Source organism: Amblyomma americanum, chromosome 7 (genome assembly GCF_052857255.1).
Source record: "Amblyomma americanum isolate KBUSLIRL-KWMA chromosome 7, ASM5285725v1, whole genome shotgun sequence".
Taxonomy (NCBI): Eukaryota; Metazoa; Arthropoda; class Arachnida; order Ixodida; family Ixodidae; genus Amblyomma; species Amblyomma americanum.
Genome location: NC_135503.1, coordinates 49,298,889 through 49,439,310, shown reverse-complemented (window position 1 = coordinate 49,439,310; position 140,422 = coordinate 49,298,889). Strand labels below are relative to the sequence as shown.

The 140,422-nt window shown below is 46.9% G+C and overlaps 9 protein-coding genes and 2 non-coding genes across 14 annotated transcripts; 5 read left to right on the top strand and 6 right to left on the bottom strand.

Moving 5' to 3' along the window:
• Nucleotides 1-40,317: 40,317 nt before the first annotated feature.
• On the bottom strand, nt 40,318-41,289 carry LOC144097690 (testicular acid phosphatase-like). Its single transcript, XM_077630339.1, has one exon. It carries the CDS (start codon nt 41,287-41,289, stop codon nt 40,318-40,320), a length of 972 nt encoding a protein of 323 aa, XP_077486465.1.
• A 2,605-nt stretch (nt 41,290-43,894) lies between these two features.
• On the bottom strand, nt 43,895-71,836 carry LOC144097689 (uncharacterized). Its single transcript, XM_077630338.1, has 13 exons — nt 71,784-71,836; nt 70,089-70,274; nt 68,626-68,783; nt 67,391-67,480; nt 64,155-64,163; nt 61,411-61,551; nt 59,103-59,234; nt 57,560-57,795; nt 55,989-56,107; nt 54,241-54,385; nt 51,656-51,823; nt 45,703-45,822; nt 43,895-44,341 (listed from the first exon to the last, which is right to left on the bottom strand). The coding sequence occupies exons 1-13, from the start codon at nt 71,834-71,836 to the stop codon at nt 44,180-44,182; spliced, it is 1,719 nt and encodes a 572-aa protein (XP_077486464.1). The 3' UTR covers nt 43,895-44,179.
• A 3,945-nt stretch (nt 71,837-75,781) lies between these two features.
• TRNAR-ACG (transfer RNA arginine (anticodon ACG)) lies at nt 75,782-75,854 on the bottom strand. Its single transcript has one exon. It is a non-coding gene; the product is annotated as a tRNA-Arg (tRNA).
• Nucleotides 75,855-77,018: 1,164 nt separating this feature from the next.
• On the top strand, nt 77,019-77,091 carry TRNAR-ACG (transfer RNA arginine (anticodon ACG)). Its single transcript has one exon. It is a non-coding gene; the product is annotated as a tRNA-Arg (tRNA).
• Nucleotides 77,092-81,515: 4,424 nt separating this feature from the next.
• Nucleotides 81,516-86,184, bottom strand: IscU (Iron-sulfur cluster assembly enzyme). Its single transcript, XM_077632158.1, has 5 exons — nt 85,974-86,184; nt 85,311-85,424; nt 84,016-84,126; nt 83,615-83,693; nt 81,516-81,750 (listed from the first exon to the last, which is right to left on the bottom strand). Exons 1-5 carry the CDS (start codon nt 86,058-86,060, stop codon nt 81,641-81,643), a joined length of 501 nt encoding a protein of 166 aa, XP_077488284.1. The 5' UTR covers nt 86,061-86,184; the 3' UTR covers nt 81,516-81,640.
• Nucleotides 86,185-86,387: 203 nt separating this feature from the next.
• Nucleotides 86,388-88,644, top strand: LOC144099075 (uncharacterized). The gene is made up of 3 exons (XM_077632157.1): nt 86,388-86,683; nt 86,773-86,930; nt 87,194-88,644. The coding sequence occupies exons 1-3, from the start codon at nt 86,388-86,390 to the stop codon at nt 87,295-87,297; spliced, it is 558 nt and encodes a 185-aa protein (XP_077488283.1). The 3' UTR covers nt 87,298-88,644.
• An 826-nt stretch (nt 88,645-89,470) lies between these two features.
• On the bottom strand, nt 89,471-103,842 carry LOC144099074 (ADP-ribosylation factor-like protein 13B). Its single transcript, XM_077632156.1, has 6 exons — nt 103,723-103,842; nt 100,103-100,355; nt 95,713-95,818; nt 95,422-95,630; nt 94,264-94,366; nt 89,471-89,909 (listed from the first exon to the last, which is right to left on the bottom strand). Exons 1-6 carry the CDS (start codon nt 103,775-103,777, stop codon nt 89,616-89,618), a joined length of 1,020 nt encoding a protein of 339 aa, XP_077488282.1. The 5' UTR covers nt 103,778-103,842; the 3' UTR covers nt 89,471-89,615.
• A 596-nt stretch (nt 103,843-104,438) lies between these two features.
• LOC144099073 (CWF19-like protein 1) lies at nt 104,439-106,464 on the top strand. The gene has a single exon (XM_077632155.1). It carries the CDS (start codon nt 104,594-104,596, stop codon nt 106,133-106,135), a length of 1,542 nt encoding a protein of 513 aa, XP_077488281.1. The 5' UTR covers nt 104,439-104,593; the 3' UTR covers nt 106,136-106,464.
• A 1,814-nt stretch (nt 106,465-108,278) lies between these two features.
• Nucleotides 108,279-111,607, top strand: LOC144099072 (peroxiredoxin-4-like). 2 transcript variants are annotated; one of them, XM_077632153.1, is made up of 6 exons: nt 108,279-108,520; nt 108,860-108,977; nt 109,094-109,210; nt 109,741-109,863; nt 109,953-110,118; nt 111,301-111,607. In XM_077632153.1, exons 1-6 carry the CDS (start codon nt 108,349-108,351, stop codon nt 111,355-111,357), a joined length of 753 nt encoding a protein of 250 aa, XP_077488279.1. In that variant the 5' UTR covers nt 108,279-108,348; the 3' UTR covers nt 111,358-111,607. The 2 variants fall into 2 exon arrangements, with proteins under 2 accessions (XP_077488279.1, XP_077488280.1); XM_077632154.1 differs by lacking the exon at nt 108,279-108,520 and adding an exon at nt 108,583-108,702 and having other exon boundaries at nt 111,301-111,490.
• Nucleotides 111,608-112,780: 1,173 nt separating this feature from the next.
• On the bottom strand, nt 112,781-120,732 carry LOC144099070 (proteasomal ATPase-associated factor 1-like). The gene is made up of 11 exons (XM_077632151.1): nt 120,525-120,732; nt 120,318-120,358; nt 120,136-120,239; nt 119,536-119,625; nt 119,319-119,414; nt 117,442-117,592; nt 116,305-116,496; nt 115,233-115,324; nt 113,846-113,961; nt 113,479-113,561; nt 112,781-113,019 (listed from the first exon to the last, which is right to left on the bottom strand). The coding sequence occupies exons 1-11, from the start codon at nt 120,587-120,589 to the stop codon at nt 112,859-112,861; spliced, it is 1,191 nt and encodes a 396-aa protein (XP_077488277.1). The 5' UTR covers nt 120,590-120,732; the 3' UTR covers nt 112,781-112,858.
• A 120-nt stretch (nt 120,733-120,852) lies between these two features.
• adp (WD and tetratricopeptide repeats 1) lies at nt 120,853-140,146 on the top strand. 3 transcript variants are annotated; one of them, XM_077632149.1, is made up of 15 exons: nt 120,853-120,977; nt 121,834-121,927; nt 122,636-122,719; nt 123,836-123,882; nt 123,963-124,074; nt 125,231-125,418; nt 126,011-126,206; nt 128,196-128,277; nt 129,200-129,403; nt 129,856-130,006; nt 131,175-131,354; nt 133,581-133,816; nt 136,494-136,686; nt 138,170-138,362; nt 139,738-140,146. In XM_077632149.1, the coding sequence occupies exons 2-15, from the start codon at nt 121,865-121,867 to the stop codon at nt 139,933-139,935; spliced, it is 2,127 nt and encodes a 708-aa protein (XP_077488275.1). In that variant the 5' UTR covers nt 120,853-120,977; nt 121,834-121,864; the 3' UTR covers nt 139,936-140,146. The 3 variants fall into 3 exon arrangements, with proteins under 3 accessions (XP_077488275.1, XP_077488273.1, XP_077488274.1); XM_077632147.1 differs by having other exon boundaries at nt 120,859-120,977; nt 121,830-121,927; XM_077632148.1 differs by lacking the exon at nt 120,853-120,977 and having other exon boundaries at nt 121,088-121,927.
• Nucleotides 140,147-140,422: the final 276 nt, after the last annotated feature.

Genomic DNA, 140,422 nt, shown 5'->3' with positions numbered 1-140,422 from the left:
CGGATGCTGTGCAGAAAGCCTTGTATTGCTGCTACTCCACATGCAAAAATGTATCTTTATCACAGTGGCGATTACGACTTGTCAATGCGAGATCTTGAGGACTACTTTGAAGAGTTTTCGACCGCCAGTACATTTACAAATATTGGCGCCTTATGTAAACTCTTTAAGAACGCGCTACAGGCACTCATAGAGTAACATACTCCATTTAAGATCTTTACTGGCATAGAAAGGCGGAACAAGCCGTGGTTCACCAAGAACGTTAAACGTCTACAAAAGTGCAGATCTCTGCTATTTCGGAGGTATAAGAAGCAAGAACCGTAAATTACTTTAAAAGGGGGAACTAAGTATAGAAATAAAATTTAAACTAAAGCAAGCCGAGGATACATTTATACACCTACCCTGAGCGTTAAACGTAAGCGCAATTCAAAGGAGGTGTGGAAATGGTTTAAAGAAATTAGATAAAATGAATTGTGTTTTTAAATGGCATGAAGATTGCCTGACAAACCGAAACCAAAAAGTAGTGATTAACGAATCAGATTCAGTCTGTCTTAGTGTAATCAGGCGTCCCAAAGAGGTCGATGCTGGAACCAATTTTATATTTACTATGTGTTAAGGATATAGGCCTATACGTAACATTCAAGATTAGATTATGTGCCAATGAATGTGTGATTTATAGAGAAATTAACAATCACGCACACACCTCTACCTTGCAAGTAGATCTCGACCACATAGCTTCGTGGTGCCGTGAATGGCATATGAGAAAAATTATTTCCAACTGTTGCCACGTACGCTTCTGTAGGCAACGCGTGAGCCTAGGTAACTACTATTTAAAATCTGAGGAAGCAAAATACGTGGGAGTTAAATTTTCTTCGAACCTAACCTGGAATAGCCATGTAAGCTAGTAACGGTAAAAGCTAGCCGCGTACTTAACTTTCTTCTCACGAAAGCTTTACAAGAAGTCAACGAGGTTTTATACTTTTCTGATGTTTGCCCTATCTTATAATATGCGGTTGCCGTCTGGGACTCCGAGTCAGTAACCATAGCTAATAAGTTAGAAGCTATCACAAACAATGCAGCCCGATTTGTAGAGATTTACACTAGCGTCACCACTCTAAAGAACATGCTCAAATGGGACCCGCTTGGTATCTGCCGTACTGTAACCGTACATAGGTGTTGACTGTTCAATCAAATTGATCACTATCATATCGCCCTCAGCCGCTACGTTTTCCTAAAACCCCTACCTTCGTATCACAAAGACATGACCATAGCAGAAAAAATTGGGGGAAACAATTAAGCTCCACTGTAAGGTTATGACACGATAGCATAGTGGATTAATTTCTGTATATGGAGAATGTCATTCTCTACTTTATGTTCATAGATCCCCGGGAGTCCCCATACCTCTCCAGTTGCCGTGGTGCACCCCTTAAGAGATGTGCCACTGCCCTGCGATTTTCAGGTGCTCCTAGTGGTAGGCCTTGGGCGGCCCAGGTTGCTCTACCCAAGCGAAATATCATTAACTTAACTGCCACCTGCCATGGTGGGCAGGTTGTCGCCCTCCTTACGTTATCGCCCTACTTTTACTTTTTTTTTTCGAAAAGTGTGCCATGAGGCATGCACCTTTCACCGTGCTCTTCGCTTTGCTATAGACCTGCTGGTTACGCCGACAACAACAACAACAACAACAACAACAACAACAACGATGCGCAAGATAGGAACGGGCGCCTCTAAGAGCTGCGCTCTAAACGGGAACGAAAGAAGGACACGGCAAGAACACAGGAAACTAAACACTTCGCGTTCATATCAGAGGTCTATGCAGTCCTTCTGCATCAAAGCGGGTCAACCAACAAGTCAATGGCTGTCGGTACCCTACAAAAAGAGGCGAATCACTTAAAGGGAAACATACTCTCTCGTCCTCGCCTCACCCAAAGTTTGGGCTTCCGTGGATGCATCAAGAGCCCCATTGCAAAGCTGAGAAGCAAGTCTCTTGGACTCTAAACGTTTCACAAAGGCAGTATGTTAGGTTCAAGCAGTGACTATGACGAATTAATGAATTCCCAGTGAGAACTTGAGCGTCCTACATGAAGACTATATGGCTGCGGGTGCATACTGTATGTTCAGTGTCTTCACGCCCGCTACACGCTGAGATCAAGAGTCCGGACTGCTCGATTGTCACGCCCAGCTTTCCTTGATATCATCAAGTGGCGCGACTTGTCAGTCGCCAATAGAGAACACTACGTAACTTAACGGGAATAAACTCATTTGTCATTGAAATAGAACTAAAGCCTTCTATGAAACGATGCGCGTAGCCATTGGTACTGATGGCTTACGCTTCATATACGCTGCCTACCCTGACTTATAAAATACTTCCTGCACTCAGGCCGAAGAGTTTTGAACGCCACGGAAAAAAAGTTCGTTGGAGGCACTTCAAAATCTCTTAATTGAGGGAAGTCGAAAGCCGTTTGCGACCCATTGCACTGATTTGCAATTGTTACCCAAATTATAGTCACATGATATCACAAGGTCACGTGGCATCACAAGGTCACGTGACATCACAAGGTCACGTAATCTAGGTGGCGATGTAACGGACGGACGGTCACCGCGAGTATGAGCCATTAAAGGCTATCGCCTTAATGTAAGGGGCGTACGAAACATTCAAAATTCCCGTAGTCGAGGGTTTGTCGGCATATCATCTGGTCAGAAATCATGGTGATGAGGATTGCTGGTCACTGGCCAAAGTCAAAAGATGAAAAGACGTTTCGGGAGCACTACGGCTTCCTTGTTCCCTTTGGCCAGTGACCGCCAATCCTCATCATTCAAAATTCCCGCGGCAAATTTTGATGCTAAGTGCCATGCGGCAAGCGGTGGCAGCCACACAAACTAGAAGCGCTTGTCCAGATTTGCTGGGCGTGGTACAAGACGTAGTTATTGTATACGCCACATGCAACTAAATGCTACGGAGACCTCAACCACAGTCACGCCTGTTCATACCACGCATCTGCATAGCCGTACACGTACTTTTTGGCACACTTACCCGACTAAAGTCTCTCTCTTTACTCACCAAAATGCGCTCGCGGACAAAAGACTGCGCGTTGAGCACGGGTCCAATGAAAACCGGAGTTTCTCCATGGCAGATCCATTGTACGCTCAACACTTTTCCAGGCGTAAATCGAGGGCGGGGGTTGGGGGGGGGGGGGGGGGGAGGTATACAGAGCGCGCGCGGACAGTTTTCCAAGAAAGTCAGTTGAAAGCGGTACTCTAGGCCAGCAAGAGAGAACATCGCCGCTCAAGAGAGGAGGGGTGATTCTTTCTTCGCCAATAGAGGGAGCCAAAAGCTTCCTCGTTCTCCGATGCGATGATCGCTCTCCGGGGACTTGCAAAACGGCGTCGGCAGTGGCGCCGCCTGTTGAAGGAAAAAAGAGAGAAAACCACTATTCTCAGCATTCGTTCTTACTTTCTTTCCCAACCTACTTTGTTTATCTCGATTGCGGTGCTCTTATATACGTCCTTCCAAAGCTCCCGAAGTGAGCCGATCTGGTCGTGTGCAAGCAGTGAAGAATGCGATCGAGCCATAAAGGGTTATCTGGCTCTCTGCACAGTGGACCCAAAAGGCAGTGCCGCCGGTGCTTTAGTAGAGACGCGGGGGGGGGGGGGGAAGCAGCGACTAGTTTTAAAGCTAGAAAACGAAATTCAGAATGGTACAAAACGGTAGAAAGAGTAGGGACGGGGGGGGGGGGGGAGAGTGGGGACCTTGGGGGGGGGGGGGGGGGTTCGATAATACTGCTTTCCCGCGAAGCTTCCCGATGTGCGCCTGAACCCCGGCGACCTTAATGCTTTTTTCCGGTGCGTAAAGCTGCCGCTTGGGCGCTAGTGGGCGGCTAAAGAGGAAAAAGACAGCGCCAAAAGTACTTCGCGGTATGAAGAAAGAAGAGCTCGAGCGGTAAGTTAAAAGCGAAGCGAGATTCGAGACAAATCATCTGAAAAAATAAAAGAAAGACGAATTTTTTCTCGTATTCTTCTTTCTTCTCTTTATTCCAGTCCCACCGACCAGGAATTCGCATTTTATGACCCCTCGGAGCGAGGCGAAGAATTCTCATCAATACCTCACCGGGGAGCTTAGTTTGATGGCTGCTTCTTCGCAGCCCGGTGTCTCTTACTGGGGCTCGTGCGCTTACCTCCTCACTTCCCTCGCTCTCTGGTCTTTCTCCTCTCCCTTAGGGCGTCGCTCGCACGAATGCACACCGAGGCGTGGTGGATCGTTAAGGCACTCTGGGCTTCCTGCGCCTATTTCGAGATTTCTCTCTCTCTCTCCTGTTCTGTGCTTGCGCGGTCCAGCTCCTTTTCTCTGCCTCTTTCACTCTCTGACTCACTCATTCAGTTCCTCGCATTATGGCTTTTTTGTTGTTGTTGAAACGTTTCATTCCGGGTCATAAAACAATTTACCTCGAGGAGCAGCAATACAGCTGATTAATATAATTCTGCAGAACTATTTGCTCTCTTTTGGGTGACAAAGAAAAACGAGACAGAGATGACTGAGAACAGAAACAGCTCCAGTAACAATGCGATGATCGCGTTAGACCACGCGGCGTTCCTACGTTACGACTCTTACGAGCAAGCGCCGTCTGTTAAGCCCGAAGTCTGTGATCGACGCGTACGTCACTGGTCAGCGCACTGCTCGAGGTCTCTACACAGGAGTGCGACCCCATTTGCAAACAAGTGGGTGAATAAACAAGACTTGTTTCGGATTACGCAGTTAATAAATCGAAAGGATTCCAAGCAAAGGCGAAGAAGTGCTCGGAACAATAATCGCTTCCTCTGTGTTGCTTAGAAAGCATTTGCACCGAATTGAACTTAAATGCCTCATTTTAACTGGTCTCGAGGGGCTTCGTTGTTGCTTCAACTGCCGCGGATCCAAAGCGCAACAAGACTAAGCGCCGGGACTGCTGCACAAACCAACTGCCATGTCACAGTCGCGAAGGAGACCCAGGCGAGAAATGACCCCTTTCCGTCGAGACGGTGAGAAAAATTCCCCATGTCGTTTCCGCGCTTACCTTGCGCGAATGCGAATTTCAGCAACGGCTGGGTTTCCATGAAGTGCTAATGCCAGTCGTAGTGTCTATAGTCGGATACAACTCAACGAACAGAGCTTTGAAGAGAGACTCAATACCCTTGCAGAGGAATTCGTCTGGTTTTCTTCTGCCGACGGAAGGCATTATTCATTTTTAAAGCAAGGATGGAGGCGACAAATGGCCATTAGGTAATAATATATAAGTTGGCTAGCTATGCTGTGAGGTGTAATGTACACCGCGTAGATTGGTCCTCTATTCTTACGTCCGCTGTCTTAACGCCAGTTAGTGTATGTGTACTAAGTGCGTGTTTATCGTAGGAACGTCTTCGCTCCACCGGAGCGGGATATACAATACTCGTATATACAATACTCGTATGTACAATACTTCGTATATACAATGTACGGCGGCTTCTGCAGCACGCACAGCTATCCGCCACCGCTGAGATTGTAGCTGATCCTGTCCTCGGGGAATCCTCTCTGGAATCATTTGCAAATGACATCACATGATTGGTCACGTGACAACGACGCAAAAAAACATGCCACCTAAGGGTAGGTGTCAGTCGTCGGAAATTGCATTAATTCCGCCCCCTGACAGCTGGCTATTGCAGTCCTGTAGTGTGTTCTGTAGCGCAATTCAGTGCCTTATTCGCCGCCTCCCCTCCTCTCCTTCAGATTCTTTCAATTTCGAGAAATTGATCATCCATTGCGCGCGCAGCTGCTCACGTAACACGTCGTGTTACACAATATTTGATTTTTTTTTGCTACACCATTAACGCAAAAACGTCACACATCACTCTTCCAGTAAAAATTGTGAAGAACGGGCGAATGGCAATTCCGGACATGCTAATTAAACCAGCACTGCAAAATGCCACGGGCAAAGACCAGCACACCTTCCCTTCAATGTGATAATTTTGATAAGAAGCCCATTCAGACAGATTGGGAGAATAAATCCAGGAAAGATGATCGCTGCGCGACGAATGCGGTAGCACATTAATCAATGCCGTCGACGCGTGAGTACGATCCGTATAGAACTGTCGAAAAACCGAGCAGTGATCTCGTGCAAATTTTTCTTAATGACTTTTGAATTTAGTGGCTGCAGACGTGGAAGATATATTAACAAAATTAACACTGTTCCTTGCCATTTAAGATGCCTCACACGTGGTATCATAATAAGTGCATGCTTTGAGTTGCGTTGCAGTAGAACCATTGTCATGAAAGGAGTTGCGTCGCTGACGTCGACACAAATACAATCCGTTCTACTGTCGCAATGATTGATATATCATGACTTGCCGTTGGCGCGACTTTAAAGCATTGCAGAAGTGCCTATGGTTCTCGTCTCTCTTATTTGGGTGTATCAAGTTATAGACCTGCCAGGCCTGTGGTTCGCATTAGCTTTTATCGCAATTCGTGAAGAACTGCGTGGCCTGCCCAGCTGCATTCCGTTTGTTAACAGGTTATTTCTTAGCTAAAAAAATGTTTTTATACTTTCATTCAGAGTTATTTTCTTTCAAACAGAAACGGTCTCTGGAAGGGTTCAGGGAATTAATAGCATCTGGCGCTTGAGTGCCATATGCACAGATTTTATGCTTCATGTGTTAACGCTAGCATACGTAATACCACACGTCGTTGATGAGCAGTATGTTGGCTTTTTAGAGAGATCATTGAACAGCGTAAAGGAATGTGAAATGTTTTGCTGTTTTCGTGTAAAATGCAGGCTCGCATTATGTGTGTCATTCTTCAGGGGCCGTCTCTCATAGCCTGAGTCGCTTTGGGACGTTAAACCCCCATAAACCAACCAGGGAGGATGATTACTCAGCAGTCTCACAGCAGCAGTTCACTCCAACACTGCCATATTTGCAGGATTATGGATATTGAGTATAAGCCACCCTAAGTTTGAGTGCAGGTTGCTATGCATCTTTGAACCCTTATTCCTGAAAGATAGCGTCACAGTGCAAGCTTTCCTCGAACTGGTTTATAATGCTGCACGAGCGAGAATCTTTTATTCTCTTTGCTCTGAAAAATTCGGAGGTAGGTGTAAGTGCAATGAAGTCTTATTCTTACAGCACCATAACACCAATAAAAGCAGGTATGGTGCGATTGTTCTTCAAGATTATTGCATTATACTCTTTCTTGGATGACAGTAAGGAATTATTTGGTGAAGCTTCTTGTTCGTTTGGTGTGGATGCGTTCTGTGTCGATAATAAAAACGTTTTCCCCATTTCCGCGCATTGGTGTGGTATGCACTTCCATAAACGTTTTTTGTAGCTGCGCACAGCCTGTCCACTGCTATGAAGAGCTCCGGCAGTACAGGTGCATTATGTTGCGTAGTCACCACAATCGGCAAATTTAAACAATGCTGAAGAGAAATACTAAGCGTGCTACGAAATTTCGAACCCATTGCATACATTTTTCCCGCAAGGTGTAGGGTAAGAAACGCTAAAATGCCCACAGGCTCAGCGGTCGTAATATCTGTTGCACCCTAACACCTCTTTAGAGTTCATTTTCGAGTTTTCTTTTTCGCGAATGCCCTGCGGGAAAGATGTACGAAAGCACAAAAAACCTTCTTGGGTGCAATGGTGCGAGTTATAGTCCCTCGAAAACTCTCGTAAAAGAAATTTCTTTTCTTCAGAGTAGGGAATAAACAAAAGCTGAAAGAGGCCACCAATAGTTAGACGGCAGGCGCATAGATGGCACCATCGCTTGTAAACCTCCGCGAAGAGTCCACGGAGAACAGCCGGATTTGGAACAGGCAACAACCGAACAACAAAACCATAAGGCACGTGCACTATGTTAGGTCAAGACAGGCAACCTCACTGTCACCCAGGAACATGGATGGTTTGCTGACGCACAGTTTTTTGCGTCTCATTTGGTAGGTTTCTACGATTTCTCAGGTCAATTGGTCGGGGTGTTTATAAAAAAAAAAAACATCCCGCACACACCCCGCATCACTCCTCACACCGCACCTCACAAATCGTAGAAGCCTACCAAATGAGGAAAAAACCAAGGAAAAACCAAGAAATGGGCTTGGGCAGGGCATGTAATGCGAAGGCAAGATAACCGCTGGTCTTTAAGGGTAACGGAGTGGGTTCCAAGAGAAAGTAAGCGTAGCAGGGGGCGGCAGAAGGTTAGATGGGCGGATGAGATTAAGAAGTTTGCAGGCAAAGGGTGGATGCAGCTGGCAAAGGATAGGGTTAATTGGAGAGACATGGGAGAGGCCTTTGCCCTGCAGTGGGTATAGTAGGGCTGATGATGTTGATGATGATGATGATGATGATGATGGTGTGTCAGCAAACCATCCCTGCTCCTGCGTGACAGTGAGGTTGCCTATCTTGACCCGACATAGTAGCACGTGCCTTGTGGTTTTGTTGTTCGGTTGCTGCCTCTCATCCCTTATATTTTCCGGTTTCCTGTGATTAAACACTAGTTGAGAGTCAGCGCTTGTCCTGTGTTTTCTACCCTAAAGTCCCCATTTTCCGCGCTGTTATTTTTAAAAATGCATCACTAACTGGCCCGCCTAGTTATCGTGTCAGATTTGGAAGCTTATTTCGCAACTGATACAATCAAAGAGCTTCAGGTGGCATCGTACGTTGCTTCCTGTCATTATGACCCTCGGTTCTAAAGAAACGCTCTCTCGCAAAAACGAGGCTGCGACACAGCCATACTAGACTCTTCGCTCTCCGTTGGGCTGAGGAAGTGGCAGAGATAGCAGTACTGCGCCCTACCCCCGCCCGCCCTCCATCAGTGCGCTGACTACGAGACTCACTTGAGCCTCATGACGACAGGTAACGCATCCTCTGGAGCAGCTACTTCTATGCCGGAATGTCCATAATCTCTCAGACTAAGCACGCTATGTTTGGGCAGAATCAAAGTACGACAACGTAATTCTCAATTACGACGTACTATGTCGACGGCTGATCCCATTTCCCCGAGTGAATGGTCCTTATGCCACTGTCACTGTGAGTCTTCGTTCTTTACCATAGCAAGTGTTCAGCGGGGCCGATATATATAGAAGCTGGAGTGCTGCACAAATAAGGAGAAGCTGTAGGCATTGAAGTAGAAAGATCTTCAAGAATCTGTGCAGCACATCGTTCAGCCCTCCACCCATCAATTTCAGCAGTGGCATCAGCAGCAAGAACTTACAGGAACGGTAAATAAACGTGCTGAGTCGCTTCACTCGCATGATTAAATACCAAGCTCTGTTAGGGGCCGACCTGTTTAGAGAATTTAAATTCGGCCAACCATCGAAGATTGCTTGTACCTCTCGCCGGGGTAGACACAGCTTCGACCACTGCCATTGAGTCGTCTTTCCGGTAATCTCCACTGGCCGCTTTCCTACAAGTTGCTCAGTTAAGCCTATGCCTCGTGGGCTCCGGATTCAGCTCTGCTCGTCCCGAAAATTGAAACACACCCGGAAAGGGGCTTACCGAGCTCTAAGCCTCTTGCGATGCAACGCTTAGGGTGGGAGAATAAAGCTCTCTCACCCCTCTCGCTATTTTTTTGCTTTTGTTGTGCCTGTGGTATAATCGGATTGAACACTCCTCATTCGGCCAATTCGGCTCCGAAGTTCGCAAGGAGTATACCCAAGAGGCCACGGAAGTGAAGACAGTGAGAAAAAAAACAGCAGGAAGAACACACACCAGAGACAAGCACTTTGTGGCGCCTGTTATTTCTTCGTTCTTCGTCTCAGCGCTGTTTTTTTTTTCTTTTGACGCAGTATCAACTAGCTGAATTGTGTGGGTGAGGACAGTCAGTTCACCGGCACGGTTTCTCTGAGGGAGTCTTTTAAGGAAACGTGAGGCGGATATTTTTGTAGCGAGACCGCATGCAAAGGCGCACGCGCGCACGTACACACAAAGGGCAGATCTTCCATGTTCTGAACTGAACGCTAAGGATGGCTTCTCGCAAGGAGTGAAGACAACGTGCCACGACAAACGTCTGTTATCAGCGACTAGTAAGAAATTCACGGGAGTTCCACACACCACAATCATACTTGTGTCGTTTCTAGGCTCAGCGTTTTGCTGTTGCCAAGTAGCGCCCGTGTTGGCGAAATCATTTATGATGCTTTGAAACTGGCAGTGTTTCTTTTTTCTGTGTTTGTTTGTTTCTTTCTTTCTTTCTTTCTTCCTTTCTCTCTTTTTTCTTTCAAAAACCCCTATTAGAAGGGCATTAAGTGAGGGCTGCTTACTAAGCAAATTATTCGTTCATTCGATTGCCGGAATGCTGATGGATCGGAGTGAAGCCCGACGTCGTTGAGCGGGCCATGCCAGTCTCTTTGCATTTAGACAAATAATGATGAGAGGTGCACAGACGTCCTCGTAGAAGGAAGGGGGCTTTTCGTGGCTCGCGCGGCTTCGTATGTGGTAGGCAGGAGGGATGACACGTACAGGCATCAAGTGAGTGATACTCGGATTTATGAACAAAATGCAGTACACAGGCGCATACCGCTTTGAACAAACAACTTTTTTAGAACAGACAGCGCATGTATGAGTAGATAGGTCTCAAAAAATGTTTCCTGTGATCTGAAAATATTTTTCGACAGTCACAGTTATTGCATTTAGAATAAAAAAATTACGGCGGCGCCTATTTATCATTATGCGATGAGAGTGTGTTAGCATTAGGTCTTCTCCTTGCTTTGCATTGCTTCTTTTCGACTTTTTATCTTCTCTTCACATTTCTGTAGTATATTTTGCCATCTATTCCTTGGCACACTCTACCTCGCTGAGCACACTGCTGAGCAACTCTTCTGTGCTGTTATCACCTGTCGACCTCTCCCCTATATTTTCCTCTCCCCACTTTGCCACCTGTCAACCGTGGCAGGTGTGTGGCAGGTGTAAAATGTACACAGTATTACACCGCCGGACACCGGACTCTTTTTCTTCACAGTGGCGCTTTAATTCCCAAGCATTAAAACGCATTCTCTAAGTGAGTTTTTGCAACGAGCAGATTTCCACAGGCAGAGGATTTTATGTGGCTTTGGTAGTAACCGTCTATAAGTGGCGATGTGCAATGACCCGAGCCGGTCATTGTCGGCTCCCAGTAACTTACCACGCCTCTCACACACGGGCTATTCAGGCACTGCGACGCTGCTCCCATGCACATAAAGGACACCGGCGAAACAAAAAGCGTCCGCCCAGGGCCCATAGAGCGTCCCCAGCGGGCGATTACCCTCCACGCACCGACTACATCAGAGGGCACCGCGCCCGCTTGCGTAAGACTGTTAAGCGCGCCAGAACAAAACCGAGCGGACGAGGACCCTCCTTTACCCGCATAGACCGGCTAAGAAGAGTTGCAAAAGAAGGCAGAGAAGGAGCGATATAGTGGAGAAATCTGGCATGCAAATAAGCCTGGTGACGACAACGCGCTCGAGCTAACGCGTGCGTTGAAGTGCATCCCGCACTTTACGACTTACAAGCTCGGCCGGACGGCCACTTTCCGGTCATTTTTCTTTGCCCGCTCCACTAGACACAACAATGCGGATGAACCGGAGAGCGAGGCTGCGCAGACTCGCCTCGCTCGCGGAGGCAGGCCCGCAAGAGGGACGCAAAACGCAGCCGCACTGACCGTTTTGCAAGCGAGTGGAGACGGGAACTGGGGCGGGGGATGAGGGAAGGGATAAAGGGACACATCGCGGCTGCAAATGTAAGTGCATATAAAGGAAGGAAAGAACCGACGGCGTCTCGCTCTTTCTCGCTAGAGTTGTCGTTCGTTTCTTTGCGCTAACGACGCCGGCGGCTCGCGTAGCCCGCGACGCGCTGTGACCTCCATTGTTTCGCGCCATTGCGCGGAGGTTGTGCCCTGGAAGATTTATAGACGGCGCCTGGCCGGCCGGCCTGCCTGCAACGAGTTCGCGCGCGTGGCTCGCCGCCGTAACACAGAGCGCGCATTTTGGCCCGTTCTTTCTCTGTGTGTGTGTGTGTGCGTGCGCGCGTGGGTTTGTTGCTCTCTCGCTCGTCTGTCTCTCTCTATTCAGCCGCCAGTGGTGACAGCGGTGAGCGACCGGCGTCGACTCTGGCCAGTCGTAAATCATGGCGCACACGGTGTGGTGCGGGCATATCCGAAGCTCCGTCCTGCACCCGCTACCCCTAGCTACCCTCCTGTCAGAATCCTTCCCTCACTATCTTCCCTTCCATGCGGTAAATCCTTCCGCTCCCACACATGCGTGCACGCTTGTGCCGGACTGCTTGAAGGTCCTCAGCTTCGCAGTCCAGATTGCGTCCACAAGCAAAGTGATGCATAAAGTGTCAATGGACAGGTTTATCATAGCGTACATCGTCTACCGTCACCGCTTACTGCGGCCGCCTTTGCGCGTGCGCAGTGCCGGCTAGCGTTCGCGGTAAGTGCATAGTGCAGTCGCAGGGTTCATGCTGTGATAAAACTCTCCACTGACACTGTGGGGGTATGCGTATCGCCAGCGGCGATCACACTTTGTGACGAAAGAACCTGTGTGTGTGTGTAGTAGGGGACAAAAGTCTCCGGACCACGCGTTCTGCAAAAAATCAAGAAAGCTCTACTATTAGCCAGCCGCTGGAGACCACACCAGCGCAGGAAATTTACAATTTTGTTCTTTCACCTTCATAAATGCTGTCTTCAAGCCGGCGGATAATAATGAGCTATAAGCTTCGTTTGTGGAGAAAGCGGTCTAGAGACTTTTGTCTCCAACTGAGCGTACGGCTTCTGTTGAATAACTTCGGACCAAAAGGTCTGGTTTTGGAGGCGTAACACTATTGGCAATTTTCACGGCCCATAGGAGACGCCTCAATTGGTGCACTATAGGGGCATTACAAGGACTGCTTCCGCGGTCAGCCTAGATGGAATCGCACTTGTTTTACATTTAAAATAAACCCACGAAACCTCGTGCGAGCCAAACAGTCGCTTTTCTCGAAGATGAAAATGAATAAACGAGAGTAAATGAATGAATCGCTGTCTGACGTTTGGAAACGGCCAGCGTGAAAGACAGCGGTAGATGGTCGACGCTAGCTGTGTGATGACCCCACATTCTGCGCGGGTCCACGCGGTACGGAGAGGCAAAGAGACACCGCTGGACTCAGTTGGGACTAAACAGATATATTCAAGAATTACATATTGTCCCAGGTCACTCAGACGAAGCGGGTCGTAGGGACACTGGAGGACCAGGACCACAGAAGCAGGCGCCAGAGACAGGGCAGGCGGTCGCGGCCGGGCTCACGAGCGACCTCCTCCAAGCCTCTTCCTCTTTCTGTCGATCGGCACCCCGCTGGTTGAGGATGACGTTGAGTAAGTGGATAACACACGTGAAAATATTATCGACCACACGGTGCAGAGGCTGCAGTATCCAAGCTGACAAGCAGCTGCGTTGGAGCCAGAGTCTTCGTCAGGAGGAATGGAGGGACTGCGGAGTTGACCGCATTTGTTCACTCAGGCTCGTCTTCTCCCCGATGGTTTGGGCGCTTGGGGCGCCGGAGGACCGAATGCCCAGCGGTGTCTTCTCCATGGCCTTGCTCGTCACCCCACTGACTAGCTTTCCTCGTTTTTTTTTTTTCCCCGTCCATTTGGGAGATACTTTTTTCCAGGCTGGAGCATCTCCCTCGCCATCCAGTCAGCGCCGGCGCTTGCAGCATTCCCAGTCTTCCCCGGGCCTCCCGCTGGCTTGGGTCTTTTCCGCTCCTGCTGGCGCCCCTGCCACTCTTGAGGGGTGTGTTTGACCAGTCGAATGCTTGTCGCCGTGCGAATAATGATGATGGCCAGGCTGTCGGCATTCGGACCTCTAATGAGCATTGGCCCCCGACAGCCGACCATTCCTGGTGCAATACAGTCTCTTGGTCAAGCGCCTCCGGGGTCCCACAAAGGGAAGCCGCTGTCGGAGGAATCGGCCATTCGGAGACGCACAGAGCACTGTCATAGCTGTTACAAACAGGCCAGAACCGACCGAGACAAGTGGCTGGGACAAAAACGAGGTTGAGTGGCTTGGCAGTTTAAACCCAAAAGGAGGACAAAGAAAGGAAGGCTGCAGCCGAGGAGGGCATGGCGCTCGGCAATAGCGATGAATAGAGTAGGAGAGGGCACACGCGCCCATGAAGGAGCAGTTCAGCAGCAGCATGAAAATGAATAAACGAGAAAGAAGGAAGGAATCGCTGTCTGGCGTTGGAAAACGGCCAGCGTGAAACCACAGCGGTAGACGGTTGATAATAGCTTTGGATGGAATACGTCAGTGACGATGAAGGTAATGTAACAACGAGTGAATGACTTTCCTAGACGCGAAATTTTTCGCACTAAACAAGCAAGACCTAGCGATTGTCAACTTGGCTTGCTGCTAAAACCGGCTAGAATAAATTTCCAGCCACCGTGGCCCTAGTTTCAGTAGATAAAGTAGTACCGATTTCCGTTCTTTCGTGCTGCTAACCACGTTCTACGTTAAATAAGAATATAGAATCGTGACCACGTGACTCCCAACTTGTTCCTAAGAAGTGGATGGTACAATTTTTTTTCAAATTCTATTCAGTTCTTTGTTATTCGATATTTTACCGCGATAGCGTTAAGGAGCTCGTGTCGCGGAAAATCCCGCGTCGGCGTCGGAGTCAGCGTCGTTGACCGCGAGCGAAAAATCCACGAAATATCCCCAGAGAAGCAACCTAGGAGGCAGGTGAGCCACCTAGGTCACGTGACCTTGTGGCGTCATCACAACCTGTCCACCCGATTGTGAGCAAACTACGCAACGTGGCAGGTGGCAGTTAGTAATTGGCCGCGAGAGGTTGCTCGGGAAGAGAAACTTGTTTCGCACAATCCCTACCCGTGGCAGCACCTGCCACCGCAGGACAGTGGCGCATCCCTTAACCGCTGCATCACTGCGCCAGGAGTGGTATAACGACCCACAGGGATCTATGAATGTCCGTAATGCCGAGAATGACCAATTCAGCATGTATAGGCATTAAGCCACTAAAACTGTCGCGTCATACCTTTCAGCGGAGCTTGTGTTTTCTGCAATATTTTTTTACGTGTGAAATCGCACCATTTATAACTGCATATTAGGTCTTGTAAGTTAAATAGCTTTCCATTAAAGTCAGCGACACGCCACAGATTCCGCAATACGGACCTTTACTTCACAGTAAGTACACGATACTGAACACTGTCGAATGTCTTTCTAAAGTCGAGGAAGATTCCCAGTGTGTAGGCTTTTCTATACTGTTCAGAATTTTCTTTTTATCTCTATGAGTGCAGCTTCTGCTGATCTATCTTTGTTAAAGACAAATTGCTCGTTGACTACAAATTTATATTATTCTGTGTTGTCAAAAAATTTACGAGTTTTTTATAATAATCTGTTCGGCTGTACCATTGCAAATGCCGGGAAGTACTGAGACGGGCCTGTAATTAATTACAACCCTTGTGTGCAACAGTTACTCGGGCCAGCTTTATTTTTTCAGGAAAAACACCTGTGCATAAAATGATACTGCAAACGTGGAGAGTGGTAAACTAATTATTTCACCCACAGCCGGCTATTATTTAATTTCGTCTGCTCCTGGTGCACAGCCGTTGTCCACGCCACATGTTCCTCAAATAACACGTCGCACATTTATATAGGCCATTTCATCCCCGGCAATTCATTTTTTAGAAACACAGGCTAGGTGCCTGATAACAGCGCTGTCATGGTTCAGCAAGCGTCCTACTACAGCGTGGAATCTTACTGTTTCTATGCTCTGTCTGTATTTCTGGCCCAGAGAAAACTCGCGCAGTGGCCCTTACCGGCTCTTTTATCTCATTAGTGTGCAAACATTCATGTAACAACTCTTCTAAGAAATATTCTACAAAAAAATTCTGACAACTTCTAAATGTGCGGCGAAGTACAAAGGCAACGGAGCGGACGGCGTGGTTAAACACGTTCCAATCCTTATTGGACTTATTGAACGCCTTATTGGACGCCACCGCAGCGTAGCGTCGACCTCGTGATAATTGGCAATATGCCGACAACCCTAAAAGCAAAAAGGCTTTAAAAGGTGAGGAGGGCCATCGTTCTCGCCTTATAAAGATTCATAGCTTCAGGAGCGTCTTAAGTGTCCCGCTATACACCTGAAAAGAAAACTATACGGCCTGAAGACTTTTTGCCTAAACTGTACCTTCTTCTTCTTTCCTTGCTTTCCTTTTTTTGCGTCACAACTCAGACGCCGTTGGCTGTTGGAAAATTATTTTCTAGCTAGCTGTACCAGAACACTCTAGAGTGTTCTTTTAAACTTTCAGGTGCGGGAAGGAGGAGTCAGGCTGGGCTTTGAGCCGATGGCATGACGCCTGTACGGCATACAGCGGCAGAAAAGATTTGGCAGGGGTCAATGCCTGAGCGGTGTCTGCCTGGCCGTAAGACCGAAGGTCGGTCTGTTTTCCCAATTGCGAAGGCTAAGGCGAATGCTAGAAGGTTACATAGTAAACAACAGGCCTGTTTTGTTGACCTGTGCTCGACGGTCTGGTCAGGTTACCACACACACGTGACGTGCGGCCGCTATTGCTGAAAGATTACGGGGATGACTGCAACATGCGCCTATTCACTTCTGCAGCGATAAGTTGCTGCAGTAACTAGAATCCATTTCTTTTGTCTTCTGTTATGCCCGGAAAGCTTCATCACCAAAATGCTTCAAAATGCTGTGACCCTGGCACAGTAAGCATACAACATTTTTCTGCTTTCTCAGCCAATAGCACCGGATTGGTTGAGTTCCTTTCTTCACTCTTTTCAATTCAACTTTCAGCAGAAGGTAACTTCTTTTTAAATGTTTCGAGGTTGGCTAGTTGGCTTTTTCATAACTGAGTGCAGAACGGCGCGAATACAGGACTATAAATCTTTGGAGGAAGTAAACAGAGATGGCAGGTGCGAAGCTCAGGTATGGGTTATTCTGCACGTAGAAAATGTAGAGAAAATATTAAATGATAAGAAAAGTTACAAAAGGCATGATCATGTTATCCGATAAGCTGATGGGGAGCACGCTTTCGCAATCTTCCTCGTTATCGATTCAAAGCGGCTGAAAGGTGTCCCTCGTCATGCCAAATTACTGCCTGCCTCACACTGAAGACCCTTCACATGCAGCAACGTGGTCATGGTGTGAAGCGCACTGCTGCGCATCTGCCCTAGCTCGTGTCAGCATCACAAGAAGTCATAAAAACCAGTGCATGAAAAAGATAACTGAGGCGCTTAACAAACAAGAAACTCGAGTTCGTGCTCAACTAAATCACATCACCATCCGTTTATGACGTCTGTATTCATCTCCATTTTTGTAAACGATGTTTTCTAGCTCTTGATCCTTTCTACACGTTCTCCGTTACGTTCTCTTACGCTCGGCGCCTACCTACATTTACGTATTGCAAATACCCCTAGTTATGGTTTTGCGCCGTTCTTTGCCCTGTGATGCATCATTAGCCTTTACACAGATTAAGCCCTCCTCCTTTTTTTCTAGGCCTAGAACTGTACGATTACGGGTGCCCTATAGGCACGTCATAACGCAGTACCTGAAGATTGGCTTAAGCGCCGACAACGTGAGGCGCTCAGCTCTGAGTATATCCATCGTTCTTACAAGCTTAAGCAAACTCAGTTAGATGAAGGTTCGTCATCCAACGTAACTTTGAGTGCCGCAGTGTTTTCAGTGCAAAAAAAATGCACAGCTACACAGAGAGCGGCCAGTATATTTCAGGCAGAAAGTTTGTCCTAAGAGGTTCGGAAATTAAAAGACAGAAGGGTATACCTGTAAGAAGGCCTATAAAGGTAGTCTCAGTGGCAAACTTGCCATATGCTGTCCTAATCTGAGTAATAGCATTAGCGCGTAATTGGAATTCACTAATGAGAACTAGCCAGGATTAGTCGGGACGAGCGCACACGGAGTCTGATTGTTATTACCGCTGGAGCAGGTATGATGCAGCTGCCTTGCCAATTAGAGCTAAGAAACTAGCTTTAGTGTTTCTTATCATGGACCGCTCGTAGAATCACTTACCCTGGGATCGAATTATCTTCTTTCGTTTCTGATGAAAACAGAACATAATTAATTATCAAGAAAAGCCAAAAATCTTAAGCTTTAACAATTTTTTACTTCATTTATCAGCCACTTCCTCCTTGGTGAGTTTCTGCGTGGATGCTACAGCAGAAGAATGATGCTGACTATCTGCAAGGACGACACAGACGACAGCTACCAGTGATTAACAGGAAAAGCAATGGACCGGGAAAACATCGATTAGACTGCATATTGCATTATTTTTTCGTTTACATTCCATTGCATCCTAATCGCTAGCGTAGCCTTTGAACAAGAGCTGGCGACGTGCGCTTGGGTAGCTACAAGTCGGGACTTCAAAGGCGGCATCAACCAATAGTATTCAGACAAAGAATTTTAATGTACGCAGGGGAAGAGGGGGGGGGGGGGCATCGTTATAAAACGCCCCACCCGGTCAGAATAATATCAAAGTGGACAGTGAGCGGCAGTGTCTATCTTCACCTTGCTGCTCGCGTTCACTTCAGAGAGCTCAGCACGCTGGATGTATTAGGCTGCCATATTCATAGGAAATTCTACTTTCAGTAAAGATATGCAGAGCACGGGATTGATTAAACTTCGATGAAATAGCCAAGTTTGCCTCACTCGCACAAAGCAAGCAAAGTAGCATCGGTACGGTTTAATTTATGTTAGCCTTTATAAAAGACGTTCTGTCAGCAACCATATTTCATACCAGAGCTGTACGCTCAGAATACCACAAAAAAAAAAACGTCAGCTGAAATCTTCCTGGCAAGTAAGCGAACAAAGCATTAAGATGAAGCATCAGCGGTGGCTAATTATATTATAGAAACGTTAATAATGAGACCATTTCCTGATTGCGGAGTTGATTTTGACTTTCACTTCGCAATGACAGAAATGCTGCAGCTAATAAATGCAATCCCTAAATTCTGAACTCGCTGCAGACGTTTTTACTTTCAGATTTTTTTTTTAACCGAGCTACTTTGGTTCCTCAGTGGTGGGCTTCCGCTATGACGTGTCAAGATAGCTAAGCCGCGTCTGGTGTCCTTTATCCAGTCACATTGCTGCCCATTTTTATAGCTCTTCCCTAAGACATAATCGGCACATTTTTGCACCTCATCTAGGTCAACGTTCCTAAAACAATTGTAGCATATCTAGTTTAGTTTAGTTTAGTTTAGTTTAGTTTAGTTTAGTTTATGTGGGTTTAACGTCCCAAAGCGACTCAGGCTGTGAGGGACGCCGTAGTGAAGGGCGCCGGAAATTTCGACCACCTGGGGCTCTTTAACGTGCACTGACATCGCACAACACACGGGCGCCTTTTGCGTTTCGCCTCCATCGAAACCAGGTCCTCCGGATTTTGTCTTCTGTGTCTTCCGACTCAGTAGCCGAGCGCCCAAACCACTGAGCCACCGTGGCGGGTAAGTTCAAGCATGCAATGCATTGCAGAAAAGGCGTAGAGCATTTAGACGGCTCATAGGTGATGGTACATAGTGTGTCGCCATCTCTCGGCAGCGCCCACGTGACGCTCGAAGTGGAGCACGTGCGTTGCTCTCCTGCTTTTGCATGCGTCCAGGACTCCCAGGTCGTCTAGGTTTCACTTTTATGGCTTCGTGGTCCTGCTTATATTCCATTCGGCGCATTAAATCGACTTCTTCGGCAGCAAAACACTTCACCGAATGAGCGAGCTGTCCCAGTATAACCCGGTGAGTTTTACCCGCCGCTACTAGAATGAAGCGACCAACATTCCTTAGCCGTCATTCAGCGCATGTGTTGCCGCCGCTGTGGTAAACATCTAAGCTGCTACGCCGCCAATAAGAGGATAGCGGACATTCAGTCGCGGTGAAACGATTACTACGTTGCAGATGCGGAGGCGTGCAGATAGATATGCGTACAAATAAAACGTGCGCCAGTCGGTTTCGGTCAGCGCCGGCGGATTCGGGGAGTGCGGAGCGATCATTAAAAGCTTAAACTGTAAATGTCTGCTTGAGCCGGCTGTTTAGGCGTCAGCTCTATTTACCAAGCACTTCAGCTTCACCTCCACAAACTAAATCTTCCTCCCTAAGATACTTGCTGCTCACGCAGCAGCGTGCATTCACTTTTGTGCCCACTCTCGGCGTAAATGGGAATGCTTCTGGCCCCTTCCTATCTGTCAGATCAAAATTGGAACTTGCATCGCGATTCTATCATGTAGTACCTTTGGCGTTGAGGCACTAATTGACCTCCGCGGCAGACTGATAGCCTGCCGTTGTCGCCGCTGTCAACAAAAGATAAAAATCTGCACTCCAAAAACAGGCTAAAAACAAACACATAAAGCAAGTAATGCAATCTATGTCTTTTAAAGCGCAGAAAACCTGTCGAGCACCCATTGCTGCCGTAGTAAGAAGAGTCACGTGTTCCTATCTGCGGCACAATGTCGAAGCTAGCGCCGCTTGCTCCAGTGTTGGAGCTGGCACCCTATAGGCCAGCACCTTTGGCTGCTGAACGTGCCCCTGTCTTCATCCGTTCCTGTTCTTCGCAATAGGCAGCGCGCATGATCTCCCCGGCATGCTTTCGTGGCTTTAGGTGCCTTAGCCATCAACCGCTTTCCTTGGCTGGGCTGTGTGCTTGGCTTCCTTCGCCGCTTTTAGTGATTTGCGTGCCCTCTCGATCGGCTGCTTCTGCTTTACGTGACGGCCAGCACGCTCAGCGTCTCTTTTGACTCCACCGACTAAACTGACCGGCCACAACGGTGGCACCATCGCCATCTCTATGAGAAGAGCTTATAGCATAGAGTTTCTTACTATTAACTAGAGGGAAAGCTGGCGCCCCGCCTATGGGAGTTCGCATGGAGCTACCTCGAGACCATGGGCGCTCTAAGCATCATGGGACCGAGAGCGACCGACTGCAGGACCACAACTTTTGGCCAAAAAATAATAAAAAAATAAATGTTGTTTGATATTCAAGAATGCGCTAACATTCAATATCCCGTCTATAAATTGCAACAAACGAGCAGAAAAGTATGTGAATGTAAAGTTTGTCCAAAATAAGCGAAGGCTTGCTCTCCTATTGGCCAAATATTGCAGACAACAAAGCCAATATTTCGTGCTTAACAAGCGCACTTTTAAAAAGAAATATGTTTGCAGAAAAAAATCTTGTTTGAACACTTTAAGAGGTTTTTTAAGAGCATTTCGGTAACCAGAAGCATTTTATTGGCGTCATGTGCTGTTGCGTTTTCGCTCCTATGGATTTTGCACACTACCTTTGCGCCAAAGTCGTCTGCGCCGTGGACGGAACGGGACATCTCAGTAACGCCACTCTCCGTTTCTGAAAAAAAAAAAAAACCGACTGTCCCGCACCAAGTAGCTCATCGCCCCATGATGCTTTGAGCGCCCATGGTGGCTGAGGTGCAGCGCCGCCAGCTTTCCCTCTAATTAATAGTAAGAAACTCTATGACTGAGAGTGAGCACCGGTCACGCCTCCTGCTGTGGACGCCTCCGCAAGACTTCAAGAGTGATCACCTGATTGGACGCTTGTCAAATAGCTACACTCCCCAGCTAGGGACCTTGCAGGACCCCTTCTTTTCCGCCAAAAAAGAAGAGACGCTACCGCTGCCAGGCGTCGCCACGATGACGGCATTGTTGTGATCTCATGGGTCCCGCGTTGTTCGTAGGACGATCACTAGAGCACACAGCTGCCATACCCAGATGTTCCGGACGAAAGCATTTTTCAACGGGAGGAAGCTTATGAACACAATTTATTCGGATAGTGTAAGATTTCACTGTAAAAACCAATATATCCGCAGATCTCCGCTCTACTGGCTTGCATTTGTTTTTCTATTAACGTTTTCGCTACCATAAAATGTTCCCCGCTGGTTTTCTAAGGCAGTCTTAACTGCTCGATGCAATCGATGGAAACGCTTTAAAAAAAAGGTTTTGTCATGCATGGGAAGAATGGACCATTGCCTTCGATACTAGTACCTTACTTAGTATATTCCGATATTCAAAATTTTTGTCCAAGAATGCTGGACATGAGTGCGGTTACGTTCCTATGCTCTGGACGAAATTCGCTGAGAACGTGCACGACGACCTGAGCAAGGCTGAGCAAGGAAGCTTCACACCAGCACGACTACCAAGAGCTAGCGTGTATTGCTCACGTGATCTGACTGCCATACATTCTGTGATAGCCTAAGTAGTCACCGGCCCATGCTTCAGGGGTATACTCATAACAGCAACTTGTTAAAGGTTACTCGGACGTCTTAGCGCAAGCTCTACTCACTTTTGTAATTCCGATCGTATGCCCCTCTCGCCGATATTATGCAAAGCAATAGGGCCTTCAAAGCACAAATAAATAAAATGAAAGGGCCTTGCTATTGCGAACGCTTTTTCATTCAACTCATTTATTTTATTCGCAGGCGATGCCGCGAAACAATATCTTTGCCGCACCTAGACTGCGACACAATGAAAAAAAGCCCATAGGCTGAGAAACAACATTTGCGCTGGCAGCGATTTCACAATGCTGCTTGCTTGACTCTCTGCCTCTACGTGACAGTATACAGAACGACTTTGGAACGTCGAAGCTAAGCGAAGAAAGAAAACACCAATAAAAAGTAAGAACGCATGCAGGCTAGGTCCTTTTTTTGTTGTTCTTACGCGCCTTTATAAAACTGCACAAGACCACTGGTCCTTCGCTGATCTGTACTGCCACAGAAGGGGCTGGAGTCACGTTCGTCTTTCCACATATTCCATGGCGACCGACTCAAATAAGTGCACGCGTCAAACACTTTTCGGAAGTTCAGGCGCGGCGAAAGAAGTTCGGGTCCTCTCCAAAAAATGTGTGCGCGTGTGCGCGCGTGTGCGTGTGCGCGTGTGTGGCGTATTTGGGGTTTTTGGTAGCCGGGTGCTCGTGAAGAATATGGAGATGTTTATTTCGCTATTAACGAACTGAGTATTCTTTAATGACCCGCGCACAGGCGCCGCCAAATAACTCGTTTCTCCTGACAGCTGTTTATTACGATGTCGATAACTGTCACAGCTGCCTAGTTGGTGATAGAAAAATTAGTTTTGTTTTTGAAGAATTTAATTGAGTTTTTTTTTTAAAAAAGAACAGCAAACCCCGTTCGACGCATTTGCAAAGACTAGATTACATAAGCGAGAAAAACACCCTGGGGCCCCGAGAGCTTTCATCAAAGCGCGCAGACCTAGTTATGATTGTCGAGTCGAACTAACAAATTGGGAGCTGCGGTGAGATAAAAGAGAAGTCTGACAGCACAGCAGGCCCGCAGTTTTTTTGGTCTTTTTGGGGATGCTGACCGCAACTATCATCAAGCTTGCTGTCATCTACATGAAGGAGAGAGAAGAAAACTCAGAAAACGTAAGGAGTTGCGCCGGAAAGGGAAAGGGACAAGCCTGCGCATCAAGAAACGACAGCAGTTTAGCTGTAATGTCCCCGCTGACCACACGTCAGGAGGAGTAGTGATGCTAAAATCAGTTTAGTTTGATTTGCTTCTTTACAAATAGTAAAAAAGCAGCTGTGACAGGAGGCGTTACAACAAAAGTTAAGCTTTACAAAAACACTATGGTTGTTTCAAGAAAAGGGCGCAGAATAATTAATAAACAGGAACACGAGAAGAGCTGTAACGTAGCAGGAGTCTTGTTCTTGAATTGCAAGCAGCTTGCTCAAAAACCCACAATTTAAGAACAAGACTGCATAATTACGGGATGAACTACAAGAAGCCCTCACCAAACTATACGTCCCCACACGGTCACACTGAGGTGGATTCCTGGTCACGCTGGTTTTTAGGCATTGAGGTGGTGCATCACCTCGCACGCTAACTTCAACACCGGGCGCCTGGGACGTGGGTGTCCTTATCCATCCACGTGGATGGATAGAAAAAAAGAAAAGACTAGAAAAAAGAAATAAATATTTACTGTGATAAGAATAGAAAAACTTTTCGTACACTTCTTGTTACGCTCAAATCTCTCACAGCCACGAAATTTGTGCATTCTCCGGCGCATACACCTAAACACACTACCTCTGCCCGTTCTTGTCTCTACCGTATCCGACACACCCCCACTTGCCCGAATTGTCCCGAACCCTATGCTAATTTGGAAGATTGCCTTTTCTCCTGCCCCGTAGCCCTCTCAGTCTCCTCAATTTCCATGCCCTTCTCTCCCAACGTGGCGGGCTTGGCTAGCCTCGGATTAGCTGTCAGACCAGTTCACTTGAGTGACCCCGGCTCAAGACATCCTCGACGTTAATACTGCGTTGAAATAAAGTTCTCTCTCTCTCTCTCTAGTAAGAAGGTAATGCGTCCAGCTCCCTAGCTTGTTCTTGAAAAACTCCATAGTATTTACTCTAGTATAGTTTAAGTATATTTGGGGAACGATTTAATACATTCAGGGATTTGTAAAATAATTTTTGGCAGCCGTGGTTGGTACGAAGTTAGCATATTTCATATGCGTCTGGAGAAGGTTGTGAGCTGCAGAAGTTATTTTATTTAATTATATTCGTTACCCATATAGTCGATGCATGAAAGCTGCTAATATTTTACGTCTATTTGTACGACGGTTATTAAGTTATGTTCCTTTAGAAGTCGCGTGCGCTATAAATGAGGGAAATGCTACTTGTGGCTTCAGTAATCCCACGATGTGTAAAGTTTACTCTTGGTAGTTGTAGTGACACTGATAATAGACACTGATGCAGATATGAATACACTTCGTAAAAATAAAGCTGTAGTTAAAAATTCCCTCAGGGTCATTCAAATTAAAACCGGAAATTTGTAATAAAAATTTGAAACATTGGCGACATTGTCATGAAAATTGCCAATAATGTCGCTAGTAGTGCAACGACCATCTGTAAATGAGAAAATAATGTAGATAAAAAAGCGTCGTCATAGAAGCGGTGCAAAGATAGCCGTTCCACTTGAGACATGTCCCAAAGAGCAGCAATATTGCTGTTAATAGATTGCTTACAAGTTAAAGAATAAAACCTACTCAAATTCATCGTACAAAAAATATCTAAGTACGGTGACGCATGTACACGAGTGCAATACCAAGTTTACAAACAGTGTGACGTCTATGAAAGGCGCTCCTCGCCCGGTTCGAACACACTAAGTTGTGACACCGGAAAGTATTGCAGCTGTCAATGAATAAAGGGAAATCACCGATTGACTGTGAATAGAATACCCGCAACAACGAACTTAGGTCATGGTTCAGCATCTCACATTACGCGTGATGTTCTAGAGTTTGAGAAAGTGTCGGCAAGGTGGGTACCGCGCCAGCTTACAGCAGAGCTGAAGCAGCGACTTGTATATGTCTGTGAAGAAGTTCGCGAAAAGGTGAGGATTTCCTTACTCGAGGTCCCATTACTGGGGAGGAAGCATCCATCCATAACCACATTCCGGAAAGGAAGAGCGAGCATGGAATTGTCTGCAGTACCTGCAGTATACAGGTATCGCTCTGCAGCATGACAATGCTCAGCCTCATACTGCCCGAGCCACAGGCGCGACAATTGACGACCTGCATTTCGAGACTATTATGGGCCCCGTGATCACCAGCGGCATTGGGCGGTGCTGCGGCCTAGCCTCACAAATTCTGCATTTTAAATTAAAAAGTATGGACCTCATCTTAGTTTGCTTTTTTAAAACGGCTCGTGACAGCGATATCTGGATTTCAATTTTGGCACTTTTGAAGCTCGCACAAGCTCCGTCTTCAGTTCCTCTTTGTGATTGTAACGCGGTAATCTACCGATACAGTCTAAGTTCAGTCTGTCCGTAGGCTCCCATTAGCTTCTATAACACTAAACGCAAGGTGGAAGTGTTATGAAAGAGTGGCCGTCCTGTAGTGCTGTGTAGTTCGAATAAATCTTCAATGAGCGCATGTTCCACGTCGGTCATGATTTTCCTGCACAGTTTCACGTCCGCGCTTCATGTTTTCGCGGCTGCGCAACACTTTTTTCCAGAGTCAAGGGCAGACAGCACGACTACGTGCCCCAGTCACCGAGGCGCGCATCCTATAGAGTCTCTCGTTGCCCCTATTACACGGGTATTCTGGTGCCAAATCTTGTGGTCTTCGGCATGATCCGGCGCCCACTCTTATACTAAACACCAGACCTGAGCCTAATCGCCCGCTGTTTCTAACCCGGCCTGAGCCCGGCGTTCAAGAAACGTGCTTGGCATCTACGTCTAAACTTAAGGCTCCCTCGATACAAGTCAGTAGCGGCCTAAAGCTTCCGACGGCAAAGACGTCTTAGGCCTGGCGTGTTCGTTATCTGAGCCTTTGCGACGTCCCGAAGACACGTCCCAACTCGTGAACGTTACTTTGCCGAGCGCTGCTGACCGTACGACGCGGCTGCTCCGAGCTTGGATCCGCGACTCACTTTCAAGAAGCCGTGCGCAGGAGACCACTTCCCTCGAAAGCGGAGGCGATGGCGGTCGCGTAGTGTAACGCTGGCCTCCCCTAATCAGGTCATACGGAGCGGGCGAGCGAGCGGGGATTACAGGGGCCGATAGGATTACATGTATATTCCTGGGCACGCCCGCACGCTCATATTCGGCTAACGGGCCTCTGCGTGTGTACTCAGCGCGTGATTCCATGTGTGCTTGCGTGGAGTGGGGTGGATGCATAATGAGGAGGAGCGTCGCGGTTGCCTCCAACTTTACCAAAACTTTTCGGTTCAGTTGCCTCGGGCCGTTGTTCAGGAGCGACAGAGGCGCGGATAGAGAGAGGGCGAGGAAAGTAGAGTGAAAAGGAGGATGGGGAAAATGAAGAAGGTTATAAATACCGAAACGGTGTACCCACTGCTCGCAACGACGAGCAGTCTCATTCTTTTCGGGGTTTAGACTGACGCCGGCCACTGGTTACATAACGCAGCTTTTACCTAAGACGGCGAAGCGCGGGCCTTCGGTTTCTTTTGGTCGCAGATTCAGCAGATATCGCCGCGGCAACGTGATCCTATTGCTTATCAAATAGCAGGCCGCTCGCAACGCTCTCTTCCTTCCTTTGTTTTGTTTTTTATATCCTGAAGAGACATATTCGTTTCAGTAAATTGAGACACGTAGCCTGTTGCAATAAAGAGACTCGGTATAGGAATTATTAATTAATTGGTTTTTGGGGGGAAAGGAAATGGCGCAGTATCTGTCTCATATATCGTTGGACACCTGAACCGCACCGTAAGGGGAGGGTAAAGGATGGAGTGAAAGAAGAAAGGAAGAGAGAGGTGCCGTAGTGGAGGGCTCCGGAATAATTTCGACCACCTGGGGATCTTTAACGAAATTATTCCGGAGCCCTCCACTACGGCACCTGCGCGCCAGATTTCTGGCTCCGCCGTTTCCCAACTCTTCCTTTCGCGACGTCCGAAACTTAAGGGGCGGTACGGCCCAGAGGCTTGCCAAAAATAAATAAAGGAACGACCGTACAAGCTTTTACGGCAGCATCAACAAACCCTGGAAAGATGATAATGCTATACAGTACTATGACGAAAGAGGTAGGAATGAACATGGCAGGATACATGATAGTGCGAAAGAAATATAAGGGAGGAGGGGAGAGGAGAGGGCTCTGCCCTGCGTCTCTTGTTACCTAAACGAATAAAATATGCCTCCACAATCGAAACCGCAGTAACCTGCATATTGGTGGGATGTTCCAGCAGTGATAATTTGTAAACTTGCAGACAACAATTTGCTTGTTCTATACCCTCGCACTCAGTTCATCATGAGCGAAGGAAGTCGCCAAAACATTAAAAAAAATGGAGGCCGCTTAAGCTTTGCTTTTAAGAATTGAACGCGACAGCGTATCGCAGCGCCGCTAGGGAGTCCACGGAACGTTATCGTCCGTTCGACACGACGCCTTGCCCATTGGACAAATCGCATGCTCATAATTACTTATGTATGCATCAGTACACAAAGACACTTCACGAAGTCAAAGACCATGACGCATTCATTAGGTTCACTTTTTATTCAGCCCCAACAAACGAGTCTTCGTAGCGTTTTCTGCGCGTGGTCGCCTCGCAATCTGAAAGGCCTGAGTTAGATGCCTCGTGTCTCCACAAAATTTTTTGTGCGGGCATTTTCGTGTTGCAACGCTAACAACGCCAACAACGCCGGCACCGGCTTTTCTGCGACACGAACTCCCTAACGCTGTGACGTTAAAAGACAGTTGGTTCAGAAAGAGACAGAAACAAAGGAAGATAGAAAGACAGGTCTCTAACACGAATTGACCTCAGCGCCGACCTAAAATTATAAGCCCATCCCGCAGCCTTCAGCGGTATTACAAGAAAAGTAAAAGAGATACAGCGTTGCTCGAGTGGAGAGAATTCACGTCGAAGATATTCTTTCTCATCGGGCGCCGATGGGTTCGCGGATACCGTAATTAGTCGGGAATACAATTCAAGGGTCTCCTGCTAATGACAAATCCAATTAGTCGGCCCAGCTCCTCCCCACTCCGTACAGCGGCGAAGCCCCGTAGGTGGGAGCAGCTTGCGGGAGAAACCGAATTCGAGGAGTCGCCCCCGAAAACCTCAGGCGGGCACTTAAGGGTCTGAGGTCGCGGACGCAGGACCTCCGCGCTGAATGGAGAACGTCCCGCCGTTCACTGTCCATTTTCTGTTTGCACAAGTTCTTCGGTTCTCCGGATCCTTCCGTCATTCGGAAATTCGTGGGATGCTGACGAGAGCTGTGGCGTGAAGTGGGACCTGTAGATGAGCACGAGCTTCCCCGTCTTGCATGTCCCCCATGCAGTGGAGTCGAGCACTCGAACGGTCCCTGGTGCTCTTAATGGGGCCAAAATGAAGTACCTCGTTAGATATGTATAAAATGAAGGCAGCGAATCGGACAGCGGGATCTAGTTAACATCATTTGAGTGGGCGAAACTAAGAAAAATGAGGCTTGTAATTGGTGCAGCTTTCCCTCGCACACAGTTCTAATCTTCGGGTTCGTAAGATGCGCGGTCTCTCGAGGGTTAATTACGTCAAGTTTACGAGGATTTTTTTCAAATTGAGGACATTTGTGGTATTTTGCATGCAGCCGATCTAATAGGCACCGTTATTACCATAATCTTGGTTTACTTTGCGTTCCTTGCGATGCATTGCTTGTATTTTTCTTCGTGCCTCCACCCCCCCCCCCCCCCCCCCGTTCCTCCTGCCTTCATTCCCTGGCTCCCACTGTAATGCCAGCGATAACGTTGTGCGTATAATGAAAAACAAGTAAGGAACAAGATAGTTGTAATGGCGCATGTATTCTTCAGTGAGCTTAACAAAGGGCAAGTTTTATAGGACAGTTATGCGGGGTTCGTAGCGCACAGGAACAGTGAGTTAGGAAGACTGTAGAATGGAGCAAGATTACGGTGATAAATCTTCCGTAGGTAGTTTTGTTTTTCGGGAGAAGAAGCCTCTAGGTGCGTGTGCAGAAAGTGAAACGTACCGAGCAGGGCAAGTGGTGTACAGGACAAGAATCTACTGAGTGGGGGACACTGGAATGGAGGCGAATTCTATAAGAGGACTCATATGAGCTGGTTGGTTCAGGTTGATGGAAAAGGATGTAATAGCACTATAAATACGGGACATGAAAAGAAGCGCAAATGTCTGTAACGTACTCTTATGTCCCGTCTTCATAACGCTGTTAGATGTTTTCCCATCAAAACTGAGACGAAAACGAAGCTCATTAAGAGCACCATAAATTCAATTCCTGGTCAGTTCCCTCCTTTGTTTCAATCGCGTAATTATAAATCTCGCAAATATATCCCGATCTGCTAGGCTGCACGGTGCACAAAACTGTTCCTTGTTTATGCTTTGATCTTTACTAGAAGAGCTTGCAATTGAGTGAACGAGTTTATGGATTTGTGACGGTAGTGGCCAGATTGACAGCCTGAGGTCACGATTTTACGAGCGATAAATGAGACAGCGCTGTGTGACGAGACGAATGTAGGACTTCGTTTTATCGTAATTTTCATAATTCTACGACCCGCCCGCTCCCCAATTCTCTCGCATCTTCCTTCATCCCTTTCACCACGGCGCAATTTATGTACCCGCTGTGAGACGTTAAAGAACTTTTTCCTTCTTCATAACCCCTAGGCACCCTCGCCTCTCCGCCCTAGGCTTCAAAAAATATAAATACACCACTTCCGTGAAGTTATTTTCGATGCGCCTCGTTATTCCTCTTCGTATGATACGCAATACCTCATACCGTAAGCTTAGGGCTTGTTCCAAGTCGCATTCGATGACAATGTCGAGCATAAGTTCTGAACTTGGAGCAGTTCGTCGTCACTGGCCCCAACATTACAGGAGGGTCAAAAGCTGTACATTGTTGAAAAATCTATTGTAAGTGTATATTTGATATTAGCAAAATAAGTTAATTTCTGAAACTCTAGAAACTATAAAACTGCGCCCATGTACTGAAATGCAAACAGTAGGTAAATAATATAACTCATACTCAATCGACCACCGGCTGATGTAGAAGCACGCCCGTTGCAATTTTATATTGTTTATCCGGTACGGCCTGCTTTGGCAGGGAGTGACACTACAGCAGACCTTCTGAATCTGTAATTTGTGACCCATTAACTTTTCTTTGAAAATAAAAATACTTTAATAAAAGCAGTTAGTATATTACTTTGATGATTTCATTATTTTTAAACTACTAACATCTGTAGTTGTTCCCCTATGTGATACGCCAGGCGTTACAAACCTATATTAACTACAACGGTCTCTCTCCAACGGAACGGCCCTTCAGGCAGGGGCCCGGGAGGAGTTTTGGTTCAAGTGCGATGAAAAAGCTTCGTATACTATAGCTTACCTGCTATCTCTATGGCAACGCACTGGTAGATATTATTAAGTTGTAGCTACAACGCTGCCGTTACAACGTAATTGTTCCATTGATATGCTTGGTTATTTCTTTCTTTTTTTGTGGGGGGGGGGGGGGAGAAGGAGGTGATTAAGCACAACAACTCAAACCCCGTCCACTGTAGGACTTGACATGTGCAGCAGCTCTGGACAAGTGTTCCTACTTCGTCTATCAAGTTCCGCGAGAAACTTAGATTAGTGCGGCCAAAACTAGAATATGCATGCGCAGTATGGGATCCCATTCAAATCACACTAATAAATACACTTAAATCCATTCAAAATCGCGCAGCACGTTTCATCTTACCTAACTATTCCCGTCACGCCAGCATTACTTCCATGAAAAGCACTCTTGCCCTGCCGGACCTTTCTTCGCGCCGTAAATGTTTTCAACTTTGTCTTTTCCATAGAATGTATCATCACAACCCTGCATTAAAGGATCATCTTTTTGCTCGCCCATCATACATATCCTCCCGTTCTGACCACATGTTTAAAGTTGCTGTTCCATTTTTCAGAACAAAAGTGTGGCATAATTCATTTATTCCCAAAACCAGCGCAAACTGGAACGACCTTCCTCCCTCCATCGCTGCCATTTCTGACATTAACAACTTCAAGACCACTGTATTTTCTGTCGCTTTGTAAAATAATATTGTATAATATGCACTGTTTATGTTATGTACCATTACCACTCTTTTCTGTAATGCCTTTGGGCCTGGAAAGTATTCGAAATAAATAAATAAATATAAGGCTTTTCTTTACAAATAAAAACTGCAAAAACAACTGTTTTCTTCCATATGAAGCTAGGATATGATACCCCAGTAAGTTAGCTGATAGTATAACCTAGGAAAGAGATGCAGTGTAACGGCGTAAACATTTCTCAAACTTACATGAGCCGACAAATATGTTCCATCTGCTGAAACACAGACCAAGCTCGGACCACTACGATGACACGGGATTTCCTTAACACAAACAGCATGAGACGGCGGTAGTGACTGACGGTACAAGGTAGTCTATTCATAGAGTGAACATGTAGGCGCCATATCTTGGATACTTAAGAACTAACAAGCAGGGACAGGCAGCCCGCACAGGGTGCTGCCATGATCCCCAGGCTTATAGCACGTGGGCAGTAATGCCGACACCGCTCTGATGCGGCTCTCTGCAGAGCAGTGATTTACCTTCATCACTCCACCCTGTGTTCTCCTCAGAAGCAGGCGACCCAGCGCAGTCGGCCCTGAAGTTTGTGGCCCCTAAAGTTTGCCTCTGAAGTCTGCGCCACATCGTCACCCAGTAGCCTGGAGTTGAAACACCTTATATGGCATGGAAGTCCCTTCATACCAGCAGGAATTTCGAGCGATTGCTTAACTGCATGACAGCACCGAAATAAACTTGTTTCCTCAAGCCGCATCCCGCAACTTTTGCTGCCTACCGTGTACACAATGGCGGGGCAAGTGAAGCCACTTGAGGCGCGTCCATATAATATGTGCGGTTGACTGTAGGCTAGAAAGAGAAAAACCAAATAGATTCTCTCCTTCTCATTCCCCTTCTTCTCGTACCGTCCCCTTTCTGTTTTCTTGCGACGTCGGGAACGCGGCGGTGGCCTTTCTTTTCCCAATTTCTTGAACGCCGAAACGCATTTGCCTCATGGGTAGCGCGGCTGCGTCGAGCGCTATTCGGCAGTGTCGCGATTTTCCCGGTTTTGCCGCAAAGACAGGCTTAACAAATCTGTTCAGCGACCCGTCAGGGCGACGGGAGGCAAGAGTCCTTCCATTGTACGCCTAGCATGCATCCGGCTCTTGATAAATGCCGATAACGCAAGCTTCCCTCCAAAACCTAAAAAAGTAACAATAAGATGTGTGCAGCGAACGCGAGCCGTGAAAAATGCAAATGAACCAAAATGGATCCGTCCGCGGAGAAGAAATATGGAGAACTGAGGAAAGGGGCATTTTATTTTTTTTCATCCCTCTTGGACACGGCCCGCCTGAATGACAAACGCCCGCCACTGTTGACTTACAGTGGCCTTCACTGATAACAAAAGAAGCAGAGAGGAGGTCATACTTTTTCATTTCCCTTTCTTCTTTTTCAGTCTAACTTGGTAGCAAAAGAGGGCCAGGGCTACGTGGAAGCTGGAAGAATGGACTTGCTGATGTGACTTGTTTTTGAACAATTTGAAAACAGCATTTAGACCAAATCTAATTCTCTGGGACATCACATTTTATTGCGAGGCAACTGTGGAAAAATTCAAGGGGGCACTTTGTTGGCCTAAAGTGCGGTGAGGCGAGAGCCTTTAGCGCGGTGTTGATGCTTGTGTCACTGGTGTGTGGTTAAGATGTTAATTAAGTACACAATTGTTTGTGAATCTTAAGTGCTGGAGACACTGCAGGGCGTTTGGGAGGCATCCATCTGATTCGACGCCCTTCTGCAAACACTCTCCAGCGTCCTAGACAAGGAGAGCTACTTATGCGCTGTCAGGAAGTCGTTAGCACGCTCGGCTGCGGAACGGAAGGAACGTTGTTCAAATCCAATCGTGCACAAAGTTTTTTTTTTTTCTTATCGAGTTAAAGAGAGTAACAGACGGACGGACGGTGTGACGTCACTTCCGTATTCGTGACTTCCGGTTGGCGATGTAACGGACGGACAACATCTCGCCCGGATGTATGAGCCATTAAAGGCTTTCGCCTTAGTATTGTAAAATGCTGTTATGAACACATCGATCGGTATGGTCTCATCTTCCGACGCGTAGCAAAATCTTGTTTCTTAAGTTTGTCCTGCGCTCGTACCGAGTAGTTAAGACTTCCATAAAAATACCAATGGATCGCGTTTGTGACAACAGCAGAAAACTACAAGCATCCCTAGCAGGGATCTACGAATATATTAATTGTTATGGTGCACTCTTATGATATGCGAAAAAAATCCGATATAAACAGGTTCCAGTTCAAAAAAATTCCTTTGTCCATAATTTGTTTGCGTGAGCGGGACTTCCCGCATTTTCTACGCGAGAGCGCTAGAAGGTACACATAAATGTGGACAGGAAAAAGCATTGGGCGATATAAGAAATGAAACTGCGCTTCAGAGCCTGGTAGCTAACTGTGACAAAATGCGTTCACGAAAGGCAGTAAAAAACCTCATTGTTTGCTTTGGCGTGAAAAAAAAAGAATGTGTAGAGCGGTTTATTGGCACGATGGAAGCGCCGGCTACGAAGACCTTGGCACAGGCAATCTACGAGGCAGAGAGCCGAGAGACCAGACACAAGCGGCAGTGTTCCATCCAGCACGAGCATTCAACCGGCGGCGCGAGCGCTTCGTCGTCGTTGGCTTCGGGGCTGGTTCATCTTCTTCATTCCAAGTGCCCCGGCGGAAAGAGGGAGCCATCCTGGCGACTCAAGGAGAGGAGACTACGAGGGGGCTATAATACGGCTTCAAGCGGCTGACGTGAACCACGTCGCGGCCACGGCGGCGATGGTCCGAAGAAGGTGTCACCGGTTCGATAATGTAGTTGACCGGTGACGTACGCTCCAAGATGCGGTAAGGGCCGATGTGCTTGGCCGAAAATATGGACGCATTCGGAACAGAGACCCAGACCAGTGAGCCAGTGGAGAAGTGAACCGCGGGCGTGTCTTGATCGGAAGCATGGGTACGGAGACCTTGACGTTCGGCGGTGAAGGAGCGAGCCAACTGGCGGCACATCTCAGCATGGCGGGCGATGTCAGAGAGGGAAGCACATTCCGAGCTGTCGGGGTTGTAGGGAAGGATTGTATCCAACATACAAGAAGGTTCGCGTCCGAATAAAAGAAAGAATGGGGAAAAGCCGGTGGTTGCTTGAGAGGCGGTGTTATATGCATAGGTGACGAACGGAAGAACCTGATCCCAATTGGAGCTGTCGGAGTGAATGTACGTGGCAATCATGTCCCCAAGAGTACGGTTGAAGCGTTCGGTGAGGCCGTTGGTTTGAGGGTGGTAAGCAGTAGTGGTGCGGTGGACTGTGTGGCACGCAGCGAGAAGCTCGTGAAGAACTTCAGACAAGAAAACACGGCCGCGATCACTGAGAAGTTCGCGAGGAGCGCCGTGACGCAGGACAAAGTGATGAAAAAGGAAGAAGGCTACATCACGAGCAGCAGCCGCAGGCAGGGCAGCGGTCTCAGCATACCGAGTGAGGTGGTCCACGGCGACTATGATCCAGCGATTCCCAGCGGTCGTGAAGGGAAGTGGCCCATATAGGTCGATGCCCACACAATCTAAAGGCCGAGCCGGACACGGTATTGGCTGTAACGGGGCAGTCGAAGGGCGAGGTGTCGACTTCCGCTGCTGACAGGCCGTGCAGGAGCGAACGTAGCGACGAACGAAGTTGTACATGCCCCGCCAATAGTACCTCTGGCGTAGTCGCTCGTACGTTTTCAGCGAGCCAGCGTGAGCGCTCTGAGGATCGGCATGGTGGTGTTCACAAATCTCAGTGCGGAGATGTCGGGGAATCACGAGAAGCCACTTGCGGCCATCTGGACGATAGTTGTGCCGGTACAGAAGACTGTCGCGAAGGGCAAAATGGGAAGCCTGGCGACGAAGTGCTCGAGGGAAGGAGGCCGTAGAGGGTGCACGAAGTACGTCAAGCAACGATGAAATCCATGGATCTTGGCGTTGTTTATGGGGCATGTCCATGGTAGTGAGAGCTGCGAGTAGGGATGCAGATATTGGCGAAGAGGGCGCAGGAGAGGGCAGTGGGGAGCGGGACAAGGCGTCGGCGTCGGAGTGCTTGCGGCCCGATCGGTAAACTACGGTGATATCGAATTCCTGAAGACGGAGGGCCCAGCGGCCTAGGCGCTCTGAGGGATCTTTGAGTGAAGCCAACCAGCACAAAGCGTGATGATCGGTGACGACGGTGAACGGGCGGCCATATAAGTATGGGCGGAATTTTGTTAGAGCCCACACTACGGCGAGACACTCCTTTTCCGTCACGGTGTAGTTCGACTCAGCCTTGGTGAGGGCACGGCTGGCGTACGCAACCACGTATTCAGGAAATTCGGGCTTGCGCGGGGCAAGGACAGCCCGAAGGCCGATTCCGCTTGCGTCGGTGTGCACTTCAGTAGGGGCACTGGGGTCGTAGTGTCGAAGGATAGGTGGTGAGGTGAGAAAACGACGGAGCGCAGCAAAAGCGTCGTCGGCCAAGTCCCACGTAGACAGGTCGGCGGGACCATTAAGAAGTTTCGTCAGGGGCGCGACGATGGAGGCGAAATTGGGAACAAATCGCCGAAAATAGGAGCAGAGACCCACAAATCGGCGCACTTGTTTTGTAGAAGTCGGTTTAGGGAAGTCAGCGACAGCACGGAGTTTGTCAGGATCGGGCAGGACGCCGTCTTTGGAGACGAGGTGGCCGAGTATTGTCAGCTGCCGGGCACCAAAGTGACATTTTTTGAGATTAAGTTAAGGCCAGCATTGGTGAGGCAGCTCAGTATCTGGCGCAAGCGCTTGAGATGCGTCGGAAAATCGGGCGAAAACACGACAACATCATCTAAATAGCAGAGACAAACAGTCCACTTCAGGCCGCGCAAGATGTTGTCCATCATTCGTTCAAACGTTGCGGGAGCGTTACAGAGGCCGAATGACATCACGTTGAACTCATAGAGTCCGTCAGGGGTGACGAACGCCGTTTTAGGACGGTCGGACTCAGCCATCGGGACTTGCTAATAGCCGGAACGGAGATCCAGGGAGGAGAAGAACTCGGCGCCTTGCAAACAGTCAAGGGTGTCGTCAATACGTGGTAGCGGGTAGACCTCTTTCCGCGTAATTTTGTTGAGCCGGCGATAGTCCACGCAAAATCGTATCGAGCCATCCTTCTTTTTAACCAGGACGACTGGGGACGACCAAGGACTGGCGGAAGGTTGAATAATGCCGCGTTGTAGCATGTCGTCAACTTGCTCAGTTATGACGCGGCGCTCGGGAGGCGACACACGGTAGGGGCGCTGACGGAGAGGAGCATGGGTTCCGGTGTCAATGTGGTGCTCGACAGTGGTCGCACGGCCCAAAGAAGTCGACTGGTGGTCAAACGATGAGCGAAACTGGTTGAGCAGGGCAAGGAGCTGCGCGCGGTGAGCAGTGTCGAGCGCGCGGTCAATGCAGCGGTCGAAAATGTCCGATGACAAAGCTGGAGTAGCACCACGTGGGGTGAGGACAGCGACTTCGGCACTGGAGGAGGTTACATCAGTGTCGAAGGAAGAGATCAAAGCAGCGGTTTCAAAATGGCCGAGGCACTCGCCACGGAGCAGGGAGAGCGCGGAGAATGAGGTGTTAGAGACGAGGATGGCGGCAGCACCGTGGTGAATGTCGATGACGGCGAAGGGAAGACAGGTGTCGGCGAGAGGCAAGTACAGGAGAAGGCATGAAGAGAATGGTGGCGTCAGAAACTGAGGCGGCGCAAACAGGGACAAGCACGGCACTGTCAGGGGGAATGTCAGTGTCCCCGGCGACAACAAGCTTAGCAGCACAACGAATCGGAGGCTCGTCGAGGAGCGCATCGCAGAGTGGAAAGAAGACGACGCGCGCAGGGGCACAGTCAATGACGGCACTGTGCAGGGAGAGAAAATCCCATCCAAGGATGACGTCATGGGAGCTGGCACGGAGGACTAAAAATTCGACAACATACAAAACATCGGCGATGACGACGCGTGCTGTGCAAGCGGCAGAGGGATGAACGGTATCGGCGCTGGCGGTACGGAGTGAGAGTCCAGAAGATGGGGTTGTAACTTTGCGAAGCGAGCGGCAGAAGTTTTCGTGAATAACAGAAACGGTGGCCCCAGTGTCCACAAGCGCAAGTGTCCTGACTCCGTCGACAAAAACGTCAAGAAGGTTCGGCGGGGAAAGGCGAGGACTTAAGCAGGGCGATGAGTGCGCAGTTCGTGCCCCCGGAACTGCGGCTGCTAGTTTTCCGAATCGGCGCGGACGATGCGACGCCTCATGGGCGACAATGAGCGGCGGCGAGGCGAAGGCGAGCGGTGGGAAACGTAAGGCTGGCGACCGTGCTCGCGGTCAGGAGAGGTCTCCTGAGGTTGTGGTCTGAAACGTGGGCGAAAGGTACGGTCTGCATCAGGGTAGTCTGGCAGAGGGTGGACAGGCGCATGCAGAGTACGTCGACAGATGCGCGCGACGTGGCCCGGAAGACCGCAGGCGTAGCATATCGGTCGATTGTCAGCCGTGCGCCAAGGGTTGTAGGTAGGGGGCGTGAAGCGGGTCCGTGGAGCAGCAGGCGCAGGCACCACTTGAGGAACGTACGTATAAGCCTGCGGTCGCGGTGGTCGCGCGACAGCCTCGGCATACGTGAGAGGCACGGGAGTGGGGGCAGGCGGCACTTCAACTGAAGGACCGTAGCTCAACGGAGCAGCAACAGGCGGTGGCGGGGTCGGGGGAAGGCCGACCTGGGGATCCAAGGGGGCTGGTTGTGGAAGAGGAGGGAGGGCGTCAGCGACCGCCTGCGTGATGGCGTGCCGGATCTCAGCGCTGAGGGGGGTCGGTGTCTGATGTTGGCGAGATAGGAGTGAGAGCTGCCGGGCGACCTCGTCCCGCACAAAGTCTTTAATGGTAGCAAGCAGATCTGGATTGATGGCCAGGCCGGAGATGGAGTCGGCAGGCGGAGGAGGCCGACGAGCGCAAAGACGTTGCTTGCGCAACTCGTTCGAAACTCTGGCAAAGGGTATACACCGAGGTAACGGTGGTGGGACTCTTCGCTAACAACAGCTGAAAAGCATCGTCATAGATACCCTTCATGATGTGTTTGATCTTGTCAGCCTCGGACATAGCCGGATCAACACGCTTGCAGAGGTCTACTACGTCTTCAATGTAGCTGGTGAAAGTCTCATCCGTATGCTGAGCTCGGACGCGCAGGCTTTGCTCAACGCGCAGTTTCCGCACTGCAGGACGGCCGAAAACCTCCGCAAGGGTGCTCTTTAGAACGGCCCAAGTGGGAATGTCGGCCTCGTGGTTGCGGAACCAGAGGTTCGCGACATCGCTGAGGTAGAAGATGACGTTGGTAAGCTTGACGCGGTCGTCCCAGTTGTTGTGGCGGCTCACCCGTTCGTATGATTCCAGCCAATCTTCCACGTCCTGGTCGCTATGGCCGCTGAAGACAGCGGGGTCGCGCTGCGGCACCGGAGCAGATGAATGGCTGCGACGTGGCGGCGGGCTGTTGACTGGCCTTGGTAGTGGACATCGGGATGGTGCGGCTGCGAAGGTCCACGGTGATGGTGAAAAGGGGAACACAGCAACCTCCACCAAATGTAGAGCGGTTTATTGGCACGATGGAAGCGCCGGCTACGAAGACCTTGGCACAAGCAATCTACGAGGCAGAGAGCCGAGAGACCAGACACAAGCGGCAGTGTTCCATCCAGCACGAGCATTCAACCGGCGGCGTGAGCGCTTCGTCGTCGTTGGCTTCGGGGCTGGTTCATCTTCTTCATTCCAAGTGCTTTATTTTCAAGTAGACATTATGAGACGCCCAATCTCCAAAGTCCTTGACTCATTGTTTTTAGTCTTGGTGTAGCTGTAATTCTTGTTTCAAGCGTGTAATCAAAATCAACGCTCTGCCGAAGCTGTTCATACATAGAGCCAGACACAAAGGTGCGAAGGCAGAAATTTCAGCTTCCTGATTTTGCAAGTTAATTTTTGTATTCGGGATAATTCTAAGAAACACCTGAGAAAAAGCTCACTGCAAAATCTAATTTTGTAAGTTGGCAGTTCATGAAATCGTACGGAATAGAAACAGCGAAACCTCTAGCAAGGGCGGATTTAAAATGGAAGGGGGTTGATGTACGGTATGCTAAATGTGTCTAATTTGTCGCCTCTCAATGAAGCGTTATAACCTGCTAAGCTTAGCGGCACTGGCTGGGTGCTGCCCGGAATACTTAGTAACGAATGAACCCGTCGACAAATTGTGTCGTAATTCACCCATACTATCTGTTTTTGTGATAAACGTGTACTGGCTTGAAATACCTGACGCGTTAACGCAGCTCGTTGTGTTACTGTACACCCGGCCATCAGGCCGCGACTCGTGAAGCTCGCAGATTAGATTCCTTCGATATCGTCCGGCGGCAGCAGTAGTTTCCCTTATCGGTCATGCAGGCCTGACGCTCCATACATGCTAAAGAAAAAATCTATCTCCGTGAAAGCAGGACCTGGGCAGTTTCAATAAAGCCAGTTCTGGATATTTAATTTTGTATTTGTCGTTGTTTTTTCTAGCCATAGCGGTTCTTCAAATCTCTGTCATGCTAAATAGTCGCGAACTGCTTAATCAAGTTAAGCTTCGCTTCAGCGCCTGGTCTCAAAGCAGTCCTTCACCATTTTTATGTGGTAAGATAATATATGATTTCTTGATTGACACCCGTGGTTGACGTTAAAGTATCTTTAATAGAGGCACGTGGAGTGATACGTCGCGCATACTTAAATACCTTGCACAAAACATGACACACACGCCAGAGGGTAAAAAGAAGGTTTCTGCTCCAATCCGCGAAGTCGACCGCTCTCAACACGGCACGCCCTTGTCATCTTTCAGGAGGCCGCGCAAGAAATTCAAAAAATCCTTCAGTTCGCACGGGTTCTTCAGACTGTCTAGGGGTGAAAACCGTGGATCATCATCTGCCAAGATGAGAATCTGAACGTACTTCTTAGAGTTGTCCTCGAACACCTCGATAAGCACGCTGCAGCCGAAGGACGGGTGATCGCCGTAGGTCTGGCTGAAGAGCTTTAGCACCGAATACAGGCTCGAGTCGGACATCGAGAAGAGGTGAATCTTGTCAGGGCGCTGGACTCCTTCCTCAAACTTAAGCGAAAGGGTCTCTAGGACTCGCCTAAGCACGTTGCTGGCGTACCAGAGCTCGTGGCCCGAAAGCGCCAACCCGAATATCTTGTGATCGGCCCAGATGAAGTCGTCCCAGTACGGCTGAGCCCAGCCGGGGATCGGGTTTCCGGTGTTCACGTACGTCGTCAGGCTGTCCATGGCGAGGAACTTCTCTCTCTTGTCCCGCGAGGGCGCCTCTGTCTTCTCTATAACAAAGGAGAGCAGATTCCCAATGGTCATGAACTTTCCTGGACCCGGCTCTCGCTGCAAGGCATCGAAGTTTTCGATCAGGCTGGCATGAAAGAGCAGGTCGTACCGTGTCGGATCGACCTCAGGACTTCCAGGGATGCCTAAACCCCGTATGGTCTCAGCCAGACTCTCGCGACACCGGTCCAGGTGGGCGTGGGTGGCCAGCAGTTGCCCCGGCTTGTCGGCCTCTAGGAAGCCCTGGTACCGACTCCGTAGGAACAGGCCCAGCTTGAAAGTCTGCTCGTGGCCTGCCTTGGTGAGCTGACCGTGGTCCTCGGGGACGTTCTTTGGCAGGTTCTTGCAGCACAAGATGGAAGTACGCTGGCCATGTCGACTTATAACGAAAGAGTACAGCAGCTTGTCAGGAGGTTGCACACCTTTCGACACGGCAGATTTTGGAACCGACATCACCTGCTCGCCCGAATGAACCGTCACGAAATTCTTTATCTTCGTTTTCTTCTCGACCTAGTAATTAGTCGTCCTTTCGGTGGTGGTGAAAAATAATAATTAGATAAAAAGGAGGTGCCCTGTGGTTTTTGCTCCTAAGATTTTTTGCTGTCAGCTGGACCCGGCCTATCATTACTAACAAAGAAATTTAATTTGCGACACTTGATCTTCCAACCTCGCTTCTGTTCGTCACATACCTCTCTTCTTTGTCGTTTACTTAAAGGATAACAAAAGAAAAAGAGCTGTCAAGCCTTCTGTTCTCGTATCGTACCATTCTTTTTCTCACAATCATTTCCCCCAGAAACCGCCGCCTCACCGAGTGTGGCAGCGACACAGCAACGCCGGAAAGACGCCTCTCAACGGGCTTTTTGTGATACGGCACAAAAAAAGCTACGCTAGACTGACATATTACGCTTCGGGAGCCCTTATCAGTGACTTTCCAGCGCGAAAAGGTCACTGCACTGCTGAGGAAATCGCTATTACGTTTCGGATTTCCTCAAAGCGCGGGCGGTGTTCAGTAATTTTTATGGCTTACCTCCATCCCGCGAACCAGAGGAAACGATCAGAAACAAAGCCGCTTGTACCGGCGGCAAGACGGCCCTCTCTTGCAATATCTATCAACGAATGGCACAACCACGCTGCTCACCATGGGGTGCAATTTATCATGTTTCGCGTTAACGGCGGCCCCACAGTTCGGAAAGCGCGCGGACGACCCTACAGCACCTTGAGCGTAGCTGGCGACACTGCTGCGCACTAACAGCTTCTCTCTGTAGTACTGGGCGACATATTAAGTAAGCTGCGCTTCGCGTTTTCATATCTCAACAGCACTCGCATCGCTGCTTCCCCAATTCCCTTCGAGTTGTTGTACATGTAAGCTTTGAACGATTCCTGCCTTGTACATAATCCATTTTACCAGGAGCAGTTAGCGGAATTTTCATCAAGCATCGCTATAGGTTTTGGCTTTAACGTAATATTCTGCCTAATCTAAGCTCCGTTCTCGCTAAAAATATCTGCAATTGCGGAAACTCAGTTTAGCTTTCACCGTGGTGTTCGCGTTAGGAGCAGTGTTCAAAGTAAGCATTCTTCTGACTCGAGCGTTTAGCATTGATGCCTCAATACTGATCGCACCGGGCCGGATCCATACCCACAATTTGTGAGCTGGGAAAGGGAATGATTTTTTTTTTCCAGCCCGTTAGCTCTCAAGCTTACATTCACGAAAAAAGCCGCTAGTCCTCCTGGTCCTCCGGTGGGCAGGTGGCAACCTTCTAGTCGGGTTGTAGGCAGCCTGCCCAAGTGAGCGCGTGTATATATATACATGTCACCATGTGCGATTTGCATCGCGTTACACCCGATAGTATGGCTACTACGCAGTTGAAAAGTTGCAGAGATCGATGTAGTCCTTCAGACAGAATCTGAGTTCCAATGTTTCATGTGTGTTTAATGTATTGATCACAAGACAGTCTTTGTAACCTTTAGTGTGACCGTGACGAATATGCATGTATAGAAAGACTGCTGTAAACATTGTATCATGTATACACCGTGCTTCATCCGTGCCATGCAAACACACACAACACATAGAGTACTCTCAGTATACCACTTTAATCACATAGCAATATCATGCATAACATAGCATAACATCGATAAACAATGCAAAACAACTGTCACACTCTGCTGGCGCACCTTATTCGCATTTGGCCTAACTACGCAAATCGCCAATATTTTTTTTTTGTCAGTGCAGTACAGGCGCCGAAGCTCTAAAAATGCCTCTAACTTAATGAATGTTCTTTCTTTTAAGCTGCTTCTCTTAGTCGTTTCTCTGTTAGCATTACACCGCAGACGCCAACCTGCAAAGTAAGATACATGCAGTCTGCTCAAACTTACACCTCTTGCGCATCACATCAACACACTGCTACTTTTCTAGGGACGGTGCCAAATGATCCTCCTTGAACAAAAACACATCACACAGATGTTTAAAGGCGGAGAAGATGCAGCAACCAACCGCGGCCACTCCTTGACTCCGCCTCTGTCCTCATCGGGGTGCCTTGATTCGCGTTGAGATAGACAGACTTGAGGCCATACCTTCTGATGCAGCGCACTAGCGCCACCTCTCCGAGGTTCCCGACAGCTGTCGATTCAGTTCCTGACCTCCGAGATTGTAGACGCGGCGTAATTTTGGAAAAATAAAGATTTAATAAGGAAAATCGAAGGGGCCAGCCTGATTCATGTAGGCCTCGCCTGGTATAACTTCAGAAGATAAGGAAGTAGAAATAAAAGCTCTAGAGAAAAGAAATTTTGAGAACGATGTGAATTAGCGCAAGTACAGCTGTGAATACCAGACTCAGAGCCTCTGCTTTTCAATAAACAGGCAAGCTCGCGCATACAGAACATTCGCCACTTGTCAGCAGAACCTTTCCGCCTTCACTGACTGATTTTTGCAAACCTCAAATGACTCCTGTGATACTTAGCACAAATTGTCCGTCCGAGCGAGCGTGCTTGCACAAGGCTCCAAGTTTGTTCGGTTTTTAGTGGTTGGTTTTATTCATTATAAGAAAAAAAAACGGAAGGAAAAGCCGTTGATAGCCGCGCCATCTGCCATCGAAGAATGAAACACCTGAGCTGCGGCTAGCGGAATTGAAAGGGAGAGGGAGAAGACAGGGAGCGAGATGAAAGGGGGACCTATAGAAAGATAGGACAGGGGTAGGATGACGCTGTACACTATATTCAAAAATACGTGGGTTGTTTTTTTCGGTGCGGAAAACGGTTCTTCGCCAACGTTCAAGCTCATTATATCGGACATCAGCAGGTCCCCTTGGACATCTAATCTGATCACAAACTGCGTTCATAGAAAGGATTATTCCGTAAGGTCCGCGAATCTATAGAGTCTCGCAGGCTTTCGTTTGACGCCACTGCGGCATTCGCCGTCCCAGTCGTCCATTTCGACGTCGTAAATGGCCCAGAAACCGGCTTTGTCTGTCGCATGCGCGTCTTTCAGGTCCTTGAATGCACGCTGAACCTGCAATGATTGGCATAGGTTGCAGTCACACAATTTAGCGCTATTGCGAGCCCCCTTCTCCTCATCCTGCTGTTTAGAGGAGTGTTTATTGGGTGGCAAACATTGAATAAACTTTCATCCTAGCGTGTGTTTGCTGAGTCACTTTGCTGAGTCAATAACGCCCTCTAGTGAATGAATCTGCCTGTTTTTTTTTTTTTTGTTTTTTTAAGAACGCTGAAGAACGATTGCGGCAAAGTGATGCTCTGGTCCACATTCCGTCTGCATCGCAGCACAGAAAAAGGCCACAGTCGCACGTTACACTAAAGGTACGATATTAGATGATTTTAGGATACCGTGTACCGTGTTACCGTTGCCGTTAGCGGAGTACCGGCAGCCCGCCCACTGCCAGTGCTCACGCGCTCATTGGTCCGCGCGCATCTACCGGGTACCTCACGCCATCTGGCACCATCAAAGCGATTTGCGCATGAGCACTGATGAACCACGGGCTCCCGGTACTCTACTAATGGTAACGGTAGCCCGGTACACGGTATACTATAGTGTCTATTGGTTATCATGCCGCAGCACGGTAACGTTAACTTGTAGGCTGAGCACCCTGTAGTAGTGGGTGTCGAGCCGTGTTAGCCAAGCACTCGCCAGCTGGCACAAAGTAAGCATGGAATAAAGTAAAACCATTACCATCTCGCGTTTCAACAAACAAATGGGATGAGCAACGAAGCAGTTCATCATATTGCGCGCAGCGAATGCATAGGCCATCATCCGGCCGCGTTGTGAATTCAAATTTGGCGCGTATGCGTCAATACGCGCTTGTCGCGCCGCCTACGGCATTCAGAGCAAGTGCTCGGCGCTTCTCCAAAACCGAATAAAATCGATAAGTTGCAGGGCGCATATTATAGTTTACGGCGCAGTCCATAGGCAGCGCTAACGTGTTATCCTGCAGTGGAAAGCAGCGGGGCTGATTTATTCAAAGCATTGAAGTTTATGGACAGTGAAGGAAAGGTAGATTTTAAGCGGGTAGAAGTAACCAAGCGAAGGTTATCTGATTGGTGGCTAAAATCAAGACAAGAGTAAAATTTCACAAGTCATGGCTAGGTGGTTTTAACCAACGTAACGTTGGTTTGAACCGCCGCCCGATTTAAAGGGGTCAGCCGTATCCATCCACCCATCCATCCGGCAGCTGGCCACTGGTCACAGCCAGATTTTGACAAGGCGTTTCCTTTGCTCCGGGTTTCCTCTGACAGTGCCCGTGGCGTCATCTATCGTTGATTCAGACCAACTACTGTAAGAGGGGACAAGGCACGGCTGGAACCGAGAAATGCTCGCACATAAAGCCTGCAACAAAACCGCGCATACACTTCACGCACCTTGAAATATATGGATTCTGGCGTCTCATACCAGCGCCACAAGGATTTCCGAGCATCGTAGTCGTAGGCGACGCCTGTTTTTCTGCCTCCATCGCCAGGAGTTAGATTCGTACGACACACCTGCGAGAGGACGAGACAATAAACAGCGAAAACGTCCGTTATAAAGACAAACCGTCGGGAAGCAACATTTCTTTTTCTCTCGCGAAGAGGAGTCGGTACTACTTGGCGTCTGCAGATGAAACCTGCATTTTGCTAGCTCCAAGTTACAGCTGGCTTCACACATGTGCACGAGCTGAGTTGTGGCCGAAGTTAAACCCACACTGCGCTTTAAATTAATTCCTCATCGCCCATCTTTTGAATTCTAACACAAAAAAAAAAGATGCATTTCTCTGCGTATTGAGTTTCTAACACATTTGGGCCTAGCAGTGGAGGAAATCCTTCGGTAAGAGACTAGCAAAATAAATACTAAATGCTGTCTGCACCACTAAATATTCGTTATTTGTTGTTCATGAACGTTTACTGCTTCTAGCAAATGAATTTTCCGGTTTTTATATTCTGCAAATTGGGCGGACTTCGTTCGGTGTTTATTTCAGGACGGAATTGCAGTTTTACGCCGGTATTAGTTGAATTGAGATCAGTTTTTATTTCTTAAAGAACCCCCCCACCCTTTAAAGTGAGTGTTACATAAGGAGTGGGATTGCAGCTGAATGTGGGAAAACAAAACGGCGATGATTACTCCCCATTGACGAATCACATATTTTTCGCTGATATATGTAAAGTTCTGTGCGTTCAAAAGTCACGGGTAGTTTATTTTCGCGTGTTTGCTAGCAACAGCGATTTTTGTATCAGGAATTAACGAACAAATGGTAGTGCTTGCAGCAGTGGCTGCAATATGAAATACTGTCAAAGAAAAAAATTAACAGCTTGGAAATTAAGTGATCGGGCAAAAAGACGCAAACCTAAATAGAAGAAACTATGTAAATAGAAGGTGGAAACAAAATAAACCAAGCGAAGCTACAATGCTTGTTTTTGTTTCTTTCATGGGGGTTTTAACGCCCCGAAGCGATTCAAGCTAGGAGGAACGCCGTAGTGAAGGGCTCTGGAAATTACGACCACCTGGGGTTCTTCAACGTGCACTGACATCGCACAGTACATGGGCCTCCAGCATTTCGCCTCCATCAAAATTCGACCGCCTTGGCCGGGATCGAGCCCGCGTCTTTCGCGTCAGCAGCCGAGCGCCATAACCAATCAGCCACCGGCGATGGCCGAAACTACAATGCACAGATAAGGAACAGATATACGCTTGCCTCGCTTTTTCAAGTGAAACCAGACATTTTTTGTCTCATCGCCTTCGTATTGGAATAACTTTATCGGATAAAAGCAAGCAAGTGATAAAAGCAAGCATATTTGTTGTAGGCGACGCACTTCTCGTTCCTTCAGTCGCGGAACGAACTGTGAAGCAGAAAACGCTTCATAAGAACGAAGTTGTGGATTCGAAAGAATTAAAAAGTGAACGCAGCAGGAAGCCAGGAGGAGCCAGAAGGCCTCCGATCCCGCAGTTCAGACGAGGACGACCGCGATGGAAGTGCCGTTGAATGGTCACGGAAGCCAGAACAAGGCTTTTTTTTTTTTTGCCGCTCTTGTTCACGGTCTTCAGTTGACGATGGCTTGTTACGGTTACAAACTTTGTCAGGGTCCTTCAAGCCGTAAGAAAACTCCTTAACCAAGTAACGGTTCTGACAAGGTGATGGCTGTGTGGGGAGAAAGAAGGCGCTAGCTGAACTAGCAGACGAAGCTTGACGAGGGGGTGGAGCCCTCTCGGTCTGTACCTGGCGTCTCTCTAACACAGCGTAGGAAGGCCTCAAAAGTATACAACTGCACTGCTTGTCTGACCGATCCCGTTGTCGCATTGCGCTGGCTTTAGCACTTCTTTAATCCTTTCTTGTGGCCGCGATTGTAATCCAACATTATTAATCTTTTCTAGCAAATTAGCGGAGAGAAGTCCCAGTCCCTCTTTTGTCTCCAGAGCAACCTCCGGTGCACCCGCTTAAAAAAATGTATCTTGTATACCTATACTCCGTCTCATATATAGCAGGCAACGCTGCGAAAGCTAGCGGACCTGTTCGCGCAGGCCAAGTCCACGCCCGAAAAGTAGTTCTGCATAAAATCAAAGTGAGCACAGACATATTTCGTTTTGACAATTCAAAAGTACCATGACTGGCAGCCTTCTGCACTTCATTTCACATCTTGCCACATTTTCGTCCTGCGGCTCATAGAGACTTATTGGAGATGTAAGAATGACATGTGGTGGTGTCATACGCGGCTGGTATGGCGAATCACTCCGACCCCATCCGTGCCAAAAAGTAGAGCAGAGACAGAGAAAATTATAGCCAGAGGGCCCCAACACAGAGCTTCACAGCTTCGCCCATTATTTCAATGCTACCACTTCGTTTTCACCCACTCACTCACCAAGGCTTCGAGAGCAACGAATGATACGCGGCGCAGTAATATGGTTTGGCGGGCGCACTACTTCCCTATAGCCTTGGCTGCGTTGTCTGCTAGGTATGAAACGGAGTATGGGGAACCTGCGCTGCCAAGGTGGCACTGCAATTGTTCCATTCAATGTCTCAAAACTGCTTTTGTCAGCCGCTTGGACCGCTGCAAACGCGAGAACACATTCTGCGCGATTAGAAATCCGCATTTGGCTGACAGCATTCATTGCCTAGCTTCTCTCGGCGTAGCCCAGACAGTTGACGCACGGCACGTGCGCCTTCGACAGAGCGTGGAGGCTCACGCCAATAAGCGCCTGAAGGTGGCGCGGAAAAGTACTACCCAAAACTGCTTGCTCTTCTCGCTAGGTAGTGTATATTGGCGCTGCAATCGGCACCGCAAACTTCAGCGTAAGTTCCCCATACGAGCCTCCCGTCTGCCGCCCACCGGCTCCAGAAACAGCGCAGGCCACCCACACCCACCCTCCGGAAGAGCGCAGTCACTTGCAGCAGCGGAACGAAAAAGCAACGACAAATCAAATTCAATGGGAAGGCGATCAGCGTAAAAGCGAAATGTGCAACCAGTTCTGCTAACGCACATTTGTCGCCCAAGAACGTGTGATCGCCTCAGCATTTTTCATTTTTATCTTTCCCAGTGCCCTGTATGTTTTCTACTTATCTACAGAGAATACCATCCGCTAAGACTGAAAGATAAAATATGTCATAGATACCATACTTCAGCAGAAATTACCTCCGTTATAACTGCCTCTCTCTCTTTTTTGTCACATGCTTAGACCGGAGACGATATGCATGGTGTAAAACCAGTGCTTGCGAAAGACTTTTGCTATTGCTGAGGGCGATTTTTCAAGGTCTGCAGACAACTGTCCCTGCAGGCTGTTAGCTACCCGCTACCCGGCGAACCTGCTTAAATCTGAGATCGGGAGCGAGGCATCATTTGAGAAAGGTTGGTAGGAACTACAGCTCGTTCTTTGTTTCTTGCAGGGCGTGAGACGTTTGCATAGCGCCCACTACGCCTTGTTGCAGGCCGACGAAAGCAATGCCCGAACTGCATGAAGTTAGATCTCCGAATGCAGAAGCCCCTGTCGAGACAACCACTCAACCTGTGAAAATGCAAGCCGAAGGAGCCGCTTGCCAAGAAGGCCAGCTTGCGAACGACAGCAAACCGAGTGCGAAGAACGCTGACAAGCAACCTCCCGTTGCCAAAGGCGCCGCAAGAGAAGACGAAGGCGACGCCCCCAAGAAGGCGACCGTTAGGCACCGCCAGCAACCTCATAATCATATGCGGAGGCCGGCCGGCTACAGTCCCGGTCAGTCCTCAAGGCTGGCGGTAGCCAGACCGTTGAACAGCGGCGCAACCAGGAGGCGCTCCGGGGACCACGGGTTCTCGGTGTTCTTCGAACACTGCAAACGTTTGCTCGCGGCAGCTTCGTACCGAGGTTCGACCAAGAATCCCCTGGACGCCCTGGGGGTAGTATTCCTTCCTTTCCTGGCTGCCAGGTTCCCACTGGAGCGGTACTTCCTGAGGCGCCAGACGTCGTCCCGCGTCGGAGCCAGCTCTAGGCCTACGAACGCTCGCAAGCCAAAGGCAATCGACAACCAGGCGGCTGCGTCGGACGCTGTCCTACTGGGCGTCGACAAGGACACCCGCAAGGCGCACTGCACCACCGTCAAGACTGGTGCGGGAAATCAAGGAGCGGGCGGTGTCCAAGAGCCTCGCGCCTTCGTCGCTAAGGTCGGCGACGCCGCCCCCAACAAAAGCCCACAGGCCAGGCAGGGAGGCAAGCTGGCGGAACTGGCCGTCCCAGCACCGCCTACGCCTCAAGCCGCTGACATGCTCCAGCGCTTCGTAGGCCTCCTGGGACCTACATTTGTCCCTGAAGGAAGGGCCTGCCCGCCGGAGGCGCAGCACTGCCCACGGTTTGGTCGCGGTTTCCTGGCCATTCGGCACAGCGCGTTCGTGTACCAGAATGAAGAGTGGAAGCCGCGGGGAAACACCCTGTACCTCCCGCTGACCACCGACGTGATGATCAACGTGCTGCGCGTCGAGCAGCTCAGCTTCGAGAGCGGCCAGTTCTTCCTGGCCGACGGCAAGGGCCACTACATCGGCGCTAAGAGCGGTCATGCCATCCACTTCTGGAGGTACGACCAAGTCACCAAGAAGCTCTCCGTAACCCAGTCTGTCGTCTTTCTTGATGAGCAGGACTACATTGGTGTCTTGCAGCAGCTGGAAAGCATCTAAGACGTGAAGTGCGCTTTATCTACTCGGACGTCGTTGGTGCACTGCCACCGAGAGTGTTTCTAGATCGCGTGTGCTTTTCTATGGATAAGTGGACTTTCTTAAGAGCCTGCTGCTATCTCAGCGCACGCCTCAGACAGCACACTTCTTTTAGTCGGTTACCTCACGAGGACATCGGATAATGAATGTGCAGGCATCATAATGCGCATCAGGCAGCGCATATTTCGCACCACTGAAAATGTGATCGGAAAGTGAAAAACGGTATTTCAGTGAATTTTATTTCTTGTACTCTTTTTAGCAAACATTAAACTACGATTTAACATTAAACGGAGTTGTTTCCAGTGTTTTGTATTTCCTTCCCAGGATATGTTAGCAGCAGCAAGCTTCCAATCTTGCCTGAGCTATTATGTAAATTTTAAACTTCACACACAAAAGCTGCAGCTGTATCGTTGTAGTTGTGCTGTAATGGACGGCTACGGATTAACTTTCACCCGCCACCGCGGTGGTTACGGTGGCTCAGTAGTTATGGCGCTCGGCTGTGACCCGAAAGACGCGAGTTCGATCCCTGCCGCGGCGGTCGCGTTTCGATGGAGGACAAATGCTGGAGGCCCGCGTACTGCGCGTGCGTGATGTCAGTGCACGTTAAAGATCCCCAGATGGTCGAAATAATCCAGGGCCCTCCACTACGGCGTCCCTCATAGCCCGAGTGGCTTTGGGACGTATAACCCTATTAAAAAAAATTACCTCCTCGTGTTACCTGGTGAACAGTGAACTGTCACTACAGGGACTAGTCTTCATTTATACTCGCCGCAGTGAGTTCGCTGCGGTCAAAAATCAAACTGTCTACAAGCTTTCGCTCTAGAAATAAAGCCATTGCCGCTGATAATGGTTATTTTGTTAAGCAATCAGCTCTGCCGTATACTGTCAGTTTATTGTACTTGCGTTTCCTGCTCCGGCTTGGAGCCCATGAAAAAAATCGGAAGCTGCAGGGATATCCTTTGATTGCGTGAAAAGCATACCTTTGTCGGGAAATCTGGACGTTGCGCATATGTGACACCCAAGTCGAAGATTACCCTACAGTTACGAAACAGCTTGCGCATCGCGCCCGAGCTTTCGCCTTCAGTCGCGGCCATGCGAAAGCCGAAAAGCTGCTCCTGTGCAGTCTGCAATGCTGATAAAAAACAAAAAGCCGTCCTGATCGTCTGACCTCTGCGTAAGGCACCATCTTTCGGGAGTCGCAGGTAATGTTGTGCAGAGTCGGCGTAAACTGGGCGCTGTGCGCTGACACCGCGTACTTCCAGACTCCGAGCGTCGTCGACATGAACAAGCGAGCCTTGGCGTCCTTGATATTCACGATGACGTCGACAGCCTCTTCCTGGAAGACGTGAAAATGAAACGTACAGCGCCGATATAAACCTCACACATACCTTCAAATTACACATATAAACTTGACGCCTTCACACATACACATACATGACGTCAGTTTTTACGAAACAAAGTTTTTGCGTCTAACGTGAAATGCCAGATTCATTCCGTCATCTATAGATTCAGAAGTCACTCATCGAAATTGTTGGTTGTTTAGCAGCGAGAGTAAAGCATCGCAGTAAATCGTCTTGCAGAATACAATTTGCCTTGCATTTTGTACGTGTGGCAGCTGATACTGAAAGTACATTGTGATATATGCATAGCGCAAAAAGCGATTAGCATGATACGGAGTGAATTTCGCAAGATAGGCAAAATGCGTGACGCCAGCACTCTGATCAGCACGTTGCAAAAAGGAGGGCTTAGAATGGTGAAGCAGAAAGCGTTGTCTGCCAGCGCCACTTTGCTATGTCAGAATATTTGGGCACGGCTGGTAAACGCGATGGCGAACAAGGCGATCTCTCCTTCGATCCGGCCGTGACTTGGGGTATACCTCCATCCTTAGTACCAAGGTTCTTTAACCTAGACTACTCTGAAAAGACCCAGGTAACTGTCGCGGCCCACCTTTAGGAGCTAGCAGATGCATGCGTCGCCTGTGGTCAGTTTATTCAGCAGGTGACGATACCGCGCAAAATATCATCACCCAAGGGAGTGAGACTACTTGCAGAATAAGTCTTTTTAAAAGCATACACTAATCAGATCGACAAAAAAAATAAACTTAAGAACACAAGAGCGAAAAACTGCCGCCAAGAGCTTTGTTGTGTTTCTTTTCTATGTGCTTTCTTTGTCGCCGCTGGCACGCGGCATTATTACTTTGTTTGCTATGCATAACGTGACCAGATTATCCTGGCACGATCATGATCCCAAAAAACAGCATCTACAATGTACATGATTGTTATCGGTGTTGTGGGCGCCTTATTCAGAAAGTTCTGTGTCACTCTTAAAGAGAGCGCGGCCAACAGCTGCGATCATTTCGATCTTCGATGACTTAAATTTTTCAAATCTAAGCATTTGCCCCCCCCCCCCCCGCCCTTTTCGGGCATTGAGATCGTGAAAAAAAGGAGTGCTCGTATAGAAATAAATAAATACGGTAGCATGTACCTAGGTCCAGTGAAATGCGTTAGAAAAGCACCGGTGCTGCTTCGAGATGCCGGTCAATCCGGTCACCAGCCCCGAGTAATAACCCACTGCTAGCTTATTACTACTGACTTACTATTACCTATTACTAGCAATATCTTGTTTAGTCACGGCTGGACTGGATGCTGCGGCGCGCGCTGGCGCCTTACCAAGGCCGTACCAGTCCGGCAGTGGTTTTGTACATGTTTAGACCTGTAGTTTACAGGCGATGTTATTAGTTCGAGGCATGCATTACTATACGAGTTCCTACTCAAGCCACAAAAATCTGCATGGGCTGAATGTTTTCTTTCTACGCTGCGCTGAAGCAAGAACAGGGGGGAAACTTGAGCTCCACCTTAAGGGTATATATGACCCGATTGCGTACATATGCGCAAATGGTAATTATCTACTTAAAATTCATAGATCCCGGGGAGTCCTTATACCACTCCTGGCGCAGTGGAGCAGTTAAGCGATGCGCCACTGCCCGGACAGGTGGCTGTTTCAAACACAGCCACAGGTGGGACTCGTGAGACCCAGATTGCTCTTCCCGAGCTACATCTCGCGACCAATACTTAGTTTAGTTGGCACCTACCACGGTGGGCAGTTTGCTCACAATGCGATGAGCAGGTAGTGATAACGTCACAAGGTCATGTCACCTGGGTGGCCCCACTAGGTTGCTTCTCTGGGGATTCTGTTCCGCCGAACGGGACCGTTAACGCTATCGTGTTTTCAGCATGCGAGAATGCGGTTCACATGCGCTCACGTCATATGGCTGTGCTACAGGCTGCGGCGGTAGCAGCAGCGGTGACCGGGAGTAACCCTTATTCGTTTGTCGTTGTGAAGTGCTCCCCACTGCCTTCGCTTCCCATATCTTCCACAAGTGAAGGAGAAAATACGAAGCTCTGATAAGGCACGTCGAAGCAATACCGGATTCTTAAAGACGCACTTGGTTTCACATTAGAGGTTTCCTTTTTTTTCTCAACTTCACTCATTTTCCCGAGACAACAAAAGAAAAAGACATAAACCTACCGGAGCGTATTACAGCGCGTTCGCTAAGAAGCCGGCAAGAGTGAGTCATCTGTTCTGGCACACCAGGCCACAAAGGTGGGGCCATGAGAACTGGCGGATAAAGACGCCAGAAAGAAGTCGCCAGCATCATCAGCAAGAGCGGCGAAATCTTTTAGTAGTACGTGACAGATCTTTCTTTGTGAAGTGCTAACGCCTGACCACGACGGAATGGACAGATCAGCTCACGATGGATATCAGGTTCTTGTTGCCCAGCTGGTCAGCGTTCCACGCAGACGCAGCTGTGACCAGGCACTGGCGCAGGCCCTCGGTCTCCTGCAGGAAGTCCTGGTCGGCCGGGACGTGGCTGACCACCACCAAAAGATCCACATGCCTGCCCGATTGGAAAGAGAGACACACTGAAGCCAGTTCACATATAGAAAATCGGCACGGTTCCTGGCTGGCGGGAGAGCACAAGCGGAATGTGTTGAATATTCATTCAAAACAACCCACTAAAGTAAAAATAAATGAAGTCTCTATCAACAGTCGGAGGTCGCTGCACGCATTGCCGCGGCAGCCGGAGGACTGCGTCCACTGGAACTCATGTGGAGCCCCTGGAGCTATATTACTCTAAACAGAAAGGATTAAAATTGGAGTAAGCTATTCTATATCGCACTCCCTTTTATAAGAGTGCGCTAGGGGACAGCTTACCCCCTTTTTACTCCCGTATAGGCGTATTCGTGTTAAGTGGTACAGAGCTATAGCTGAGACAACCGGTTCTTTTTCCTGCTCTATAGAACCTCAGAACGGCTGGAGTGCACAAATTACTGCCAAACGGCGTGGTTACTGTACTGGTAAAGTGCGCAGCGGACTTCGTGGTTTTGAAACGGTCAGGGCGTGTGTGCCCGGCAATAAGCGAAAACACACCGACGAGCAACTTTTCGCGCGACCATCAGTACCCCGCAGTCAGATACAACTCAAGAACGAAGTGGCAAATGCCCCTTAAATGAGGCCCTCCAGTCAATGGCGTCGACCGATTCTTATGACGTAAGGCTAATTCCCGTCGACCTGCTAGCGTGACATCGGAGAGGGTGGCGGATAAAAGGAGATTAAGCACAGCTTAATAGTATTAGTCATGGTGTCATGAAAATCAGTCAAAGCCATTTGGCTAGAGGGCCTCCTTTGAGGGTCATCTACTTCTTCGGATTTGAGTTGTACCCGACTATAGGTACTTTGACGCGGTAGTGTTGCGATATATTTTAAAAGAGAGTTATAGCATAGTGCGATCCGAAGATCCGCTACCATGAACCGCTTCCGCGAGGCGCCACTGTGCGTGCGCGGAATGGTGCCACGATTGCGCCAGATGGCGCCACGTTCCTGTCAGCTGCGAGCGCGCCTGTCGCGTCGGGACCAATCAGCGCGTACGTAGTGGTGCTCCGCGGAAGTGGTTCACAGTAGCGGATTGCGCATCACGCTATGCTATAACTCTCTAATAAGGCATGATACGCGGAGTTTAACGTTCCGAAGCTGCACGCGGTCTAAGCGGGACGCAGTAATGGAATGCTCCGGATTAACTTATACTCCGTGGGATTATTCAGCGTGCACTTTGATCGCACAGCACAAGGGTGGCTTTGCGCTTCGCCTCCATCGAAATGCACCGACGCGGCCGGGATTCCATGCCGCGACCTAGGACTCGACAGCCAAACATTACAGACAAACCACTTCGGCGGGTACATGCTCTAAAGAAAAAAAAAACGTTTGCGCATACTGTACCATCTGGGGCAAAAGTAAAAGACCCCGCCTCCAAGTTTCGGTCCGTGCCACTTTGCCTGAGGGTGCCACCAGATAGTTGTCAAGACCAGCGCAGCCAGCCCGTTTCGACATCAGAAGTTATTTGTCAGATGGCGCCCCTATGCAGAGTGACACAGGTTGGAACTTGGAACGGGGGGGTCTGTTACTTCTGCCCACGATTTTACATAATTTTGAACAATACTGACTCGACGACGTTCCTGGACAGTTCGAGAATGGCCTTGCGAGTTTTGTGCCCGCGGCCCGAGCTCACCACGGCCAGGCCGAGGAAAGACAGCAGCGGAGGACGCACCATCTTGCGGAAATTCTGCGTAGCATGAAAACTGACGATGAAGTGACGACCACGGGAATCAGATGCCAGGACCGTGCTGCGCGAATGGCAGCCAACGCTGTCGGAGCTACACTACACTCAGATCAGCCGCACTGTGTAGCGAAATCACGGGATAGTTGTACGGCTTTGTGCGTAGGTGATAGCAGCACATTATACAGTGGTGAACTGAGCCAACAGGACTAATTAAAAGCAAAATGAAGGCGATGCAAACGCAGAGCAGACCACCGTGTTTTTGTGGCCTTCTGTTTGACCTGTGTATATTTTGCAGCAGTATAATAACGCCATGAAACCTTACCAACTTAGTCCAGCTATCTACGTTCCAGAGCGTCACAGCAGCACCGACGGAGATGGACCGCAGCGACCCACTACTATTTCCTCTTTAACTTTCCGAAGTAAGGTCCCTGAAACGCTCTACAAACTTTACCGCATTCAATAACACCTGTCACGTCTCCTGGAGCAGCTTCCCACAAACCGCTTGGCGGCTTCTCGACGCAGCCAAGCGCGCATCACCGCCAAGCCTACTAAATGATGTCTGCACAGACACAGGTAGAAAGATAGACTTTTAGAGAAAAAAAATACTTTTTTGCGACGTTTTTATGAGCGGATATTATCCAGTCAAGCACGTACAGTGATGGGCAAAAGTTTGCGGGATGCGGATTTGCGGGGAAAAAAGCTATTTGTTTCCTCGCCGGTCAGCCAGCTGGCATTTTGCCACAGGACGGAGCATACTTGTCCCCTTGTCCTTCAATGCTTTTTGTATAACTCCATGGCTTGATCGTATAGAAATAAATTTTAGTGCGAAAGCACTTATACGCTCACCAACACCGACCAAGAATCTTGTCACCGTACGTACGTAGGGTCTAGTACCGTCGCCTAGCAACCCGAGTTACTACCCTAGCTTACCTTAGTGACTCGGGTAAGATCGGTTTAGTAAGAAGCAGTTTCGCGCTAGCTGCAAGAGAGGTTGCTCGCGAAGAGCATGCACGGGTCGCACAATCACTATACCGGTGGCCGTGCCTCCTGCCAGAGCAGTGGCGCATCTCTTAACCGCTGCGCCACTGTGAAGTGGTATGAGGACTCGCCGCCATCTATGAATGTTAAGTTGAGGATGGTCAATTTTGCATGTATGGGCATTATTAACCCCCTAAAGATATCACTTCATAACCTCACGGAGGAGCTTAACTGCCCCCTCCAACTGAAGAATGAACATCTGCGTTCGCACGTATACTCGCTTTAACTACGTTATATCCATACCATTTTTTTTCCACGAACCCACATCCAGTAAAGTTTTGTCTGTGGCTGTACAGGCTAGACCAGTAGCAATTCTTCCTATACTTTGTGAAGTGCTTATTTCTCCTCTACTTGCTGCCTCTCCCTCTCTCTGTTCCTCTCTCGAGAACCCTGCAGTTGTCGCAAGGTGTACCGCACCTCACTGAGCAACGCCAAGTGCGTCCCGCTGTCGGGCGCGTAGCGGATGGTATGGTAGTAGAGGGCGCAACCGAAGCCGGCGACTCCCCGTCTCGCGTACGCCTCCAAGACGCTAGAGTTGGCGTCGCGCTCCTCCTTCGAGGCCATCTCGTCCCACGCGTGCTTGGCGATGGAGAGCAGTGGCACGCTTCTCTGGAACTTGCCGATGTCGCGCATGAAGGCGTCGAAGGAATCCCCTGCAGTTGCACGGGGAAAGAGGTGCACACGTGTACGCAGTGTTCGCAGAATAATGGACCTGCATAAATGCAGTAGGTACAGCACATAATAAAATAAAATGGGCATCATCATCATCAACCCGACTGCGCTCACTGCAGAGCAAAGGCCTCTTCCATGTCTCTTCAATTGACCCTGTCCATTGCCAGCTGCGGCCATAGTATCGCCGCAAATTTTTTTATCTCGTAAGGCAGAAACTTGGGCTGGTTGGATATTGTTTGAACTCATATTTTCTAGCGCTTGGTGAACACAAGGGACAAGAACACAAATACACAGGACGTACGCTAGTCGTAAGTCCTGTGTATTCGTGTTCTTGTCCCTTGTGTTCACCAAGCGCTAGAAAATATGAGTTCTTTATCTCATCCGCCCACCCCTGCTACGCCTGCCTTCTCTCTGAATCAACTCCGTTACATTTATGCACCATCGGTTACCTTGCCTTAGCATTGCATGCCCTGGCCAAGCCCATTTCTTCCTCTTGATTTCGACAAGGATGTCATTAACCCTCGTTTGTGCTTTCACCTACTCTGCCCGCTTCAGGTGGTTCTTGGCAATAAACATTTTTTTAGTATTTGAATAACATAAAAAATAGTTAGCCATAACCTTACCACAAAAAAAAAATATCTCAACAAGCTGCGTATGTCGGCGTCCGGCCCAACTTTTTCCAGCATCGCTGAGGCATCTCTAAAACTGACACACAGTCTATCGCCGAAATTCTTGCACAACTGACAGTGTTCGTTCATCAATGTCTGGGGCCCTGACGAGTCTAATCATGAGTTTTTCAGCTAAAAACACCATTTTTAAACCCTTAAGGGTGCAAAAATGGTTGCCGCGTTCAGAGGGGCAAGCTGCTTTGTGCGGTATCTACCATAACTAGATCTAACACCGCCAAAGAGCCTGTATCACCTTACTTGCCATAAATGGTTCACTTCCTCACCTGTTTTCTGTAATAAATATGACCTGAGTGTGGTGATAATAATAACTATCTCTTTTTATGGCGCCCGGGCAATTAAGGCCAAAGAGCGCCTGCCACGTGGTTGAACGGTGAAGTCACGCCTCTGAGAATGCAGAATAAAAGTGAGACTAAAAGTTTGCTAATACCAGTGCGCAGTATATAGAGCCCATTCTAAAAATAGTATCTCCGACATCTGCAACGTTATTCACAAGTGTATGACGGTGCAAGGCTTCTTCGAAGATGCCTCTCGACATGGCAGCTTTTCCTGGATCGGCCGGGTGCCTGTTAAGAGAACGGCACCAGGCCACGGGTACTTACCGCTATTCAGGGAAGTAAACTTCGCCGTATACTTCACTGGACTGACGCTGTCGAAAACGATGTACTTGCAGACGCCGTCATCAGGAAGAACGATCTCATTCTTGCGTCCACCCGAGAACACACAGAACAGCCCTGTGATTTCAGAGAAATAAATCAGCAGGGAATTGAATAAGCATTGGTAACTTTGTGACTATTGTTTGTACTAAAAAAATAGACATGAAAAACGTTTGCTTAGGTGCGTGTGCATCTCCCAAAGGCTAGTACAAAGTGACCAACAAAAGCATGAAATAACGACACCATGTTCGGCAGCCAACGTCAAAAAATAGCCGTTGTAAACTGTATTCTATCTGTCAGTCTATGCCTTTAACAGCGCTGGTTGTGTACGGCGCTTTCTCCGACATTACCGGGTCCTACCGCATAATGTCGAAACCGAAAACGTCCAATGTTAACCTGCTGTCAGTAAGAACGGATGCCGCGAGAAAAAAAATAAAAGAAGACACACGCGCGCACTCTAACAACTGATTGCTTTCCAGGCTGCTAAGGCAGGTTTCTTATATTTAGGGCGCGGCGTGATGTCAAGAAAGTATAAAGAACGCAGAAAATGTGTGAAGATTAAATTACGTACAACGGCGAGTTGAGCGAGTTGGTACATACTTGAAAAAATAAAAAGCAGCGCAGCAACAGGGACAAGAAAGAAGACGGGACAAGCGCTTGTCCCGTCTTCTTCTTTCTTGTCCCTGTTCCTGCGCTGTTTTTGTTCAATTAAATTAGAACTTCCTTGGTCCTAAAATCCTGCAAGGACTGGGCCAAATATACAGACTTCCGTCAACCCGTGAGACTTCTATCAGGCATTGTGTGCGTGAGGTATGGCACTAGTATTCCACGAGCCTCTTCGACTAGGAATAAAAGGTGAAACGTCTGCGGTGTTTCCATGTCTCCTTTAACAACAGCAAAAAAAAAAAACTTCAGGGGAAACTTAAGGGTATGACACGATAGCGTTAATGGGTCATCTTAATGCCAGCCGAAAGGCACAACACAGCTAGCAGAAAAGAACACGAAACAAGACAGGATTAAACTGAAATTTCAATGAAGGGAAGAGGCAAAATGAAACTAGCACAAAAATGCACGGGCACATGACCCAAATCAGGGAAATGGCGGATAATGCACGACAACCAATGGGCAGACCGGCAGGTGTCTGAATGTGCGCCTGAATAAGCATTTGGTGGGGAAGGCGACCTCTAATCTGGAACTGAACTGCCAATCTCGAGACTGTAAATCGGAGGGCGACCCGACAGTTTGCACGTCCGATTTCTGTGACACTTCAGTGGTGTATGGAAGTGACAAACAGATAAGCAAGGAGATAGCTGAGGCGTACTATATCGCTAAGGTCAAGGACGCGTCTGTGGCAAACGAGTCTGTCAATTTTCCCCGGAAGAAATTTTCTGTTTAGATGGTGTACTTCCACAGCGTTGATTGTCCTGTACTTGAAGAGGAGCCTTAAATTTCAACAAGCGTATTGCTACGGCAGCAGGTGAAGGAGTAGTTCTCAATTTTTTCACTGATATATTTATTTTTCTGTGTATGTCCGCCAAGTGCCATTGCTCCCAAATACTGAAATGTTAGTTTTCTCATTTTAATTATGCAGTACTCATAATTATCCTTTGAAAACATTCCATTTTTATATTTATTTAATGCAGAAGCCAGTAAGGGTAAAGTTCTGTAAATTAACAGCTTTTTCCTGTTGTTTTCATTGTCTACGCATTACAGGGTTAAAAACGAAGCACACCTTGATTGGAGTATAAATGGTAGAGTCATCATCAATATGAAAAAAGAGAAATGAGGGAAATAAGTGGCGGAAGCCCATTACAGGCTTGAGCATTGAGGAAACCAGCACGTCGAACAAACGTGAAAGTCGATTCCAGTTGTTGCGTACTTTGCTCTTGGAGTTTCCGCCGAAGTAATAATAATAATTGGTTATAATAATAATTGGTTTTTGTGGGGAAAGGAAATGGCGCAGTATGTGTCTCATATATCATTGGACACCTGAACCGCGCCATAAGGTAAGGGGTAAAGGAGGGAGTGAAAGAAGAAAGGAAGAATAGGTGCCGTAATGGAGGGCTCCGGAATAATTTCGACCACCTGGGGGATATTTAGCGTGCACTGACATCGCACAGCACACGGGCGCCTTGGCGTTTTTCCTCCATAAAAACGCAGCCGCCGCGGTCGGGTTCGAACCCGGGAACTTCCGCCGAAGCACCAAAGCGACAGATGGAACTAATGGTGGAAAAAAAAGGGGAGATGAACTCACTGTCATTATGCCGCGTTAAATCAGCGGGCGCCGACGAGTCCTCCTGTCCGGCGCCGGTCGTCGCAGTCGCTGCTGCTGCCTTTGTGGTCGAAGTGCTCCTAACCCTCTTCTTCTTCGTCGGCTTTACTGGAGTGGTGCTCGCTGAAACGAGGATCACCGACATTTTTAGGAGAAACAAGGATGCCTCTAGTTTCCTAGCCTAAGTGTCGAACCTCTTTATAACGAAATAACGGATATAACGAAGGAATGACGATTCCCCTTGGAAGCTCGGTCAGAACGGGCTATAACAAAGCCACGGCTATAACGAAGTAAACGCTGGGCCTCTTCAACTTCGTTATAACAAGGTTCAACTCTATAAAGAAAGCAATGGTCATAACAAACATAACAAAAAAGCCTCCAATCAGTGGGGCTAAAAAAATTGCGAACCACTGCTCCGCAAATAAAAAAAAATTCAAAGCCGACGGCTCCACCAAGCGAACTCTACTGTAGAAGTGTGATAATGCTACCAAGCACGCTGGGTGTACTTACTTTTTTCGTAATTGTCGACGTTATCATCGAATTAAACTTCAAAATATCAACTAAAGAACTTTTGTAACAGAAGAAAATGTCGCGTTTGTTAAAAGCCTCCGCATGCTTTTTGCGCAGACGTCCTCTATTATTTGAATCATTCACAATCCTTTTAGTGAAACGAACTTTGTATGATATTTGTGAGTAAGAACACATTCTTCATTCCATAGCAGGAATTGACGTAAACATATGAATAATGGCATATTTGTCAGCTTTTGTGGGCTCATATTAAGCATACTCGTGTAAAGCGGGCTCAAATAAAGTGGGACTAGTAATGAGATTCACAAGCACGCGTATTGTGCGGCTTTGAAGCCACAGACTGGCAGCACGTCGACACGGCTCGACATTTCGTTATACACATACAGCGTCTCGAATTCAGGCCACATTCCAAGAGCATGCTTCACTGCGACGACCACTGCTTCGCGATTTCTAAACGAGGCAAATAAGGCTGATTAAACAATAACAAAATACCAGCCTCAGAAATTAGGCATAAAACCTTTTACTAGCACAAATCTATAACGTTGCTGTGATGTAGGACAATTTTCATTATTACATAAGTTCAGTGTGGACTCTGAACGCATCATTTTAATACTTTTCCCTTTACTGTGTACGTTTCTAATCAGTAAATTACTGTTTTTTAAGTACACAATACTGAGACTTGACTGTCTGCCTTGCACTAAACGCTTGCACGCCTGTTAACAAGAATAGAAAGCAGTTCAGCTGACTTTTTTTTTCCTTAAAAGAACTCGTTCAATGTGTCCACATAATATAAGTTAATCAGGCATTTTTTTAGCTTAGTTCACTGCTCGCATGCGAAGACGTGGGCAGCGAAAGACGCTACTGTGCCCGGCAGTGCTGCAATATTTTAATCCGGCTTTTAATGGGGAGTGCCCGCATTGTGGATGCGCGTTATCGGACGTGTACCACATGGTCTTGGCATCTAACCCTGCTAACCCTGCATACCCCCCCCCCCCTTTTCCCCTCACCTACCCGAGAGAGCTGCGAGGCTGCCCTGCTCGGCTGCTCTACGTTAGAGAGCCAAAGAGCCCTCGTCGATAGGGCCCGAGCTGCCGCTGAAGCCACAGGGGTCCCGGACTATAGGACCTCTCCTAGAATTTGTAAGAGGCTGGCCCTTAAGGCCAGTTCCCACTTTCTCCTGTAAATAGCCTAGAATAAATGTTTTCCACCACCACCACCACCACCACCACCACTGCCGCCCAAAAGTAGCTTCATAACAAACAAGAAGCAAAGTCATGCAATAAATTTTCTCACCGTCGGCAGATCTTTCCCCCGAGGTCGTCACCTCTACAGCTTCGCTGGTGCTACTCGTATCCGCACGCTTCGTCAATTTAGAGGTAGGCTGAGACGGCGGCGCCTTCGTTTCAGAGGCGTTGATGATAATTAGCTCGCGGTAGACCCCTTTTCATCAGGAGGAAGGAGATATAGGAAGAAAAGGAATACGTCATTTATCTAAGACATGAAAGGTAGCGATGCCGACCTAGTGCTTCGTGGCTCAGTGATCACGTGCACACTGAGAAAGCAAACGACGCTACCTAACTACAAAGATAGGAAAAAGATAACGGCATCGCAGAACAACAGGCGAATACTGAAAGCGTTTCTGAAAGTCCTTCGGTAATTTAGTATACATTTTGTGCCGTTTACAATGGTGTTCTTTTAGAAGACACAAAGAATACAATCCGATGTTCTATTATAGGAAAAACAGTGTCTCGAAGAGATGCCGTGGTGAGCCCACGAACTTCAGGCACACGCTCGAAGCCGACTAAAATGGACAAAATGTTGACTAACGAATCGCAACAAAAGGCATTCTTCGAGCATATGAAATTTGTGGCTCTTCACGGCAGTCTGAGAGCTAGCTTGGATGGTACACAAACGGCTTTGAAAGTATCTATTCTTCGCGTAAACATTAAAGAAAAAAAGTCAATCAAAGTGAACAGCATGCAGCATTGGACATTTGTAACATTGGCTCCAATTAGCTTTATTTCTCCCACAATTAAACTGCAAGGAGAAATATCGTTCGACATTAGCATTTTCATATGTTTTGTCCTGGCATAATCATGCGGATAATGTGCTAAACATTTGTGCTTAAGACTGGGTCATGCTGAAGGAAGTCAGCCCCATATGCTCAAATGTAAACCAGCAAGTCTAAGTAGACTTACCGTATTTATCTGTTGCAAAAAGAGAAAATGTATAAACAAGTATAAGTCAGTAGAGTAAGCCGGCCTTGAATCAAAGATATGCAGCAGTTTTTTTTCTTCCAGCCATCAGCAGCAGCAGCAGCAGCAGCAGCAGCAGCAGCAGCCAGGATAAACCAACTACGCGACAAAGTTAACCCAGTTAACTTCGTCCTGTTTCCGCCATGGCCAACCTATACTGTACAAATTTCTAAGCTTATTACCCATCAGCCTATCTACAACACTATACTATGTTTCCATTGCCTCTGTAAAGAGTATGTTGCTCAATGTTGATATCAATATAAGTTGTCAAAAGCAGAAACTACAAAAAAATGCTCTTAATTGACACACTGGAAACAGCTTGTTCTTAAGATTGTTTCAGCCCTGCCTAAAATTGCACTGCATAATAACTTTTCACAGGAGTAAAATATGGGGAACTGTTCCCACGAAAACTTTTCCTGGCTATGCATCTGTGCAACATCAAGGCGAAACAGCGCCCATCATTTTTTCCCCGTCCTTCCTGGACCGTATGTCTGCAATATCGTGTGAATTAATAAAAATAACGAAAAGCACAGCGGTGCCTGTTCGTAGTTCAATACATTATAATCGTTACTGATCACGTTCAGTGTTAGACAGCTCTGAGGCACCGTTGCGGTTACCAATCATCAGTTACAGTGATAGGCTCCTGGTCATATTTAAAAGCGCCGCCAATACGCAACACGTGGCGGGACCAAAGAAAATACCCGGCCGCGATTACTGTGCGGACTGAAACGCGCAGTTCCCGCAGTGTGGCTAAGATAAGCATAAGACAAGGTCACTGCGCAAGTTACGTTATTCAATGACTGCACCGACTTGCCTGTTCTCCCGTTGTTAAAGAAGAACAGCAGGAGGAAGCCAACAATCAGAATAACAAATGTCATGAAGATTAACCACAGCCACCGGGACCTGCGAAATACACATTATACAAAAGGAAAAAGCATTACCTGGTAACATGCAAATTAATATTAAGATTCCAGAACGTACACTAAACTATATAACGTCCATATATTATCTTCTTCAAAATAAAGTGGTTCAGCGCTTATGACAATACACTTCTCAGCACAAGGTCGCCCGTTCGATCCTGGGCTGCGGCGGCCGAATTTCGTTGCAGGCAAAATGCAAAATCCTTGGTCCACTCAGCCTACTTAAAAAGCCTGATGTGGATGAAAGTTTGTCCAGATCCTTTTACTATGTATGAGTTTAGGGTGCATAATTTATATTTAGTTACTTCTTTTTCCTGTAAAACTAGAAAGCTGAGCTAGAAAGTTGAAAGCTTGCTTCACCGCTGGCATTGTGTATGTGTGGCAAAGCCCACTTTCCAACTAAACATTCAAATTTCAGAATCGAACAGCGCGACAGACGAGGACAAGAAACGATAAGACAAGGGCTGAACACTAAACTGGGTATTATCGAGCGGGATTAAAAAAGATAGCGCTGCGGCAAGAAAAAAACAACAGCACAAAATACGCAAACAAGCAAGTAAATGATATCAGGATTCCACCTTTTGCGAAACCTGCTGACTACAGCCCTGTATGTATTGCGATTTTCCGCCAGATTCATTTTTTATCTTTAATACCTGTGTATGTACTAAATAAGAACAAAGAATTTCACTGTAATTCTTTCGTAGAAACGACACATGCATGAGCTTTTCATGATCCTGGTGCACAGAAATATACAACAGGCTTTGTCAATGGGTACGTAGGGTCAGAAAATCATCCTTACTATACGGATTAAAATTCGAAAAAATGTTTAAGCAATAAACAGAAGCTTATGGTCATGGTTTGATAAGTATAAGTAGGAGCTAGCGTAGCAGATAGTTTGCGAAAGAACAGCAAGAAAAAGAAAACAAAATAGCCTCAAGGCTGCTTCTACTTACTTCTCTTAAATGGCAAACGAGAAAAGAAGGAAAACAATAGAAAAGCATCATATTTGTAAAATGCACACACAAAATTGCAACAACGTTTCCTGTGAAGTTTAACAGGATAACGTGAAAAAATATCAGACTTGTTCAGCGGGCACATATCGGATATCTGTCGAAAGCTGACAGAGGCGACGGTGAGATGTTCACCTTCGCGCTAAGGAGACCCTTCGCACACCCTACCCCTTTTATTGTCTCATTTAATCTAAATGAAATAAAGATATTCCTATATGAGACATCACAGTTCAAAGAAACAAAACTCCAGCTTCAGCAATAATCGGGAAGCTAATCAGGAGTTTCTTGCCTACCTCATACCATTCCTTAAGTGCCAGCCTTTCCTGATACAGTTCTAATCACAAATACAGATTTTTTTTAAAGCTGGGCAGTGCGTCTCACCGGCGAAAAAGATGACAGCAAACAGACCTACAACTAAATAAACACTGGCTCTTCTCGTGGAATGTCCCAAATGCGCTCTAAGCACTTAGCATTTACAGGGCGTCCGAGAGGTTCACCCATGGAGGAAACCATTCGATGGAAATTAACGCATAAATAATAAGTATTATGGCTAATAAGATCCTATACGTAATTTAGAACGAGATCTCCCGCAGTAGTAGTCTATGAATTTTATACAGTTCATCATCACCATGTATACTCCGTCAACTCCTTCTTCCTTTGCTGTTTCTAGGGCCACGTGAATAACGTCTCTCTCTGTTCTTATCTGTCTACACCATCGAGGTACACGTGAATAACTTCATATCCCAACTTCCTCTTGTTGTCCCAGCCCCAGACGAAAACATAATGTTTTTTTTTTTTTTCAGGCTTGCCTGGCTAATATTGTATCCTACCGAGGCTGCAGCGGACGTCAAAAGAATGCTAAACCTGGCCGCATAAATGATTCGCCTTTATATGAGAACGGTACACCCGCTGTCAAAAGTTCACGAAAGGAAACAATGTCGAAAATTTTTAATTTCAAAGCACTCAACGGCAATGAAATTATTTTTTTCTTTAATATTTACTTTAATAACTCTTGACTGCGGGTGTATATCCACTGTATACTTGGGCTCCCATGCATATATTTGACTAAATTTGCCCCTTTGCAGCCTGATCGAGCGACCACAAGCGTTCTAGCCTGACGTTTTCGTCTGACAATCGGCGTCAATGTAGCACACAAAACGAAATCAGTTTCCACACGAGAACACTTGAGTCTACAGCCTTCACAAAGCACAGTCATAATGTCAGGAAGGGGACACGTGGTTCCGCTTACCGGGGTCGTCGTCCGAATAGTGGTGCCTTTTGTGGCGGGCCTTGCGTTGGTGGCACACGAAGGCTGGCGAGGAGCGGGGAATGAGCACGTCTGCACGCGCGTCGCGACAATTTGAATGGGTCTGTGTATCCAGTCTTCGCATATGTAACGGCGTCCTTAAACCAAACTGAGAGCCTTTTGTTCCCAGCAGTTACTCTTGCACTATGTACGCAGAGTCCTACGCTGAGCCACAGCGAACCAGCGACTTCAGTGCCGGCCCGAAGACATTAAGTAATGTCGTATGTCTTCTAGGTGAAGTCTGGCTATGAGACATCTGCGTCTGCACCAACGCTCATATCCTTAGGAGTAAGAAACGAGCATAAGAAATACACAATATGAATGTTGGACTGCACAGGCCTCCGTGTCTCCTGTAAATGCATGCGCGGTTACTTAGCTGGTTATGTTATGACTTGCTGACCTCTAAGCGAGAAGGGGGTGTTGGCGGCTGTCCGACAAGCAAAGCTGATGAGGCTTCCATTCTTTCATTCTTATATATGACGTCTACGACGTATACACATCTTCTCTCCCAACAAAATGCGACAGACGTACACACTTCATGCGCGATTACAGCAGCGAGAAAAAATTAATGAATGCATACCAACCTTCCATGACTGCCCAGCTGGCCGGCTCTTCAACTTCTTCTTGGTTCCCGCGCGTGTCTGAGATGGATGAAATAATGGTGGTGATGGTGGTGGCGTAAATGTACAGGCGGGATTAGCTTTACAGAGAGAGAGAAATAACATTTATTAGCACCCGTCAAAATGATTATGGGTATCCGAGGCGCCGCTCGGTCCCAGCCATGTCCTGCCCCTAAGCTGTCGACCGGGATCTCTTGGATCCCAGCAGCGGCAAGGGCGAGACGGATGACTTCTCGTTTTTCATTGTCGTCCTCGTTGTGAAGCAGTGCCTCCCAGGAATCATCCGTTCTGTCAAGTTGTCCAAAGCTCGGACATGTCCATATAAGAGGCCTGTAGACAACTGCTCCGCCTGAGTCATTGATTTAAGAGATTTCGTCCCTGCCACTGACCCATAAGGTCAGTGCCCTCTAAAAACTTCAGCAGTGATCGTGACACTAATCGTCGCTCAATTCGGGAGCCCTCAGGGCACACGATGCGTGAGACGTCATCCATGGAAATGTTCAGCCTCCTCGGGCTTTCCAGTAGCGTCACATGCTCTCGTGCTCTCCTGCTCCTTACCACACTTTCGGCACAGGGCTGCCTGAACTGTCACGGAAGTGTCAAAGTGCTGACGGTACAACAGAGCGCGCAGGGCTACAGCTCGCGCCTCAAAGAGCAGCACACTCCCACTGTCGTTGTCGTACAGCTTCTCCGGGTCTGGGGCGGTCTTGTGAGTGCTTTACAGGAGAAGAGTAGACTTCGAGCACATACATTGCCGCGAGCCACTGCAGGTCGTCTTCGCGTCCCGCACGCGCGTCTGCACTGCTTGGGACCACTTTTTTTCTCACCGGCCTCCTGCACTGGCTGCTCGAACAGGCCGAACTTGCAGCACAACGTGTGTAGGCGCGAGGTCCGCGTTGCCCCATGCCCTTGAGGCACAGGTATCGATTAACTCGGCAAGCCCACCTGTTGTCGTTCATACTCCGCAGGCGGCCTTCGAAGGCCAGTTTGTTGCATGCCTCGCGTGCTTCTAGCGAGGACCAGCCGAGTTCACCTTGTGTGGCTTCAACGGCCCCTCACCCATAACAGCCCAGAGCCACTCTGCCCGCTTCCTCAGGCCGCGTTTACGAGGATCGTGTTTTGGGCGATATGCAGAGCACGAAGTTTGCGAACGTTAAGGCAGGCACATGTACGGCTTTTCAGATTTCGCGGACTTGCATGTTCAATTGCAGCCCTATGGACAGCGGCGCCACAACACATTTCCGGCCTTCCGGCAGGCATGCCACAGGTGTTTGCCATGGTATAGTAACGCAGGTGCGGATCTGACGATGACACCAAGGTACTGATAATCGGTAGCCTGAGGTATGGCGTCACCTTTAGGTTGGGTCACCTTAGCACCGTCGTGTGGGTCCGAGACCTGCAGCACGGCGGACTTCTTGGCACCAGTCGGTCAACATAAGTGGCGGCCAGAGGACCAGTTGCTGGAGGGCGTCCACATTCTCTGCAGGTAGCGCCAAGTCGTCGGCATATGTCAGGCCTGGCAGGATCAAACCATTCGGTATTCCATCGTAGTTAGTGAACCGGGAAACCCAGGCCTGACTCGAGCAAGGTGCATTCAAGGCCTGCGACGTACATCGCATAGAGCAGTGGAGTGGGCAGACCTATTTGAAGCCTCTGTCCACGGACACGGGCTCTGAATGGGCGCCACTAAAGCAGGTGGCAACTGTGCACACTACGAATGGGACACCCAGGAGATTGCCACTAATCCAGAGGTGCTCGCTGCACGTACAAGGTATTTCATCCCAGCTGGTTGTGTCTTACTGCCATGGGAAGCCGACTCCACCACGCGCCTTTTCGGCAGTCGCCGCTTCGGCTGCGCCCAATCCGGTGCCAGTGGGGAGGGGCTGGTGCTGCCTCTATAGGCCGCGTAGGTGTCTCAGCAACAGTGAAGAGCGGACATGCTCGGCGACTAGGACCGCGTGCAGTTCCTCCCACTTGCTCTGCTTACTGGCACCTTGAATATTCAGGAACCCAACATTCACCTCAGGTTGCTTTGGGCAGCATGGGTGGCGGCGACAGCGATGAGACGGGCGCTAGTAATGGCGTTCTGTGCGCTGTCCGGCAACGTCTGCACCATCTGAAGGCGACGCCCCGTGTTACTACTGGCATCGCATAGCTCTGAGAGCTGCCCGCCCGGCCTGTAGCCTCTAATCACTTCACTGGGGCTCCTGTTGAGTCAAGAGGTGGAGAGCCATGTCGTCCACAAAGTGGTACAGGGTTTGGTTGATACTTTGCCTCTGCGGACCCGGTGGTTGCGCCGGAAACATCACAAGCGAGGGTGGGTCCTGCTGCTGCGGCGGCGCACTAAGGGGCTGTACTGATCCGAGTCATGGATTTGACCATAGCGAAGCCACCGAGAGACGATAGGTAGACGAGGGCTGCTGTAGCGGCTGGAGTTGAAGTTAGGTTTGGTTGGCCGCCTGTGCGTTGTTGCCCGGATCCGTGTGTGTTGTGTCTTCAGTGCATCGCTGTTGTCCTGACCGATGTGCAGACAGCGACAAGTACTGGGAGCTGCACTTGGCTTCTGTATCCTCCCCTGGAGCTGTAGTCGGGGGGCCCTGGTCTAAAAAAAAATGTCGGGTGGCCTGACTGATTTTTTCCAGCCACAAAGCGGGCACCTTCGAGTCTGTAATGCAGTCCATCCCTGTTCAGCATTCCACGACTCCACCCTTTGCCCGGGTCAACCGGTGGCGCCAACTTCTCCAGTTTTGGGGTAGACCAGACTACAAGTCTCTTCTGCCGGTCTATGCAGCCATCTGCCAGGGTTTGCGTGACAGTGTCTGGCTTCCGTCGGATTAGATCCGCCAAGCCGGCATGCAGGCCGTAACGGCGTTGGACATTCCGCGCATTGTGCTCATACTGGGTAGCGTATCGCAACGCGCTTTCCATTGTAGCCCCCGGGTTCGAACCCGACCGCGGCGGCTGCGTTTTTATGGAGGAAAAACGCTACGGCGCCCGTGTGCTGTGCGATGTCAGTGCACGTTAAAGATCCCCAGGTGGTCGAAATTATTCCGGAGCCCTCCACTACGGCACTTCATTCTTCCTTTCTTTCACCCCCTCCTTTATCCCTTCCCTTACGGCGCGGTTCAGGTGTCCAACGATATATGAGACAGATACTGCGCCATTTCCTTTCCCCAAAAACCAATTATTATTATTATTATTGTAGCCCTTTTGGTGTAAAGGGTCACCACAGCATTTGGGAAGCGGACAGCCTCTCGCATATGACACTCGAAATTTTGTACCCTCCCCCTCCTCCCCTGTATCCCTCAAGCGCCATATTGTTGCGAGGCTCAAAACTCAAGTCTCTAGCTAGTAGCCCAACAGACGCTGCACAGTGAGAGGTGGGAAGGGGGCAGCGCACCCCGCTTCTTTAATAGGTGCGTCAAAGGGCGCTGACATAAGTTCCCTCTGGCTACACCTTGGATTATGGGTCATTAGGTAGATTTAGCACACCGGATACGTATTCGCGTAGACGTACACCGGTTTACCGGACGCCGGCTGAGCACGCGCAGTGGCATCCCTGCCACGTGCAACTGGGCGCGCGTAGCCTGTGTCCGGTAAACCGGTGTACGTCTACGAATACGTCTCCGGTGCGCTAAATCTCTCTAATATCGTATTTGCCGGACAGCAGGATTGTTTCGCTTGTGTTTGAGTGTATAAGAAGGATATTCTAGTACCCTCTACTTGTGCGGCCGCGACGCGATGCGACCGCCATCTCGTTGCGCATCATGGTTGCCTGCATAGGCGCAGCGCGCAGTTGGATACAACTCAAGAAGGAAGCAGCAGATGCCCCCAGAGGAGGGCCTCCAGCCAATAGCGCCGACCGATTTTCATGACGCCGAGGCGTGTGGCCCGGAGAACGACGGGAACGTCACGGAATCGCGACGAGTGGTGTGTGTGACGTATGCGGTGCAGTGGAAACACTAGAACACCTGCTCCTTCAATGTGCCGCGTTCGCCGATGCTCGTCGCGATATGCTTGCGCCTCGTGCGCTGCAGTTTCAGCCGTACATGTGGCGCCATCTGGGAGGCGCAGCGGGAAAAAAGCGGCTGTTCCGATCAGACGCCGACGCTGTGCTCCTCTGAACTCGTCGTGACTCTTCGCAAGAACAAGCTAGAAATGCCTTGTAAAACACCCACTTCGTTTACTGTTGCGTTTATGGCCATCCCACATCTGAATTCGGGTACACTGCTTTATATTTGGGCTGCGCATTTGTGATGTCTTTTTTTTTCGAGACTGCGCAGTCATAGCACGACCTATCGCATGAATCGAGTGCAGGGGAAGCAAAAAGAACCACTGAGCTGTAAGTACAGATGGAGCTTTAAGAGCCACACTGTTTTGCACACATGCCTGACTCGACGCCCCAGGGCAAGTCTTCAAACATGACCCGCGATAATGAGCGAACGCGACGTCTGTCCGGCCTGCAGAAACGCTTTCCTATGACCTGCTGACCGTTTCTATCACCGCTTCCTGCTGTTCGCAGCGTTTCCTTCTGGGCAGTTTATCCTGCCGTAGACGCACACCACTGGTAGCAAAGCTCATAGCAACAGTGTTTTCTTGCTTGCTCGCTAGGCGTTCGATCTGGATTCCTACAAAAACCAAGAGGAACAAGCAAGTCGATTTACTGCTGCCTCGATACGTGCCATAATAGCTGCAAAAATGCCGCCGGGAAGCAGTTAAAGATTATGTTTTATCGTTTTTCCTGGAAATCATACGAGTGCAAAACGAAACAGCGCTGCCGAGAGCAGTACGGCGTGCAGGGTAAACAGGCCAGCGTGGAGAAGCGATACAGAAAACTGTCAAGTCAGAGCTGTGTACACAAAAAGTAAACAAATCTGCGCCGCACGCGCGAGTCTCAGGCACTGTCCGAGAACAAACTGCGCGAGCGACTACCATTGGCCTAATTTACAAAACAAGCACTGTATATACAAAGCAGCGTGTACAGTCTGCGTCACTCTTGTGCAGAGCGCTCGGGTGGTGCACTACCGTGCAAACAAATCCAGATCTTGTCGCAGCCGCTAGGTTCCAGAGGAAACACTTTAGCTGAAGTAATGCCAGATGTAACCGCAAACAAAGTAGACACGACCACTTTGCCGAGAAATCAGGGGCTGCTCTGTAATTTCGCTTTTTGTCACCAGGTACGCACTGCTCGAGCGCTCTACACAAGGGTGACGCGGACTGTACGTAGCACCCTGTCGCTAATAATCCCGCACGCGGCGCACTGCAAGCAGCCTGGGTGATGCACCCGGCCGCATATCGTCCGAAGTAATTCACGCGCTGAGCGTTCACGTCACTGCGCGCAATACCTGGCGATGAGCAAGAGGGATTTCAAGCTCGGTGTTTGTACCGAGTGCTCGAAACCAACAGACGGTGAAGAAAGGAGCCGTAAAAGAAATAAACTCGCCTCAAAACTGAGCCTGCACATATCTCGAAGGTGTTCGCGGAGATTGTAGCACAGAAAGGTTCACCGCACGCACGATACACAGGCTTAGGGTCGCAAAATCTGCGACCGCGCACCAAACCGTTGTTTTTAAAAACGCGTCAACATTTCCATTCGTCCGAAAGCTACATCATCACGCGCTGATGATGTTAATCAAGCCGGTCATGCATGCTGTTCTTTCCGGAGACTGCGCTCAAGAGCGACCCCGCCGTCGTTTGGACCGAGCGAGCGAGAAAGCAAAAAGAAACGGCGGTGGTGACCGAACCTGCTGGCGGATACCGACGACGCTTTCAGGGCGATGTTGTCTCCAGTGTGTTACCACGAAACTCACGTATACATGATGGCCCAATTCCCGACTTCTCTAGTTCTGCTTTCGCATACACGAAAAGGCAAGCACCAAACGCGAAAACTTGTTTTCGCGCGAATCTCTCGGTTCTTCTCGTGCCTCGCGATCGCAAATAGTTTAGTTTATTTTGACTACCTCTAGCCTTCAGGTGCGACCCGTGTTACTAAGAAAGTATGTGGTCTGCCCGCCCGCAGAATTATTTTTTTTTTCAAACACCTTTCCAATGGCTGTTTGGGTGTAAACTCCTAAAGAAGCGCCGCCAGCAGAAACGCTCGCGACAAGAGACGCACCCAAGGCGCCGGCGTACAAAAAGCGTGCCTGGCGGAGAACGGGCTGTGACTTGCATTGTTTTGCTTTTAGTTTATTTTGAAACGCAAACACGGTGTATGCGAATGTGCATGCGTCGCAAACACAACAGCGGCAGAAAGAAGCCCTCTACTGCGTCCTCTACTGCTTATAGGATATCGTAAAACTAAGATTTTTTTCCATTGCTTATGAATTTTCGGGCAGAGTCGAGCAATTATACATTCACAACTGTTTATTTTCATTACCGCTTTTCTATGTATGTGTTTTGGTTTGCTTCTTCTGCATGCATCAGCTATTTCAAAATTTCTAAATAAGGCTGAATTGTTTACATAATGCTGTCTTGTAATAATGAGTCAAAAGAAATACTACTTTACCCGCCGCGGTGGCTCAGTGGTTACGGCGCTCGGCTACTGATCCCGAGTTCTCGGGTTCGAACCCGACCGCGGCGGCTGTGTTTTTATGGAGGCAAAACGCTAAGGCGCCCGTGTGCTGTGCGATGTCAGTGCACGTTAAAGATCCCCAGATGGTAGAAATTATTCCAGAGCCCTCCACTACGGCACCTCTTTCTTCCTTCTTTCACTCCCTCCTTTATCCCTTCCCTTACGGTGCGGTTCAGGTGTCCGCTGATATATAAGGAAGGCACTGCGCCATTTCCTTTACAGAAAAAACCAATTATTATTATTAAGAAATACAACTGACATCCTGAAAACAGTTTATATAGTCACGACGTAGGGATTTCAAAACCCGAAAAAAAAACACCTAAATGATTGTCAGGGAAGGTCGAATTTTTATGTGTGCTATGAACGCATGTTGCTTACGATAATAATAATAATAATAATAATAATAATAATAATAATAATAATAATAATAATAATAATAATAATAATAATAATAATAATAATAATAATAATAATAATAATTGGTTTTTGGGGCAAGGAAATGGCGCAGTATATGTCTCATATATCATTGGATACCTGAACCGCGCCGTGAGGGAAGGGATAAAGGAGGGAGTGAAAGAAGAAAGGAAGAAAGAGGTGCCGTAGGGGAGGGCTCCGGAATAATTTCGACCACCTGGGGATCTTTAACGTGCACTGACATCGCACAGCACACGAGCGCCTTAGCGTTTTTCCTCCATAAAAACGCAGCCGCCGCGGTCGGGTTCGAACCCGCTTGCAAAACTTTGAAATCTTGAAAGCTTTCCTTTTACAGAATCACGATTAGTCACTGCAGGGGCTGATAAACACCAAATCACATCTTTAAAGTTGTTGCGCTGGGAGCCCACATTCGGATACAACTTAAGAACATGCAGTGGCTCTTCCCCGTCATAGGACCCCCTTCCAGCCAATGACGCAGGCCGATTCTCATGTCCTTGCATTGTCAAGCTAGCAGGGTCATGAAAATTGTCCGGCGCCAGTGGCTGGAAGGGGGTACTTTGACGGGGAAAAGCCGCTGCGGTGTTGAGTTGTATCCGACTATAGTATTGTCGCGGCCTATGCTCGGGGCCTACATTCGTTTACAGCGAGCTCAGATGTCCGCACTACTACTGACTAGCCCCTGCGCGCAGCAGCAGAAAAAAAAAAGTGCGAGCCTGCCAGGATTCGAACCTGGAATCTTCTGATCCGTAGTCAGACGCGTTATCCGTTGCGCCACAGGCCCAGACGTGCGGCTCCTTGCAAGTTTACACCATGCTGTGTAATGCCGGAAACAGTAGCTTGTGCGCGCTGGTACGTGAAGCTTCACACTTGATTCAAAGCATAGCATGAATAATGTGAACAGCTCAAGGACGAAGTGGCAGACGCCCCTCAAAGGTTGCTCTCCAGCCAATGGCGTAGACCAAATCTCAAGGCGTCGCGGTTAATCCCCTTAGACATGCTAGTGTGACATAGCAGGGGATGGCGGATGAAAGGGCATTAACCATTAACCTCGGATGGTGGTAGTGGTTTTTTGTTAAAGTAGTACTAAAAAGGAAAGAAAAGATTTTTGCTAGCCCCGGCATCTGCCATCGATTTACTGAAGCACTTGAGCTGAAGCAGCGGAAATAAAGAATAGCAGGCAGAATGGAGAAATGAAATGAAAAAGGTGAGGGGACAGGAAGAAAGGATAGGAGTAAAGGTAATATACACAAACTATTTACACAATAAGAAATGTGTCCATGTTGTGCGCGTGTTTAGTTCATGTTGGAGCAATAAAAGCACGCGCACAGCACTATGTTGGTGGTGGTGGTGAAAATATTTATTAATCATAGAGAGAGGTGTTGGGGGTTGTGACCTGAAGGGTCACGCCCTCACGGCATTTTCCTCGTTGGAAAACCACTAGGTGGGATGCCCAGCGCTATACCGCCTCGTGCGCTGGTATGGTGGCGCCACTGCTCCAGAACAAGTGGCGTCACCTCACGCGCGGCGCGCGCGGAAAGCGGCTGTTCGCTGTCGTGTGAGGCAGCGGAAGGAGTCGCGCGTGAGGTGGCGCCACTTCGATGGCAGATGCCGGGGCAAGCAAAAATATTTTCTTTCCTTTTTACTACTACTTTAACAAAAAACCACTACCACCATCCGAGGTTAATGGTTAATGCCCTTTCATCCGCCATCCCCTGCTATGTCACACTAGCATGTCTAAGGGGATTAACCGCGACGCCTTGAGATTTGGTCTACGCCATTGGCTGGAGAGCATCCTTTGAGGGGCGTCTGCCACTTCGTCCTTGAGCTGTTCACATTATTCATGCTATGCTTTGAATCAAGTGTGAAGCTTCACGTACCAGCGCGCACAAGCTACTGTTTCCGGCATTACACAGCATGGTGTAAACTTGGAAGGCGCCGCACGTCTGGGCCTGTGGCGCAACGGATAACGCGTCTGACTACGGATCCGAAGATTCCAGGTTCGAATCCTGGCAGGCTCGCACTTTTTTTTTCTGCTGCTGCGCGCAGGGGCTAGTCAGTAGTAGTGCGGACATCTGAGCTCGCTGTAAACGAATGTAGGCCCCGAGCATAGGCCGCGACAATACTATAGTCGGATACAACTCAACACCGCAGCGGCTTTTCCCCGTCAAAGTACCCCCTTCCAGCCACTGGCGCCGGACAATTTTCATGACCCTGCTAGCTTGACAATGCAAGGACATGAGAATCGGCCTGCGTCATTGGCTGGAAGGGGGTCCTATGACGGGGAAGAGCCACTGCATGTTCTTAAGTTGTATCCGAATGTGGGCTCCCAGCGCAACAACTTTAAAGATGTGATTTGGTGTTTATCAGCCCCTGCAGTGACTAATCGTGATTCTGTCAAAGGAAAAGCTTTCAAGATTTCAAATTTTTGCAAGTGGGTTCGAACCCAACCGCGGCGGCTGCGTTTTTATGGAGGAAAAACGCTAAGGCGCTCGTGTGCTGTGCGATGTCAGTGCACGTTAAAGATCCCCAGGTGGTCGAAATTATTCGGGAGCCCTCCCCTACGGCACCTCTTTCTTCCTTTCTTCTTTCACTTCCTCGTTTATCCCTTTAATTACGGCGCGGTTCAGGTGTCCAATGATATATGAGACAGATACTGCGCCATTTCCTTCCCCAAAAACCAATTATTATTATTATTATTATTATTATTATTATTATTATTATTATTATTATTATTATTATTATTATAAGCAACATGCGTTCATAGCACACAAAAATTCGACCTTCCCTGACAATCATTTAAGTGTTTTTTTTTCGGATTTTGAAATCACTACGTCGTGACTATATAAACTGTTTTCGGGATGTCAGTTTTATTTCTTAATAATAATAATTGGTTTTTTGGGTAAAGGAAATGGCGCAGTGCCTTCCTCATATATCAGCGGACACCTGAACCGCACTGTAAGGGAAGGGATAAAGGAGGGAGTGAAAGAAGGAAGAAAGAGGTGCCGTAGTGGAGGGCTCTGGAATAATTTCTACCACCTGGGGATCTTTAATGTGCACTGACACTGCACAGCACACGGGTGCCTTAGCGTTTTGCCTCCATAAAAACACAGCCGCCACGGTCGGGTTTGAACCCGAGAACTCCGGATCAGTAGCCGAGCGCCCTAACCACTGAGCCACCGCGGCGGGTAAAGTAGTATTTATTTTGACTCATTTTTACAAGACATCATTATGTAAACAATTCAGCCTTTTTTAGAACTTTTGAAAGATCTGATGCATGCAGAAGAAGCAAACCAAAACACATACATGGAAAAGCGCTAATGAAAATAAACAGTTGTGAATGTATAATTGCTCAACTCTGCCCGAAAATTCATAAGCAATGGAAAAAAATCATAGTTTTATGATATCCTATAAGCAGTAGAGGACGCTAACACACAGGGGAAAGCTCACTATGGATGAAGTTTTGCAAAAACAACCTCTGTTGAACTGGCATTCAACACTGCATGCAACAATCATGGGCATATTGTGTTGAAAACACTGTTCAGCTGTAATTATCATAGTGTGGGGAATTTCTGCATTGAAAAGGTTTTATTTGCAAAGGCACCACATTCACTGGCAGGTGCCAACTTGGATGCACAGACTTGATGAGAAAGGGAAGGTCAGACAAAGATGCTACCATATCTCTTTAAGGAATGCAGTTAAACAAGTCCCACGAATGTAAATCCTCCATTCATTTGAAGGTCACATGCAATATCACAGCTAGTCAGTCTTTTCTTGTTGCAAAGTATGCGACTATCATATTTCTAGGCAAAATCTATTTGTTTCATCATTTATTCTAGCTGAAATATGCAAGAAAGCAACTTTTTTACATCATCAGCCAAGTAATTGAGGTCGCCTGACTAATGATGACATTAGGGTATCTGGTTTCTTCGAAAAGTTGAAGAACAGGCCGACTGAACGCAACGATTTTACTCCCTTTGGAAGTCATTGTTCTCATTTGCTGCATGTGATGGCACAGCTCACTCCATAAATAATCAGTAAACTGAATGCAGTGGAACAAGGTAGTGAATGGTACAAACCTTAGATAAAAAAAGCACAAGGCCGCCTGTCCTTGTGCTCTTCCCATAGATGTTTGTGTTGCACGATCCCTTAATTAAAAATTCCCGACCAACTTGCCCAGCAACGTGTACTCTTGAACACAGAAACGAATTTTTTAACTGCAGATCCAAGAAACTTGTGGTTAGCAGCAGCTAGCATCCACCCAAGCGCAGCCATAAGGCACTTGGTGTCTTCCCCTAAACCTTGGGAGATTCCCCTAAACATTTAACCAACACTGCTCTCACTTCGAGTTACTGATCAATCCGCTCGCGCCCTACCATAAGCTTGCCATCTCGGTTAGCTCAGTTGGTAGAACGACTGCTCTGGTGAAGCGGTGGTCCCAGGCTCGAACCCCGGATCAGGCCAAAATTATTTTAACTACGAAGTTTCTGAGAAAGCTGTGTAGTTTTCCTTTGTAGCCATATGACTGCGTTTGGATGGATGCCAATAAGTAATTACTCCCTTATAAAAAATCTACTCCACCTTGGGGGATTCCTCTAAACATTTGACCAATCATTTGTAGCTGTTTTTTTTTTCATTTAAAATATACTGTGGTTGCAAACTGCATCAAGACATCAATGCAATGCCATGACAACTCATAAGAGCATCATTCACCCAAGATACAGTGATGCTGAAAACATAGGATTCTAGCCACTAGATACAGCATTATCTTTGCATCCATCCCTCTTTACGCCACATGCATACCTCTATGAAGTGTGTTGTGTCAAAAAGCAACTAAACAGGTACCAGGTCAACAACACAAATAAATGGTTGAACGTTCACTGCCAAGATCATAACTGCTAGTGTGAAAGAGTAACATAGGTGCATAAGTGATGGTACTTTTGAACAAAATAAGCAAACAGAATTGTGCCAGAAGAGATTTCACATGCTTGAACTAGTAGGGAAATGAAACTTTAGCAAGAAATTGAAAGGGAAAGCCAATTTATGAGATTAAGAGGTGTGCGGGGATGAGGCGGCCGCAGCTGGCAATGGACAGGATTAATTGGAAAGACATGGGAGAGGCCTTTGCCTTGCAGTGGGCATAGTCAGGCTGATGATGATGAGCCAAGAAATGAAATTTGGAGGCTGCGACCAATCACTATTCAAGAGTACTGTTATGTTATTTAGACGTACACAGTATAAGTCCAGCACGAACAAAATCTCAGAACCCAAGCATTCTGCACACTCTGCTTCACCTGAAGTAGCTGAGAATATGAACATCCATCTCTGATCAGCAGTGAACAGCTTTCGCCAAATTTTTGCTGCTATAGCACACTTTCTTTAAACAAACTCAACAGCTGTCATACAAAGTACATCTATAGCTGCAGGTATGTCATTTCTGGCAGCTATGTGTGGGCCTGCCCTCATTTGATTAAAAAAACTAGCTTTGCAAAATGAACTCTATTGCATGCAGTTTTCACCGCACAACATGCAAGAGAAGGTGAAACTATAAACAGGTGTTTACCCTTTCATTATGGAAAAAAAAAGCAAGACATGCAAGTAATGCCTCAAAACAACTTTAAAATTTTCCTGTGAAGCTACCTAGTTCAGGGCATCATTAAATCGCCCTGGAAACTTTTGCTGGGCCAGAAAAATGTAAATGCATTCACTGCAATGCTACATAAAATACAGCACTGCAATGTTGCTATTTGCAAGCCCATTTCACTCAGAAGCAACTGTTTGTTTACTATGCCATCACAAGTTCTACACAGCAAATAGCAACCTATAAATGTAGCTTTACAGCACCAGGTTATCCCAACTTCTAGTGCTTTGTTACCAGCCTAAAACATACTGTGTAAATCGCCGTTGTCAAGTAAATTGAGCCTACTGCAGGACAAAGGCCTCTCCCAATGACCTTCAGTGCCCTCGCCCACTGCCATAGCTTGTACGCCCAACTACAGTTTTCCGACAATGGCTGTTAAATATGCTTCAATATTGGCCCCTTACTAATTTCTTCCCTAATTTTTCTATGTCTTACGCAGCAAGTTTGTCGTGCCAATCTGTGTGCACAGCATTAGTGAAGTTTATTTTGTATTTTTTGTTCGCATTGTTTTTGTTACTTCCCTCTCTTCAGATTTCCCTCTTCTAAAGCCACTATTGTCCGTTACAATGTAATTTTACCACTTCTGAGATTTTTCCTACTGTCCACCCTAATGCTGCAGTAGCAAGGGTCTAATACAAAAAATTAATAAACAAATAATTGCTCCCTTTTATCATCAAAGACGTGGCTATATTATTCCACCAAACTCCCCAGGCTCCTATTCGATCCGACTCTCAAATGCACTTCATTGTGCTGCAGCTGTACACAACCGTATTTTGCGGCTCAGTGAAAAACACACACAACAGATTTCAGTGAGCGAAGCTCACCTCAGCAAACAGGCCTTTATTCTATTTTATCACATTTACAGCTACATGCAGCTGATGCATCTGACAGGCTGGATTTTTCTACAAGCTAAGCAAAAGTGAGGACCTTCAGCCATTGCTACTTGTAGAGACTTCTGCAGCTGCCTTGGGTGCCTCTTGCTCACCGCGCTTGCGCTTGTAGTCATTGAGAGCCGCTTTAATGGCATCTTCAGCAAGCACTGAAAAGACAGCACACATGATCCCTCAAAGTTTTAATGTCTGCTCCATCACATCACCTGTAAAGTGTCACTGCAATTTATGAATAAACAGCATGCACGTGTACAGCAGAGGACAAACAGATATGATATTTTTAATTTTTTCTGTCTAAATTCATAACATACAGCCAATAACTACCAGATCCATTTTTCTGAACATATTGTTGTCTAACAAAACACTTTCCTTCCACTAGGCACCTTTAGAGGCATAATTCTTTGTTTTAGCCAGTTTTCCCACATTCGTCCTTTTGTAGCCATTTTCCATTGCCTTCATTTTTCAACAGCTTGTCATTTTTTAGGGACGTATTGTGCAACAATATTATAACACATTTTTATAAGCAATCGGCACAGTACGATGTGGACGCAACTTAGCAGACTGTTCAAATAGCAATCATCCACGGCCATCACTCTAAGATGGAATAGCACCAGCCATCCATACAGTTCACAGTAGCTTTGAATGGATATTGATTCACAGGAGGCATGGTTACTCTATTTTCCTCGGGATGCTCCTGACCAAGCAAGTTGTCGAAAACTTGGTTGATGGATCCTTTAATGCCACTGTTTGTGCGGACCAAGAGAACCCTCGACTGTATACTGTCGATATTTCTGAGGATCTGTCCCTGTTATCTAGTTCTAAAATGGCACCAATGACTGAGAGGTCGTTTCAGATTTGCTGGGCTAAAAGCAAGAGGCCAGACCAGAACCCATGCACTAGTAAGAAGAATCAGGCTGCCAAGATGACGAGGGCAAATAAATATGTAGGGTGGACAGGCGCCCAATTTAACAGAGTGATTTAGTCAGATGAATCTAAGCTTATGTTGTTTAGGAGCAACGAGAGTCAGTATATATGTTACCCCAAATGCACTAGGCATGATTCTTATGAACTTTCCACTTTAAAGATTAAAGGTAGAAACTTAAAGGGCACGAGGCCATTTCCCCACTTATGGAATTGATCCCTGATGCCAAATTCAAGGTACCATGACAAACAAAGTTTATGAGGAACTTGTCCAGAATGTTATGCTTCCGTCAGCATACAACAATTTTGGGTTTGCCTGTATGTTTTAGCAGGACAACTACATGAAGCACTCCTCTATACTTGGGAAAAAATTATACAACATCAGGACCACAGACCTTATGGAGTGTCTGAGCTGGACTCCAGGCCTTAATTCAATTCAACATGTTTGACAGGACTAGGCCTCTGTCTGAGGCACATGAAGGCCAACAGCGCCGGTGAGAAATTCGACCACCTTCACCAAGAGTAGGCAAACATAGTCCAGAAGGTCATTGACAGTTACCTATAATTCATGTCTTGCTGCTGTCAAGAAGTCATCAATCCAAAGGACTTCCCAACGAAGTGCTGTGTTAAGCTACTGCCAACAGTCATTCTTCTATCTGATGTTCTATTTTCTGATAAAACCCCTGATTATCACCCATAACTTTATGCTCCGCTGAAATAATTTTTTCAGTAAATTTACTCTGATAACAAATTGTGGGCTAAACAGTTAATATTTAATTCTACCATTTCAAAAACATCAATTCTTTTCTTTCCATATAGATCACACACAAGTGTTAGTGCACTAAAAAAGTTAGACTTGAAACTAAAATATCATATCTTTTTGTTGGATACTATATATCAGTATCAGAGTAAAGCAAACAGGCTACAGATCCTGACAGATCTGGTTGACCTTCAGGCCATGATGCGTTCACATGAGCAATTTTAGAGCCTCATTTCCCCTTTCAGAATGTTTAAATGTGGCTGTGTCAGAATCGAGAGTGCCACAGAATGAGAATGTGTGCTACACACAAATAACAAACTCTTTTTACTTACTTGAGCAATGCAGCTTGACAGGCGGTAGGCTCAGCTCTTTGGCAATATCTGTATTCTTTATCTTCATTGCATCAGACACCTGCAACAGCAGAACAGCAACAGCAACAGCAGAACATGGCTATTTAATGGCCAAATTCCTACACAGAACCCTCGCACAGTACTCGGCAACTCAGAGCGTTGCTTAGCACTAAGCACTGTTTGTGAGCACTGAAGGCATGTGACAAAGTACAAATAACATCAACAGTGCCTCACTCACCTTTGAACAATTTAATAGCATTATTACACGACCAACACTACTCTTATTTTTATTGTGGACAAAATCATATCCCGGATACCAAGATTCAACAGTACAATGCTAACACAACCCTGTCAAGAAGAATGACTATCATTTAATCACTTACATTTTTTCCCTTGATCCATTCCGTCGCAAGGGAGCTGGATGCAATGGCTGACCCACAGCCAAATGTCTTGAACTTGGCATCAACAATTTTGCCATTATCATCCACCTTGATCTAGAGCAAATTAGAAAAGTCATGCACACATGTTAATTTAGACAGCTTATGAAATCCAAACAACTCAACATGTTTGTTAAATTTTTTTCAATTTTCAAGCTAGTGTCATTACTTTTCATTGTGTATAACCCCCTCGGGCACTATGTCCACATAAGTGGATGCAATCAGAAAACTATCAAATCATGCCTAACCAAGGCACAATTTTCATAAACGTAGAAGCAGTACAATGCACTAAGGTCTGAAAAATCTTGTGTGGAAAGATACCGAGTCCAGACGCATTCAAAATGAATGCAGGAATCCTTTTCCTTTTTTAAATGGATGGCTCAGCGTTTTACGGCAGCCCTGGAATGGCTCCAGAGAGTATCAATTTTCATTCAATTGTTTTGTCCATATAAAAGCCAAAGTGACTAAAATGTTGACTGCTTACATAATAGCCTATTATATCAGGACTCCAGGAGTAAGCGAGAAGTATAACTGAGACCTTGAAAATGGTGCTGTCATGATTTGAGGACCCAGCAGACACTGCATAATAATCAGGGAAGGCTGGAATTTTTTCTGTATAAATCTGGCGTGCTCCTTACAAAAACCTGGATTTTCAAAATTGTGCCTCGACTGGACCATAATTAATTCATGGCCAAAGGAAATAAATAGGGTGTATTTTATGGTGCTCCATCTTGACGAAGTTTGGCATGAAGTATCAGATGCATTTCCGGGCTGAGACTCCAAATGCTTATAATACTAAATGGCTGAAGAACTTTCCGAATGTTCATGTCACTTCTTCTTTCGTCTTTTGTTGAGCTACAGTTTCTTCATGTTCATATCGAGTTAATAAAAATGTGTTCAATGTTCCCGCCACATGCTGCTTAATTTTAAGCTGAATGTAACGAAATGAAATACATGACGTACCACCAAACCCTCACGTCTTTTTAGTACCTGTAAATTGTCTAAACGCGTCACAACAGCACACAGCACAACAGAAAATTAAATGCAAATTCTTTAGCGTATTTTTCTGCCCAGAAAAACGCGCCATCAGCCTTTATTTATATATATATATATATATATATATATATATATATATATATATATATATATATATATATATATATATATATATATATATATATATATATATATATATATATATATATATATATATATATATAAAACATATAAGGAAAGCCCACCTGCAATTTCATGACATCGCCGCAGGCCGGCGCGCCGACAAGACCGGTGCCGACATTCTTATCATCCTTGTTCAGCGATCCAACGTTGCGAGGATTTTCGTAGTGGTCGATAACCTACCATCCAAAGACAGCTGATGAGTTGGAGCGTCATAAGATAAATCACGCGCGTAACAATAGGTCGAGAGAATCAATGTCATCAGTTTACTCTGGCAAGGGGGCAACACGCGCACGCACTGGCACGAAGTAACGGAACTTCGCCGGCACATATCGGCGAAGTAGATTTCGCTGTCAGCGAATCAATGCAAAAGTAAATATAACTAAAAGTCCACCCGACAACACGCACTCCCCTCTGTCATTGAAAGTCGTCCGATCATCTGCGTCTTTTATGTTTAACTAGACATTCGGATCGATGTCGGTCATGGTCTCGCCATCCTTCTAGCCTGATCGTGTATGCGATATTTCCCTAGTGAAAGTTGTGCGAATGAGCTTGACAACCTAGCTCTCACGACTGAAAAAGGGTTACATTTAGCTTCAAACACTGGTGCGGCCATTCACCAGCAGTGATATTTGCTCGGCCAGTTAAAATACAAAATTTACAACGCAATGCGTTGTTAAGGAATGCACACGGGTAACGCGTATGTATATGTAAGTACGGGCACTTGCCTTCTCGTGGTAGCTTGCGGAGGGGACAACGGCTAATGTCTTCCTTGCCGGCGACAGGGACCTATGCAGAGTTCGCAGAAGCATCATGCGGCTCAGACCGCGATCGTCTTAACGGTAAAAATTTTTTTCCTTGCACCGACTGTATACCTGATACTTCCTTACGGCTCCGTCGTCGTACACACGATCCAAGTCGCACATCCAAAACGATCAAAGCGCGCATGCGTGCTTCATGATGATGATGGCATGCTGTTTTTGTTTCGCTTTCAAAACAAAATCAACATTTAATGCCTTCAAGAGCATGTAATAATTTTATTTTTAAGTTATTATGAGTAATAAAAGAGCAAATTTTTGTTCAATTTTAACGCGCATACTAGACTATTTTTTGCGCACCTAATCCAATCCGAATTCAAGCCAATGTTTGTAGCAGCCGGCACGGGTAGCACGGGCGCATCTCTCCTGACAGCTGATGCACTGCAGTTACTGAAGTCTCGTGGGCATTTCGTGTCGCAATTCCTACGTGCTTTCGCACAGAGCCATCTGACAACAGTCGGGATGGGTCCTGAGACAGGGGATTTTCCTACGAAACTCGAGAAGAAGGTCGAGCTTGACGATCTGATCGAAAAGAAGAAGAGTGCGTATTTGCGCCAACTCCAAAATGAGCAAAGCAGTCAGGAAACCGAGCCAGGAAACGCAGAAAACCTTGAAAACAGGTGAATGACTACGGGTGGCTCTTTAAAACTTCCAGTGTATGGTTAAGTGGTTGCCAAAACAAACATATTTCGTTCATTGACTGTTTCAGCAAGTACGAACTCGCTCTAGCATACAACGAGCGAGGTCAAATGCACTACCGGATGATAGAATTCGACAAAGCCGTGGAAGACTACACTGAAGCTATCCACTACTGCGACAAGCTGGCTGCAGCCTACTTCAACCGTGGCACAATACGTTATAGAATGGGTAAAACATCTTTCGTGTTCAACAACTTGTTGGGAATGCTTACTGTGGGATACAAAGTAACCTTAACTTGACGGCGGAATAACAGTACTTCTATATGCCACAGTATCATTCGCATGTAAACCGGTTGTCACGATCACTTCGTTTTTGTTGTTTTTCCACTCTTATGTATTTCATAAGCACTAGTTGCTTGGCATGCGCAATAGCCTTTAAAGCTGCATGCCTCACTGCCATATGTTAATTAGCATTACATGCGTCTTTTCCAGGTTGTTTTGAAGTTGCTTTACCCGACATGGAAAAGGCTGTCTCCATGGAACCAGACAACAAGGAGTTCCTGCTAGGTCTTCAAGAGACCAAGGCACAGTTGTGACCGTGAGTTCCGTTGATGAAGGGACACATCCAACAACGTGTATGACGGCAGTGTGCTTGTGCTAGTCAAAGAAGAACTGCGTCTGCCTCGACCTATGTGCAAAGGGACCAGCATTCAAAATATTGGACATAAATTTCTTTTTTACGGGAACGAAAAAAATTTGCACATTATACCTGATTGCAAACATACACCAGTTGTGATGTAATAGCCTTGTAATATGCATTTCCTCTGTGTTTTGTTCAAACTTTTGCTGGAAAGACTATGTGTGTGTGTAAGCTTCAGGTTGACCTATGTGCAGTTATTGTTCATGTCACATCGAGAAAATTATACTTCATCACATTTCAATCAGAAATTGAGGTGATTTATTATCTTTCTCTTTCTTTTCTTATTGTCTAATAACAGGACATGCTACAATTGGTCGAATGGTATTTTGTAAGATTGTAGAACTGCAAAACTGTGAATTTGTGAAAGATGAGCAAGCCTTGATTGCATCTTAAGAATGAGATAGCGAGAGAACAACCTTCTAGCAAAAGAACACGTGAGGAAAGCATGCACTTGTTTCTCTCTCTGGTACACTCTTACAAGTTGTGTCGAAATCGTTTTGCATACTAGGGAGTTGATTTTGTTTTGCGTCTCTGCACACTTGAAAAGCAATTTTTATACACTCTAACCCTGATCAACTTGTTCTTATCAAATCCATGTAGTGTTGAAACACAAGAGCAGCACATCCTACAAACACTTGGAATGCTGAAAAGAAAACCATTTAAAAGATGTAGCAGATGATATTTTTTACGATGAGTATGTATACTTCACCACTGTAGAACAAGCTTCTCATGTGTGATCATAACCTTAACCTCACCTGTAATGTGCCTGCAAATGTGGGCTCCAAAAACAACAGATTATTATCTCTTACCATGATAAGCATGAGCGGGCATAATCCGTGCACTATACTGCGTGACCTGGAGAAGGAATTCAATGAAAACTGAAAGCTGACGGAATTTTGTGCCAGGATGTTCTATAAGAGTGAGCATTTATACCAGATATCCTACCTTAATGATATATGTGCTTGGTCTTAAGAGACCCTTGAACTCTCGGTTGCATGCTGCACAATCTAGAGAGAGTTGCTTGCTTTTTGCTTTTTAGATGTGTAAGGAAGGGCAGAAAAAAGATTTTCAAAAATACAAGTTTTGCATAGAGCTTGTGGTGCATTGATGATACTGTATATGACAGCGCATAAAGGTTTTTGTTTGGCAACTGCTGCACAAGGATGCTGCAACCTGCTGCATTTCAGTGTAGTAGTGTTATCACTGAAATATTTTTATTATAAACAGCTGGATTGAAATCCTACCCATGACTACAGCAGAACCTTGACTTGTACCCTGCAGAAAACAAGATCTCCTCTTGAAAAACACAAAAGTTTTCAGAATGGTAACTTTGCCGGCTTGAATTTCCTCTGCAACCCAGACGCATGAAAACTTCGGCCATAACAGCTATTGGAGCGCTAAGACATGCTGTACTGATGAATGGCACTTGCTGCGTGGAGTGATATGTGTGATAGCTTTGGGTAGAATATATTGTATGTATCAGTTTTGTACGCCTTCAAAGGTCCAGCAGTCCTGTGGGGATAACCTTTTGGACGGATGGTTTTGTGGAGTTTGACGTCCCAAAGCGACTCGGGCAATGGGGACGCCGTAGTGGAGGGGGTCTGGATAATTTTAACCACCTGGGGTTCTTTAATGAGCACTGACATCGCACAGCTACACGGGCCTCTAGCATTTCGCCCCTATCAAAATGCGACCCCCGCTACCAGGATCGAACACGCGTCTTTCAGGTCAGCAGCCAAGCACCATAACCACTGTGGCTCACAAATCACAAGGTGATAAAAATTTAAATTTTTCAAGAATCTGTTTATGCCCGTCACTGTCATTTTGCTCTCACTCTTATATTAAGTCTGAGTAAATTCACAACATATTTGCCCACTAGTTCCTGAAGAAGGTGTCTTACTATATTCCTTTCCATGGGGCAGCTCAAGTTCTTCCGAATGCCATTCTTACTGTCTTTCTAATTATTTCTGCATACAAAGAGAGTGTGTGTACATGAGAGTTCAAAGTATAAAAGTGACCCTTGAATGGGGTGTGTTGCATCTAGAGGGAACACCTACGTGAGTATTTGGGTACAGATCAGGTTGCATACGAAATCCTGTAGGCTAAACTTTTGCACAAGAGATCAGCTGGAATTTGATAGTCATCATCGCTTGTATACCCACCCATTCAGGTGTTTCTTGTATGTGTACCACGCCCTGTACATCTGTGGTAGTGTCACATTTCTATTTCAGTAAGGAGTGGGCAGGACGCCTGTGGCATGTAGAGAGACAGTCCCAGTGTCTTGTTGGTAGGCGTGGCTGGCCGCTTGTCACGTGACTTGTGCACGTGCTCGCTCGATGTTTGTTCGTGGTCACTCAAGGGCTGCTCTCCGGGTGCATTGTCACGCGGTTCATAGTCGTCTTCATCAACTGGTGTGCACCGTACTGGACTGACAATGATCACACGTGCTCCATCAGGCGTCTGCATCTCTCTTTCATTTGATGGTTGCTCTCCGCTGCGGTCTTCTGCCTGGAAAGTTGAGCGCGCTGGTAAAGTGGTGGCCGTGTTTAATTGAACTCAACAAGCAGGCAAGTGTTAATTTATAAGCAAAGCGATTCCTAACAAATTATACAGGGTGTTTCACCTAGGACTGTTGGCAATTCTTTAAAATAGGCATTTTGAGTTAAAAAAGCGCTCTCTTCGGCATACCATTCTGAGTGGAGATGTGGATCAGAATACAACTGAGACATGTTCAAGGGACCATGAAATGATATTTTCTGAGGTTAGGAAATGTGCTCGAGTGATCAGTATTCCATCACTTGTCAGCACATGGAAAAAATATTTAAGTTAGCTTCATAACCACCGAAGCTATTGCCGATTAAAAAGGACGCTTCTCTACTCCCTCCTCAACTCATACATGCCGACACACCAGAGAGAAGAAAAAAAAAAGGTCGGGACTGCACTCCACAGCGCCTGGTCTCGCCTGTGTCACTTCGGCAGGACAATCTGGTCCAGACTGCTAACTTTATGTCATCGGGGTAGGGGCAGCTAAGAACGCGTGGTGAAGTGTCGCTGTAAACGGTTGGGAGCAGAAATCTAAAAAAAATTCTTTGTAAACTGTAGGAGACCATGCCAGAGACCTCCACTACAGCACCGCTTTCTTTTGCTCCCTCTTTTATTGATTCCCTTGCAGCGCGGTTTCGGGTGTCCACCGAGATATGTGAGAGAGTTACTGCGTTATTTTCTTTCCTCAAAAATCAATTTTCATCTGTACGGTGATATATGAGACAGATACTGCGCCATTTCCTTTCCCCAAAAACCAATTATCTGTACGGTCCACGCACAGCTATAATGGCCTTACATTGTATAGAGTACATGCCACCGAGTGTTCGTGCCGCGTGCAGTACTACAAAAGCGAACCGATCATATACAATATATTTTTAAAAATTCGCGCTTCCGCGCCTCGCAGCGACCTGCGGTGCCGAGCGTTCGCCCGAAATCCGCGCTCGTTACGTCAGCAGCAAAGGGCTTTCATTGGTTCGCCGTGACGTCTCTTTCTGGCGTCACGCACCTCCCATGGCCGCGGCCGGGAGCTCCGCCCCCTTTTCCCGCGCGCGTCGGAAGCCGGCGGAGGTACCGAGTGGGTGGGGCCGGCGCAGGAGCGCCGACATTTCAGCGTGCAAAAAGGGACGAGAGGAGAAAGGCGCGATGACGCGTAAATTCAAATTTTGACTACAGATAACTCCGCTTCCACAAAACGCTTTTAAAAAATTCTTGCTAGAGGATATTTGTGAAGCGGCGTCCTTTAACATCGTAGGCATACCGCAACTTTATTCGGAGCCCCTTTAAAATATGACCACCAAAATCATTTCAGGATCCCTTTAACTAGCAATGTGGTATAGGCGGACGTCTACACAATTGGATTGCAAGCTATTTGACAAACCGGACAGTCTACATGGAGACTCTTGAAGGTGACACAGCAGATCATCATGTTGCTTGTGGTGTTCCTCAGGGAGGAGTGCTCAGTCCAACGTTCAATCTCGTGCTCATTGGCCTTTTCAAACAACTACCGAAGACTGTTTCAATATCCGCCTACGCAGACGATATTTGCATCTGGACATCAAGTGTCACGCGTCCCCAAGTGCAAGCAAGATTGCAGCGTTCGGTGTCCATTACGTCTGCGTACTTGCGCCGTCAGGGGCTTGAACTTTCGCCAACTAAAAGCGTAACATTGGCTTTCACACGCAAGATAATGGCGTGGTATCCGGTCACAATCGACGGGCAAATTGTTCCATACGTAACACATCACAAATTCTTAGGTGTTACGATAGACCGTGACCTGTCCTGGACGAAGCACATTTCTGTGCTCAAGAAAAAGCTCGACAGCTTTGCAAGCATTGTGCGGTGTATGGCAGGAAAATGTTGGGGTCCCTCTGAGCGATCTTTACTACACGTGTACCAGGCGCTGGTAGTCGGCCTTCTCAGATACAGTGCACCCGTTCTCTCGGGGGTCAGACTATCAGGCCTGCGTGTGCTTGAAAGCGCGCAGGCTCGTGCTTTAAGAGTATGCTTGGGTTTGCCATGTAAAACTTCTACATGGGGCACATTTTATGAGGCCCGCGCCTGCCCAGCACGAATTTATTTTCAACAGGAGCCACTTCGTGTGCATTTGCGGCATCTGACCAGGCATCGTCATCACCCCCTGACTAACATTAGTGCGGTGCGTCCAGATGCAGCCTTTTCCAGAGCCCTTTGGATGCAGCGCAATGCGCTGCCTTCGAACTACGCGCCACACCAGATTGCGGAGGTGCCACTTTGGGCAGTACCAAAACCATCTATACGGACAACAATCCCAGGGATAACAAAGAAAACGCACATTCCAACAGTCGGACTGAAACAGCTGGCGCTGTCATACATTACATCTATGTATACTAACACCCAGCATGTTTTCGTGGACGGATCCGTTACGACCACTTCTTCAGCTGCAGCGGTGATAGTGCCAGGAAATGCCTCATGTCACCGTTTCAGGCTCATGCACAAAACGTCCTCTACGGCAACCGAATTGGCAGCCATACGAGAAGCCGTCCTTTATATTGGTCACCAGCCAGCGCAGCAATGGACTATATTCTGCGACTCGCGATCGGCATTACAGGTCGTACAAACTTATCTAAAACCAAGAGCATGCGAGCAGCTGGTTCAACAGATTGTGCTTTTGTTAGCCGAGGCTTTCCACCGCGGCCATATCATAAAGTTTCAATGGATACCGAGCCATTGCGGCATAGCGGGAAACGAGCGTGCTGACGCCGAGGCTCGGATGGCACATAGTGATGGTGCTTTCATTGAGATAGCCTTTTCAAGATCAGACATTGGAGCCTTGTTGGCGCATTTAATGCAGGCGGCAATGCAGTCGCACTGGCATGATCCGAGTCATCAACAGGACCGCGTGTGTAAGCTTGACGCTGGCTCCCGATTACATTTCCCATCTGTGGTGGTGCGACGTCATGGGACTTTACTCCACCGGCTACGGCTTGGCGTTGCCTACACCAAACACTATCTTCACAAGATCGGCATCGAAAGTAACCCAAATTGCGCACAGTGCAACACACCAGAGACTATTGGACACCTTCTTTGCGCGTGCCCGAAGTATACTTCTGAAAGAACAACATTGGAGGCGACCGTGAAAAACCTGGACTCTCGCCCTCTCTCTGAGGAAACTCTTCTGGGCGCAAGGACGAGACGTTCTGATTGGTGGCGTGTGACAAAAGCCCTGCTCAACTTTTTGTGTGAAACAGGCCTGGATACTCGTTTGTGACCGCCTGTGCACAACCTACATGGTTAATGACATGTGTCGGTGTTGTGTTGCAGACACCAGTTTTGAGTTTTATGTGTGTCCAGTAACCGCGATGCGAGCGCCAGCCAGTGTTGTGTGTGTGTGTGTGTGTGCGTGTGCATAGACATCACCCGTGAAACTCATTGTATTATGCCATCATCAGCCTTCATTCACACTTTCCTTTTCCTCCTCTTCCCTTTCCCCTGTGTGGAGTAGCAGGCCAGGGCCCTGTTACCACCGGCCGACCTCTCCGCCTTTCTTTCATTAAAATTCCCTTTTCTTCTTCTCTGAACTTTTAGCTGTTACAGTTATGCCCACAGTAACTAATATCGCGCGCTCCATGGCGCGCTCGTAGGCGTGGATAGCGCTCTTTCTGGTCGCGCGGTTTCTGTTTCGCCCGTATACGGCCCCGAAATTCCTTTCGCTTCAGCGGCGACAATAATGGCATTTTCTAAATTCTAGAAACTGATATTCATATTACGGTGGACTACAAGCCTCTCAGTAAGTGAGCCTAACTGTAATATAGTTACAGTAAAAAGTTATGCCGAAGAAAGAGAAAGCTATTCTATTTTTTTTTAATTGCTAACAGTCTTAGGTGAAACACCAGGTATTACGAAGCGTGATATTTTTAGAGATGCGAGCAAAAATGAACCACCAAAATGAGACGTGACAATATTCTTTAAAACATTGTTAATTGCTGTGAAAGGACACTGGTTCGTCGTTCATGATATGCATCAGGTGCGATTGCTGCACGATAATTCTAAATTGTGGGTTTAAACGTCCCGGAGCGGCACATATGAGCTGTGAGGACGCCGTAGGAGAGGGCTATGGATTAATTTAGACCACCTGAGCTGCCTTAAAACGTGCCCTCACATCCCACAGCATAGGGGCGTTTTTGTATTTCTCCAGCACAGAAATACGGCCGCCGCGGCCGACATCGAACCCGCGACCTTGGCGCTGCACAAGAAAACAGCAGGTTTCGCTCTTATTCACCCCCGCCAATGACAAATTTGTGAAGGGCGCTCAACAGTGAGCATATGAGCCCTGCCTCACCGTGACGACTTTTTCCGTCTCGCTCTCGAAACTGGCGATTTTGTTTCCGTTCTTGTCGCCTTCATCTTCAGGTATGCTGTCGACTTGCTTGCGTGCCTTTGCCCTGTCCGAACAGACGGAAAACAAGAAATATAAATTTGACAGTAATATAATGCTGCTGCATGTTTATGTGCCTGTGTAAGTTCTTGCACCACATACACAGTGTTGTCACTGTCATCGTAGGTTTATTTGCACACACACAATCATGCGCTGAGCGAGTCTGCCGAGAACCTGTTCCGACCTGCTTGTCTCGCCCTTTCTGAGGTTGTGCGGTCCCCCCCCCCCCCTTGTTTTTCAGCTTCAGTTTTCTCTTCATGCGCCGTGGTCACGTCACCTTGTGACGTCATCGCTCTCGCGGCCAATCAGCGACTTTTGTGACTAACGCAGGACGCCAATAGCATGACGTGCAGTACAACGGTCTGAAGGTGACAATTTAACGTAATTAAACGATTTAATTCCCACCTGCCACAGGGGTCATGTTGTGTTGACTCCGCAAGGTCACGTGACCTCACTCGACCAATCAGCGACATTTATGACGGACGCAGGACGCGAAATCGCATGATGTAAAGTTTTGCTATCGAATTAGTAGTGCATCATCATCAGCCAAGGTGAGTTCTCTGCAGGGCTACGGCTTCTACCAGTGACCTGTTCTGTGCCAGCTGCGGCCACGTCACTGCAGTGAATTTCGAGAGTTCAAGTCATTGTTGTCTGTCCGTCCTTGGCTGCATTTTCCATCCCTTGACATCCACTTAGACACACCAGATAGATTACTGGTTGTCGGTCCTGCGCATATTATAAAGCATAATTGCCGCATCCGACATATTAGTCTCCGTGACTGCCATGCGTTTTGTCGTACGGATAACACTTGAGACGAGCTGGCAATTTTCACGAAATCGATGCCATGCTGCGGCTCGCGCGCGGAACCGCGAATGAACGAGGTCGCACTGTTACCCACAGTAACCTGGGGTAACCTCATTCTCAGCCTGTAACTAGGGCCGCCAGTTTAATTGCCCGCATGATGTGAATACGGATATGTTCCCCGGGGTCCACAGTTTGCGAGCCTCTTCCCTGGCTTGAAGCCCCGTTCAGGACCCGTGTAAAGCGAGGGCTCGCAAGTACCTTTGTTCCCGCGCCTTCTGGACCCTGGCCAGGCGTTCCTCTTTATTCCTCTCCTCCTGTGCGTGCTGCAGCGCCGTGTCGTGCTCCACCCTGTCCCTGAGCTCGTCCAGATTGCGGGAAATGTGGCCCAGGAGCCACTGGAAGCCTCCGTCGATGCCCGGGTCTCTCTTGCGCTTGCGACCGCCGAACCGGATGGCGCAGCAGTTCTCCTGCACCAAAGAACTCCTTTTTTTTACTCCTTTTTTTTAATTTCGGGCAGTAAAAACGCTCAGGAAAGGTTCTGCCGCGTACCACCCTCGTGGGGCACTTGTATTGGTTGACCACGTTCTCCAGGTCCAGCAGGGAGCACATCTCTGTCTCGTCAACGGCTGTTTCGAGATCCTGCTTGTTGAGTAGCCTGCAATGAGTGGAGGAGGATAAAATCTGGAGTTCATTGCTCTACGGGAATGCGCCGATAAAGGAAAAAAAAAGCGCGGAAATCTAGATGGCGCTGCTTGTTACCAACAATTTTTACTCAGAAAAGCAATTGGAAACAGCAGCCAAACAAATCGAGAAAGTAATTTTTGAGGATAGTGAAACAGAATGGACTTATACCAAATTAATTCGATTACTGGAGCTAGAGCTAGCTAAGGTGCGAGTAAAGCTAAAAGGGAAAAGATGCAAACCCAAGAGTTGGTGGGATGTGGAGGTCAAGAGGGCAATAGAAAAGCGCAAGGAAGCGTCCAGGGAACACAGATATTCCAAGAAGAGGGGGGAACCAAAACCCGAAGTAGACAGAAAATGGGATACCTTCATAAAGTGTAGAAGGGACGCATCCTATTTGATTAATGAGAAAATTAGAAGAAAGGGGGCCCAATGGATGTCAAAAGTAAATAAAAAGGATAGAAAAGCAGCCCAAAAATTCTGGAAACATCTAAATGCAATGAGTAATAAAACTAGGCTAGAACAAAGGTTTATTGTTACAGATGAGGGTATTCGACTAGAAGGGGATGAAGCAATAAAACACATAGGAACAAGGATGACGGAAAAATTTTCAGCAAAGCACGTGGTACATAATTTATCGAAGGAGGATAGACCGGTTACAGCAATAGCTTCACTGGAGCAAGGAGAGTGGGAAAGGGCAGAGAAGAAGGTTCCTAGTGGCACATCAACAGGGCCAGATGGTATCCCGATTATGTTGATAAAGAAGTTAGGACCAAAATCCAAGCAAACATTAATACAGGTAGTGAACAAAATGATAGTGGATGAGAAAGTCCCCGGTGAATGGCGATTAAGTAGAATGAACATGATATATAAGGGAAAGGGGGACAAAGCAAACGTAAGTAACTATCGCCCCATAACAGTGACGTCTGTGGTTTACAGGGTGGTGATGCAAATTATAAAGGATAGATTGCAGGCTTGGGTGGAGAACGAGGGGGTGTTAGGGGAACTACAGAATGGGTTCCGGAAACAAAGGAGGTTGGAGGACAATCTATTTTCATTGACACAGTGTATGGAAATTGCGGAAAAGGAACATAGGCCCTTATGGATAGCATTTCTGGATATTAGGGGGGCATATGACAACGTTACTCAGGAGCATTTGTGGGACATACTGGGCACATTGGATGTGGAAAAGGGAGTAATTAATCTTTTAAAAGATATATATAGAGGTAACAGAGGGCTCATAAAATGGGAAAAAAATGTATCAGGGCCTGTAGAGATACAGCGGGGGCTTAGACAAGGATGTCATCTGTCCCCTTTGTTGTTCATGTTGTACCTGCAAGAGTTGGAGACCAAGCTAGAGGGGAGCGGACTAGGCTTCAACCTATCTTTTTTCAAGCAAGGGGAATTGATTAAACAGACTTTACCGGGACTAATATACGCGGACGATATAGTGATAATGGCTGACAACAAGGAAGACCTGCAGAAGTTGTTAGACATATGCAGTACAGGGGGAGATAGATTAGGCTTCAAGTATAGTAAGGAAAAATCTGCAGTCATGATATTTAATGAAGAGGGCGGCGAGCATAGAATACAGGAGTTCGTGCTAAAAGTAGTGAATGAGTACAAGTATCTTGGGGTGTGGATAAATAACAGTGTTGAGTATCTGACAGAGCATGAAAAATATGTAATGAATAAAGCTAGTAGGAATGCAGCTGTCATGAAAAATAGGGCACTGTGGAATTACAATAGGTATGAGGTGGTAAGAGGGATCTGGAAAGGGGTGATGGTCCCTAGCCTGACCTTCGGTAATGCGGTCGTGTGTATGAGGCCAGACGTTCAAGCAAGGCTGGAAATTAGGCAACGGGGAGCAGGGAGGTTAGCTTTGGGAGCACATGGCAATACACCAAATCAGGGGGTACAGGGTTATATGGGATGGGCGTCTTTCGAGAGCAGAGAGGCTAGCAGTAAGATAGCATTTGAGGAACGATTGAGAAAGATGGAGGAAAAACGGTGGGCTAGGAAAGTTTTCAGATACCTGTATAGAAAGAATGTTGACACGAAATGGAGAAAGCGAACTAGAAAATTTAGAAGCAAATATCTGGACAGCAGTAAGGGGGCAAATAAGCAATTATCGGTTAAGAAAAAGGTTAAAAAAACAGAGAGAGCTTTGTGGAAAACAGGGATGCTGACGAAATCGGCACTGGAAACATACCGGACCTTTAAACAGGAAATTGTCAAAGAAAATATCTATGATAATTGTAGGGGAAGTTCTTTGTTGTTTGAGGCCAGGACTGGAATTTTGCGGACTAAGACGTATATAGTCAGGTACCACGAGATAGACACTTTGTGCATTGCGTGCGGAGAGGAGGAGGAAACGGCTGAACACTTGATACTTTTCTGTAAAGGGCTTCACCCTACAGTGGAAGGCAGCGGGGCTGACTTATCCAAGGCATTGGGGTTTAGGGATAGTGAAGGGAAAGTGGATTTTAAGTGGTTAGAAGTAACCAAGCGAAGGTTATCTGATTGGTGGCTAAAAGCAAGACAGGAGTAAAATTTCGCGCAGACATGGCTAGGTGGCTTGAGCCACCGCCCGATGTAAAGGGTTCAGCCGTATCCATCCATTCATCCATCCAGCGTCGCACATACGTAGAGCAGGGATGCGTTATACTATTCGTTTATTTATTTTTTTCGATGTCAGCTGTGATATTCGTCGCCCATGACGTCATGGCCGCAAATTCGATCAGTTCATTTAGTCTGTCAGAAGTCGTGGCTGGTTCTAAAGCGGTGTGAATGGGGCACGATATTTAGGGAGTTATCGGAGAGTTTATCACACTTCGATAATTCGATGGTGATGATGATGATGGATTTTTATGGCGCAAGGGCATCTACGGCCAAAGAGCACCATTGCACAAAGAATTTTCGATTACTCAAGGTGGGGTTAAAGACCCATTTCCCAAGCATTTCATTCTAAAGAAGCCGAGCAACAGGCCAGGGGAAAGCTTGTACCCATTGTATCACCGGTGGGTACCCGGCGGCACTGGGGATTGAACCCCGCACCTCCCGCATGCGAGGCGGATGCTCAGTCACTCGGCCATTGCTGCGATACCGATAATTAGGTCCAACTACGGGCCCCGTAGGAATGGAAAAGCTCGTGTGCGCAAACCTCTCGGCGTCGCCTGTGCATAGGCAGTGGCACAAGAGCGAAAAACGGACTCCGTGACTCTGGATCACTGACGGTGAATCAACACGATCAGGTCAAGCTGCATCTCTGTGTAAATACATTGCTAAGCTTAGGGCATGAGGTTCCGTGAACAAATGAAACGCTTTTTAAAGCTCTTAACGGGTTAGACTGCGACCCGGTTTTATTACTCTAACTGCTGTCAGGCTACAAAATGAGCTTAAAATATGTCTCCCATCTTTGTCCAGAATGATTCGTAAGTGCAGAAAGTCCGGTGCAGCTAGCTGTAAGCAGCATAACTACGGGTTGGCTTGATAGTGCTCGGAATATGCTTCTCTGCAGATCGACACGTGATTGCATATCGGTTTAAAAGACTGTGGCCTTTATGTACCCACAACCAGAAATGACATGCACAGATTGTCAGGTGATTAGGCAGACTGAAAATTCTGAAATTTTCGTCTCGTTTTGCGACATGCTCAACAGAAGGGGTGTGCAGCAACAGGCGCCTGCATGTGACAATAAGTTATCTGCACCAGATATCGCTGTTTATTGTGCACAATATCCTGCATTATATAAGAAAACTGTCTCGGGCTAAGAAATCTTGCTACAACGCAAGATGCGCAAAGCGCATGATCTGAAAAAATTCCTCTGAATGAATTTTGTGCACCTATAAGTTGTAAACGTGCGATTGTATGTTTTTGTTTGTTTGTTCGTTTCTTGTTTGTTTATTTAGTAAAAGTGCGAGCCAGTGCAGGCAGGAGGAGCTTTTCAACAACAAAAGTAAACAAAGACGAGCGTAAAGAAAGTTACATTAAATGAACATAAAATGCAAAATAGCAGTGATCACATTTAGACATCGCCTAGCTTTCGGTTTGCCAAGTACAGTGGTTCAGATTATTTGAACTCGACTGCAGTTCGTCTGCTCATTCACGGCTGACAGAAGTTGCGACTAGCAGTCTTGTGGTAGATATTGCGCTGATTGCGGCAGTTAAGGGGCCCAGAAAAACTGGAAGTTCGAATTAACGAGATTTCACTGTGGCGAGAGATTATTCATACACCCATTACACGTGCTGTACTCACACGAGCAGTGGCTTTCCGCTCACGCGCGGGTCGGCCAGCACCTGCGCAATGGTACGTCGGCACTCCGGGGCACGGTGAGCCGCCGAGGCGTCCACGACGAGCACCAGGCCGTGGGCGAGTGCGTAATAGCGCTCCCAGATGGCGCGGATCCGGGAGCCGCCGCCCAGGTCGCACAGCGTCACGCGGAAGCCGCAGCGCTCCGTCTCGACGCTAGAGTAGCCCACCGTCGGAACTACGTCCGCGGGGTCGCCGTCTGCGGAACAGTTTTCACTACGAATACATCGTGACCCTTCTTCGCCTAATGCGTTTTTTTCGGCGAGAAATATGCGCAGATTAAGAAAAAAGTATAAAAGGTTGCTTAGTGTCATGTTAGTGCGGGACATATAATGCGCACATTACGTTAATCATGACAAGATGTCAGCCGGACTGCTCTGTACGATAAGGGGCAAAAAAAGAAGAAAAAAATGTGGGGTATGATGCGATAGCGAATATTTAATTCTCGTATATGCAGGTCATTCTCGACTTTGCATTTACAGATCCCCGGGAGTCCTCTTACCCGTCCTGGCGCAGTGGTGCAGCGGTTAAGCGATGTGCCACTACCCTCCGATGGCAAGCGCTCCCAGCAGTGGGCCTTGTGCGACCTAGGTTCCTCTGCCCAAGCGACCAATTATTAATTTAACTGCCACCTGCCACGGTAGGCAGTTTGCTCACTGTCTGGCGGCCAGGTTGTGATGACGCTGAAAGGTCACGTGACCGAGGTGCCTCCCCCCCCCCCTTGCTCCTAGGTTGCTCTCTGGGGACCAACTGCCAGAACTATGCTCGTGATTTTTCGCTCACAACGCCGAAACCGACATCGGGTTTTCTTGTGAACGGGGCCTTTAACGCTGTCGCGTTCAAAACACGAAAATGTAAAGGGGAGATATATGGCGGAGAAGTTGAGCAGCTTTCTATGCCAATAATTTCTGAGGTCAAGGTACAAGAATTTTTCTATGGAGATTGTGCCATCTGTGTTCATGCGGTCTGGGTGATCCTAGTAGGTGCACTTATAGGATCATGGGGACGGCGCGGTATACCGGGTGTTTCAGCGAACAGTTGTAAACATTCCTAAATACATATATGAAGGAAGCTAACAGTTACCGAAACCAAAGAAAGCATAGAGGAATGTTTCAATTTCTTTTTTCAAAGCAGTATAGGCACGTCATTTTGGCGGCATGTTTCCTGCTTTGCAGTGATGCGTAGGACATTATTATACGTTGATCACCACCTGGTATTCGCCTACAACTGCTAAATAATTTATAATTGAATTTTTCTCTCTATGTTACTTTGGTTTCCGTTTCAACAGCTCTGTGACGTCAAAATTTCGTAGAGGTCACGTGAGGCATGAAAAAATTGCTGCTTCTTCATTTGTTGTGATTACGACTCGAGGCACGCTGGCTTTAGCGTTGTGGTGAATTAAAATGTTCAGTCACCGATTATATCACAGTTTTTTCACGCTTCGATTGACTCATGCGCAACTTTGACGTCACAGCTAGCCATCGTTCGGCTGTTTAAACAGAAACAACATGAGAAAGAAATTCACTTATAACTTATTTAGCGGTCTTAGGCGAGCACCACGTGATAATCCATGTATACTGAGTCCTTACCCCGGCAGCACAGGTCATTGACCCAATATTGCAAGAGAATGGTCCCATCCTGGTCCATTGTAGGGCCAGCTTTGCCAATAGAGTTCCAATGTTGGGCCAATATTACTTGTGTTGCTTGGGTACACATCATTACAAAGAAGAAAACGCGCACCCAGATATTGGGTGTCTGTGCTCAATTTAATGCGAGAGCATTAGGTGGGCCATGAAGGCAAAAACTGTCCGGCGGCGTCGGCGACTGTATGCATGCCTTCACCTGCAACGCGATTTATAGAGGGATTTGTCTGTCTGCACCTGTCAGTCGTTGCCTGCGCCGCTTCGTTGAAGGAAAAAGAGTCATCGCCAACTGCGTGGTGGCTATTTTAAAGCGAAAGCTTTGCTGGCCACGAACTTAGAATTCGTCGTGGCGCTGCTTCGAGGAGGCACAGAGACAGACCTTGGGCCGTTGCCTAGCAACCGCCGCAGCTGGGTGGACACCGCGCAATCTGGCATGACGTCACAACGCGCGCATCACTGCCGCCGCCGTTTGATATGACGTCACACCGTTTCCCTACGCTAGAGCATGTCACATGGACCAGCACTAAGGCAGACTTAGAGCCTAAAACAGACCACCCGAATGTGACGCAGTGGGGGCACTTGCTGGCCAGCCAGGACGAGGAAGTGCAACGATTTCTCGTACGCCGAGCCACGCTGGCAGCTGCCAAGTGCGGCATCCTGGACCGAGGATCGACCACTGCACCCAGTAACCCGTAAGGGTTAAGAACACTAAATTTGCCGCCAATAAAGTTTTTCCCATCCATCTATCGTCGTAGCGCTCGCCTCCGCTCGCTTCGCCAGCTGTGCCGCATGCCTGATAAACATGTCGGAGGATTGAAAAGGAGTGCTCGCGCGCGCCGTAACCACAGTTGAGGCGGCAGTATAGACGGCGACAAGTCTGCTGAGCAGAAGGAGGCCTGGGATCAACATCGGAACGAGATGAAGCGGAAACAAATCGCCCAGGAAACAGACGAACAGCGCACCGAACGACTGGCCAAACGCCGTGAATATGCCGCCGCGAGATGGGCACGTAATGTGTCGTCTTTAATGCAACAACAACATAGCTAGACAACCAGACTAACCTGCAATCAAGATTAACCAAGGCTAGCTAACCAAGCTATGCCGTAGCTTTCGCTACCTATATCCTGGCATAGCTGATCTAAGCCACTGCCAATTTTTGCAAAGCGACAGAGCAAAGAAAAATGTTTGCCATCCCTTTGCACCTGCTAGCGTAGCATCGCACGGGGCTGGGAAGTGGGAAGAGATTTAACCATGCATTAAGCTTATTAACCACGCCGCCATGACAATTGGTCTACACCATTGGCTGGAGGACCTCCTTTGAATGACATTTACCTTTTCGAAATGAGCCATACAGCGTTGACACTCCGACCTGGAAGCTAGAAGAAGTACAATTAGGCTGGGCACTCTCCCTGGCAGCATTAGCATTACCATTAGCATTAGACTGAATAGTTAGCTACAGACAGAGCGGACGTGACCGCCCGCGCGCGGTGCACTGCTAGCTGCTTCACATCTAGTCGCATCAAGCTGCACCAAGAAACCCGTGCAGCTTACGATCGCTTGAACTTCCCACAGCAGCTGTAAACATTACTTCAAAAATATACAGGTTATTTCGCCCGTACTGCAGCTGTCTTCTCACCGTGCGACCACATCGCGTTGGTTGGTCACGCTTTCTCAAACTGAATGTATTCCATCCTTCGTTATTTTAGAAAGGCCACATGCGAAAAGGTTTTCTGGGGACAGTCAAATGCCAGCACCTGTTCACAACAGGTGCCATTCATAAAGCTATACCAAAGCAACATTAAGACACCAGCCATTTCGCAATTGCGTGCCCAGAATTAATATCTATCTCTGTCACCATGACACGTGCGTCCATTCCACAATTCCCATTCGCGCCAGAGTATATGAAACGCATCTGGCACATACCTCTTAAAAGATGCTTTGTTGTCGATGTCTTTCCAGCGTTGTCAAGGCCAATCATGAGAAGTGTGATATGCCTGCAACAACACGCGTATAACGTTTTTCTATGGTCGGTAAAACGCTGACAAGGACTTCAATGTGCCTATGTGCTACATGCTGCGCCCAGTGCGCTTTGCACGCTGTTGGAACAGTTTAGAAAATGAAACACGTGACGTTAAAATACCAGCCGAAGAAAAAGTGCAACTACGGGCTACTCCGTTGTGATGTATAGAGAGTAAGATATACGGACTGCATGCAATGCGTAACAAACGTGTTCAAGAATGTGAAGTGAAACAGAAAATTTTAGATAATTTTGTAATTGATACGCGCCAAGAGGTGCGTAAAGCTCACCGCCTGTTCTTCCTGGAAACACATGCCCCCATCTCATCACTGGCTTTCCTTTGAAAAGCAGAAAGCCAGTTGAAACACGCGTTACCAGGGGAACCCGAGCGGACACCGAACGGCAAACGTTCCGAAACCGAAACTGACTCCTACGCACAATGGTATATTTTCGAAGTATTTGAGTGATAGTTCGGCGAATTCTTATTATTTCAAACACTTCGTGTTTCATGCAATACAAGTGAGTTTAAGCGAAAAACTTAGTCAAAGTTGGGGTGGAATTTGGCTTTGGCACAAGCGCATCTCAGCCAAGCAACATAGCTCTTTTCTTTTGTTATAAACTTTTGTTTTTATAGCACGTTGAAAATGTGTGATAGGCGCCAATATTTTCGTCTTCGTGTCGTTGTGGTAAATACGCGCGTTTCAGGTGCCACACCTCCTTTATAGTTTAGTGACTGTTTCGGTGTGCGGACGTGAGCGCTTGCCGCCACTTGTTACGATGGCGTCCCCCTTGAAACTCCTCGTGTGCGGAGACGTCAAGGGCCAGTTTGACAAACTCTTCGATCGCGTGTCCACCGTCAACAAAAAGAACGGACCTTTCGAGATGCTGCTTTGTGTGGGCGACTTCTTCGGACCCGACACTTCGCGATGGTTGGAGTACAAACTAAGCAATCGCAAGGTACCGCTGCAGACCTATGCCGTGGGCGTCACTCCGGACTCGTTTTCGGAGTCGGATCTCGCCGACAACGTCGTGCACTTAGGTTCCCGAGGCATGTTCACCGGCGCTTCGGGACTCAAGATTGCCTACTTCTGTGGAAACGAGGCCAACAGTGAGAAACCTTTGCAAGGCGAGTTTGCCAAAAAGCATGCTCTGGAATTTCTGTCCCCAGTCGCCGAGAGCACGAGCCACAAGGGCGTAGATCTGTTCATTACTTCCCAGTGGCCGAAGAATGTCAGCAGATATGCCCACACTGCGTCCGCGGAAGAGGACAAGGGCTCGGACATCATCTCACTTCTCGCCTACTTTTTGCGGCCCCGGTATCACTTCACATCCTCCGGCGACTGCTATTACGAGAGGACGCCGTACAGAAACCACAAGGTACTCCGTGAACAAGCTCGCCACGCCACACGATTCATTTCACTGGCCTCTGTCGGCAACTCGGCGAAGGCAAAGTGGTTGTACGCGTTCTCTATTGTGCCTATGTCGGACCTGCCGAATGCAGAACTCGTGAAGCAGCCAACCGACGTAACTGAGTGCCCCTACGAGTTCACGGAGGCGGACTTGAAGGACACGTCGTCCAAGTCGCAACAGTTTTTCTACGATCTCACGCCAGCCGCGGAGAAGAGCAAGAAACGAAATCCCGGTGACGCCGGCGAGCAGAAACGCAAGAAGCGCCCTCCACCGGCCCCTAAAGGTCCCTGCTGGTTCTGTCTAGCGAGCCCTGAGGTGGAGAAGCACCTTGTCATCAGCGTTGGCGACACTTGTTACCTGGCACTGGCCAAGGGCGCGCTCACACCTGACCATGTGTTGATCCTGCCAATTGGTCATCATCAGAGCACCGTAGAACTGGACGAAGAAACCCTCGAGGACGTGATCAAATTCAAGGAAAGCCTTAAACAGCTCTTCAAGGCTAAAGGAAAGCGACCTGTCTACTTTGAAAGAAACTACAAGAGTTCCCACCTCCAGATTCAGGTTGTGCCTGTGCCCGAGTCACTGATGCCGGGTCTTCAGTCGGTGCTGGTTGACTACGGTCAGTCAGTTGGCGTCGACCTCGATGAAATTCCCCGTAACTCGAACCTGCGCCAGATTGTGGACCCTGGACGACCGTACTTCTATATGGAATTTGACGACACTAAATTGCTGCACAGGATTAACAGAAACTTCCCTCTTCAGTTTGGGAGGGAAGTGCTTGCCTGTGAGGAAGTTCTCAATGTGCCTGACAAAGCAGACTGGAAGGACTGCAAACTGTCTCAGGAGGAGGAAGTGTCAATGGTGGCTCAATTTAGAAAACAGTTTGAACCTTATGACTTCACATTGTAATGCACTGTACATCTTGCAGATACACACCAGTGAAGTGTTATTACATTACATGTTCTGTTCAAAAACCTTCAATGCAGACATATGTATATACTTCATAGTAGCCTTTAAATCCAGTCTAAAGATAACGGTACTAGCTGCCTAGATGACATTTCAGAATCTTCTGTGCTGACCTGATTCTTCACTCCTCACAGTATGTCAACTGAATTTGGCACTGAGTCATGATTGCATGCAGCTTTTCATCATGCTGCCACGGCTACATTTTCTATTTTCTTCTCCTGGTGTGCTTTGGAGAGAGCAACTGCAAAATAAATGAACTCAAGCACAGTCCAGTTTTTTAAAGCTTTCATCTTTGTATTGTGTCAGAGGTCAGAGGTTTGGGATTCAACCCACAGGCATATATTCTGATGAAATATTTGCATGTTGGCCGTACACAGCAAAATGCTTTACCTCTGACAAATGCAGTACTTCAGGGGGCTTGGGGAGGAAGAATACATCCAAAATAACAAGAAAGCCATATATCATGGAATTGAAACCATGATTAAGATTAGGCAAGCTTATATTAAGCAAGGTTTTCAAAACTTGCCTGAAAACTGGCCTGAAAAACCTGACAGTGCATCGTCACCACACGACACTTGGCTAGCTGGGCAAGGCAATCTTTAATCCGTCTTCTCGGATGAGTCGCTGCAGTAGCACGTAACCACAAGGTAAAACTTCCGCTGCCCAACTGGTTTTGAAGAAATACAGTCCACGCACCAAGTATTGGAAACAAGATTTTGGGCTAGTAGGTTGAACAAGCTGAAGTATGCAATGCAAGAAATCTGAGGAAAAGGAAGTGAGATCATCACAGCCCCTCATAATATTGTGTTGTCACTTTCTCAGCTGAGTTCATTTGCTTACTTGCCTTTTTCCCTGCTGAGGGAAAGTGTACAAGAAAAATGGCAAGTGCTCACTACATCTTTTTCACCTATTTAAAACCTGATTTGAAACTCTGACTCTCAAAACATAAGGTCTGTTACATGGGTACACAAAAATATGCCATCAAGGCAGAATTCTTTTTAGCGCAACACACAAAGGGGACAGGACAGCCCCTGTCCTGTCCCGTTCAAGTGTGTCCCCTAAAGGCTTTCTGTCTTGAAAACATGAACTAGCCCTCAAACAAACGCTGCAAAAATATGCCGTGACATGTGACAAAGAATGTCAGCATTGCTTTTTAAGCAAATGGCTTCCCAGTAAATCAGATTTGCATAACGCTTGGGTTGTGTTTGCAAATCTCATTGTGGCCGCAAATGCTTGTTACTCAGGAGGTCACTTCGGTTAACTTTAACTAACTCCAAAGACCAGCATGCTATCTCGACAATGTATGGCTCTGGTTCGAAGCACTGAAGATCTTCAGTGCACCAGTTGATGGCTCTCGATAATATGCTTAATGGCTCTCAGATTTTCAAGCTGTCTGGCGTTTAGAATATTTTTCAGAAAAAAGAATTGTTTGGTATCCGAATGATTCAAAAAAGAAAATTGACATTTTTCTGCTAGTTGCATAGAGCAAGAACGTAAGATGCATGATACTATGTGTAACTCAAATTTGTAAAGACATGTAAACAACTGTGCCATTTTTTTCAACCTCTGCTACTGCCATAGAGTTTCAGATAAGCTATCAGAGAAAATACTTGGACAAGTGCCCGGGCTTAAGGCGACAGCATAACCTCTGTACCGTTCTTGCCAAAAGTACCTAAGCAACGGGCTTTGTTTCTGTCATGTAGAGGAGCATTTATGGCAGCCTTTAAGCTCAGAACCTGTGAAAGCCAAGGAGAGCCCTTGTCATCGCCCTTCGAGGTTTGGTCTTTAGGGGTGCCGTAATAAGGGCTCCAATATATGGTCGAGAAGCAAACCTGGTTACTTTTCGCAGAGATGGTACTTGTTGGGGACACATGATACAGCCTTATGTGCACGATACACGTGCACACAAAGCTATAAAGTTGCCCTCTGATACTTTTGTAACAACTGCAATATTAGATGAAGTAGACAAATCATTGCATTTCCATGACGGAAGTTGCCGCATTTTTTAAAAGACGCGCCAATTTACATGTTGCGCCGCCTTCCGGCAACCGCTGAAACGCTAGTCGGGAGAAGGGCAGAAAGGGCAAAAAAAGCCGCGCGGGCACGCGCTTCCGCATCAACCCCAGTAGAGTAGGCAGAATTCATCTGGCGGCGGGATGGCGTCAGATCGTTGTGGGAGGTTGTTTTTGATCGCTCTTTCCTGCATAGGCAGCCTACAACTTATTACCTGCGCAGAGGAAGGATGCCGTTCGTATGGCGGCGGTCAAGTTTACCCCCAAGAATACACGAAATCTTCGGCCCACAACCTCCACTGGAGCAAAACTCAAAGTGGGTACTTCGTGACGTGTAACGTGCCGGCGTTCGCTTCGGCGTTCGAAAACGTGCGCGTGCTCTTTTTGTGGTGCGCGATGATCATTCCTCGCGAACCTCCTTGCGGATAAGGTCGTGTCATTCTATTGTCTTAAATATGCATCTCCAACCTCTCACCGGAGGACACAGCTACGCCCGGGGTGATTTTTCTCCACTTTTAACATAGTTTTTTTAAGGGAGCTGAGGGTTGCACGATCGAAATCATTTATCACTTGTGACGCGTCGCATGTGGAACATCGCCTGTGTAGTCGGTGTCGGGACCGCATGTTCTGATGAATTCGTTTTTTGTCGTTGCAGTCTCGAAACCGGCCCCTGATTTCTCAGGAACTGCCATCGTGAATGGAGAGTTTAAGGAGCTCAAACTCTCCGACTTCAAGGGAAAGTACCTGGTGTTCTTCTTTTACCCGTTGGACTTGTGAGTACTGCCTACCGTGCATCTTCCACGTCGATCTGAATCGTGGAACTGGTCAATTCTGAAAGGTCAGGTTTTGCATTTCTTCGGTTGAGCAGCGATCCTCTGTTCTGTTTCAGCACATTCGTGTGCCCGACGGAGATCATAGCGTTCAGCGACCGCATTCAGGAGTTCAAGGCGCTGAACGCAGAAGTTGTGGCGTGTTCTGTTGACTCACCTTTCACTCATCTTGCATGGTACGTGGCACGACTTGAATGATTGATTGCACGATTGATGACTTGATTTTGTTTTTCTGAACCATGATTGCAACACCAGTTGCGTTTCGCTACATCACTATAAACTTGTAAACTACGGCCACTTGAGATACAGCATATTATAATGTGTTACGTTGCGAAGGAGGAATTTTTTTTTTTCCAGAAAACCTGATTTTTTTTTTTCCAGAAAACCTCTATGGAGATAGTGTGACGTTTAACCTCCCAAAGGTGCACTTGAGCTAAGGGGGACATAGTGAAAGGCCCCAGACTGTTTCAGCCTCCAGGGGTTCTGTTATGTGCACTTGCATTGCTAAAGCACACGAGTGTTTGTGCATTCACCTCGATCGAGGTGCAGCTGGGATTCAATTCTGTCTCAGCAGCTAAAAGCCGTAGCCACTGTGGCAGGTTTTCCGAGGAGATGAAGCATTGAGAGAAAATGGAACACGACATAGAATTGCATCGAGATTGCATGCATCCATCGGCTTTAAGTTCACATTTTGTTGGCTGTGCAGGATCAACACACCTAGAAAACAAGGTGGTCTTGGACCGATCAAGATTCCACTGCTCTCTGATCTTACTCACCAGATCTCAAAAGACTATGGTGTCTACCTGGAAGATCTTGGTCACACACTGAGGTCAGTGTTCAGAATGCAATTCTTTGGCATTCTTGCATTGTGTGCAATCTTTTTAGCGTGTGTGTTTCAAACACTTCGTTATATTTCAGAGGACTGTTCATCATTGACGACAAAGGCAACCTTCGCCAGATCACAATGAATGACTTGCCGGTCGGCCGATCTGTGGATGAGACTCTACGCTTGGTGCAGGCTTTTCAGTACACTGATAAGCATGGCGAAGTCTGCCCTGCAGGCTGGAAGCCTGGGGGAGACACGGTATGGATGCTTGCTTTTTGTCAATCTTTACACTAGACATCATTGACAAGAGAGTCTGATATTGCGAGATACCACAGTGACATGCCATTTGTCAGTGCTAGAAAGTGAAAACTGGATATGCCAATAGCCCTTGTAAGCAAGGAAAGCATGAAAAATTGCATTATTCGTAGCCATATCATGGGAGTAGTTTCATACCTCTGGCCTCTGTATGATGAGGTTCGAACTGGGAGAAGAAAGGCTGCGATGCATACAGTGTCTCTAATCGACAGAAAAAAGGTGGCGGGGGAGCGTTCGACACAAGCAAAGTCAGTTCAGAAGTGAAAGTGGACTATTTTGCCCATCGGGCCAAGACCTCTTTGACATCATGTTAATACCAGGGAGAGGTTTATGTAACTGTGGTGGTGGCTGTCTGCTGTCATGTTTTTGTGGGTGTTTGTGTGCACAAATGTGCAACTTGGGTTTGAGAATGGTTGCTGGCAACACTCCTAGCATTCCACACAGAACATTGTCAAAGTTAGCAGGCAAGTGGCTTCATTTTGTCAGAGACAAGTGTAGTGATGCGGCTATTCGCAGCATAGTGGTGAGAAAGGAAACTGAACAAAGGCATGCAGAGGACATTACCTTGAGTTCTGAGCTATAAATAGAAAGCCAGCTCCTTTCATATTGGGCATGCTTCCCTTGGAAAAATAGTGTTACCATTGGCAGGGCTTATAGTACTTGCAAAAGGCCAGAATATTGGAAGGTTTAAAAGGGTAGCAAATTAATTGTTTGAGAAGTGCGGTATGTCTTGTTACATTACACTTCACTCACTAAATTTTGTTCAGTTGATTACAGCTCTCTTATGCATGAAATATGACGAGCACACAGATAGGCTTTTTGAGTTTGCATAAAAGACTGGATTCCAAGGGAAGGGACGTGTAGCAGGGGGTGGCAGAAAGTTAGGTGCATGGCTGAGATTAAGAAGTTTTGGGGATAGGGTGGTCGCACCCGGCACAGGACAGGGTTAATTGGAGAGATTTGGCAGAGGCTCTTGTCCTGCAGTGGGCGTAGTCAGGCTGCTGCTGCTGTTGAAGATGATGTAAAGACTGCATTTTGATTGTGAGAAACCTATCTGCACAAGGAAAACATACTTCCCTGGGAACTCTCGCTCAAGTGCATGCATTTATTTTTTTTCTCTTGCAGATCATTCCTACCCCAGCAGACAAGCTGAAGTACTTCAGCAAAATGGGTGATGCGTGAAACGTCTCATGCTTCAAGCACTTGATACAGCTCACAGGGCATCCAAACTCATACAAAAATAACTGCAGCACAAAACCATCGCAACTTCAAATGTTCCCATGGTGATTTTGTTTCCAAGTGACTGTCCCCTGGTCAACATTTATGCCTGCCTAGTCTGTTTTTGTTGAAGTGCTCGAAGCACCATAAACAACAGTTTTTCTTCCTACACTGATCAATTTTTTTTTCATCATTAAAGAGTTCTTTGTGCCAACATTGTTGTCAAATGAATTTTTGTGGCTTGAAGATTTGCATGGTCTAGCCTTGCAAGGCAGTAGCAAGACGAGATCAAACATAGAAATTGTTACCCATGAATATAAGTTGCATGCACATATATGGCCATTGAAAGGATCAGGTGCCCTTAAAGGAAGACCCCAAAATGTTACTGTTTGGCCTTGACAGCAGTTGCATTGCTCTTCTCGTGGGAAAAGCATCTATGAAGGCCACACTGCGGTGGCACCAAAGGCAAGGCTTGTGCTAGCACTTATTTTTTCATTACAGTTTGCAGTGGCTAACGCAATGCAGTATGCACTAGACTTGAACACAAGGCTGCATGGCATGCAGACATAGGAGGCGGCACGCGCTGAGGTGATTGCACATTGTAAAGGTTAACCTACTGGCTACAAAAAAAATGCAGCATCGAGAAACGATGTAGAACAGACGCTTGCAATCATTATCAAGCCTATTTCCCTCGTCCATATTTTCTGGCTTAACTACCTTACTTCAGTGATAAACAGTGTTCTAGGTAAACAATATATACTTTAAACCGCAGGTGGTAGGTATACCATGCTTCCTTTGCAAGCAGTGGAAGCACTGTTGCATGTATTAAGAATTCAAGCATGACTATGACCATAGTAGCTTGACAGTTGTAGAGGTGAGCACAATATCAGGTTTGACACCTAGCTATAGTAACTGCAATTGATTTCGATGGAAGCAAAATTCAAGATGTTCATGTGTTTCAGCACTCGCAGCCCCAGGTGGCTGAAGCCACGCAGAGCCCTTTTTTGGGGCGTCCCTCTTTGCCTGCAGCTTAGGTGTGTGGTGTGAAAATAGTGTTTACCTTAGCTTTTTTTTGTAAACTGGGGGTTGTAACAAACCAAAGCAATGCAGACTATAAAGACGTCATAATGAATGACACAGTATTAATTTAAACCACCTGGGGTTCTTAACACGCTCTGACATCGCACAGCACACCTTTAGCATTTTGCCTTTGTCAAAAAACTGTCGCCATGACTGGGATGCTGCGTACCGAAGGACCCGGATTTCATCACGGCTTAGTTTCTTTTGTAATGAGACTTGGAACACTGACAATGTTTCTTTTGTATGAACAAATGTATGACATGGCTGTAGGATACAGCACAAAGCTGAAACAGCAAGAGACCAACGATGCCAAAGAAAGGTATTGTATTGACCAAAATATGTTGGCAGGTGTAACAAGATTGTAGATGTGGGCAATGCGTGGACACTAAGACGTGGGCACCCTGTACTTTCTGATCTGCCCATCTCTGCAGGCAGTGAAGAATGAGTCTCCATCAAATGCAACGCGATAAACAGGCTCACAGTCTGGACCAGTGAGACAGAAGGACTCCGCCCCCTCCAAGGCTTCGAAGCTGCAAGACCCGTCGGCTGTAAAAAACAAAAACGAGCTTGCATTGCATCTTTCGCTGGAGCAAGCTATAATGCACACCATGGCATGCTGTGCTCACGAGACACACTACCTTGAACTGCTTTACAATAGTCAAGTAGAACCAAAGGCTCACTTGCAACAAAGAAGTAACACTTTATAATGGCGCACACGAGAAAAAAAAAGCTTATTAAAGCTATGCACTGAACCTCACCAACAGCAGAATGTGAATAATTCAGAAAGAGTCGCAGTTCTGTTACATGCCCAGCATCATGAAAGCCAGATGCTGCTCGGGGAGCCCCCGTATGAAGGTGTCTTGGCACAAAACCCATATCTAGCATTACTTCGGCAAAGCACAGCTCGGGAAATGATGTACAACTGAATGATGCGGCTTTTAGATGCTGAGAAATGTTGCAAGTGATACCAGCTCATAAGCCACGACAGAAGCAGCTATCTCTCACCTCTTCCAACCATGTAACCGTGCTTGTAAGGCAGCATGCACAGGACTGGAGACGAAGAATTCGTCCAGGAAACTGAAGGTTCCCTGTTGGTAAGAATGCGACAAAATCAAGATTCAGAAGGGTATATGCTTGGGCTTGTTGGTTCATAACTTTAAAATCAGGATTGTTGTAAAGAAAAATTCATGTACTCTGTTTCTTACAAAGGAGCTCCTCTGTCCAAGTGCAAGTTACTACAAATCAAAAGTGTGATTAGAATGAGCACTCAGTTTCATTTTTAAGTAAAGTCACCACAACGTAAAAAGTGCCAAGAATTGCAGAGTGCTTAATTTCAGATTAACAAATGGCTAGCAAGGTCACAACAACCTACCTTGTCTGCCTTACGTCAATCAAGGATACGTTGCCATCCTGTGTGCCAAACAGAAAGCGGTTTTGTCCAAGGAAGCAACAGCAGTTTATGGCTGATGGATGCTTGAGCTCAAACACCTGAACAAAAGAATAAACAGACATGAAAGTGATCTCTTACAGCAGCCATACTTAGAGCCAGCAAGACTAATGCTTCTTCAAAACCTTGGCTCTTGTGATAGCCAAATACTTCAAGATGGCATGGGAAGCAGAACGATTTATGCTTCTTTTATTTGGCCAAACTCGTTACAAAATATGACTTGGAATTAGTTGGCCGTGTGCTATACAATGAAGTGCCCCCCCTTAAACATTGCCCCAATGTTGTTAATACATTAATAGCACAGGCAAGAGATACAGGCATGCTAATTATACACACTGCGGCCTCCACCATGCATGTGAAAGAAAGCAAGAAGGCAGGCACATCTAAGCATGCTTGGAGAAGCATTTATCCCAGCGCTGAATGCAAACACACAAATGAAATTGGAGATAATGTGCTGTGAAAATGGACACACACTAAGAAATAATACTGAAACAGCTCTGTAATGTGTCTGGATTTTATGGCAAAGTGTGGACTTCTTAGATATGTGGAAAATGTAGTCTTCACCTAGTGTTCTTGCTTATTCCAGTGAATGTGAGAAAAACCATTGTAATGCTCTTCACTGCTCAGGTCTAATCTGTCATCATTTATCATAATGGCTGAAGCCTAAAATATGATTCAAGGACAACCATTCAAATGTGCTTCGTAATTTCTAGTGCCTAAATGTTCCTGAACAGTAAAAATCAAAGGTGAAAAAATAAGTAACTGCAGTTAAAAGCTGTACTTGCCATTTTGCCTACTTATTCCTTTTATTTATTTATTTTATGTGACATAATATAGAATACAGGGCTTGAAATAATCTTGTCGGTCCTTTCCTACCTATCTTTCAATCCTTTGCCATCCTCCATATGGCTTCTGTAGCATGAATGAGGAAGGCATTTTTAGCACCACAATAAACTATGCTACCACTGAACGGTTCACTCATACAGAAAAGGTAGTAATGACATTCAGAAATGCACTGTTAAAAAGAGGAAGACAAAAAAAAAATGAAGCACTGCCTGTAGACTTATCACACAGCCTGAACACTGAGGCCGCCACTCATGCTATACCAGGCATACACGACCATGCCTTCCAGCATGCTAGCATTGCCGAGGGGAGAGAAAAAGCCTCAGAAACAAAAGCAATGACAGTATTTGAAAAAAGTACTTCAGGGTTGCTTGAAATTGCTTTTTCTATACACGCAGGCTATGTTTGTATAGCTCACTCAAATGAAGATAGAAGTGGTTGTCACTGAGCCAGAGGATTGTGCCCTCACCTTCTTCCTCGCGTGCACAGCAACACCTTGCAGTATTCCTGCTTCAGTTCCCACAACTAGAAGCTTTCCTTCTGTCGCCACTTCTCTCTCATCTGGAAAGTGAGAAACCAACCTCTCCTAAAACAGACCCTGCTGTGAATAATTCCACTGAAGCAAAACTGCCTGTACGATGGCAGGAAAGTATGAAGACTGATAAAAGAACCAAAATCTGCTCTCTGTACATTTTTTTGCCTCGGGGAACCCCGACAGATTTCAAAAGGTGCTGAAAAACCCTGCGTGCATTGGCTCTGGTTCTTTCTGCATAATATGCATTAAAAAAAAAAAAAACATGCATGCACATGGCCTATCAAAAAATGCCCAAGTTCAATTCATAATTACTGCCTGTGAAGTGAAACAGTCTGCTGTGAGCAGTTACAGTAGGATTAGTCTAAAAATAATGTGGATTGAGGCATGCATGTAGTTAGGTAAGCACTCAAGAGCCCAGGGTCTCTCGGAACCCCTTTTAGACTTGAGCGAAACACATGCAGCCAACAGCTGGTGGCCAAAATCATAACTAAACTATTCCTGTGCACTTTCGGCATCTCTTGCATAGCCAGCTTTCACCTCAAAGCATTAATATATTTAAAAATAGAAGTTGGCCCATACCAACAGATCACTGAATTCTAATGACAAAGGTGCTACCTTCACCAAAACCAGAGCTTCAAAACCATCCACTTCAAAATTAAGTCCTATTCGGTGTAGATGCCACACGTTTGAATCGAGTGACGGAAAATCATAAATTTGGCTTTTGTTGCTAGGAGACATCAACACACCCAGAATGAGCCATAGAATCAATTTTTACAAAGGAAAAGAAATTGAATGAAGTTGTCATCAGTGTTCGTTTAAATATAACTAAACAGAGCTCAAAGGTCACTTTTACTACTGGTCCTATAACAATGCACTATGCAGGAAGCCTGCATGCAGGAAACCTTTACAAGTGCTGCTTCTTGATGCGACATTAGCAAGACAGTAATGCTGCCTGCGTGCCATGTGAAGCAATAGTAAGCTTAGGGGGCAGAGCATTGCAGCTTACTGGCTGGTTCCTCTCGGTTGCCCAGGCCAATGCTTGTGGGTCCAAGGGCGCAGCAGTTAATACAGTCAGCCTTGATCTCAGTGACAGTGCCCAAGGATGCAGACTGGCCACAATCCCACAGTCTGGCGGTACCATCCTTGCTGACAGAGATGACGTTGCGGCCTTTCTCCACTATGCAGGTGTCATTAATGGCTGCAGGATGAGAACAGACAGAGAGATAGAAAAAAAAAGCCTAAAATGCAAAACTGATGTCTTATATAATCTAGATATGCTTTCAATCACATAAGTGAGTCAGCAAGATTTGGCCTCAGAGAGAAATGAGGCTTCAAAGCGCAAGCAGGAGTACAAAACACAGCCTGTAATGTTCAGCATAAATGTATTATCGTAGCCTTGAAACTAAACTGCTTCAATGTGTGAATGACACAAACACAACAGATATGATGTAACAATAAAGTGATACGAAACACATAAACAGTCACATCAGAAGTGACACAAACACACGTGTGTGTGTGTGCATACATTTGTTGTGTATTGTATGTGTAAAGATTTTACCACTGCTTAAAGAGCCACTTAAACAGAAAAACACAGGTAGAAAATGGGAGCTGAGGTAGAAATGCTCCACAAATGATAAGCACTTCTTTTGTTAATAACAAAGATCACAACATGAATAACATACATGGCTTCGCAACAAAGTCACATTATATATGCACATCTGATACCGTAAGTTTACTGAACCTGACTTTGGAGAAGAAATAATTTCCTTGTGTGCAGGGTGTATTGCTTGAAGTTGAAATTTATGGTGCACCAATTAATTTGCTCACTCAGAACTGGGATGCATTCGAGTATTCCACACTGCGTCTGACGACTGACACCGATGGGATTAAGCTTTTTTGCTAATACTGAGCTCTATATCTATATACTTTACAATGTGGCTACACTGTAAACTTCAGATATCTCATGCTCCTTCTGCATGCACAGAAATTTCGGTACTGCACATAATAAATAATTCGCTGCTTTCGAAAACGTCCTTTGCACTGTTAGCAATCAGCCCACTACCTCAAGATCAGGATTAAAGTGCTCAGCACAAGGAAGGCCTTGAGGTCGCAGCAGCTCAAACCAGAGAAAGACGCACCATACCCGCGGAATGGCCCTTCAGCGTGACGGGGCACTTTCCCGTTTCAGCAGACCAAATCTTGAGCTGCATGTCGGCACCTCCCGAGAGGATCACCACGCCAGAAGGGAAGAAGCGACAGGTGTACACGTCCCAAACGTGCCCCTCCAGGTCCCTCTGCATCAGAACCAAGCAAATGATCAAGCACAATTGGATGCTGAAATTCAGTGGAAAATGAGAAGCAGAACAAAAACCAGAACATGCAATGATTATCGCAAGGAAACCGAAGCACAAATGACAGGACTTAGACAAACATGCAGCTGATCATATGCTGTCCTGCGCGTGTATACCAGGTGTTTCAGGGATGGTGATCACTAATTTTAAAAATAGGGTTTTTGAGATTAAGAGAAGCTTTTTGCGGTATAATAATACCAGTGTTGGCGGACGTCAAAAAACAGGCAAGTCATGTTGACTAGTAAAGTTATTAACTAAATCATAATAGTTAACTTTTAACTATTACTGACAGGCACCTGACTGCAGTTAAGAGATCTGTACCTGGTCGTAAGTAATAGCCATGTCACCCTTTAGAGTTAAGAAAACGAGATTACCCTCACCGCTGTGGCTCAACAAAATTTGGCTACATAGTGCCAAAATACATTCACTTTTGAAAAGCATGCGGGTAAAGAAACCCCTCCAGTGCAAGTAACTACTCGAAATAGCCAAATTTTGTCGAGCCACAGCGTAAATGATTTAACACTACTACTACTAGTTAACATATGATTTGCCTGCTTTTGACATCCACCAACACTAGCATTACAATGCTGAAAAAGCTTCTCTTTGCCTCAAAAACCTTATTTTTTAAAAATTAGAGATCAGCTTCCCTGAAACACCTGGTGTATACAAGACAGTGCGTTCCCAAAATGTCACCGTGTGAACTAGCCCAACTCTCTCCACTGTAACATGCAAAAGTTATTTCCTCTGTGAGTGAATCAGATCACACTGTGACTAAAGTGTTAGCTATGTATACTGGTAGTGTCTTCACAGCTTGTCAGACAACATACTGCCGCAATTATCATTCATCTCAGTGCCTGTTTAACTCTCTTAAATGCTCATGACGAGCTCGCCTCACATTTGGTCACAATTTCTCTTTATGATGAGTACATGTCTTAAGATGTCACTTGTACAAAGAAAGTCGACAGGAGTGGTTGTTCTCTTCTTAACAGATCGCACCAGAGGTTAGCAATAAAACAAATGTAACAGAAGAGCTGAACAATCCTAAACTTTCTGCTCTCTCCCAGGGCGAAGAATGCACAGAAGTAACTTGTCACAATGCAAGCAAATTTCAAAGATTACACAGCTCTTTAATGCATTTATATATCCTAACTTGTGAAATTCGAGTGGTGTCCTCATTACAACCAAACTTCTTTTCCCTGAAACTATGCTAACACAAGAGAAAACCATTTCATTAGACCTAAATGCATAGCTGCAATAATGCAGCCACTGCATCTTTCTGCACAATGCCATTAATGTGAAAAAGAAGAAAGCCACAGGGACAAAGAAATGGCAGCTTCAGCAATACCTGTCTCTTCAATCAGGCTGGCAATACTTAAAAGATAAATGAACCCATGCAATGAAGGCTCAAAGACTGCCTCATTGGAAGTATTCAACAGCTATTAACACATTTGTATCAAGCTCCCCCTATCCTCACACTCAGCTCTCTCTCCAAAAAAAAAAAAAAGGTTGAGTCTTTAACATGCAGTTGTCAATCCATAAATTTAAATTCAGGTTATTATTAACCGAGGGCCAGAAATACGGGTTGGGTTATAAAACCCAAAAATGAAGGACACTATCAGTATAATTTATGTGCATGCATTTAAAGAAGCCTTGTGACAGTCAACCTCACCCTGACTTCTCCTGTTCGTGAGTCCCACACACGTACTTCACTGGTGCCACTGGCGGAAACTCCCAGGTGACCAGAGGTAACATCAAGACATGCCACCTGTGGTTCAAGCAAAGAACGGGCAACCGCAACTGTTTTCACATACTGGCACATCGAATTTCCTGAACTTGCATGAAGCAGCGAAACCACGCATCATGCAGTTTACAAAAAGAAATCTTACACTTTTGCTGTGAATGTTGCCAAATGCTGTTGTTGGGGCCATGAAGCATGTCTGACAGTTTGGGTCAGTGTGAGAAATACTAATGGAGCTCTGAAAAAAATATACATGCAACATTCTTTACACACTAGAAGGGATAAGAGAAAGCAAGTGTAATGTGGGCAGGTTGTCGCTTAACAGGCTGATGAGCACGATACCGAAGCACATCCCGGTAAGTACAATTGGCCCAATTGGAAACCAAATAAAACCAATTGAATTTCAATCGGTACTATTGCTGGTTTTTGGACGTTCCGATTGTTTTTTCTGCTAGGTGTTCTTGGAGTTTTTACTGCGCACCTTGCTATATAGTAACTAGTAGAACTGGCTTATGAAACAATTTTCACTTGACTGATCCAGCCATAGTTCCAGCTTAAACCAGCTGATACCAGCTAGAATCAGTTGGGAATCGTTCCATAAACTAGTTTGGCCATGCATTATCACATCGAGCATGTTCGTCAAGAACAAGCTAGGCATCTTTCTTCGCGTTTTTTTATTAGTAGTTTCGACTGCAAAATACTCTCCTTGACTCGCCTGTACGCTTCAAGCACATGTAGAAGTACTTACTTTCGTCATTCCAGTCACTTTAAACCTGTCCGAGGTGGACACTGTGGGAGTTCCATCAGGACTGCAACCGGTGCGTTTAAGCTTGCCGTGAATTCCGGGTTGGCCTAAAAGGTCATTACGAACTAGGTTCACGGCTAGGTTTGCATAGAGAGTGCACACAGAACTGTTTACGTACTACTTACCGCGAGATTTGCAAGTCACCCAGGCGTCACCATTTGTTTCCCTGTTAAAAAAGAGGTACCCATAATAAGCACAGCACTAGTCATAGCTTCTGAGCATGCCACAGGGAACGTTTGCTAAGTGTAACGCGCACATGACATGTTTAACTGTGGCAGCGCATCACGAAAGAATGTATCTCACCAAAAATGTGAAGTTATCAAGTTACTCACCTTAATGCCTCGTTCCAGTTGCACTGAATGCTTAAAACTGGCTTTTCAATATGCGTCACTTGCATAATCAAACTTTTTTCTAGGCGATTTAGAACCCAGTATGACTGTAGAATTCCAGATCACCACACAGAGCCCACGAAACCAACCAAACTTGCACTGGTGTCGAATGCGACCGCGTACTTACAATCGCGTCATCGATTCCATTAGTGAGCACATTTTCGTATCTGAAAAAAGGACAACATTCTGCACATTTATTTTTGGTTATCGTTCCAATGAAACGGACAGCTGATAAAATGTCTCCACTGAACGAATTCCACAGCTCGAAGCTGTGCTCAAAGCATTCGCGCTGAAGGCGTCTCGAGTTGATTGGTCAGTCAGCTGATCGACGTAGTTTGTAAACATGGAGCCGCTCTGTGTAATATGTCGCTCGTTTGTCGCGATTTCTTCTTAACGGTAAGCGTACCACAATTTGTTTCGTTGCATGTGTTTTGCCGTGGCATAACCTACGAAGTGCCTGCGTAATTTCCTGTCTTTGAATCAAACACCGCGACTGCTCAGCAGCTGTCATGACCACTCGGTAGGCCTAGACAGGAATTGGTTTTGGTCATGCTCTGGAATAATTTCGCATTAGCTGTGGTTGTTGGTGACAGTACTACAGCGACCGTTATACTGCTTACGCTAGCGTTTGGCTGACTTCAGCTTTGCCTTGTGGGGCGTGGCCAAACGCGACAGCGGCTCGATCTGCGACCCAACTCACCGACCGTCATCCGAAAGTCGTTTTAATTTTCGGATCGCATGCTGTCAACGCTTATGGGAAGGCGATCGCTAAAAGCAGAGCATTGCCTACTGGCTTAGTGTTGTCGGATCCGCCGAGGAAGATAATGCTAGTAGCAGATCCTTGACGTTATCGCAAATGTGTGTTGTTGCGAACGATTATGGGGGTAGTGTATCGTTTCATCTACACGGCACTCGACCAGCAGCAGCCAGCTAGCTCTCGCGTCATTTGCGGCGATTAATGCAAGAAACGGCTTAACTCGATTACCTTTATTCACTCCTGCTAAACACCCAGAGAAGCTCATTCCATAAGGGTAACGAACTTCCTGGTTTGATAAATATAACTGGTATCTTTAGCGGCGTGCACATGACCTACAAAGGCGCGTATTTACGCGTGTACTGTATCTAACAGCGCCGCGATGTGCGCACTTCGCCTGGGATTCGCTTCTCTTATGCCCAGATCGTGAAGCCCGAGAATTATTGCCTCACGCCCGCGTGGCGTTTGCATAAGCGAGTGTCTGGTTTTCTTAGACAGAATGAGCTGCGTGTAAGTGCTTCCCGAGACCATGGCGTACCGCTACAACGGCGAAGAAAGCGTTGTGCGGCTGCTTGGCGAACGACAAGTCAAGGTAAGTCGCTTGCGGCAACCCGATCGCTGCGCGCGTTTGTTTGTGCGCGTATCCGTTCGGATGTGTATTTCCAGTTTGTATGTATAGCTTCTGCGCCCTTCACCCTTATGCGCGTCGGCGCAAAGTATGCGCCATCATCGTGAAATTCTTTGTGGAGGAGATTCACGCGTGAACAATAATGGATTGTGCTTCATGGAAGCGGTTGCTATGCAGCTGGAGCAGCAGAAATGTCGGCGTAACTGAATGTGTGCTTGATGGCAAATGACCGGATCCGCTAGCAAATGCTGAGTGTTCCGTCGCATACTGCATTTCACGCCATTCTCCATGTCGTGCATTTTTGGTTAAGAAAAACAGAGCAGAATAATCCGTTGATCAGTTGAGCGCTACGGAACAGTTCATTTCTACAATATATCCATTCTTGTTGGAATTTATCACCATTTGATCAGCTCCACAGCTGTGTTCCGCGGGATATACACTTCTTAGTTCAGATAACACTGGCAGAAAGTTTATTAGATTTCAAGTATATTGCCTAGATCTTGCATCAAATGTTTTGTAGCTGTGACAGAATCAATATTAAATGTTCTTGAATACATAAATGATGCTCCCATATGGTATGGAATATGCTTTTGTTTTGATTCTCTTCGTGAATTTGGATGATGCATTGATGCAGCCTGGGTATCGTCATGGGAAACTGTCTTCATGTTCCAGGACAGATGCATTACGCGTGTGCAAAGGAAGTTGCAAGTTACAGAAGATCTGGTAGCAAGACTTGGCCTTGAGGCTGAACTTGAGGTAATGAACTAATAGTGTCTGATTTATAATTGTGTTGGAAATTGTAGTTCTAAGCTCATTGTACCACCGTACTCTAACGTGGTAGATGGAACCAAGTCGAAAATCTTAATGCTGCCTGGAAGCGTAATTGGTTGAAGTCATTGACAAGTACATAAAGTTATTCCAGTCACGGAATATTTTCTAAAATTTTATCGCGTCAGAATTAAAGCATAGAAATACAGTTATTATATAGAATGCCATTGACTGCTGCACCACAATATTTGTATTCAAAAACATTGATATCCCAAATGCTTTAGCATGACTATTGTTATCAATATGCAACCAGAAGCATTTCAGCAATGAACGTCTTAAATGGGCACACTTAAGGAAAATAATGTAACTGAGATTCTTTTTACGAGACTTGCGTATGTTTTGCTCTCTGCATAGGTAATTCGCAATAAGATGCAGCATCATATCATTGTAAAGTAAAAAAAAAAGACTTTATGGCAATTAGACCAGTTACTTTATCCTCAACAAGCCCATCTGTGTGCCTCCTCTATGCCCTATGGAATTTCGTAGCCCGCGTGCCGCTTCAGGACATTAAACTCCACAAGTTACAATTTCCTCTAGGGTGGAGTGAGCTGGAGAGTACTATGGTATTGTCTGGGAGAGACGTACCTGTCTGTGATGTGCAGTAATATACTGCTAACACAGTAAAAATAATAGGATTCAAAGAAAGGAAAGAAGTACAAAATAAATGAAACGGCTACTTTTATTTACTTGGCAAGGTAGCACCTTCCATAGTCCCGATTCAAAGGGGATGCCAATAATATTGGTTGAACAGTCTCGAAATAGCTTGGTATATGCTGTCCGATGCATGACTGGAACAGCCATTCTGTGGTGTTTGCTGGGATTGAACTAATGGTTGCAAAGGCTTAAAGCAAATATTAATTTTGCTAAGTCATTAATACGTAAGGGTTTTCCTTTAGGTGCAGAGCAGCATTTTTTTCTTTCTTTTTCTTTTTTATATACGCTGAACCATGCAAAAGCGGTATGTTCGGAGAGGAAGTTTAGTGAATATGGTGCTGCATGGAAAAAGCCTTTCATCAGATTGTCTTTGTTGCGTCTTCTCTGCAGGGTCATGCAGGTTGTGTAAACTGCTTGGAATGGAATCAGAAAGGAGAGTAAGTGAGGAATTGTCTAGTGTAGTGTTTTTTCATGCCTGCCTCTGGCATGGTTTACAGTGGATCATAATGGTTTACAGGATTCTTGCCAGTGGTTCAGACGATGTACAGATAATGTTATGGGATCCATTTCGGCATCGGAAGCTTCACACAATTCCAAGTGGACATCATGGCAACATATTCTCAATAAAGGTCAGTTTCAGCTGATGTCGCTATGGTTTCAGAGATATTTAGCTAAAAAGCACGTTGCATGGGTGCATCTTCCCTGTGTTTCTCTCGTGTACGTGGATTGTCTAATGTTTTGCGCACATCGTTCATCTGTAGTATTATCATGCGCCAACTAGGCCCAACAGAAGTGTTATTGAATTTCCTACGAATGTGTGTCCAAATAGCCCTTTGTTACTGTAAAATTAGTGGAATCAAAATAAGTATCTTGGCAAAAGGTGAGTCGCTTGCAAGTGCCATCAAGTGTTCTTAGACTGATGATGCTTTCACTTGATAAGCTTTCTGAATAAAATTATTCTCATATAATTAGGTAAAATAGGCCGGTGCATTTTGGATTTACACGTGGAGGCCTTGAAATCTTACCCTGTCATAGAGGGTCAACCCCGTCACTGTACATAATGTCACAAGTGCCCACACAAGCTGTCATGTGCTAAGTGGTTTTGGATACTATTGGGGATGGTTTAGTTTCACGCTCTCTCTGCTTGGAAACTGTCGAGTTTTGTGCGTAAATGCTTAGTGAAGGGAAGGCACTGTCGCTTGGCTCATCAGAAGCAAGTCTTTGGTGTGGCATTTGTATGTGTGCCGGGCTGGGAGCATGTGAAGGTGAACATTTTGCTGACATTTTTTCATAGTATCTGATGAACCCACGTGCAGGTATAGATGTAGCTTCTATTCCACCAAGCTGCTCAGTGGTGGTTAGTGGCTTCCCACTAATGTTTTGCCTTTGGTGCAGGCTATAAGTATTCTAGCCTTGCTATGGAATGCAGTTTTCTTGGCTTATGGAGGTAGCGAGCTGGCATATAGGCCAAACAAAACATTGTGTTGGCACCGAGAAAATGTTTAATGCCAAGCATAGAGTTGAGCAGCAGAAAGTGGCAATTTTAATGTGCACTGGACCATTTGCAGGGAGTTTCTCTCAGATAGTTCAAAACTCAGTCACAAATCAGTCTTTATTTTTTTAAAGTACAGGCAATACATACAGAATATTTGGACCGATAGCCATGTGGTGATATTACTGACTGCAAGCAGGGAGCTGGCATGCATCACTGTTTGAAAGCAGTAAGCTGCACAACACCCACTTAAGTGCGTCATAATGGTGCTGTTCTCAAACCTTCTCCTTCAGTTCCTGCCTTACTCTGATGACAGCCTGATGGTCAGCGGAGCAGCAGACTTCAAGATCCGCGTGCATGACATCCACGCCCGGGAGACCACCATGGTCTGCAGCTGTCACACCAGCCGAGTCAAGCGGCTAGCAACGGCAGCTAGTGTGCCCTTTGTGTTCTGGAGTGCAGCAGAGGACGGCGTCATTTTGTAAGTCGTGCCTCTTGCCCTAGGTTTGCTACTGCAGCTCTGCCTTCTTACTGGCTCGTGAGTGAATGTAATACTCTCTTGTTTGTGTGCCTGGATTTGGTTGGCTGTTGGCAGCATCAGTTCAGGCATGTTCAGTTGTGCTATGGGCTGTACCACAGCCTCCTTCGTGCAGTTTTATGCCTACCAGAACATCTATAAGGTGTCATATATTGAGTTGCGCAGCATCACTCTTGAGGGAGTGTCACTGATCAGGGCAAGCGGAGGGCAGCCCTGAATATTCTTACATTAACTTCAGTCTTGAAATGTAGCATAGAAGCAAAAAGACAGCAGCAGCATGTGAAATACTTGCAGTGCAATGCTGCAAAAGGTTGCCACAACTGCCACTGGTACCTTTTATTATGGAGAGCTCTCGCAGCTTTTGCTGTCTGCTGGTACTGCTTTATGATAGCTGTAGCAAGATTCGTCATTTTCATCATTTACACTGATGCAGAGAGTCCCTCGCGTCAGATGGTATGCACTAAACTGTATGAAGCAAGCCATAAAGGTGCCGGGAAGGTGTGGCTGTTCATGTTTGGCCGTGGTGGCTCTGCAGGCAATTCGACTACCGGACGCCGCACCAGTGCACATCGGACGCAAGTCATGTGTTAGTGAACCTTGGCTACCATCTGGGGCGCAACGTGGAGGCCAAGTGTATAGCTGTGAACCAGCTCCAACCACATCTGGTGGCTGTGGGTGCCAACGATTCGTACATCCGCCTATATGACAGGCGTATGATCAGCACCACAAAGGTGAGGACTTTTCCCGTTTAATTTCAATTAAATGCATAAGACACCAAGGCCAAAAAAAACAGGACAGAGACCCTTGGCCCGTTGTCCGGGGACTGCGCCAAGGCTGTCCAATGTCCCCACCTCTTCTCGTGATGCATGTGTGTGGGATGGAACGGCGTCTTACAGAAAGTGGGCTAGGTTTTGATCTCAGCCATATAAAGGGAGGCATCAACGTAATGCGACGTCTGCCAGTGCTCTTCTATGCAGATGACATTGTCCTGCTGGCTAGAGGCCCAGAGGAGCTCCAGCCTTTGCTGGACCTATTGCAAAGAGGGAACTGTGCAGGGGCTGGGTTTCAATGCAACGAAATCGGCGGCCCTGCTTTTCCCCAAACGAAGTGGTGACACAGAACTCTCCACTCCGCCTCCAGGGAGGCTGCATTGAATGGGCTGAGAGCTACCGATAACTGGGTGTAGAAATTGCGGCACAGCCAGACTACATCCGGCGATATGAAGAGCAGCTCAGAATGAAGGCTACGGCGCAGCGATCGTTCATGTAGTGGCGTGCACTGTAGGCCTTAGCCTTTTTGAAGTCGCGTGGTGTTTGTGGAAGACGGTGGCCGCGCCAGTCCTGACATTCGCCAACGCGGTCACCTGCGTATGAGCTGCGACGAGGCGGGTCGAGACCAAGCAACGGGAAGCTGGCCGTACCGCCCTGGGAGTACATTGATAGGCCCCAAATGAGGCCGTACAGGGCGAGCTCGGCTGGTCATCATTTGAGGCACGGGAAGCGGTCGCAAAGCTCATGTACGACAGATGCCCCTCCCAAATACCAGAAGAAAATGGCCAGGATGGTGTTCAAGTACATCCACTACCACTGCTTGAACACGAAATGGGTTGCGCGCACCAAGAAGCTCACGAACCGATATGATGTGGAGGCCGTCCGACTCACAGCGACACCTCGGCCTAACCAGCGACGAAAGGATCGAGACCAGATGAAAGGTGTGGAGCTAGAGGCATGGCAACGGTCAGCCAGGGAGAAACCGGCACTGGCACTGTACTGCACCCACAAGACAGCAGTCAAAAGGGAGGGGATATATGATAACTCCCGCGGCAGTGGACTCCTGTGCGAGGCCTGCAGTGGGGTACTGCGAGCATGCCTTGTGCGTGCAAAGTTCATTGCTGGTCTCGACACAACCTGTCACACGGCCGAGGAGTCTGTACGACACACTGTGCTGGATTGCCACCACCTGTGTCCCCCCCGATCGTCCCACACGACTTGCACGGGCAATGCAAGCATCACATGCTACCGATGCGATGCCAACCTGTGATGAGCTCTCGATAGCGATGGATTTTTGTGGGGAGAATGAGTACGTCCACTGGAAGGCAGTGGAATTCACCAAGCGGAGGCTGGAACACTGGCGGCGTACCCGAGAGGAATCCAGCACAACTGAGGGCCGCTAATTGGGCCGGCTGGGAACTGTGAAAGTTTTCCATTTTGTTTTTTAATTTTTTCTTAAACACTTCTGCCTGATCCGAACTTTCATTGATTGTCCATTGCAAAGGGAGGGCCACAAACATCATCATCAGACCTAGGGTCTTTCATAACACCAACTATTAGAGTTTTCTTCTTTTTCTCTCGGGCAGCCAGTGCAGTTTTCACGTTTCAGCTTGCAATTACAGCACAAGGCAGCATGCGTCTGGTGTGTTAGGGGGGATTTATGTAACTACTTATCAGAAGTCCTTAAACATCTGTGTTACTAAGGAAGGTAAATTGCCAACCTTCATTAGAAAGTCAATCATTAAGGATAGACTGCTTATGATGTCACTTGGTGAGAGCTGTCTTGGCCACATGGTGATATTGATTGCTGTGATACAGATGGCCCTTGCTTTGATTGATGAATGTGCATTCAATTCAGCACAAATACTGTGGTCAGACAACAGAAAAGAACTGAAAATGAAGCAGTGGGACATTCTGGTGATGTAAAGGACTGCTCTTTTTTCCGTGCAGCTCACAAGGTTCAGCAGTCTTTCCAAGCTAGATGCCGAGGCTGATAACCTCCCACCTGGCTGTGTAACTTATTTCGCCGCTGGTACGTACACATTCTGCTTATTGGTGGAAGTGCACCCAAGTTCTGCACCTCCAGGAATGCAGTGTCCTTGTTTGAATAATTGCAGCCAGCACCTGCCTAGTACCAGAGTCTCCACATTCGTTGTGTACTCAATTAGGAAAACAGAACTTGGCCTGAGCTGCATGCGGAATGGACACCCAATTCTGCTTAGTCGTTCCAGTCTTGTCTAGTGCACAGTAAAGAGTGCACAGTAAAGAGTGCTTTTGCATTGCCTCTATAGCGGGAAAAGCCTGTTTCTATGAGTAGGTTGTATGCTTGCATCCTTCCAGTTTGAGATATAGGTGATTGGCGGCTGACCATTGTGGCTTATGAATTTTCGAGACGGTGTTGAGATTGTCAAGAAAGGAGCTAGAAAGTTGTTTATGTGGGCTTTGTGCTCAAATATTCCCAAGGTCTAATCCCAGCTGTCATTGCGGTTGAATTTGCAATCAATGGGCATGACTTTGTTGACATTGTTCAGTGAACTTAATAATATTAGGTTACTGTGATATTCAGTTAATATGATGACTCAGGAAAACAAAAAACGGCTCTATTAATAGACTCTTATTGTGGAAAAACCAGCTTTTTGTAGAAAGTGAAAAAAAAAAATCCAAATGAGATGCTTCTTGAAACTTAATGTATCCATATTGGCTTGCATTATATCTGTTGTGTTTTTGTGTAGAGGAGCAGATTGTCTTTCTGTGTCTTGTTTTTCAGGGATTGTCAAGTCAGCTTATCTTGACCTTCATAGTCTCAGAAAGCCCCTACTAATCTTACAAGATTTATGCATGCCAGGAATAACTTAAAACAAGTTACCGAATTACTGCTGAATCCTTTTTGCTGCTTAGTCTTGCAGTGTCCTTTGACTAAAGTCTTATCATTTTTGTGGTTTCTTTGTCCACAGGTCACCTTCCATTAAAGTACCCTAGGAAGAGGTATCGCACTTTAGCCTCAACCTATGTTGCCTTCAGCCCTGATGGCAGCGAGCTTCTTGCCAATTTAGGTGGCGAGCAGATTTACTTATTTAACATCAACCACCCGCGGCAGCCAAAAAGCTTTGATCTGCAGAGCTTCACATCATCACTTCACTCAAATGGGTTGTGCAAAAGTGAGTGCCTCGATTGAGTGGCAGCAACAGATGTTCATTTATATTTGATTGAAACCGAAAGTTTTACTCTCTTTTTTATTTTACTGATTGGTAGAGGAAATATATGTAGCTGTGTGTTTCTGACCACATTTGAATTTCTGCATTCTACTCATAAATTATGAAAATGTAAAGCAGATTGATTGATTGCTCATTAGGACATGGAAATGGAAATTAGATGCACTTCCATAGACATGCCTGCACAAAATACATCCGTAATCTTATCTTTAGTACTGCTTTTGGAGCAGCAAGCACAAGACTTTTTCAATCACTGAGGTCTAGTGCAGTGAGTGATCTGCTTACACAGGAGTTAATATATGACACGTGCTAAGAAAAGCCTAAGCTGTGAATGACTCCAGTGGGTATAGAAAACTAAATGCTAGATTCATTTTCTGTTTGCATTTCTTGCTTTCTAGACTTGACTGAGGGAGCCAGTAGTCCTGCAAATGGGTTTAGTACTCACAAAAATGGCATCTCCCATGGAATGGTTTCGAATGGAATGAAGCAGAATGGGATAGTTTCATCTGCAGATGCTCCTCCTCCGAGTTCATCTAGTACAAAATGGGGGTATGAACATTTGATTGCTTTTTGGAATGTAGGTATGTGCTCTCCTTTTGTGTGTACCTGTTCACCTTGTTGCTGGCGGCATTAAGTACTTGATATTCCCACGCATTTTCGGTTTTCCAGGCTTCAGAATATTCATGTAATGTGTTCTCCGGTTTCCTGGTGAAGTAAGTGCCAGTCATTGCACCAGTCATTAATCTGAGGCAGCCAGTCACCTTTGTTTCGCTTGGAGCTGTAACAGAGTTGAGGCCAACTCAGTACAGCATGCACACTTACTTTTCTCAAAGGAAATTGTTATGAGAGTGCACTCGTCTATTTTTATGGAAGGGAACAGGAGCAATGAAAGCTGAATGAATGAAAGCACAGTTGATAAAATTTGTAGGTGTTTGGTTTCTGCTCCGTTCAAGTGACACTTGTTTTAGCCATGATTGCGACAGCTGAGTAAGTCAGTAAATAAATAATCCCACCCAATCGCTAAATCATATGCTGATGAACATGTTAGCCATAAGTAGCTGCTGTACAGAGTACCTGCAATCTTCAGGTTCATGTTCATTGATACTGTTAGCATATATACAAATTTAATACATATGTGATACCTTAGGAGGTCCGAAAGTTAGGGGGACCTCCCAGTACAGAGTGAGCAGATTCCCTTCACCTGTTTCAAATCCCTATTCTTTTGCGTACTTCAGTATTGCAGAGGGGAGATTGTAGCTGCTAGCCAGGTAACTTTAGCGCTACTTACAACTGGTGCCAACAAGAGGAAAGGTGTTCAGAAGGCAGACTAAGTGAACACAAGAAGTCGTGCAGCTAAAGCAGCTGTAAGCAGAGCACTGTAAGCAGATGCATAGCCTTCAGCATATATAGTAGAGCAGATTACTCCTACAGCCTAAGATTACTTTACTCTCATAGAAGCTCTATACTCTCTACGCAAAAGTAGGAAAGCCTCATAGGTGACAAGAGGCAATTCTTTACCCTTGCTAACTCCATTGGCAGAGACTGCCTTTGAAAAATTGTTGTGGTAGGAGATCCCTTGAGCAGTGCCTCATTGTAATTAACAGGTTTGAAAGTTTAATAAAAGGCATCTTGAGGCCTTATTAAGGCATGTGCCTGCTTGCATTGCTTTCTCTGACTAGCCCTGCTCTTGTCTTAGCTTTTCTTTGTTTCCCCATAGGCCTGCCAACAGCAAGCCTTTGCCGCCCCGAGTAGAGGCCATCAAGAGCAAAGCCAACGAGAAGTTTGGGAAGCAGAAGTACACGTTAGCCATCAACCTGTACAACCAGGCGATCCGCATGGTGGCTGACTCACCGGTTCTGTACTGCAATCGTGCGGCTGCCTTCATGAAGCGTGCATGGTGAGGTCATTGTGGCCTTTTTAATGCGGCAGGGTTAACTCATGTCCCTGGCCCTGAGTGAAAAATCCCTCCTCCTCCTCTTCCTCCTTGCACTGTACAGCCACTGCCCTAACAGATAGTGCGCGCAAGGAAAGAAAGGGACACCTGTCACATATTTTGGTGGACAACCAGGGAAGGAAAATGAAATGAAAATTGGTTTTAAGGGAAGGAAGTGAGGCCTGTCTGGCATATCTCTGTGGACACTGCACCATAAGGAAAGGAAAATGAAATGAACATTGATTTTAAGGAAAGGAAGTGACGCGCACATCCAAGGGGCATTCACCACTTTGCCACTTGCTGCCGGTTAGGCGTGGAAGCTATGCTGGGGTTCCTGGCATCGGTTTGTCAAAAGGATGTGCGGACGAACTATGACTGCAACTTGAGTCCGGCATGTTTCGGTAAGGCGCCTGGCAGTGCTTCTATGTGGTTCGCCGCTCCGCGTGTCCGTTTCACCGTACGTAGCAGAGCGATTTGTCTAACGAGCAAAGCGTCGCGCCGAACGGGCAATGCCGTTCTGTGGACTCCCTGGCAGTGCTGCAGCAAGCTGTCGTGTTCCACTCTTAAAGACGAAGCTTATGCGTCCTCCAATTTTTTTCTTGCCAAGACGGTGTCTTTTGCTGGCTTCATGCACACCAAGTAACTTTGGTCCAATCCAAAAGCCTTGCTGTTTTATTTTCTGCCATTCTTGCTGTCTGCTCATGATTCTGCTGGAAAGCAAATATCTTTGTAGTCAGTTATGCGGTTTTGTTTGGCTAATATTGTCTGTGATAAAAAAAAGTTTCTTCATAAAGAGGAATCAGCTTCATTACTAACTATTCTTGTGCCTTCCAAGATAGAAAATATGACTGTCATTTCACATGCTATGGAGAAGTTAATGTAGTTTAAATATAATATAGTTTAAATAAGTACACATGCTGCATGGTACAGTTGTTCTGTACACCTCAGTGTGCAGTTGGCAGAATTACGACAGGGAACATTGCAAGCACTGCTCTCAGCTGGTTGCATGCCCGTTCCATGGTGGCATGCCCTGTCATGCTGGCAGCTCTGTAGTTTTCAATGCCAGTCACATCACTCACTTTGCTATGTAGGCAATGGGAGGACCGCTTTGGATGCTTCTGTTTGTTTATTTTCCATGTGGCACTGCTTGTGTGGAGCTTATGTCAGTAGTGCGAGCTGCTGGCATGGCTGGCTAATGCTCTTTTCTAAAGCGCGCCACCGCAAGAAGAAAAAAAAAATGGAATGCAGGAATTTGGTCTCCCATTGCTGATGTGGCACCTTCACGAAATGCCAACAGAAGACGGCACTGTAGCCATTACTATCTGTGGCAGATGCTGATAGAAGCACATACGAGTGTTGGCTGCCAGTTTGACTTTGTTTTCTCTTCATATGGTTGCGTGGACACGTTCAGCAGCAGTGTAAGTTTTTCACTCGTGGTTTTTCACCCACATCATGGCACAAAGCAGACTGTGTCATTATAGCGCCGCCTTCAAGTGAGTTGTGCTCGCTGAAGGGCAGTCTTCAAACCTGCCAGCCGGCCGGGACTTTGGCATGGACAAAAAGAATGATCGCCATTGGAGGGGGCAGCGGGATGGAACTTCTTGCTTGCACTGCAGCGAGGATCGCCCGAAAAAAGGCTGCCATCCCGAATCTGAATCAGCACTGCCAGAGTTCGTGTAATCGTCAGCGGCACTTCCAGTGACCACAGAAGTGCTACAGGTCAAAGCGAGAGAGCTGGCAAGAGAGCGAGGCATTCCATGGGACCAACAAGCCGCATCAAGCGTTTGTCAATCACTGCAGGCTGGGATGACATTGTGGAAAGCTTCTTTGCACAATCATTCCGAAAGTGCAGCATTAAAATAAATGCCGCTTGTGTGCCGTCCCTGCTGTCGTTATCAATTGTTTTCATGGCCAGCTCACATTGGAGGAAAGAAAGTTCTTTTTATTATTTTGCCTTCAGCTTTCGGGTTTCGGCTTAAAATCAAGGCCAGTACAGTCAATACGAAGTCAATACGGTAACTTTGCATATCCGATCTGGGCTAACAAAGATTTTGAAAATTGTTTGGATTAACCGAAAGAATGCATTATCTGATTTCGAATTATCTCAAGTCTATTTTAATACAGTGCAGTTTTAGTGGAATAGCCTTTTGCAAAATGTGTCAACGTTAGTATTCCTTCTTCTTCATGCAGGGATGGGGATATGTACGCTGCCCTTCGGGACTGCCACGTGTCCATGCAGCTGGATGCGGACTATGTGAAAGCGCACCTCCGGCTGGTGCGTTGCTTGTACGAGCTACGCTGGACCAAAGAGGCCCTGGACTGCCTGCAGGCCTTCAAGGCTCGCTTCCCCGAGTGTGCCCTGGGACAGGCCTGCCAGGCACTGGACCGAGACATCAAGGCTGCCATATTCTCCAAGACTGACAATGGTACTGTGCCCTCCCTATCACCTCGTACTTGTGCACTTTTTTTGTATCTTAGCTGTGTGTTGCATGGCTGTGCTGAAGTTTCCCCGCCTACCACTAGCGCCGCCTAGCGGCCATCACCTGCACTGTTTGGTAGGACGGGGCAGCTACTGTGGCTAGAAATGCGGAACGGCGACCGATGAAACGCCACTTTGAAGAGGGCTATGATAAGAGTGTTTCCGGCGTGGACGCGCGAATAAAAGCGGCAGCGAGATAGATTCAGGTGGTTGAACGAGCACGGCAAATCCGCATGCGGCTCATTTGTTCATTGGTTTGTCGTGCAAGCTTCAGTTTTCTTAATGCAATGCGGCTTTGCCGCTTGTGGTGCATGTAAGGTGCGCAGAGAAGACGGCAAACAATGCAAGCCGCGGCCGACGTATGAAGGAGCAATTATTTATGTCGGGAATGCCAAGCGACGTAATGCACCACCTTTGACATCTTTCCCCGCTTCATACCATTGTGAGGCTCCTACAGTGGCTCCTTAAGGATGGCTGAGATGCCTAAGTAAGCTGTGCACTCTAAAAACAATTTACCGGGTCGGCGTTGCTCGCTGAGACAGCAACTAAACCCACATCGCTTCAACTGCACTCGGATCACTTTTGTTTTTTAGTTGCTTCAGTGTTACTATTTTCTTGTGTACGTGGCACGAAAACTTTCACGCAGTATTTGTTTCAGGATACATGCTTATCCCACATAGCTTCGTCCGTTCTACATCGAACCGAAACAAATTTTTTGTATTTAAATGTGCTGCTGTAGGCTGTGCTTTACAATTACACTTCGCTTTGTTGAGGTAGGTATGCCGTTATTGGCTGCAGCATGGCTTTCTCAATTTTGTCCTAAAGTGCACTGAAGGTGAAGAGGAAGGCATGTTATGTTCATACCAGCCTTAAGTTTTGTAGAGTGATGCAGACAATAGACAGAAACTTGTTTTTCCAGTTTTCTCGAAATAACTATTTCATTGTGTGACACTGAATGAAACAACTTCCAACGTTGCAAGTTCTCAGGCAGACTAGTCTGCTGCAGATGATCACTGCGTCATCCCCGCATCTGCGTCTTTTTGGGGTGTCTACCGCAGTCGTGTATTACAACGGCGGCATCCTGTAGCGGCACCATGCTTGCAGTGCCCTGAAAGCAAGCCTTACAGGTGCCTGATATATATGATGCACCTGTGGACTCGCGCTGTTAATCTAGACAGCATGAAGAGTGGCAACCTCGATAAAACCCATGTAATGGCAGTCATAAACGATCATAAGCTAGTACACATGTATTGAGGTGCAAGGACAGGCATATTTGTTTCACGCCCAAGCATGCTTCTATACATGTCCTCAGACTCACTACATGCGTTTTAAATTATGACGCGTTAAGGCCAACCAAAGTGGACAGATTTTGGCCTGGTTAATATACTTGCACAGTTTTTCGAAAGCACAAGAACAAATGTTGAACAACTTTTCTGTGCGTAGCGCGTGTAGTTCGCGAAAGTCCATTTGAATATTGAACTTGTGCATTGGCACAAAGCTTGGTTGCTTCAGAGTTTCCTTACCGGGGTACACTTATTCTGCTGTGCGAATTCTTCCGCCTTTCACAGAAAAACCGGAGTGCAAAAAAAAAAAAAACACTCAAAAGGAGTTATACTTCGAAAGCCGTAGTGCAGCATCAACGGCGCCATGTTTCCCGCAGTGCTGCGAAAGCATAGCCTGTGTCGAAGCTGCCAGGCGACTGCGGCGATCAAGACGTGTTGCTAAACTAATCTCGAAAAGTTCTTGCTCTTCAGAACAGTAAAGCCGAGAAAGGAACTCTACGAACGCAACAGAAAGCTGAGGAGCCGGCGATCGCGCCACCCACGCTCCAACGGCATCGTCTGCTCCGCCCTACTATGTGATTACTCATTTGAAAACCAGGTGGCGCTGGGCGTCAAATTTAGGAGCGCCTTTAGGCAGCAACGGTTCCCTATGTAGCATCATAGCTAAGATGTGTCAAGGTTTAAATGAATATGGAACGCTATACAGGTGCCTCTTTTCGTTAGGTCTTAAGGCACCTATTTTCCTGCGATTTCACAAAAAGCTGCGAGTTTAAGCATGTTTTGCGGAATTTTGTGTGAGCAGCCGCATTCTCTTTTTTTGTATACTAGTGTTGCTACGGACATCATCAATGGGTTTGACAGAACAACAAGAAAATATGTTTGTGTGTATGTCGACATTATATAAGAGGCCACAATCAAAAGCAGCAAAGCAGCCTCCGTGCTGCCTTTTCTCGGTGTTTAGAGCTGCCTAGTCATGAGCCCATTTGCTGTTCTTTCGTTTCCCTACTCTGCTCAACTTCATCAGTGCCTTCTCTTTTTCAATGGCCCGCGCCATTCTACTTGCACGCCACGCGTTTTGCCTCAAGGTCATGTTAATGGTGGTGATGGAATATGCACCACTTTGCTAGTTGACAGTTTGTCGCTTTGTACTCAGACTTCCTGTTAAGCACAAAATGTTACCATGGTAGTGAAGGTGAGGTATTCTTGACCCACTTGTAAGTCGAATTGCATTCATAATTCACATTTTACTTCCAGAGTGGATAGCTTTCTTGCAATAGTAGCTAGTTTTGTCCCCAGAATGTCTCCAGAAGTGTGTGGATTCCTGTCCTCTGGCTGGCACAGACTCCGAGGAAGGGAGCCGGTCCGAATCTCAAAGCTCCAATGGCAGCGCCAACTCGAGCCCCAAACATAGGAGGCAGCCACAGATCTCGGAGCAAGAAAAGGCATGGCGAGCCCTGGCCTTTGACTACGAGTCCCGATTCTGTGGTCACTGCAACACCACCACAGACATCAAAGAGGCTAATTTCTTTGGCAGGTGTGTAGCTACACGTTCATCACTGACTTGTGTGATGTATAGGGCAGTTGGAAGGGGCGGGGGTGCCATAAGAGTGGCACATGCAAAGAAGTCTGAAAAGTTAATAAAACATGCAGAATAGATGTAGCTGTGAGCATAACATTTTCTGGCTGCTGCTGGATTAGCATAGAGGATAAAATCAGTCGTGATATAACAGTGCACCACAGTAAAGGTCTTTCATGCAACTTTTTTAAATAGGGCAGTTATACTTGTTAGCATCCACCTAAGTGCATCCATATTGTTACAGAGGAACGCTATGCAGTTTCACAGAAAGTTCCTAGTTGAAGAAAAAATCATCTGGACCTGGGGTGTGCACCCGGGACCGCCGCCTTAACCAGGACAGTCGCTCTACCAACTGGGCTAGGTAACCAGGACTGCTAGCATAATGAAGAGCGAGATCAAACTGATCACTTTTTTTACTTAATATAGGCCAGACTATGTACATCGCATTATCTTTTTTTTTATTGCTGTGGCTGTAGAAAATTCTAACGTTCATTCAGAGAAGCTCAAACGGAGCTGGGGAAAGTGATGGGGCTAGCTGACATAGCGTACTTCTGCTATTGTTTCTATGAGTTTGCATGGAGGAACTAAGATATTAAACGAGACTTCTTGGTAAACTTGGAAATCTTAAAGCACATTCATGAAAACAGATATTACCTCTCTCTAACAAACACGGATATTACAATTTATTGGCTATATTGAACTCCTCTAAATATCTTTATTAAAGATATGTAGTTTTCACTTCATGTAGTATATTGAATGTCGTTGAGCATAAAATCGTACTATATCGAACTTGCCAGTGCCAAGCAGTGCCTGCTCCAGTGGCAGGCAGCAGGTTTCGCTGCACTACAGAAATAACTGATGGTGCAATACGCATTCCTGCCAAATTTCGCGCTTATAAGTGTTATCGTGCACTTGCCAACATAGCCACAGAAGCTAGGCGGAATGCCAGGCTGTCCAGAAGTGGTGAAAGTGGCAACAACGTTCGCTCTGACGTGCATTTTTTTTGGTAAAGAAATTATCACGAACATAGAGACAAAAGACAACGGAGGAGACACATATGACGATTAACAAGCGATATTTGTCTCTATTTTTGCGCTAATCTCTTTACATTATGCACCATTAATTAGCCTTACACCGCACCCTTGTGTGCATTTTACACGACATGGCTGTAATGAGGAAAAGTCGTTCTAGTAGGCGCTTGGCCTGGTGCTGCTGTGCGGGGAAGCCAACCTAACTGGCGGCCAGTTTTTTGCGGTCTTTGGAATTGCCACGGGTGCTCGCGAAACGGCTCTAAATTTTTGAGAAAGGTCTCCCCACTTCTCTAGTAAGGGTCACCTCAGGTGCTTTCCCTTCAATGACAAAACTGCGCTGCTCTTGGGTGCGTTTTTTTAAATGAAATTTGCATAATGAGATGTGCATAATTCTGTTTTATGGCTTGCAGTGCTGGTCAGTACGTGGTGGCAGGATCGGACGATGGGTCATTCTTCGTGTGGGACAAGCACAGCACCAACCTTATTCGGGTGATGCGTGGTGATGACTCTATCGTCAACTGCTTGCAACCGCACCCCAGCACCTGTCTCCTCGCCACTAGTGGAATTGACCCCGTAGTCAGACTATGGAGCCCAAAGCCAGAGGTGACTGCTTGCCTGCAGCTGTGCGCATCTTCAGAGTGTAGACATTGCGTGCCTGTGCACCCCTTGACACAAGCGCCGGCAATGGTGGTTTACACAGCGCGTTGCTGCACATCCAACTGTAGCACTGTATGCTTAGAAAGCCGATAAGTACTTGAGGTTTGGAGAGGAGCGCAGCAGTTCAACCAGAACGCTATAAAACATCCTCTACACTGAAATGCTATGAAGGAAGCGATTTGGCGAGCTCGGGAATGGGAGTGTAAATTCTCAACCCCTTACCACAGCTAAGGCTTAAACATTCACGTCGCACACTCATAACAATCCTCTGAATTTTTTTTTAACCTTGCGCAGAAAATATGCATCTGACCATTGGGGCCAGTGTTCAGCATGTTCGCTTTATCTTGCCGTGATTGGGTGGTGCTCCTGTCTATCGCAAAATCATCAGGTGTCACATCGTGATACAGCAGACACCTTTCGAAGTGAACGATGCTGAACACTGGCAACACGAATGAGTCTGGTCGCGTACTTTTGTTGATGATGGACGGACCAACAGACTGGCATATAATATGAAATTTCGACTTTCCCCCAAAAACATTTGTTGAAGAAACTTTTTCCCTGCATAATGAAGCCTCCCCAAAATTGAACTTATCTGGAAAACAAGCGGGCTCATTACGTGAGTATATATACAGTAATTACTGAGTTTATCAACTAACACAGAAAAGCATCTCGGTTGTGGGAAGAGTGCCAAATTTGTGTGAAACAAAGAAATCGCCGCAACTTATTGCAGCGCCGGAAAGCAAAATGCCTGAAATGTCTGAAGGTGTGTGGGAATGAGCTTGCTCTATCGGCTGGACCACGAGACAGCGCAGCAACAACTTTTTTTTTTCTGGGAACAGAAATCCCCGATACTTCTGTGACCAATGGTGCTCAACTGTGTAAACGTCGGAAAGCGTTTACGCTTTTCTGGAATCGCCAGTGGCTTTCTTCAACAATCTTTATAAACTACTATATATAGCACATAGTTTTCTCGACATTCTTGCAGGAGCTAGAAAGATAGCTGAAATTTCAGGAAGTCTTGTGTCAAGCACAACATTTCGCTGCCATGTAAACCATGCCTCTTGGATGTTTGCCCACTTGGGACCCGCCATCGTGGCTCAGTGGCTTTAGCGTTCGACTGATCCAGAGATATAGGTTTGATCTGGGCCACGGAGGCGAAACACAAGAACACCTGTGTGCTGTGCGATATCAGCGCGTTAAAGAAACCCAGGTGGTCTAAATTAATCCAGAGCCCTCTGCTACGCCATACCTCGTAGCCCATGCATTGCTTCAAGATATTAAATTCCACTGCTTGCAATTTACAGTCAATTTGTCCACACAGGATGGGAAGAAAGAAGATCGGGAAGTTATCGATTCCGAGGACGCAGCAGTGGCCAACCAGCGGCGCATGAATGCCGACCCGCTGGAAGTGATGCTCATGAACATGGGCTACCGTGTTCCTGGGCTCTTAGAGTCCGACGAAGGGGAGGCCGAGGGCCGCAGTGGCGAAGCCAACGTTGTCTCCTGTCGGCCCAGCTAGGACCTGCTCTATTCCCGTTGCCAAGGCAGCCACCTCAATAATGCCTGGGGTTTTGTTGCTGACAAAGAGTGGCACCACCGGTGTAGCAACGGAATAAGTTTGCGGAGCCCCATTTTTTTCTCCGTTTCTGTCCCTAATGGCTTGGGCTATCAACTAACAGTGCCAGAGGTGAAACAAAAGCGACGATAACAGTAATAAATTTGAAAATAAATCCATTTTGCTGTTGCATGCTACATTTCTAGGTGGAGGTAACGCTGCTGCTTGTAGGAAACCGCTTCACCGAAGCAGCAGTAAAGGTATATATAATGCCTTTTGCAACTGAAAAAAAAAAAAAAAAACTGCAATCGCCACCTCTTGCACTTGGAAAGGCAAGCAAAGTGCAGGACGCACAGTATCAGCGACTGTTCCTAAAAGGAACACTGAGGAGAAATTGAAGTTGGCTTCTATCGATAGAATAGCAGCTCCTGATCACAATGTAGAAAATAGC

Excerpts from the sequence above, each read along its gene's own strand:
- LOC144099073 (XM_077632155.1), top strand. The coding sequence starts at position 104,594 with ATGGCGTCCCCCTTGAAACTCCTCGTGTGCGGAGACGTCAAGGGCCAG.
- adp (XM_077632149.1), top strand. The coding sequence starts at position 121,865 with ATGGCGTACCGCTACAACGGCGAAGAAAGCGTTGTGCGGCTGCTTGGC. Across the intron at positions 122,720-123,835 it reads GCCTTGAGGCTGAACTTGAG|GGTCATGCAGGTTGTGTAAA; the intron begins GTAATGAACTAA and ends TCTTCTCTGCAG. Across the intron at positions 138,363-139,737 it reads TATGGAGCCCAAAGCCAGAG|GATGGGAAGAAAGAAGATCG; the intron begins GTGACTGCTTGC and ends TTGTCCACACAG.
- LOC144097690 (XM_077630339.1), bottom strand. The coding sequence starts at position 41,289 with ATGTCGGTTCCAAAATCTGCCGTGTCGAAAGGTGTGCAACCTCCTGAC.
- LOC144099074 (XM_077632156.1), bottom strand. The coding sequence starts at position 103,777 with ATGATTGGCCTTGACAACGCTGGAAAGACATCGACAACAAAGCATCTT. Across the intron at positions 95,819-100,102 it reads AGCGGAAAGCCACTGCTCGT|GCTACTCAACAAGCAGGATC; the intron begins GTGAGTACAGCA and ends CACTCATTGCAG. Across the intron at positions 94,367-95,421 it reads CAGAAGGCGCGGGAACAAAG|GGCAAAGGCACGCAAGCAAG; the intron begins GTACTTGCGAGC and ends CTGTTCGGACAG.
- LOC144099070 (XM_077632151.1), bottom strand. The coding sequence starts at position 120,589 with ATGCAAGTGACGCATATTGAAAAGCCAGTTTTAAGCATTCAGTGCAAC. Across the intron at positions 120,359-120,524 it reads AACTGGAACGAGGCATTAAG|GGAAACAAATGGTGACGCCT; the intron begins GTGAGTAACTTG and ends CTTTTTTAACAG. Across the intron at positions 113,962-115,232 it reads CTGTGCACGCGAGGAAGAAG|GTGTTTGAGCTCAAGCATCC; the intron begins GTGAGGGCACAA and ends TCTTTTGTTCAG.
- LOC144099072 (XM_077632153.1), top strand. The coding sequence starts at position 108,349 with ATGGCGTCAGATCGTTGTGGGAGGTTGTTTTTGATCGCTCTTTCCTGC. Across the intron at positions 108,978-109,093 it reads TTCTTTTACCCGTTGGACTT|CACATTCGTGTGCCCGACGG; the intron begins GTGAGTACTGCC and ends GTTCTGTTTCAG. Across the intron at positions 110,119-111,300 it reads GGAAGCCTGGGGGAGACACG|ATCATTCCTACCCCAGCAGA; the intron begins GTATGGATGCTT and ends TTTCTCTTGCAG.
- LOC144099075 (XM_077632157.1), top strand. The coding sequence starts at position 86,388 with ATGTTTGTAGCAGCCGGCACGGGTAGCACGGGCGCATCTCTCCTGACA. Across the intron at positions 86,684-86,772 it reads GCAGAAAACCTTGAAAACAG|CAAGTACGAACTCGCTCTAG; the intron begins GTGAATGACTAC and ends TGACTGTTTCAG. Across the intron at positions 86,931-87,193 it reads CACAATACGTTATAGAATGG|GTTGTTTTGAAGTTGCTTTA; the intron begins GTAAAACATCTT and ends CGTCTTTTCCAG.
- LOC144097689 (XM_077630338.1), bottom strand. The coding sequence starts at position 71,836 with ATGATGCGCAACGAGATGGCGGTCGCATCGCGTCGCGGCCGCACAAGT. Across the intron at positions 68,784-70,088 it reads GCTGCCCAAAGCAACCTGAG|CACTCACAAGACCGCCCCAG; the intron begins GTGAATGTTGGG and ends TCTCCTGTAAAG. Across the intron at positions 54,386-55,988 it reads CTGTCCAGGAACGTCGTCGA|GCATGTGGATCTTTTGGTGG; the intron begins GTCAGTATTGTT and ends CCAATCGGGCAG.
- IscU (XM_077632158.1), bottom strand. The coding sequence starts at position 86,060 with ATGATGCTTCTGCGAACTCTGCATAGGTCCCTGTCGCCGGCAAGGAAG. Across the intron at positions 84,127-85,310 it reads GCGATGTCATGAAATTGCAG|ATCAAGGTGGATGATAATGG; the intron begins GTGGGCTTTCCT and ends AATTTGCTCTAG. Across the intron at positions 81,751-83,614 it reads TGTCAAGCTGCATTGCTCAA|TGCTTGCTGAAGATGCCATT; the intron begins GTAAGTAAAAAG and ends CTGTCTTTTCAG.